Source organism: Pinus tabuliformis, chromosome 7 (assembly GCF_031772625.1).
Source record: "Pinus tabuliformis cultivar Carrire ecotype Pingquan chromosome 7, CPIR1, whole genome shotgun sequence".
NCBI lineage: Eukaryota > Viridiplantae > Streptophyta > Pinopsida > Pinales > Pinaceae > Pinus > Pinus tabuliformis.
In genome coordinates this window covers 58,107,666-58,251,844 of record NC_142293.1, presented here as the reverse complement: position 1 = coordinate 58,251,844, position 144,179 = coordinate 58,107,666, and the positions used below count along the sequence as shown (strand labels likewise).

Sequence of the window (144,179 nt, the reverse complement as noted above, 5' to 3'; positions counted from 1 at the left end):
ACAAGAAGTAAATTTATCTTCTCAAAATCAAGAATATGCATTCAATGAAGAAACCCCTCTGTCAGATCATATTCCTGAAAAAGAATATAGAATTGAGGATGTTATGAAGCAAGATATATATGAGTTAGAAGTTCTTAATAAACATCTCAAACAGGAACAAGAAGTAGCAAATATACAAAATGAAATATTAAGGACTCATAATGACAATATACTTTTGCACTTATGAAATTGGTACAAGAAGAGCAAGAAACTCAAAGCAAATAATAGATTCCTCAAAATAGAATCAGGGGGTTATAGAGCAAAATCCTGATGAAGAAACCAAGGGCAATCTTTGGCATAAAAAAGAGGAAGAAGAGCAGTAGTCTGGATATGCTTGCACATGCTTATGAGAAGGAAAGAAAGAACCGATTTTGAATTTTTTATGCATGAGGACATGCAAAACCTTTGGTGTGGGGGAATGTTGAAGTCCGAAATTATTCTCTTTTTGACAACCCTTTTTCCTCTCCTTTACCTTTTTATGACCATTTTGTTGCAATTTCAGTCTAAACAAGGTCATCATAGACATACTCAAGCATCCAAAAGGTATTGATCATCCATGTTTTAGAATTTATTGTTTCTTTGTGAAATATAATTAAAACATCTCTACAACTATAGAATCTTGCTTATTGCGCAACTAATGTGGAATTTTGCAACTATCTCCATGGTTAGGCAGGTTTCAATGCATCAGAGAAAGAATGAAAGGTACCAGTAAACGACAACTGTTCCACACATGGATGCCCACCTATCTTCATGATCTGGCAAGATACAGAGGTTGAAATGTCTAGAAGTCAAACCAGAAGTCAACTTTGGTCATGACATTCCAGCGGTCGAGCAAATTCTAGCAGGAGATCATGGCGAGATCAAGCGAGCATGGAAATGATTTGTTTGATCATGAGTTGATGTGTTCGATCGAAATCCCTCATGATTTTCTCTTCTAGTAGGACATCACGAAGATATAGAATTTCAATTTAATATTACTTCTTAGTTGTCAGATTAGTTAAATTTCCTCTCAGCACAGGACTCTTAGATCAATTTTGATAAAGAATGTATAAAATCCTTGAGGCGAAACCAAAAAGATAGTAGTTTTTATTGTTAATTATCTGCAAGCTTTGTTAAAAACTTTTGCAATTAATATAATACTCTATTTTTAATCAACGCGTGGTTAAGTGAGTCGATTGAATCAGAGATGAACTTACACTCAACGGGAGGGCCCCCTCGAGAGTTTTACGAGTAGATAGTTTCATTTACACAACAATTTCTCATAGTTTTTTTTCTTTCTTTTTGTCAATACATTCGCTTGTTTACTAGTCTAAGTCTTTATTATTTGTGTCAATAGAGCACTCATAAAAACACCAAAAAGATTTATTTCAGAATGCATTTTGTTCAACAATTCAATTTCATAACTCAGTTAAATCTCATGGGTGATGAATAGATGGTTTTCAGAGTTTATTAGCACACATCAGTAATCATTTGAAGTTGTAATTTAATTTGATTTATTTCCTTTCTGCAAGTCATTTCCTTTTTGCAATTAACATTAACATTTATTTTCTGCAATTAGAGTTAAGATTTCCTTTCTGCAAATAGTGTTAAGATTTCTTTCCTACAAATAACATTACGATTTCTTTTATACAAGTTAGAAATAGACCTTCAATTCTGTAATTAGAACAAGTTGTGATTTCAATTCATAGATCAATTTTCAATTCCATTCAGCATTTGGTTTTGAAGTGGCTTTAATGAAAAGAACATGTGCGTGATAACTCTTTGATCTTGTCTAATATTTATCCATATTTAGATCATTTTCATCCAAAAGTTTAATTCCTAGCATATATTGTGCACATGCACTTCATAAGTACATGAAACTTGGTTGACAATTAATGAAGTAATTTAAGATCAATTAAATTACCCAACAAGAAGCTTCAAAAATATTTTTTGTTTTTCCCGAATTTCTAGAATCATCGCACCTGCAGAAGGGAGCAACATGTGTTGACCAACACAGGTGGAAAAGCATGCAACATGCATTGAACGCAGGTGACTAAGGAGGCAAGGTGCATTGGGGCTAAAAAACAATGTTTTTGAGCAATTTTTCCTAGAAAATCAAACTTTTTAGAGAGGTCATGCTTAGGGATTTGTGAAGGGACGATGACAACATGTTCATGGATACTTATTGATCTAGTTTGTAGGCCTATGTAACAAATAAATTATATATAAATAATGTAAAATAACGTAAATGATAATAATCATAAATAATTATTAGTTAACTAGTAATTACGCTGAAGAGGCATGTCTAAACGAGACATGTCTCTTCATGAAGAGACACTTGCCTGATATATAAGCGAGCCTCTCGTTCTCATTTGAAAATTCATTATCATTCTTATTCATTTATTTAATATATAAAAATATCCTTATGGATATCTTTATATTCCAAGTCTTTTGGAGTAATTAATTTGTAAAAGGAACTTTGTTCGCTTCATTTGGTATCAGAGCAGTTCGGTCCTCTAGGTTGCTTAACCGGTGCACAGAGCTCGTTCTCCGATCCAGGTCTTTGGCTATCGAAATTCGTCAACCGTGTTGCCATACAATTGAAGAATTTTTCTTAGAATTTGGGAGTTTCTCCTTTTCTTCGTTTATCTAGGCCTTTGGCCAAAAAAATTAAAATTAAAAGAAAATTCGCCAGTTGACCTTTGACCATTAAAAAAATTATATATATATATATATATAGAGAGAGAGAGAGAGAGAGAGAGAGAGATTAAAAAGAAGAAGAAGAAAAAGTACAAAAATAAAAGAACATAAAAAAAATCAAATTATATCTTAAAAAACAACAAAACAAAAAAAAGAAGAAGAAAAGAGATGTAAAATCACCTGGTAGAAGCCCATGGTTTTAGAAACAACCCATGGTGGTAATTGCCCATGGTATTTTAAAAGTAAAAGAAAAAACAAAAGGGATACAAAATCTCATACCAAGTGATAATTAAAACTTTTTACATGGAGAAGCCCGTGGTTTTAGAAACAACCCATGGTAATTGCCCATGGTATTTTAAAAGTAAAAGAAAAAAACAAAAGGGATACAAAATCTCTTTACGTGAAAGGTAAGTTTTACTTTTTACTTAAAAAGTTTGGTGAACATCGTGACCTTTTCATATGAAAAGACGTGACCTTTATATTTATTAAGTGTGGTGACATCATAAAAATTTATAATATTAAAAAAATAATAATAAATAAATAAAATAATATACAAAGTCCAAATTCAAAAGTCGGGAAGTGCCACATTCAAGTCAAAAGAGGTGAGATATATAATATATATATTAATTTATTATAAATTTTATATATACTTAAAAGGATTATTAAAAAAAGAAAAGAAAGGGGAAGATAAAAAAAAAAAAAAAAAAAGAGTGAAAAAAAATGGAATTTCTAAGTAATGAACAAACACAATTCCAAAGAGAGGTAAAACAAGAAATCACAATACTTAAGAGAAAATACGCTGAATTTGTGGATATGCATCACAAAGAAATAATGGAAAAGGACGAAGAAAATTCTCGTCTCAAGGACCACGTCGAAAGATTACTTGCGCAAGTGAAGAAGACTAAGGTCACAAAGAAAGAACTCAAGAAGCACTTATCAGAACAAGAAGAGGAAACTTTTCGTTTAAAGAACCTTAATAAAAATTTATTAGAACAAATCAAAGATCTAAAAGATGAAAATCTTAAAATTCAAAACACTGAAAATAAGGTTGATAAATCAGAAATCAAAGAACTTTTACGACTGAAAAACATAATCAAAGTCTACTCACTCAAATTCAGAAGCTTAAGGATGACAAGAAAGCATTAAAAGATAAGTTGGAACAAGTCACTCAAGAAGAAACATCGAAATCTCCAGTTGTAACAGTCCATCTTGAAAATAAGGGAACGAATACCGATCCAATGAATATGACAACTCAAGAACATAAGTCAGTTGAAGAAACGACACACTTAGATGTTGCAGTTTAGACAATGGACATCCCAAGTGAATGTTCCATAACCAATTCAACAACATCTTTGCCAGAAGAAAATCTAAAAACTCCATATCGACATCCGAATCACAAGAGTAGACCAATCAACCATGCTACGTATCGGTACCATTCAGACCAGAAACAACAAAGTGATGTTCCAGATAATAGTGATGTAATCTCACTCCAGTCTTATGCTAACCAGTGATTACAAAATTCCAGTGATCGGAATATTCCACAAAAGATTAATCTGGGATGGTCTGATCCCTTCTCAGTGCGACAATTTTGTTTGTCACTAAGAAGATCATATCAACTTGTATCGACAAGGATGACTATCCCGAGAGAGAAAGACGTTCAAAGCCGAAAAAGAGATAAAGTCTTTTTCATCGACAAGCTTTGAGGACAAAGCTTTTTGAGGAAGGAGGCAATGTAACAAATAAAATATATATAAATAATGTAAATGATTATAAGCATAAATAATTATTAGTTAACTAGTAATTAGGCTGAAGAGGCATGTCTAAATGAGACATGACTCTTCAAGAAGAGACACTTGCCTGATATATAAGCAAGCCTCTCATTCTCATTTGAAAATTCATTATCATTCTTATTCATCTATTTAATATATAATATTTGTATCCTTATGGATATCTTTATATTCCAAGTCTCTTGGAGTAATTAATTTGTAGAAGGAACTTTGTTCGCTTCAGCGTATTGACCAGGTGTGACGAAATGGCCTGTAACACTTTTATTCCTTGAGAAGTCATCTATAAAAGAGACATATTACATAGCTTTAGCTAATGATGGAATCAACACTGGTCCAACCACATCATTTTGTACCAAATGTAATATTCCCTCCGCCCTTGTAGCACTGGAGGAGAATCTTACATGATTATGCTTTCAATATAAGCAATGTTTACAAAAGTTAAAATCCAGGAAGAAATTAAACATACCTTCTATGATACCATTACCATGTAATACTTCAAGGTCCTTTTCTCTTATATGTCCTAGTCTTTGATGCCACAACATGGTCCCTTATCCAAAGGTTGTGAGAGATTTTCCTTCTTAAGCTTTTCTCTCGGGAACAACAAAATTGTTGCACGCATCACTAAAAGTGTTTCCCAATAGCTTATATAGATTTTCAATCCAAACTCCCCTAAGAAATACCATCCTACAAGTATCCTTTTCAAACATTGTTTTTAGATCCACATTGCTCATCTTGCTTTAAAGAATCAAATTTTCGGTCAATCCTAGGATGTGCATAACACCAAGGAGTGTTCTAATCCTTCCACCCATGAGCTTCAATTTGACTTTTCCTCGTCTTATGATTATGAGTGTTCAGTCATAGTTTAGAAAAACATCACCACCATCATATATTTCATACTAAAAAAACCACTCCCTATGAGGATACATATGAAAGATATCCTTAAGTCAACCAACCATGCCTCATGATCTACATGTGCACTTGAAGAGAAAAGTACACATCCCATCCTTCCTTTGAGAAGGTTTTTGCTTCTCCAGAAGGAGCATCATTACATCACTTCCCATTCTCTACATCTTTTGGATTTACAACCCTTCTTGTAATGCCCTTCTTTTCCATGTCTCCAAAATACCCTTACAGTTTTTCTAAGAGATTTAGATCTCCCACTTAAAGAATTATTTTTATTTCAATATTGGGAGTGCCCTCTTAAAGACAAGGAATTTTTATTTTGACAAATGCATTCTAATGCAATTTACGTCAAAAAATATTCTCAAAAAATTCCATGTTTTTTCATCTCATCTCCTTTGATAACAAGGATGAAACTATTGTTGAAACTTAAAGTAGTTGCGCTATTACCTATGGAAACAAGCAAACTACCCCATGAGTTTGGTAAAGAACAAAACAATATAATACACTAATCTTCATATAAAATCTTAATATCAACATATAATAAGTAACTTACCACAATGTTGAAGGTGTTTATATGCTTTGTCATCGAGTCTCCATCCTTCATCCTAAAGTTATACAACTTTTTTCGTAGGACAATTTGTTCACCATGGACTTGCACTGATACAAAGTCCCTAAGTTGTTCCACAATTCCTTCGTTGTAACTTCTCTTAAAATATTGTGCTCTTTGTCTTTCGATCCAACTTGGTCAAGTCTTTGATTGACATCCTTGTTGGTGCAGTACCCACATCCACAACGATCCACTAATATTTGTCCACTAACATATCTTCAATTTTGAGCTTCCACAACTTGAAACTTTTCCCATTGAATTTATTGATCTCTATCTTTGAACTACTCACCATTTCTTTCACTAGAAGAATTGATTATGTAGATCTCCCACTGTAACAAGGTCTACCATAGGCTCGAGCAAAACCATTTAGCCATAAAAGCATCCCCTTGAACCCAAAACTACTTTGATACCAATTGTAGGTTTTAACCTTGTAAAATTAATTGCTACAAACAAATTCTTAATAATAAAAAAAATATATACAATGACAAACACACACATTAACATAAAGATTTTACCATAGAAACCCAAACTGGGAAAACGTGAAAGATTTTGATATATATATATATATATATATATATATATATATACAAACATCCATAAACTGCAATCGAATTACTTTGGATTAGAATATACCTTTAGTTCCTTAACCAAACCTACAAAACCATGGGCTAAACCAACACGCGCCACAAACCACTAAAACCCAAAACTACCAGAGTTGGATGCAAAAAACCACCTAATTTTTCGGGGGTGTTTCCAACCCCCTATGACCCCTCATTACACTCGACACAACATACAATGCATGGAGGTCATCGTGCAAATAATATAACACATATGCAACAAAAGGGGCTCGCCACGTGGGGACCATGAAGAAGACTTTAAAAGGGGTAGTTTGTAACTCACGTTGAGGGTTGTGTTATCACCCCAAAAAACTCTCCTAGGTTGTATCTCAGAGATGCTCTGGAACATTACAAACTCAACAAAAATGTTGGATAAATGGTGGATGAATGAAAGAAATGCTGCATATTCAAGTCAGATAACCACTTCTACTATGCTTAACCTGAGACATGGGTGAACACCCCCAGACTACAAGGCTTTAGACCACCAATTACTCACAGTTTTAAAAAAAATGTGATGATGGAGAACACTGATCACACCAACAGATGCATAGGACCCTGTGATGGCTAGCTGCAACCAGTTAAAAGGTCTGTAAATCTGTTTTCTAATACACAGACATGATGACAGCTCTCTGGCATTAAAATAACAGAAACCTACAAACAAATTCAATGATACATGCTAAATCATAACACAGAGGTGGGATGACAGTCCCTCTAATGCTAAACATCAACAACACATGAAATAATGCATAACAGGCACAACCTGGAACAAAGAAGAAGAAGTGGAAAGTGAGCAATCAACAGCAAAAGAAGCTTGTATTAGCTGGAAATGAAGACCAGAAGCTGCAGGTCTCATAGTAGTTACAGTCTCCAAAAGTTGAAGCTTACAACAGAATAACACTCATCACCCTGATTACATCTTTCTTCTGCGTATATATAGAGTTTGTTCACAAAAAATCTCTATAGACCCATGCGAGGAGGGGTGATAACTGACCACCAACCGCATTTACAGTTAGATATGGGTCCTTTGCTACAATCTGAATGTTTTAATGGAAAGAATGACATTTACTGGTACTTTGTTGTCATTCACAAACAGATGAAGTATTATCTGAATAAATTTCAATAACTGCTACAGTCATTGAGCTGCTCGAGGATCGTCCTTCTTGTTCTTTAACTGTGGTAGCTGAGGAATTCATGCACTGAAAACCGGATCATCTCTTGCTTCTTCGCACACACAAAACAGGCTGAAAACACTGAAAATGCATTGAAAATGACTGAGGAGCTAAGAATGAATGCTAGCTGTCGGATCTCTTAGACGGACGGCCAAGATCTGATGGCGAGAGGCAATAGGAAGACATATAGGCGCGATTGAATATAAGCCGTTGGATCTAACAAATGGATGGTTGAGATTCGATCTGAGCAGCTATCGGGAAGAAATTCGGAAAGGAGGATCGTGGACCGTCGGATCATGATCGGGGAGATCCGACGGCTGACGGGCGGCGGAGTTGAACATGCGTTAACGGGCGGGGAGCCGTACCGGAAGGGCGGTAAGCGGTTTCCCCGCACCGCTCTTCGGGAATGGCGGTTTACGTACAGGCGGGTGCGATCCAATTAAATTGTGACATGTGGAAGGTGGGAAACCACTTCCCCGCATGTTATCGACCGTGCAGGTTCGCGAAGCGGGGAAAGTGTCAATCGATGGATCTCCGCGGGATGATCGGACGGTCACGGTAAAAGGCACGTGCTCCTGGGTTGATGTGACATGTAATGGTCTCGGCGGGTAATGATTTTAATTATATGTGCGGTTGTAAGGGTTAGGACTATAGTGCCGAAGTAAAACTAATAATAGGTTTATATCGGGTTTAATAGAATTTAAACAAAAAACCAAAAATCCGTTTTAAAGGTTTATCGGGGGTTTATAGGTTAACAGGGTTTTTAGTTTTTTAAACAAAAAGAAGCCCGAGAGCCCGAAAAAGGGTTTATGAGGGGTTTTGAGGCAACAACAGGGATAAAGGGGTTTAAAGGGAAATGAGGGGAATTTAAAGGAAAAGAGGAAACGGAGGTGGCGAGGAAAAATAGGGAGAGACAATGATAACCATTATAAACCATCTCTGAGCCAGCAACCAAGGACCGAACTTATTCCTTCTCCTGGAAAATCAGCAGCATGTAGCAGAGCTAACAGTGGCTCCTTCTGGGGATGAGAGCCTCCCTGTGAGGTCTCAAGAACCTGCAGACCATTGCCTTTCCAGCAGAAAACAGATTAGCCAAAATTCCTAGTGTTCCATTAGGCATGGAGTCTACTGTATCTATACTAAGACTGATAAAAACACAATATTTACAACCTTTAAGGCCAAAATACCTTAAACAACATAATTTTTTAGAAAACGTCCATTAACTGGGCCATCAAAAACTGCTTTTCCTCCCATACTTTTCAGTGTGAAGGTGTTGTTCCCTTGAACCTGTGAAATGATGAAAGGCCCTGTCCAAAAAGCATCAAATTTCCCATGGTTGCCTTTCTTTTCCTTCAATGCATCCCATTTCAAAACCAAGTCACCAATATGAAAATTATTTGTTTTTGCCTTCTTGTCAAAGGCTTCCTTGATCCTTCTCTGATGTGCAACAGCCTTTTCAACCAACTGTTCTCTAATCTGATGTATTTCTGCTAAATCAGTGATCCTTTTTGCCATGTCTTCTTCCCCATCCTACTCTTCTTGAAGGAATTTTGCCACAGGGAGAATTAGCTAAATCGGAAATATAGCCTTAGTGCCATATACCAGCTTGAAAGGAGAATTGCCTGTGGATTTTTTAATGGTCACTCTGTCAGCCCACAGTGCATACTTGAGCTTTGCATCCCAATTCTTTTTATGGTCCTCTAACAGCTTTTTAATTATCCTGATCAGACTTTTATTAGAGGATTCTGCTAGACCATTTCCTTTAGGATAATATGAGGTGGAATGAACAAGTTTAATCCCCATTGAATCACAGAATTCCACCAATTCTTTTGCCCTGAAAGCTGCTGCATTATCTATGATTAGTTTATGGGGACAACCAAATCTGCTGAAGATATTTTCAATTAAAAACTTCATGACCACATTATGATCAGCCTTCCTGGTAGGGACTGCTTCAATCCACTTAGTGAAATAATTAGTGGCTACTAATATCCACCTGTGCTGCCACTAGAATGTGGATTAATTTCTCCAATGAAATCTAAACCCCATTGCTGAAAAGGTCCTTTTGCAATTATTGGTTTTAAGGGCAGGGATTTCAACTGTTGTTTTCCTTCAAATCTTTGGCACCTATCACAAGATTTAACAAAAACAAATACATCAGAAAATAAAGTGGGCCAATAGTACCCAGCTCTGAGAATTTTATGGGCTGTAGCTTTTCAATAATGGTGCCCTCCACACATGTTGTTATGAAACTGTTGCATAACTTCTTTTGACTGTTCTTTATCCAGACACCTTAAAAATATTCCAGATGGATCCCTCCAGTAGAGCAGATTTTCGATAATGCAAAACTTTGCTACTCTAAGTTTTAAAGTTCTGGCTTGACTTTGAGTAAATTATGAAGGGATTTCTAGCTTCAACAAGAAATTAATTATTGCAGAATACCAACCACACAAAGCTAGATTCTTGGCCACTGACTGTTTTTTCTCTGTTTCAGCTGTTTTTTCCTCTTCTGCCTGACTATTTTCTGTAATTGTGCATGACAAATCAATATCTAAAGACCTGCAATTTTCTTCAGCCAATAATTTGGCAAGCCCCTGACCTCTGACCAGCTTGGTGGGCTTCAGCTCAATATTAAATTCTATCATTTTTGCAATCCACTTTGCCCTTCTTCCATTAACATCAGGTTGAGTCAAGACATCTTTAATTGCAGCAGAGGGTACATATGCAACTATCTTCGAATGCAAGATATAAAATCTGAAAGCTTTTAAGGATTTGATAAGAGCATATGCCTGTTTTTTTATAATATCATACCTTAGTTCAGCATCCCTCAAGTTCTTGGTGAAAAATGCCACTGGATGCTCTGAACCTTCTTCATCTGGCTACAATAAAACTGCTGTAATGGTTTCTTCAGAGGCAAATGAAAACACATGAAACTCCTTGCTGTAATTTGGACTTATTAATGTGGGAGCTTCCATTATAGCTTTTTTGATGGAATCAAATGATTTTCTTGTTGTTTCAGTCCATCTTACCTCTGACCCTTTTCTCAACATGGAGGTAATATGCTTCACTAGTTCAACAAAATTTGGAATAAACCTCCTTACAAAATTTATGTTGCCCAAAAAAGACTGAATATCCTTCTTTGATCTAGGGACAGACAAAGTCTGTATTGCTTTGACTCTTTCTGGGTCAATCTGAACACCTGCAGCAGACACAATGTCCTAACAACTTGCCTTCATTTAAAGCAAATTGAGATTTTTTGGGATTGACTGATATTCCAAACCTCTTGCACTTCAGAAACACTTGTTTCAAATGCTGCAAATGATTTTGATGGCTGTTGGAGTAAATTGTTATATCATCAAGGTAGATAAGCACAAATTTACCCTTCTCTCCGACAAATGCTATATCCATAGCTCTCTGAAAGGTGGTTCCAACATTCATCAATCCAAATGGCATTTTGGCATACATAAAAGTGCCCCAAGGAGTGGTGAATGCAGTCTTTTCTTGATCATCTGGGTGCACAACAATCTGATTAAAGCCTGAAAAAGCATCTAAGAAAGACATCACTTTAGCTCCTGAGACCTTTTGCAACAAGTGTTCAATCTTTGGCAAAGGATAGTTGTCTTTCTTGGAACATTTTTTTAAATTTCTAAAATCAACACAGTCTTATTTCTCCACTCTTCTTCCTCACCACCACCAAATTAGCTACCCATTTGGAATATCTGAGAGGGACTATGATCTTGGCAGCCAACAACTTTTTAATTTCTTTTTCAATTAGAGGAAGAAGCATCGGATTTATTGGTCTTAGCTTCTGTTTGAAAGGAACAATGTCTTTCTCTAGAGGGATGTTATGCTGAATTATGTTCTTGTCATATGTTTTCACATCACTATACTCCCAGGCAAACACATCAGCAAATTGCCTCATTAAATTGCAGTATTCAGCACTTTGATCAACAGACAAATGAGTGGAAAAATTCACATACCTAGGCTGGCCTGGACTTCCTATATCATACTTACAGACTGCAGATTGGTCTTCTTTTTGGGCAGCCTTGTAAGGCACATCATTATGGTCAAACAGTCTTTCAAGAGGAATTAGACCCTTAGGAATATGGTTGCTAGGAAGCTGGACAATGCTGTCTTTACCAATTTTATTTCTAAGCTGGGACTGGGGGTTTTCTTCTAAGACATCATTCTCTTGGTCAATTTGCATTTCGGAAAACTCATCAATGACTTGAAGGAACCTATTTATCTCATCATCATCTTCAAAAACTTTCCAATGGTGGACATTATCGGGCAAGGATGGTCTATACTTCATTTGGACTTCATAAACTAGTTTGGGAGGCATGGGAGGTATAAATAGACTGGCAGAAACAACAAGGGAATCAACAAGCTGATTTTGGGCTCTAGGAATGTATGAAATACAGAAATAATCAAAAGAGTCTCTGATTCTCCATACCTCATCTCTGTATACTTTCAGCCTTGGGTGCTTGGCCTGAAATGTTTTATTTACTTGCTGAATGATCAAATCAGCATCTCCAAACACCTTTAGATTCTTGACTCCTCTGTCTTTTGCTGCATTAAGGCCCAACAACAGTGCTTCATATTCTGCTATATTGTTTGTCACTTGAAAAACCAGCTTAAAAGACAGCTGAATACTTTCTTGCTGTGGAGATACTAGCACCACCCCTGCTCCTGCAGTCTCCCTGGAACATGCTCCATCGAAGAACACCTCCCAAACCTGACTTCCTTGCTCTTCTTCGGCCTGAACTATTGGTTTCTTGAGCTGCAATGAGGCCTTCTGAGATTCTTCTATTTGGAGAATACATGCTCCAAAATCAGTGTCCACTGCATATATAGGATGATTTATAGGATTCTTCTCATCACTAATGATATATGCCAACTGTGCTTCTCTATATAACCTCCTGCTTTCTCCTCCAAAAACTAGGACAGTTGCACAAGATAGATCATTTTGTAGTGTCCCACCTAGTCTCTTAATCCACCCTCTGGACAACAGCATGCCAAACTTAGGAGGGACATTTGCTACCACAATATCCATCATCATACTCTTTATGGGCAACTGAGTTAAGGTAATGGCCAGATCTTTAATCAATCCAAGACATTTCACCTTCCTTGAATCAAAAGAAAATAAATCATGATAGGGTCTGGTGATATCAAGGCCTAACTCTTCCATGACAGCTTTAGGCATTAAATTGTGGCTGGCCCCTGTGTCTAGCAGGCAATTGTGGAGGATTTTGTCATGAATGGTCAATGAGACATAAAACGATGGAGAATTATTATCAGCAGGTTCAATCATAGGGCTGAGCACAATGGCAGGCTTGTCATCTTGCAAATTAACAGAGTCAGTGGAGGTTTGTTTGGTTTCTAGCTCAAGGGCTTCAAGGATAGGCTTCCTAAACACTTCACTTTTTACCAACTCAACCAGAGGCACATATATTTTCAACTTATGAACTTCAGACTCTAAGCTGAAAGAAAAAGATGACTTATCAGAACTTTTTACCTCTTGAACTGGAGCTTTGAGGATGACTGGATCAGCTGCTGGTCTTCTTTGCTTGATATTCTGTGGTTGTGTTTGGACAACAGCTCTTTGTGCAAGATTCTCTTTGACATTCTTTGCATTTGATCTCAGGTTATACCTCTGTTGTTCACCAGTTTGTAGGACATCTTCTCTATCCCATTCTTGACTGTTTTGTTCTTGCAGTAATGATTCTTCATAAGCAGTCCATGTAAAAAATGCAGCGCTACCTTTATCTTCCATGCAGTGAATTTCATCCTCATTCTCTTCAAATTGTTCCTCCTCCATGACTATATTTGGGAAATGAGATTTAACTTTCTGATCTTCTTTTGAATCTTCACCCCTCTACAAAATTTGTAACTGTTCATTTGCTCTTCTGAAAGGATTTGGATTTCTTGGAGTAAATGTATTTTGTTGCCTTGTTTTCCCTAAGTTCTTCTCAACCTTTAGCTTAGAAATTTCAGCAACCAATGACTTTATCATCTTGGTCATTTTATCTAATTTAGGCTCTGAAGATGATGCAGAAGAAGTAGAAACTTGACCTCTCTGCCTCCTTCTGTCAGCTTGACCTTTTAGCTTCTTTGCAGCCATGATATTAGACTCTAATTCTAGTGATGCATCCTGCATGTCTACTAGAGTAGCACATCTCCTTTCTCTCAACAATTGGCAGAAATCAGAGTCAAAAGCATTGGCATAAGTGAGTTTGGCAGAGGTAGGAGTAGGCTTTACCTCAACTGGTATCTTACTATACATTCGATTGAAACTTTTATTAAAATCAGGTATTGATTCCCCATTTTCCCTCTTCAGATTACCAAACTCAGTATGATAATACAACAAGTCCTTTTTATCTCCCGATTGCTTCAAAAACGCATCATCTAATGCTTCAATATCAGTTATAGATCTCTGGGGTAATTCTCTGAACCACTTCCTAGCCTCTCCATCAAGGCTCTAGACAAAAACTCTCATCCACACATCATTTTCACTTATATCTAAATTATCAGCATAACTGTAAAAAGCTTCAAGGTGTTCTTCTGCTGTTACTCCCTCTGTTCCAGTGAATTTAGGCATATACTTTTGATATTCTCCCACAGGCATAGGATTTAAAGGAACAGGCAATACCAATGGTCCATATCTAGTAGCAACAATTCTCTCAATCCTCGTAGGTGCTTGCTGTCCTGCCATTATTGGATTATTTGGAGGAATACTAGTAGATTGAATGGTAGGGAGTAAGGTGATGGATGGTAGAGATAAAGGGATGTTTTGGACTGAATGGGAACCTTTCTTAAGACTGAGATTCAAAGGGGAATTAACTGCACAAGGGGCTGAACTAATCTCTGAAGGTTTTTCCTTATTAACAGAGCTGTTCAAACTATAAATCTTCAGCAATAACTTTATCTTTTAGAGATGAATGAGACTTCTTAGGCTTACCTGATCCTAATGCCCCTTTCTGTGAAGCTTTCTTCGATTTAACAGTCCTCTCAGGTTCAGGCACTGGTTCAACTGGTAATTTTTGAGGATTTCTTCGAGTATGTCTCACAAACTGAGCTAGAACTTCAATGTGGAGTCGCCAAATGATGGTCTTCCTCCAATGGAGTCGCTAGATAGATGATTGCAACCAAAAACTGTGTTCAAACCTTGTTTATCATCAAAGCTTGAAGCTGTGTCGTTCTCCCAAGGATGCTGAGCTCCAATTCTCCTCTCCCTGACAACGACGCCAATTAATGTTATCACCCCAAGAAACTCTCCTAGGTTGTATCTCAGAGATGCTCGGGAACATTACAAACTCAACAAAAATGTTGGATAAATGGTGGATGAATGAAAGAAATGCTGCATATTCAAGCCAGATAACCACTTCTACTATGCTTAACCCTAGACATGGGTGAACACCCCCAGACTACAAGGCTTTAGACCACCAATTACTTACAGTTTTAAAGAAAATGTGATGATGGAGAACACTGATCACACCAGCAGATGTACAGGACCCTGTGATGGCCAGCTGTAACTAGTTAAAAGGTCTGTAAATCTGTTTTCTAATACACAGACAGGATGACATCTCTCTGGCATTAAAATAACAGAAACTTGCAAATAAATTCAATGATACATGCTAAATCCTAACACAGAGGTGGGATGACAGCCCCTCTAATGCTAAACATCAACAACACATGAAATAATGCATAACAGGCACAACCTGGAACAAAGAAGAAGAAGTGGAAAGTGAGCAATCAACAGCAAAAGAAGCTTGTATTAGCTGGAAATGAAGACCAGAAGCTGCAGGTCTCATAGTAGTTACAGTCTCCAGAAGTTGAAGCTTACAACAAAATAACACTCATCACCTTGATTACATCTTTCTTCTATGTATATATAGAGTTTGTTCACAAAAAATCTTTGCAGACCCATGCGAGGAGGGGTCATAACTGACCACCAACCGCATTTACAGTTAGATATGGGTCCTTTGCTACAATCTGAATGTTTTAATGGACAGAATGACATTTACTGGTACTTTGTTGTCCTTCACAAACAAATGAAGTATTATCTGAATAAATTTCAATAACTGCTGCAATCATTGAGTTGCTCGAGGATCGTCCTTCTTGTCCTTGACCGTGTTGTTCTTTAACTGTGGTAGCTGAGGAATTCATGCACTGAAAACCGGATCATCTCTTGCTTCTTCGCACGCACAAAACAAGCTGAAAACACTAAAAATGCATTAAAAATCACTGAGGAGCTAAGAATGAATACTAGCCGTCGGATCGCTTAGACGGACGGCCGAGATCTGATGGCGGGAGGCGATGGGAAGACATAGGGGCGCGATTGAATATAAGCCATTGGATCTGACAAATGGATGGCTGAGATTCGATTTGAGCCGATTTGAGCAGCTATCAGGAAGAAATTCGGAAAGGAGGATCGTGGACCGTCGGATCATGATCGGGGAGATCCGATGGCTAATGGGCAGCGTAGTTGAACACACGTTAACGGGCGAGGAGCCGTACCGGAAGGGCGGTAAGCGGTTCCCCCGTACTGCTCTTCGGGAATGGTGGTTTACGTACAGGCAGGTGTGATCCAGTTAAATTGCGACATGTGGAAGGTGGGAAACCGCTTCCCCGCAGGTTATCGACCGTGCAGGTTCGCGGAGCGGGGAAGCGTCAATCGATGGATCTCCGCGGGATGATCGGATGGTCATGGTAAAAGGCACGTGCTCCCGGGTTGATGTGACAGGTAATGGTTTCAGCGGGTAATGATTTTAATTATATGCGCGGTTGTAAGGGTTAGGACTATAGTGCCGGGGTAAAACGAATAATAGGTTTATATGGGGTTTAATAGAATTTAAACAAAAACACCCAAAAGTCGTTTTAAAGGTTTATTGGGGGTTTATAGGTTAATGGGGTTTTTAGTTTTTTAAACAAAAAGAAGCCCGGGAGCTCAAAAAAGGGTTTATGAGGGGTTTTGAGGCAACAACATGGATAAAGGGGTTTAAAGGGAAATGAGGGGAATTTAAAGGAAAGGAGGAAATGGAGGTGGCGGGGAAAAATAGGGAGAGACAATGATAACCATTATAAACCATCTCTGAGCCAGCAACCAAGGACCGAACTTATTCCTTCTCCTGGAAAATCAGCAGCATGTAGCAGAGCTAACAGGTTGAATGGTTTAAATTTAACCCCTAGTTGGGTTTTGAACTGTGTTATAACCAACCTAGATCCATGTTAACTCCGGATCTACCAAGTGTCAAGAGGGATCAAATCTCTTTTCACTCTAAAAGAGGTTTGCATCTCAAGATATTTTATGCTTCTCAACGCTTGGTAGATCTAGAGTTAAGATGGATTTAGATTGGTTTTATTATAAATTATAAATATTAATTTTATATATTTTATTTTATTTTTATTTTTATTTTTAGTTTTAGTTTTAAGAGTAGTCTAACAAGGCCACAATTTTGCCCATAAAATAGTGGAAATTCTAGCATGATTTTGGCCAAATTTCGGCATAAATTTTGGGAAATCTAAGTTACGACTATTAAGCTTTAGGATTTTGGGTGCCCCAGGGTTTTTTAAAGGCGTTGAATTGATTTCCACTATAAAAAAAATGATTCAAATACTCATATGGTCAATTTTTTTGAAAAGAATGGCCAGATTCCGCCAAAAATTAACTTTCTCCCTAGAAATTGTGGCCTTGGTAGACAACGCCTTAGTTTTATGTAATTTGACCAAGTCAAAATGTTTTATTGATAATTATAATTATTAATTTTTTCACTTTTTGATTTAATATATATATATATATATATATTTTTAATTTTATTTTATTTTATTTTGATTAAATCAAAATGTTTATTAAACTTTACAACACCCCTTTTTTTTATAAATGTTATAAAATAAAACTAAAATAAAATATCTATAAACTAATCACTAACCAAACTATTTACACTATCTAAATCTATTGTGAACCATCTCCAATACACTAATCCATCACAAACTATCTAAAAATTAACATATACCATATACCCCAAATTAAAATATAAACACTTTTCATAATAACCCTACAAGCTAACAGGAAAAAAATATAAGACTAAAAACACCTTCTTTTATTTGTCTTACATATGCACACATTAATTTTAATAAGATATAAGACTAAAAACACCTTCTTTTATCATGTCTTGCATATGGCCACATAAATTTTAATTCCAAAATATTTGTTGAAACTTTAAAATCTTAAAAATGTTTTTCCACGTTTCAAATATCAAAAATTAAAATCCTAAAACAAATCAATTAACTCTACCAACACAATTAACGAGCATTAAAACATGAAATATGCTTCTAAATAAATAATAAATAAAAAGAGGTGGCACATTATAAACCATGTTCTAACTTGCAGTCTGCTCATGCATTGTCCACGACTCTAATGTCTAATCGTACTCGATTGGCAACCTCATTTGTCAACAATGTGAGGTACCATGCTTGACTCCATAAATTACCATTACTTTTATTTAACGAATATTGTAGGAGTTGTCAATGTCGGCTGCCATTATTGACCAATAGGGGAAAGGTATCATTTCCACTCCCATAAAATGGTAGGTAGGTAAACACAAATACATTCACATTCAACGAATGGTAGCTAGTTTTTGGGATAATCTATTTAACAAGGAGTTTGTCTAGAAGACGAGAACATTTATTGTGAAGCTTCACAAAAAAAAGGGCTAAATACATCAATCAGATGAAAAAGCAATCTATTCCATAGACTATCTTTAGCGTCGTGAACATTAAAATAATTTCTTTCCACTCTCATTTGTCATTATCAACTCGCCTGGTCAGCGTAAAAGCATGAAGGGAATGGAATAATATGAGGGACTGCAATCGCCTCTCCTCCAAGCGAAGTGGAGTTCTTTTTTTAATTCTTGGATTAAGGTGGAGTGAATAAATATTCAATGGCATAATAATGGTAAGATAAAGGTCAAATATATTTTGTTATTAATTTTCTTTTTTGGTATGGGGTACACTTTTATTATTATTTTTTGGGTACGGTGTATACTTTTTTTAACATGGATGTCATAAATAATATTTTGTAATTTTAAACATGATTATAAATATATAATATTTTTTTTTATAAATATTATAATTAGGATTAATGTTAAATGATATATATATAGAAATAAAGGATTGATATAATAATTTAAAAATATTACCTTAAATTATTTTTATTTCAATTCTTTTAAATTATTATTATAAACTTATCCAATCTCAAAAATATAAAGTAAAAATTTAAAATTTATATATTTTTTAAATATAATATGTTTCACATTAAAATAGAGAAAAGAAAAAGCAATAACATAAAGTCATTCTAATTCTATTTTTTTCAAGAATTTGAACTTATCTAATTTTTATTTTTTTATATAGATTCTTGATCAAAATTCATCACTAAAATATTAGTAAAGTACTCATGTGATTGAAAATCGTTCAATCTCTTAACCTTTATAATGGGAATGTGGAAATATATAAAGTATGGAGAAGGTATAATCATTCAATCTTTTAATTCTTATAATGGAGGTGTTGAAATATATGAAGTGCGGAGAAGGTATAGGAATCAAACTTATATTTTTTCTTTTTAAGATATGAGTTTTTAATGAATACTAAATGGAGTATTTATAGATCACATTATTATAATAATAATTATGTTTTAAAAAATATTTAAGTGGATACTTTAGAGTATGTTTAAAAAATATTTTAAATTAGGAAAAATATAATCAAATTATATAAGTAGATGTTTTAGATTGTATTTAATTTTTTTTTTTTTTCCAAATTATGGAAAGTATATAATTATGATTATTCATTTTTTTACGAGTTATGTAATATTTATGAGTATGAATCATTTTGTTTTTATTTTATGGTAATGAGAATATTTTTTGAATTTCTATTATATTATGTTTTTTGTTTCATTTTTAGTATTATTTACATATTTTTGAATTAATTTTTCTTAGAAGAGGAATACAATTGAACATATTTTTGGAAGTGAATACCTTCTAATAGAACCCCAAAATTAAATAAAACTCCCATCACATATAGCCTACTTCAAAATATAATATTTGATTACAACATATTTCCTGGATCCACATTGATTCGTAGCCCCCACAATTTTTTAGTTATTCAAATATAGTATTCATGCTTAATCCACTAAGAGATGGAGGGTGACCTTAATTGACCATTAACCATCAACTCTCCAAACTTCAAATTGCAACATTGGTTGGCACATTGATGCTTCACTATTATCCCTTAAAATGTGCTTGAAACTCATCTTTGGGATATCGTTGAAACCTTCTTAATCTCGGGAGATTATCTAGAATTGTCTCTAGGGGAAGATCTTTGGACCAAATATTGAATTATTAAACGTGAGTCACCCTAGTCACCCAACACAATGAGAGAAGAGACCTAAAATTCTTTGAGAGAAAAATGCCTTGAGTAAATTATAGGCTTTTGCCTACTTATTTATTATCTTTCCCAGGTCCATAGAAACTCTAAAACTTTAATTTCTCCTAAAACATAAAGAACCCTTCCCCTCATATACCCTTTAAACCTATATTTATTTACACTAACAATTTATTTAAAAACAATAATAAACAATACAATTTAAATATAAAACTATTTATTATACTGTTATTTTATTATTTTACTTATTAAAATGATAATAATTAGAAAATATATTTTTAAAAAATATATTTATTATAGAAATAGAGTTGTAAATAATTTGAAATAGTTTTTTATTACACTTTTTAATAAAATAAATTTGGTCTTACTCAACATTAATTATTATTATTTTCATTAATACATCATATAAATAATAATATTTTAAAATAAGAAAGAACGAAAGAATAAATTTAGTCTTAATCAACAATAACTATTATCATCATTCTCTTTTTTTTGTAAGCTAACATGGTACCATTCATATTAAATCAAGTTAAAGCCTGTACAGACATATAGTGGCCTCAACCCGCCCCAAAGGGAAACCGGGTCTGTTGGCCATCTTAAGTTTTTAATTGCCATCCAGAAACAAAATTTACTGAGTCTACTTGTCCATGCTAAATATACTACACATTCAAAGAGACTATCACTGTTTCCTATCTGCATTATAAAATATAACAAAAGGGAGAGTAGGCTCTCAGCTTCCTAACTAAGGAGACAATTAACATATCTTGAAAAATCAGTCTTCCATGGCGCCCAGCTGATAATCTTCCTCCTTTGCTTCATGAATAAGCTTCTTTAACTGTTGCTGTATCTCATCAAGCTTACTATCCTGCATCAGAAGGGTTATCTAGAGATTGTTCATCTCTTTCTTCAGGTTTGGGATGCCTTGGGCCAATTCTGCCATCTCCATAGCCACCTGTTCCATAGCTTTTGCTAGCAGCCTCTTCATTACCCAATACACATGGAGAGCCTGCTTGTACAGGGACATACGTTTTCTAGTATTTCCTGGGTCTGGCAACAGATACTCTCAGTCTTCCATTTCAGTTTCCGACTGTTCCTGAGTCGCCTCCTCCTCCAATTGCTGGATTATCTTCCTAATATCCGCATTCGTTTCTTCACTATACGCCCTCTCCGCATACTAAACCTGTCGCTTCATCGTCTTCCTGCCTCGTCTTTTTCCTACCAATGGAGGGAAGCTCCGCTCCTGGTTTCCCGCTTGACGTCTTCTCCCTTTTCCTCTATGACCCCTTCCACGTCCTGCAACAACTAACTATTATCATCATTCTCATTAATGCATCACAAATAATAATAATTTAAAATAAAAAAATATTATATCACATAAATAATAATAATTTAAAATAAGAATGTATGTTATTTCACATAAATGAGAAATAATAATGAAATAATGATTAAAAATAGTCTTGCTTGGATATTTAGAAAATAAAAATTAAGGTTAACGATGGTGAAAAGGTGTTATAATCAGGTGTGAAATAAAAAATTATTTAATATTAAAAATTAAAACTAAAAGAAAGAGTTAAAGAAAAGAAAGTTTAAAAGAAAGATTTAAAGAAAAGAAAGTTTAAGTATAATTTAATAAATAAACAAAATAGCTAGTATTTTTATCTTTGATTCAAAGATAATTAAAAATTAAAACTAAAAGAAAGATTTAAAGAAAAGAAACTTTAAGTATAATTTAATAAATAGACAAAATAGCTAGTATTTTTATCTGTAATTCAAAGATAATTTTGGGCAAGATTGTAATTTTTTGTTGTTTAAAATGCATTTTTAACACATAGATAGATTTAGCACCCTAGAAAAAACATTGAGACACTTAAAGTTTGCAAATTAAACAAAACTTATGATTCTTGAAATTTTCTATTAAAATTTGGCAACATTCACTACAAAAAGACCATTTTGTTTATTAGTTGGAGTATTAAAGTTTAAGGTAGTTTGTTAAATTTATATCTTCAAAAGAAAAAGTTAAAATAATAAAAAGGTCATAGTTTAGTTTTGGAGCTTTTCCAACACGGATTTCTTGGAATCATAAGTTTGAGTTGTGAACTCTCCACAATCAGAGTGACTGTAGGTCTTTTCATATGTTGAATCCATATCACTATTTTTAGTATCATGGACGTTAAAATATCATTTCATTTCATTTTATGATTTGACCAAAACTCCAAAACTTATAATAGTAATTAGACAACACTGAAAAAGATTAATAATGTAGTTTAATTTTCTTAGAATTTTTTTTAGTTTGGTCTAAAAGTATTGGAATGAAAAATTTAAGTTCTAGAATCTCTACAATGAAGTGTCTAGTGACCTTTTCAAAACTTTGAATTTGTTTATGTGTTTAAAAATATATTTAAAGTACCTAAAAAAAAATGCTAAAACATAACAATTTTACTAAGAATTATATCACTAAATTTCAATGAAAAATGTAAAGGAGTTGTCTTTAGTGCGATTTTTTGGAAAAATTTGAGGTGAAATCTTGATTTGTGTTATTTAAACTAGTCTTTTGACTATATATATAGATTCAACACCTTGAAAAACCTTTAGGACACTTTGATTGTGCAAGGGTTACCCATCACACTTGTGATTTCAATAAATTCCTACGGATTTTAGAGAAATTAAACACGGAAAAACACACCGGAAAAACTTCCAAAAAAATCTCACTAGAAACAATTCTAAATATAAATCTTTTGAATACTTTGACTAAATTGTTAATTATATAAATCTCAAAAAATTTAAAACCATAAAAATATTAATATAAAAGACTTCTTAAAAATATAAAACGAAATATATTTTTAAAACAATAAATATAAATGTAATTTAATATAAAAATATTATAATTACATTTATTGCATATTATAATTATAGTATTAAATGAAGAAATTAATTATCAAGAAGATAAAAAGCAGTTGGTTTAAAATAATTATAAAAATTGGAAATAAAAAAATTTAATTACGAAAATACTAGAATAATAATGTATAACATATATAACAAATAACGAACAAAGAATATTTTATTAAAAAGAATTAGGACATCCACAACTATGGTAGAATATTGTGTGGAAATAGGTTTCATGTAAAGGACTAACATTATTATAAAAATTCAACCCTTAGAATTATTTGTTGAACCGTAAACATCTATATAAATCCACCAACAGAAACTCCAAAACCAGTAAACAGTCATATAAATCCACCAACAGAAACCCCAAAACCAGCTTCTAGAAGTACCCTACTACGATCAACATAAAAGCGCAACGGTGACGCAGCTAGCAACAATAAGCAAAATGGTCGGCATGCCCATGTGACACATAGAAGTTTCCAAGGATGGGGAATTGAATAAGGTGGAAAATTTGAAGGCGGCTTAAATGGGTTCTAAGTGGTTACTGAGAAGATCAACACGCTAAATCTGGCCCATTTCCTACCTGCTCCCCCTCCCATGCTGAGCAGTATATCACCACTGCCTCTGCTTTTTGCGTCTTTTTGTTTAGAATTGGTTGGCAATGCAAATGCTATTGCAGATCTGAGCAGGTGAACAGTCGAATAAGCGAATATGGTCAGCGGTACGCTTTTCCATGGCAGAAGGCATTCTTGGCCATGCGAGGATTACGTCCCCAGACCCACTTTGCAGCTGGTATTTTTTCCATCTCTCCCAAAATTAGATCTCTTGCCAAAATTAGCCCTCGATTTTTACATTTTCAGAGACAATTGGCATCGCATTGATGATGGATTTGATCAATTTTTTAACCAGAACCGACATTACAGTTAAATTGGGGACGAGATTTGATATGAAAAAAGTGCACATATTGATATGGATTAAATTTTTGTTGATGGTAGTTTTTGTATTGTTTGATGGCTTAACAGTTATTCTCATTACCTATGCAATCGGCATAGCTTTATTGAATATTCTCAGCAGGTGCTAGGCCGCCTGTCTGATTGATTTTATCATGGTTACGTTTGTGAAATGTTGAGTTGCAGTTTTAACTATGTTTGGAAGAGGATGATCATATGGAGGCTGTAGTGATAAATCTCTCTACAGAGGTATACTAGCCTGCCTCTTTTAGGTATATGGCAAAGCCTCTTATATTACCTGAAAATGTGTACGTTAACTTTTCTGTTAAAAATGATACTGGAGATCGCAACATGGTCTATGTGCAACAAGATCTGGATGATGAATGAAGTTTTTATATTCTATGTTATATCCTTTTACCCTTTCATGGTGGAATTTGTAGCCAATCCTGATAAGTTGTTGAAATGCTTATTTTGACCAAAATTTACTGGTTGAATCTAAAACTAATGCCCATAAGGTCAGTCGGTTGACTGTAAATGAATAGAGTTAATGTCACTACAGTGACTACAGCCACAATGCTTGGTATGAGAACTTAGCGATTTGCAATTGGGACACCGAGATACTATTTTCTGTAGAAGAGGAGGATAATTGTATAGTTGTAGAAACAATTTTAAGGCATCAACATAGATGCCTCTGTCCTTATTAATAACTAACACAGACTTACAGAGGGTGTATAGGGGGAGGCTAAGCAGGAGGCATATCGGTCCTGCAGGATCGAGAAATAGGCTAGTAGGAGGTGCCACCCCACTGTGGATGCCCCCATCGGCATAATCATCATCGCATGTGAGGAGATTTTGTAGTTGTAGAAACAATTCCAAGGCATCAACATAGATGCATCTGACCTTAATACTATCTAACACACATGCTTAAGCAAGCTAAGGAAGCTGGGCACATAGAGGGTCAAGGAGGGGCGAGGCTGAGCAGAAGGCGTATCAGTTCTGCACCATCAAAGGAATTGTGTGTTTTTTCATGTTCGGAACAACAAAATTTCAACCCGAGCTGAACCATCACATCTTGAGTCTTGACAATACCCATTAACCAATAATGGGTTGGCATAACCTGTTGAACAATATCCTTAGGGCCTTAGCTAATCAGAAATTATATTCAGAGTGTTGTTCCCTCAAAAAATGGAAAGTGGTTGCAATTATCTTGGTCATAGCATTTTTCTTTTTGCGGTTTATCCTTATGCTATAGCCCAGCGTGCAAGGTAGGCATGGAACTTATGCTAATATTGTACACATTAAATATGTATCCATTGTACTCTTATAAGTACACCTATATAATTGTAGAGTGTACAAATTGTACAGGTGGTTGACATTCTTGTGCCTCTATTTCCTCCGCGTGTGTTTTTATTTTCTTGTTTCTGTGCTTAATGACTTTCTGCATTTCCAGCTGTGAGCATCATCATTAGCCTTAACGTATAAATCACAATATAATATAAGCAAGGTCTTACTGAATTGAATGCAACCCAATAACAGAAATATAGAAAAAACAATAGAATTTAGGTGATTAATAGGGGACATGAGAAGGAACAAGAAACAGGTGTAGCATTAGTTGGAGTCCCTTTCTTAGAAATGTCGAAAATAAATGGCAAAACATGGATTTCAAGCTGGTAAAGGTTAATCAATTGTTGCAGAATCCTATTTCTGTCCTCTATTTTTCCTTGTGGGATATGTGTGAAGAGGTGAAAAGGGGTTACATAATTGTGGAACAATTCAATACTAATTTCCCTCATTCATTTCAAATTAGGAAATATTTTCCTATGGACATCATTTGGTGACAAACTTGTTTTACTCATGTCGTGCATGTATGGGCTCCTCTAGGCATATTTTTGGCATGTGCAACTATGGAGATGTACATTGTGAGTTTGATGCTCAAGAGAAAATGGCCCTCAAAGATTTTTGATGCTTAGAATGCCTAAATATTGATGATTTTGGAACCCTTTTAGCTTCTATCTTGCTTCTAGTGTTACACCCACAGCGTTATAGGTGAGGTTCATCAGGCAAGTTAAACCTTTTTCAGAGCTTGTAGCTGCCTTTGGTTGCCACAAATATATCCCTTAATTACCACAAATCTCTCTATCTCTCTCTCTCTCTCTCTCTCTATATATATATATATATATATATATGTTGTGAACATCGGCATCGAGATAAAATCGGCAAGGGTCCTCAAAACGAAACAATTGTAAAAATCGGGAAAATATTGGTAAAAAATCGGCAAACATTGGTAAAATTAAGATACCATAAAAATATTTTTAAAAATCGGCAAACATCGGCTAGGCCAAATAATCGTGATTTCGAGATAAAATTAGGATGTTATCGAGATGTTTGCAACACTAATATATATATCAGTGTTGATAATATCGCCGAGATATCGGCGATATTCGGAAATATCGCGATATTTTCGGCGAGCCGATATATCGCCGACAAAATATCGCGATATTTTTGACTTTTGAAAATATCGCGCGATTTCCGAAATATCGCCGATATTTCAGAAAATATCGCGCGACGATCGAAAATATCGCCCGGTGACTGTAAAATTTTTTTGCATGGCCTATAAAAATCTGATTTTGGTTTTTTTTCATATCATTTTCATTTCTGATTGCGGGAGAAGGAGGGGGAGAGCTATGTGGTTGCTGCCAAGGAGGGTTTGAGCGTTCTAGGCCATAGTATTGATATGCTATTCATGGTAATGTTAAATTCTTAAAGTAAAAGTGACATTCTCCTTAATCTTCATTTTCATCCTTTTACTTAAATTTTTAACATTACCATGAAATGACTCAGGATGTTTGAGAGTGGTTCCGGCCTCATTGGATTTCATATGGAGAAAGTAGAATTTTAGATTTCATTCAAAATGCAGCAGACTTATCAATTTTTTAGGATTTCAGGATTGGGAGATTGTAATGTTTCCAGGTGACACCACCTGCCCGGGCTACCCCTGCCACCAGTAGAGGACGTGGTCTACCTCCTATAGCTCCTACTTATAGTTCTTCAGCTTCTAGAGCATAGCAAACTCCACTGCCAACTCCACCAGCACCAGCATCTACATCTAGAGGGAAAGGGAAAGCTGTGGCATTTTCTCGCAAGAGGGGCAGAGGAAATCAATAGGATTAGACTTTAGTTATTTTCTTATGTGCTTGTAAGTTGTACATGAACAATGAACATTGGATATTCAAGAATCAAGACCAAGCATATCACATTCTAATTTCTAAATAGTAAATTTTGATTCTATTTATTTTTTTAAAGTGAACTATGAACTTTGAGAAGTAATTATATTTTAATTTGATTAGATAAGCTGCAACCTGCAATTTAATATGGATAAAAAACTATATTTCGGTATATATATATATAAAACGTGTCCCCCGTGTCTTGTTTCTAGGTCGTTGCGTTCGTATTGAATACTCGTATTTACATGTCCTCTGTGTCTCGTGTCCTCGTGTCATGTGACTTAGCTTAGACAATATTGATGTATTGTCTCCGTGGAGGGTGGAGTCTGAGGAGCCCCTCTTGGAGGAGTCACCTTCATGGTTAGAGCCAGTGGCAGATGATCCATTAGAGCAAGGGCAGAAAAAGGAGGACTTGGAGTCAGAGGAGCAGCAGCACTCAGAGGAGGAGCAGGAGGAGGAGGAGGAGGGCACTGCGGGAGCATCAACATCAACACCATCTGCTATAGATATAGGAGAGCATAGCCCCATACCTAGCACTCATTATTTGACATTAGGTGCAGAGGCAGGGTCAGGGCCTTCTACTACTAGGGGCAGGCCTGGCAAACAGCCCATCATGTTTTCCTGTGAAAGGGGGAGAGGGCAGTGATTTCAGATAGATAGTTGCTAGTTTTATTTGTTATGCTACATATAACTCATGATGATGAGATACTTTTATATATGTGATGTTATTTTGTATTGGTTCTCCACATTTGAGTCCTTGAATGGACAATTATCAGGGCTTAGTAGGATTTGGTATCGCCTTTGATGTATCATTTCTATTTGACATCATATATATTAGTGTTTTCTTCATATTTATGTGCCAATGTGTTTATTTCATGTTGTTATTGCTTTATATGTTTAAAAATCTTTAAAAAATGAATATATTATGCATTTTTTATGCTTGCCGATATTTGTCGATATTTTGCCGATATTTTCGCCGATATTGCCGATAAGATATTTTCTGGACCCTCGCCGATATTTTCCCGATACCGATATTATCAACACTGATATATATATATAGATAGTATGTGTGTGTGTGTATGTGCATGTGTGTTATGTCACATGTGTGTGTATTTGTGGTAATATAAGGGAAATTGCAAGTTCCAAAAGAGGTTAAATTTACATTATACAATTATCATGAAATATGGTAGCAATTCTGGCACAAAATTTGTCAAGATGGTGTCATCGAATGGGATATTTGAATAGGGGATATCAAAAGTGGCAAATAATTAAGATTTGAAATTTAGAGTCTGGTTGGAGGATCTTGAGTTGTTTGTGAAGCCTCCTTGTTGATTAAAATTTAAAACTATTGAAATGAATACTTTAATGCAACAACAAGAAATATCTTGAGAATCAAGTTGATTTAGTAGGTTACCTTGAGGTAACTTGAAAATAAGATTGAGCATGGGTCGGGGGTGAGTTGATGCACGGGGATTGATAAGCGTCAATACAATGGGAGTTTGGGTATAATGGCATGCACTAGGGTAATAGTTGGATCCCGTAGTTCCAACAAACCATTGGGAACTTGTTGTAATGTCAGTGGAAGTTTATAATTCCACACATGATTTAGACATAGCACGAGAAGTTAGTTGATCTTAACTCATAATATTTTTTCAAGTTGGTGTTTAGATTCATTAAAAAGGACCAAATTGCTTTATGAGACACCCTTGTGTCTAAGATGTTTATTTAGGGCACTATATTTTAAGATGAGCCATGTTTATCATGAAGTTTTTTGTATTTTAGACAAGATATAGAAATCAGCTTTTCTTTGACAAGAACATAAAATTAGCCTTGGTTAATGTGGCCTTAAAATGTGATTTTTCATTAGCATAAATCCTAAGTAGTTTTATTAATAGCTTTGTCTCCGTTATGAATAAGGTATCCAATAATATGATGTATTCAAATGATGAGAATTAAGTGGTTTAAAAGTGGATGATCTTCAATACTTGTGTTTTGTATTTTGTAATACCTATTTTAAGTAGACACTTATATTTTCATCTAACTCCACATACCAATTTTTGTACTTCAATTGCTTTGTTTACAAAGTGAACATCAAGAAACACTCACATAGGAAAGTAAAATGCAAGGATAGATTGTTGCAATTGTACCCATTATACATTGTGTATCTATTAGAATAAAAAGGGGGCCAAATTGGCTGTTGGATCTTTTGAAAATTGTATGAGCTTCACTTTCGACCATGATTAATATATTGTGCCATTAATTATACCTCTAGGTTTGGCTAAGGTTGACCTTGTACATGTAGGCTCATAACCTCTCTTGGAAAGTGCCCTACCTTTCGATTTGGGCATTTATAGTTCCACTTTAATTTGTAATTCATTCATTCATGTGATTATCTTTCATTCTTATCATAGTGATTTGCCAAAGGGTCCCTATGTTGTGCTTTCTTTTGTTCACGAATCACAGGTTTCTTTATCTTTCCATTGCATTTGTACTAGGATCATTATTTCTCTCTCTATGATTGCATAACTATTGGCTAATTTCTCTTCAACGGTTGGGTCGACATAATGTTGGTTTATTCTCTTATTGCATAATTAAGGTTTATGCTAGTTCCACTTGATTTTCTCTATCTCTTTTGATGCTCAAAATGGTATCAAAGTGGGCTTGTAACTCACTTACCGACTCAATCAACAGTTGATCCAAATATTTTTGGCTAGTAGCATCACTCGGGTGTTGTGGTACTAGCATTTTCAGATCACCATTTTCTAGTGTTTTATAGAGTTTACATCTTCCTTTAAGGGCTTGCTTAATAATTGATCCATGGATTTTTTCTTGTGGCATTTCTTAATGACTTTTGCAACCATCGAACTAAGGTTTTTGGATCATCTCTTTTTCTAGGTTGCTTGGTTTTTTCCTAGGTTTTAAACCCTCACATTTTCTATGGTTTTTCCTGTGGTTTAAACCCTCCCTCAAGGCTAGCACATTTTCTATGCTTTTACCTTATGTTTAAACTTTAAACCCTTCTTTAAGGCTAGTGCATTTTTTTAGGGTCTAAACCATCCTTTAAGGTTAGCATATTTTTCCTGGGGTTTCCTAGGTTTTTAACCCTCATTCAAGGCCATCACTCTCTCCCTTCCTTTGTTTTGCAATGATAGGTGTTGCACTATAGTTTTTTTGGGCCAAAAGAAGCTATTACATCTTTTACTCTTGCACCTATCAAGGTGAACTTCCAAAGACTCTAAAAGCTTCTTTTTTGCCTTGTTATTGAACATGAGGAACTCATTTTGTAGTGCACATCTTGTTGTGTGCTATGCATTTGGTCCCTTCCTCTCTAATTATTAACAACACAGTGATGACAAAGTGATTATTGATGATATTGATGAAATTCCTACTTAGTGTGCTAGCAACTTTTCCATTGCTACTTAGAAATGATTTGCCTATAGATGATTCTCAACATGTTCTATTGTTTTTTTGTCCTTCGCATTATGGTGTTGATCCTCCTATAATAACTAGGCATATTGATGTTGTTGATGAGGACCATATGATGACTCATTTGGTTTCCAATCTTGTAGAGGTCTATTCTTCTATGCCTACACCAGAGGCCATTATCACTAGCTTGTGGAATAGTGCTATTGTAGGAGATATGGTGTAAAAGGGGGGAATAATATGTAATGTCTTCTCTATGTGGTCCTTGATCAACAAGAGGTGGGATGTGAATCTTGTGATGCAGTGCCTCCACTTTGAGGCCTCTTTTTTAGATTAAGGGGGTTGTTTAAAATAGGGGTGCAATCTTGATTTTTGGCCATGATTGGTCTTATATTGTGTTGGATATTTATATACCCACCCTTGTTCGTAGCACTGGTGTAGGCAATATGGTGTTAAGGGGGGGGGTGCAGATAATCTGTAATGTCTTCTTTATGTTTCCCTTGATCAACGTGGAGGGGAGGTGAATCTTGTGATGTAATGCCTCCTTTTTAAGGCCCCCTTTTTAGATTTGGGGAGGGGCGGGGGGTGTGTGCAGTGGAGGGTGTTGAGAATAGGGGTGCAATATTAATTTTTGGCCATGATTGGCTTTATATGGAGTTGGATATTTATATACCCATGATTAATTGTATTTTGACCATGGTCACTCACTCTTGTTTGTATTTTGAGTCTTGACCATAGTCACCCACTCTCATTTGTATTTCAGCAACTGTCGACCTTATATTTCAATGGACATTTATACTTGATTCTCATTTGTATCTTGGCCATGACCAACCTTATATTGAGTTGGGTCTCACACTTGCTCTTATTTTTATTTCGGTCATGGCCAACCGTGGATTCTCATTCTTGACCATGATCGACCTTCATTGAGTTGGGTATTTTTACAACCACTTTTATTTGTATTTCGACGATGACTGACTTTCAATTGAGTTGGGGTATTTTACCCACTCTCAGTTTTGGCCATGGCCTACCTCATATTGAATTGTGTTTTTATTCTCCCACTCTAGTTTGTATTCATCATTTTTCTTTGTGGCCCTTTGTTTAGCTTTAGGGGGGGGTTGAAAATGGTGAAAGATTGGTTTCCAACCACGATTGACCCTATATTGCATCATTTATTATTATGAGGATTGTTCAAGGTTGACTTTTCACATGTAGGATCATAATCCTCTAGGGGGAAGTGCTCTACATCTTGATTTAGGTATTTATATGCCCACTCTCATTAGTAATTCATTCACCATGTGGTTCTTTTATTCTTACGAGAGTGATTTGCGTAAGGGTACCTTCAAGTGTTGTGCTCTCTCTTGTTTATGGGTTGTTTCTCTTTATGATTGTGCCCCTCTTAGTTGATTTCTCTTCAAGAGTCAAACTACTCTAATGTTAGTTTATTTTCTCTTTATTGCAGAGTATCCAAAATTCATGGTCCGAGGAGGTAGTTCTTGCAATTGAGGAGGAAGAGCCATCTTATTAACTTTGACCTAGTCTACTGCAACTCATTAAGTTGCCATTTCTACCAGGCAATCGGAAGAAGACAAATCGAGTTTCTCTTGCAGCTGGAAAGGAGTTGTGAAAGGCCCCCCCCCCCACACACACACCCCACCCTTTTCCACGCCCTTAGCCCCCCCCCGTGCTTTACCTTACTCCTATGTGACCACCTATAACGTCCTATACATAATCTCCCTCCCCTCTTCCTCTCAGACCCATACCCTGAATCTCCCTTTCCCCTTACACCCTTGATCCCTTACATCACATAGTATTCACTGACAACAAAACAATAAACAAGCATTGGAGCAATAGATGGTCCTTCTTCAAATTTTGCAAATATTTATTGCCAACAAATGGAGCAAGCTGCACAAAATCAATCAACAACAGAATATCATAGAATAGACATCGATCTTAACTTCGATAGCCTGGTAATCTCAACAAACCTAGTTTTATTAGTTGCCTAAATTTGTAGTTTCACCCCTTGAATGACATTTTACACATTGAAATTCTTGACCTTAAGAGCAAATTGGAAGAGATTAGAGCCCAACATGGCACCTTTAGATAAGAAATTGTGACACACATAATTCATTCGTGCAAGTGGTTTGAGGATAGGGCGAAGCTCCCCTCTCCTCTTGCAGTGGCTGAAGAAGTGGATAAGCTAAGCTCCTTTTAGAGTGAACCAGGCAGGCAAGGGAGTAGAATCTGGACCCTACACAGTTTGAAGCCATGTTTCTTTGGGACACCTTGGATCTTCTTGATGCGACTTTCGACATGGCTTTGACTCCACTGTTGCCACTCTTTTCATTTGGTTCAAGAATATGGTTGATCAACTTCCAACCCTTAGAGCTAGGTGGAAGGTATTCTCACTTTATGGCAAGATTTTCCTAGATGAATATCTTATTAGATTTTCCTAGACGAATATCTTACTAGATCTTAGGTCGTAGAGTTCAAATGCTCTAGGGAGCTAGCTATGGTGGCTCAAAAGTGTAAAATTTTCTGTTTCCCACCCCGGTTTTCAGTTTCACCTTATTTCTCCCATATAGTTAAATGCCCATTCCCATAGCCATACATTTAACAGACTGAAAAAATAAATATTGCTGAAAACACAAATTCTGGAAATTTTTCAGAGTGCTGGAAATTGCAGAAATAAAAAATCAGCAATTAAAACAGCCATAAAAACACATTTAAACTCAGTGATTTTTGGTCAACTTGACCCTGGAAAAACCCCCTACAACTCTTGGGGAAAACCAGTTTGAGAGCTCTTCTTTATTTCTGGAAAATGCCTTTTACAGAGAAAATATTTTCAGCAAAAAAATTAGCAAAACAGAAATTTTTCCAGCAAGCAAAACTTATCTGTTTTCAGCCCAAACGACAATCTGAAAACTGCTGGAAGAGCTGTATGGACCGTACGGATGTACGGACTGTACGGACGTACGGATGTACGGACCGTACGGACTGTACGGACGGCCGTACGGACTTGTACGGACAGCCCTCGGGAAAAGTGCAGAAAATCGCCTCCTCGATATTCGTGCTGAAAAATAATTTTTTTCCACTATTTTGCTCACAAAAACTGCCTTTTTCTGCTTGTTCTTTATGCTGTTCAGATTTGCTGAAATGCTGCCTTGGTGTGTGTGCCAAACTGCTGCCTCTTTCTCCTCCTTGTCCAGAAATCTCCCTTGCTCTCTTGCTCTCCTTCTCCCAATCTGCTCATGAAAGAATGAATGATCTTTTGCTCCTTTTCCTCCCTTAACCCAACCCTAAATGACTTTTGGGTGATCCCTAAATCCAATGGCTGAAATAGATTTAGATCAATGGCTGAGATTAAATGCTCATTTAAATCTCACTTTCTATTTTTTAATTCACCCCACTTTAATAAAGACCCACTTAGTCATTTATTTCCAAAGTCACTTTTCCTTTCTAATTTTTCATTGACTTTATAAAGTCACTTTAAAATTAGACTTAGTAACTTTATCACTTAAAGTCACTTTCAAATTAGATTTAACTTTATAAAAATTATAAAGTTACTTTAGGAGAAAAATTAAATTCTTTTGGACACTTTTCCCTAGGCCAAAGATCAAAGCCTTAGGGAACCACCTGTCCTCCGGTACCAAATTTCAACACTCCCTCTTACCGAGGAAGGTGTTCCTCACCACACCCATCTTGTCTCTGAAGTAGACATGCTTGCCCCGTGGTAAGGCTTTGGTAAGAATATCTGCAACCTGCTCATCAGTGGAAATATACTCAAGCTTTACAGCTCCCTTCTGAACATGGTCTCTGATGAAATGATATCTGATCCCGATATGCTTTGACCTGTCATGAAATACTGGATTCTCCGTGAGTTTAATGCAACTCTGATTATCACAGTAAATCACTGAAGGTCTCAACGGCTGACCAAATAAGCCAAACAACATCTTGCGAAGCCAGATGGCCTCACAACTAGCTAGACTGGCTGCCATATACTCTGCTTCCGCTGAACTCAGTGCTACTGACTGCTGCTTCCGGCTGAACCATGACACTACTGCTGAACCCAACCCAAAACAACACCCTGAAGTGCTCTTCCTATCAGAAGCACAACCTGCCCAATCAGAATCAGTGTATCCTGCCAATCTCACTCCATCTCCCTGCCTGTAGTCCAGACCATAATCCACTGTCCCCTGCAAGTACCGCAAAATGTGTTTTGCAGCCACCCAGTGAACCTTCCTAGGCTCACACATAAACTGACTCATCGTGTTGACTGCAAAACAGATATCTGGTCTGGTGTTGACCAAATACATCAAGGAACCAATCAGCTGCCTGTACAATGTGGGATCCACCAACTCGGAATCCGAAGCATGAAGCTTCTTCCAGTTGGTGATCATCGGTGTCGACATGGGTCTACAATCCTCCATGTGGAATCTGCTAAGGATGTCCACAATATACTTCCCCTGCCCCAGGAAGAAATGCCCCTCCTCCTGCCACACCTCCAAACCCAAAAAGTAATGCATCAAGCCGATGTCCTTCATCTCAAACTCCGCTGCAAGATCTCTCTTGCAGTGCTCTATGAGTCTCTCTGCACCTGTAATGATCAAGTCATCCACATACAGCACCAGAATGAGAGGCTCCTCACCAATCACAATAAAGTAAAGGTTCGGATCTGCCTCACTCTTTGTGAAACCCATCCCCTGCAAGTATGCATCTATCCTGGAGTACCAAGCTCTGGGAGCTTGCTTCAGGCCATAAAGGGCCTTCTTCAATCTGCACACATGGGACTCCTTCCCATGCACCTCAAAGCCCTGTGGCTGCTCAATGTACACCTCCTCCTGTATGAAGCCATTGAGAAATGCGGTCTTCACATCCATCTGGTGGATCTTCCAACCCATCTCTGCTGCTATCGATATAATGGAGCGGATCGAAGTATATCGAGCCACGGGAGCGAAGGTCTCCTCATAATCAACTCCCTCTACCTGTGAGAACCCTCTAGCCACAAACCTTGCTTTGAATTTCTCAATGCTGCCATCTGCAGCATGCTTTACCTTGTAAAGCCATCTGGAAGTAACCACGGATTTGCCCTCAGGCCTCGGCACCACCTCCCAAACATCATTCTTCATGATAGAAGAATACTCCTCCTGCATGGCCTCTCTCCAGACCTGCTGGCTAGCTGCCTCCTCATAGCTAGAAGGCTCAGAGTCAAGGATGCTGGTAACCATCGCCATATAGCTACAAAATCTCTCAGGTGGTCTACTCTCTCTGACCGGCCTCTTCGGCTCAGCAACAGATGTGGCATCTCTCAAGGTGTCCTGAAGCCACTTGGGCTTCCTCTTCCCTGAGCATGCTTCTCCCATAGGAGAATGAAACTCCTCCTCCTCATCCCCATCAGTAGCCTGAACTCCTGACTGTCTGTCTGCTGTCCTCCTGCCTGCACCTGAACCTGTAGAAGCTGAGGTACCGTGTGAACTGTCCATCAGTGGACTCCCTAGTGAACTGCTCTGTGAACTGCTCTGTATGCTGCCCGGAGCACCACCCCTCTGGCTCGGCGAGCCACTGCTCACTGATGGACCTGACATCCTCATAGATGTACCTCCGGATCCTCCTGATCCCTGCCCACTGGATCCCTGCGACTGACTCAACTGCTGCTGAGGGTCTGGCTGATCCAGATACTCTAACTCCCGTGACCTCCTAAAGGCCCTGTCCTCCTCGAACTTCACATCCCGTCTGACAACAACTTTCCTCTGTGCAGGAATGTAAATCCGAAAGGCCTTTGAGGTCTCACTGTAGCCCACAAAGATACCCTTCTCTGCGGTGGGCTCTAGTTTGGTCCTCTCCTCCTTGGGTATATAGGAGTATGTAATGCATCCAAGGATATGAAGATGACCAAGATCAGGCTTCTTCCCAAAGAAAGCCTCCTCCGGAGTCATGTGCCCCAAGGCACGATGCGGACTCCTGTTCTGCAAGTAAACAGCTGTGTTGCAGGCCTCTGCCCACAAGAACAATGGCAACCCCTGATCATATAACATGGCTTTGGCAGCCCCTATGATGGATCTGTTCTTCCTCTCCGCAACCCCGTTCTGCTGGGGGTTGTAAGGAACAGTGAACTCCCTCCTAATGCCTGCCTCTGCACAATAGTCAACAAACTCTCCAAGGGTGTACTCTCCTCCATTGTCCGACCTCAGGGACTTGATCTTTCGACCTGTCTGAGTCTCCACAAGAGCTCTGAACTCCTGAAACCGCTTGAAGACCTCACTCTTGGTCTTCAAGAAATAAATCCAGGTCCTCCTGGAGTGATCATCAATGAATAAGACATAGTACTCATATCCACTCAAGGAAACATGAGACATCCGACCGCTCACATCGGAATGAATCAAATCAAGTATCCCCGTCGCTCTGCTGTCACTGCTGGGAAAAGGGGATTTGGCAAACTTGCCCATCACACAACCTCTGCAAGTATCATGGTGATCAGTACTGAAATCTGGCACACCTGTAGTGATCTCCCGCAATGTCCTCAAGGCTCCATGAGACATGTGCCCCATCCTGCGGTGCCAAATCTCGCATAGCTCAGAACTGCTAGCTCTGCTGTCGGTACTACAGCTCAATGCCAAAGGGGGCTGGAATGCAAACTTGTACACCTTTGCATGGCGTACACCTATCACTCTAGCTGAATCAGCTGGAGAGCCCCTGGGATACATCAACACCTGTCCTTCCCTGAACAGTACCTCATATCCTCTGTCCTCCAACGCTGAGACGGATATGAGGTTCTTCCTCATCCCTGGCACATAAAGAACCTCTGACACCTTCAAGGGAGGTTTGGACTCCCTCTGAAATGTCACTGTCCCCACCCCGACTGCTCTAACAACTCTGTCATCACCGAGTACTACCTCAATATCAGTGCCACTCTCTGAAAGCTCTGAGAAGTACTCCCGGACTCCTGTCATGTGACGTGAAGCCCCACTGTCCACATACCAGATACCTGTAGATGCTCCGCTAATCGAGGGAAAAGCATGCTCCCTCTGAACCTGTGTGGCAGGTGATCCTGCACTAGAGGACTCACATGTAGTGAACGCAAACTCCCGGTCAAAACGACCTGCAAAGTCCTCAATCTCAGCTGACGCTGCCACATCCTGGGTCTTCCCCTTCTTCTTCTTCTTCTCCGGACACACAACTGCATAGTGTCCCATCTTCTGACAATTCCAACACTTCACTTTGGAATAGTCCTTTTGTGAGTTACCCTGTTTACCTTTACCTTTGCCTTTGCCTCCACCACCGCTTGTGGAAGCCTGCTTCTTCCCTTTGCCTTTCTTGCCTCCTGCCACCAGTGCTACGTCCTCATCCTGCTCAACTGGCTTGGCTGCCCCAAGCTGTCCTTTCCTGATCTCTGTCTGTATACAATCATCCCAAAACCTCTCCCATGTGGGAAGGGTCTCACGTGCACAAACCCCATCAGCAAAGTTCAACCATGAACGGGGGAGGCCATTCACTGCAATACGCACCAACTCAGTGGATGGAATGGCCTCTCCAATCGCTGCCAACTCATCTCTCACATTGGTAATCTTTGTGAGATATCCAGCTGCACTATCATTCCCCATCTTAATGTTCTTCAGCTTCTCCTTCAGGACCATCTTCCGGTTCTCATTGGTACTCTGGTAGAGATTGGACAATGCTGTCCACATCTCATGGGCATTGCTCTTTCCTCTCACATGAGGAATGCAATGGTCTTTGATTCCGTCTAGAATCAGCCTCTTACCCTTGTTGTTCTTTCTATTATAAGCTGCCAACTGAGTAGCATCAGTAGGCACAACAACAGGGTGCTGTGCTGTATGCACCATGATATCCCAGACTTCTGCCTCCTCAAAGATACTCTGCATTCTCTCCTTCCAAACGCTGTAATTTGTATGCCCATCCAACCTATCCTCCACCCTCAATCCCAATGACATCTTGCTGTCCTAAAACTGAAAAATAGCACTGCTGTGGTAAAGATAAAACTGCTGTTTATGAAAAATCGGCTTGCTGGAATTTTCTGAGTGAAAAAATCAGCAGCTGTATTTTTTCCTTTTGCTGTCCCAAACTGCCCTTCAGCGCTCAAGCTCCGATACCATGTAAAATTTTCTGTTTCCCACCCCGGTTTTCAGTTTCACCTTATTTCTCCCATATAGTTAAATGCCCATTCCCATAGCCATACATTTAACAGACTGAAAAAATAAATATTGCTGAAAACACAAATTCTGGAAATTTTTCAGAGTGCTGGAAATTGCAGAAATAAAAAATCAGCAATTAAAACAGCCATAAAAACACATTTAAACTCAGTGATTTTTGGTCAACTTGACCCTGGAAAAACCCCTACAACTCTTGGGGAAAACCAGTTTGAGAGCTCTTCTTTATTTCTGGAAAATGCCTTTTACAGAGAAAATATTTTCAGCAAAAAAATCAGCAAAACAGAATTTTTTCCAGCAAGCAAAACTTATCTGTTTCAGCCCAAACGACAATCTGAAAACTGCTGGAAGAGCTGTACGGACTGTACGGACGTACGGATGTACGGACCGTACGGACCGTACGGACTGTACGGACGGCCGTACGGACTTGTACGGACAGCCCTCGGAAAAAGTGCAGAAAATCGCCTCCTCGATATTCGTGCTGAAAAATAATTTTTTCCACTATTTTGCTCACAAAAACTGCCTTTTTCTGCTTGTTCTTTATGCTGTTCAGATTTGCTGAAATGCTGCCTTGGTGTGTGTGCCAAACTGCTGCCTCTTTCTCCTCCTTGTCCAGAAATCTCCCTTGCTCTCTTGCTCTCCTTCTCCCAATCTGCTCATGAAAGAATGAATGATCTTTTGCTCCTTTTCCTCCCTTAACCCAACCCTAAATGACTTTTGGGTGATCCCTAAATCCAATGGCTGAAATAGATTTAGATCAATGGCTGAGATTAAATGCTCATTTAAATCTCACTTTCTATTTTTTAATTCACCCCACTTTAATAAAGACCCACTTAGTCATTTATTTCCAAAGTCACTTTTCCTTTCTAATTTTTCATTGACTTTATAAAGTCACTTTAAAATTAGACTTAGTAACTTTATCACTTAAAGTCACTTTCAAATTAGATTTAACTTTATAAAAATTATAAAGTTACTTTAGGAGAAAAATTAAATTCTTTTGGACACTTTTCCCTAGGCCAAAGATCAAAGCCTTAGGGAACCACCTGTCCTCCGGTACCAAATTTCAACAAAAAGCTAGGGAAATGGGAAGTCATTAGGAACCTCAGAGCTATCATTCAGAATTCCTTCCCACTTAGGTAGGAACCTTGATCTAGAGGCTCCAAATGACGGTCCTGGTGGAAGAGACAAAAGGGCATTTGCATATCTATTAGCTACTAGAATGGTGGGAAAGATAGATGGGTGTAGGTTTGATGTATGATGCTCTTAGGTCACTGAACATCCTCTTTGTTGCCAAGACCCATGCAATCTTTGTTAGACCTCTATTAGACATTATAGGTTACAATTGGTTTTCAACTTGTAGACAAGAGAGATGCTTAGGTGGTGTTAGAGGTTTAGGTGGAGTTGTTTGTTTAACAAGGGACAACCTTCAGAGCATAGTTTCTATTGTAGCCATATATGAGTTTGCTAAGTTTATGTGGATTCAGGTTAGAGGCATAACCCCTTTTAGGCCCTAGTGTAGATCCAAACAACTACATATTGACCATGGCGGGTCATGATTTTTCTAAGATCTATGCCATTGTCCTTCATTGGAATCTATTGAGGAAGCTTGAGGGGAGACTCCTTAGAGCTAGGGTATAGGTGGGGTTTTGCTTTGCAAATAAAAATCACTAATCACATTCGTACACTCTAGACCATCGTTGACGAGGCATCATAGTCTTACACTCTAGACCATCATTGACGAGGCATGGCATCACTCTTTGAAGTCTATTGCTACTTTTTAGACGTTTAGAAAGCTTTTGATTCTGTTCCCTATGAGGCCTTGTCCTAGAGGCTTCGACATTTTGGAAACACTTACGACCACCATCATGTGCTTGTATGAGTATGCCCTTGGTCACTTATGTATTTTTTTTTCCTTGGGAAAAAGACGTAATTTTATTAATGAAAACAAAATTACATGTTGCATTGGCTAAGAAACATAACATCATCTAGTCAATGACTGATGATAATTAGAAACATACAGAGAGAAAAATAATGTACATGATGGGAAAAAAACTAGGCTTTTCTCCCCTTCTTTTTCTCGACTTTTTGCCATTCCCCTTGAGACGGCCCAGTAGAGACAAGTGCAAGCTAATTCCCAACTTCCTGTTTGGCATTGTCCTTGTCCTTGTCTGAATTGTTTGATGAGTGAATACGCTTGTTCCCATTGGTGTCCCTTTCTTCTGGTATCATGTTTGATTGCACCAGATGTCCGAGTTTCGGTTGGGTCTTGTGGAGTTTTCCCTGTGTTTCTGGTTTCGTTGGTGTCTAGTTATTACCCTTGGGTGAGGGTTCATCCTCAGCATCGCCCTCCTCCTCTTTGAGTTTCGGTGGGGGATATTGCCAACCTTTGGACTGTTTCCCAAAACTCTTCTTCCTTCGGATGTCCTTTTTAGCTTCTGGACACGTATTATGTAGGTGCCCTGTTTGCCTGAAATTCCTACATCTGAAAGTTGTGTTCTCATAATCTAAAATCTATGTCCAAATCTACTTGTTGTGGATTAGGTGAATGCTGTCCGGTAGGCCTTTGTTGTGGTCTACTTCTAAACATATAGGTGCAAAGGTGTAGACCCTTTCCTCCACTCGTTGGGTATCAGTCTTGATGTACTGTCCAATGCTGTTACCTATGCCTGCTAGGATCGGGTTGTCCTAGAAATGGAGGGGAATATTGTGCATTCAAACCCAAACTGGCATTCTGGAGATGACCATGGTATTTGCATCAAAGTCAGGAAACCAAGGAGTAGTGAAGAGTCCCATCGAACCCTAGAACCATGGTCCTTCCTATAAGATTTTGTGTCTAGCCTCAGATGTTGGAAACTTTACAATAAAGAATCCTTTGGAGCAGAGATGAATTTCACAATCTAATGACTAGTTAGTTAAAATCTAGTGAAAAAGTTCTACTGGTTTTGGCCAGAAGCAGTTGAAACGACATATAATGGCTTGTGATTCGAATGAGGCACAATGCTCATCTGTTTCTGGAGTGTCTATGTTTAGTTCTGGGGTGTAGTTTAGTTGCTCGACTATGTATGGGCTTGGTGAGTTTCCTACTTGTTTTGTTGGTTCTGTGGCTGCTTTTTTTCCTTGTAATATGTTCTTGAAGGATAGTCCCCCATTTAAGTGGTTTTGTTTTGATTATGTGCCTTTTGATGTGCTGCACCCAAAACCCCCACCTGCATTTTTGATTTTACTGGGTATCATAGCTCCTCCCCTGAGTCTCAAGTTAAGGATTATGGTGGAAACTGGTAAGATGTGATAATCCATTAGGAGCTAGTTATCTTGCAATATTCTGCCCCCATATAACAAGTTTTGCATATGCACAAGGTATCCATTTTTTGTGTGTGAAATATCGCTTCAGATGCATCACTCTGTTTGATGTATTCACCCAAATTAATAACGAACTCCCCATAGGGGTTTTTAAGAAAATTTGAAGCTAGTAGTAATTACCAGTTGCTTGGAGCCGATATCTTCCTTGTTGCTGCGAGGTTGTACTGCTTCAGATGTTCCATTTGTCTCCGTGCTTTGTTTGTTTCGGATGATGTAGCAGGATAGAACAGAGTGCGATCCTGTTGTGCCAGTTCGCAGGGCTCGTGCCAGTCCTGACTTGATGGTATGGAGGAATGTGTGGCAATCCCAAAATCGCAACCATTTCTCCCCTGTTTCCTCAGAAGACTGGATGCCCAACTGTACTGGACTCCCCTTCGGCATAGAGTCAGTGGGCAAGTATGAGGGTTGTTTCGGAAGCCCCTCCATCACAGCAAATTCGATAATCAAGGCATTCAGCAAGTCTAGGCATGGTGAAAGGAGAACGGACGGGTTCGCGGCACCATAAGGGCAGTGTCCACATTGTATGCCCGGAGAGCGGCACTGATGATGCCCATCGACTCTTTCCTTCTTAAATGCAGTAGCTGTTGCCGCCCACAACGACGCCTGTCCCGAGTCCCGACTACAATTGGTGTGTTCGGGTAAGCACATGCGTCCACTCCAGGAGCAGAGAGACGACACCAGCTGACTAGAGTGGGGGAGCGAGGGTCATGAAGCGGAGAAAGATTGTGAATGAAACCCTTTGTGAGTCCCATGCATACCCACATCCAGGTAGACCACATTTCTTTGGAGATACTGTAGCTTTGTGCACTCGCCAAAGCCCTGTTGCCTCTAACCCCAAATTTTCATTCGCGACCATCGAGGGGCAGAACTTGGTTATCAGTCCCAAACCCGCACCTCTCCACAGTGAAAACCTAATGCTCATGACTGCCATTTTTGTCCCTTTGGCGGTCCCTCACTTATGTATTGTACATGAGATGTTCAACTTTATTGAAGGTACCATTGAGTCAAACAAGGGCACCTTTTCTTGCACCCTTTCTTTTATTTACTTTTATGAGCTAGATTCCTTTTACATAGTCATACCTAGGATGGTGATGGGTCCCACCTCCGCCAAATCTTGACATCTATCTTGCTATTAGTTGATGATATGTTCCTCTTGGTCTTATCCCTGAGGGGCCTACGGAGATAGATGCTTTGGCACTCTTCAGCGATCTTCAATAATGGACAGTCAACATGGGTAATGCCAGGGTGATGATCTTCAATGGAGTGTAAGGGTACCATCGGATCACCATTTCTTTTGTAGAGGAGAGGAAAATGAGATCACGAGCACCTATAGGTCTTTGGGGATACAATTCTTGAGGTCTTGCTTTAGTCTTCAACACGTTCTTCTAGTCTTCATCGGTTATGGATCCTTATTTGTTCTTTAGAGGCAATGTTTTTGACACTATTCTTAGGGCATTCTGTCCAAGGTGCTCTTCATAGATTTCCTTGTTCGACCCACAGTTCTTTATGGCTTAAAGGTTTGGGGGCCTTGTTTACTCGAGGCTAATTGGGGTTTAGCCGAGAGTTCATATCCTTCTCCTTAGATGTAGCATCAAATGCAAGCATATACTATTTGGTGCTTGACCTTTTGGCTTGAGACTATTTTCCTCCTTGTTTCACGTCTACTCTACATTTGAAGTTTTGTTGACTCAATGGAGGGTCGAGCTTGGTATTTGTACTTGGCTTATCATGCATTGGAATCCATTGCCTTATCTAGCCTTTCCACTTATATCAGATGTTGGTTTGCAAGGGTCTCAAACCTTCTGGAGTTTGTTGGTATTTTGATGGATTGGCTTCCTCCATTCAAATACTCCTTAGATATGCCTAGCCATGTCTTTCCTACTAGGCATGAATTGAACATGATCATTTGGGATGACATTATAAACATTTTGTGCAAGCCACTTGGACAAACCCCTAAGGTAGGTTATGTTCCAAAGATGATGGCCTAAGGTGAGGGATGGTCTTGTTATCCAACCACCATATACAACTCATCATTGGGTGCACTTTCTCTTTATCCCCTTAGGCCAACTTCAAAGAAGTTTGCATAGACTTTGAGGTGAGACAGATCAACAAACTATATAGGTAGAGACGATGTGCCAACTGTGTCATCTATGCATAGAGGAGCCCATTCATGTTTTTCTACCTTATTTATTATAAGATCCATAGGAGGTTCCATTGTTTATTCAGGGGGAACTAGATCCTATCTAGTCTATTCAATTACCAAAACTAGAGATGTCCGCCCTAATACATATAGGAGGCCTTCAGGCTTCGTGTTGACATTTTCTAGTCTCTTCATAGACTAGATTATGCCTAGGGGATTTTTTCCTTTTTTTACAGCGCTCCCATTAGATAAGGGAACTAAGAGGCAAATTATTGACAACATTTCCTTTCATTTTAGATCAATATCGACTTGAGAGATCATCCCCCTTCTTTAGACATCCCAACAACATTGCTAGACTAGATTCCTTACTAGCAGGTAGATGAGATCACTTGGGTATCAATGTCTAGTTGCCTTTTCCAGACAATAGCCCGTTGGATGGCCTAGATCTTCCCCTAGCTCTTCCAGGGACGTTATAATAGTAAGAGTTTTCTTCATTCGCTGTCGTATGTTAGGAGAGATAAATCTAGTGGACCATGACTCTCTAGTCCCTAGATCTTTTCCTTCTCTATATCTCCCATACTAATGTGGCTGCTTGTACTTGGAGTTGAAAGTTTTTCATGCTTTAGCATAAAACTTAGTCTTTGGTTTAATTGTTTTTTTTTTCTTCTTCTTTGTCTCTTATTGTTTTTCTTTTCTTTATTAAATCTTGCTTCTTATATAAGAGATGTTTTGGTGCTTCTTCTTTACATGGACATCATTGTACTTACAATGACCTACTATTGTGTCATCAGTCGAGAATTAATAGAATAATCTTATCTTATCTATCTCTGGTGAGTCTCAACAGGAATTAGGTGGAGTTAAGTGAAGTGGTAGGTGGAATGTTTGGTGAAATTACATACTTCATAACACAACAATCACCAATTGTTCTACCCCAATGGACAAGTGTTTCCTTAGGTTAGATGGAAATCAAAATATAGAAGTATTGTATATCTTCTATATTTCCACCCCTTACTTTTTATTATTTCCTCATTTTTTGGGGAAATTACCTTCAATCTATGTTGTAGGCAGGGAAAGTGTGCCTTAAAAGCTGTTTGGGACCACTGCTTTGCTTGGGTGGCCTTTGTGCTTATATAATGAACCAAGTGGTTATTTGCTTATGTCTAGTGCTTTTAGTGGAAAGATCAAGCTAGGTGTTTCTAATTAATGGAAGTCGAAAACATCTTTCTCCAAGTGTGAAGGTTAATAGGCCTTTATTTTATTAACATTAGTTACATCACAAATATTGAGCTCAGTTGGTAGATCCAACCAAAATCAACTTGCAAGTGCCTCTTTAGAGTGGGAGATTGAAATACATAATACAAAAGTATTGTAGATTTTCCATCATTCCACCCCTTGATTTTAATCATTTCCTCCTTACTTCGAGGAAATGATCCCCAATTTATGTTTAGGTCGGGAAAGTGTTGCTTAAAAGTTGTTTGAGACAACTAGCTTTCTTGGGTGGCTCTTTTGCTTGTGCAACCAAGCAGGTTATTGTTCACTTGTGCCTAGTGCTTATGTTGCAAGGATCAAGTGACATGTCTTTAGTGAAAGGAAGCTAAAAACATCTTTTTCCAAGCATGAAGGTCGATATACTCTTAGTTGTTTGAATTTAGACTTAGGTCCAACCAATCAACTTGTTGGATGATATGATATGACCTCTAGTATATTGGTTTGAGCTTATGAGTTTGTTGATTTTTGGACCACTGTTTATCAAAATGTATCCATAAATGGTCGCCAACTTAAATTATTGACATGCTTATGCTTGTCATGAAGTGCCTTAGATTTGGGTCGTGTTTGCTAGAGTATGTAATGCACTCTTGCATGAAACTTGGCCAAGCTTTGAACAAATGAAGAATCTCCTATTGCCATTGGGATGTAGATTGTGAAAAGTAGCAATTGGAATCTCATAAGGTGCAAGGGGTTGGAAGCCATAACAAACTTCAAAGGGAGAATGCCTCGTAGAAATGTGTATTTCCCTATCCTAACTATGCTATATTGTCCCATTGTTTGTTTTGCTCATGATAGATGTGAAGAGCATTGACTAAGGTCTATTTGACAAACTTCATTTGACCATCGGTTTGAGGAAGAAAAGAGGTAGAAAACCTTAACTAAAAACTTGACATCTTCCATAAAGAATGCAAAAAATGATGGAGAATTTTGGGTTAGGGTTTGTAATGATGTTAAGTAGAAATCCAAATTGTGTTCATAAGTACTTAAAAAAACAAATATTTAGCTTGTTGAGCATTGACAAGGAATGGGAAAACCATTTTATAAAGTCTACAAATGACAACAAAATTGTAGTGATGTTGTTTCTATGCTTTGGGAAAATATTGATGAAATCCATGGGAAAGATTCATATGATCTGGAGGACATTGGTGAAAGTTGATATGTAAGTTTCTAGTTGAAAGGCTTGTATCCTTTTATTTTTATTTTCATTTGTAAATGCTTTAGATTTTTCGATGGGTGCTATGAACCCCACACCACATTAAAAGAGCACATATTACATCTTCTTGGCCTAATCATTGAAAAATGTCTTGCATCGGGTTTGATTAGGGTTTTCTCCAAGAGATCCTAGGAATTTCACTAATTTACCTTACCCATGTTGATAGTTAGGAATTCTTGTATCAAAACATAGAATAAATATTGATAGTTCACATTGAATCAACCAATTCCTAAAATTTTCAAAGATAAAGTGAGGGCCATATAAAACAAGGAAATTGGCATTTGACAAAACATGTGTTCTAAATGCTCAACAGTTAATTGGGAATATATAAGTAATTTTTTTTTTTTGAAAGCTTGTCTACATTGTTATTTGGCTAAACAATTGTGCTATGAAGGAAAATTCTAGGTTGTCAGGTTTACTTAGGACTTGTAGCTGGCCTAATCCACACTCACACGAGAGGATTTGAACACAAGGCTTAGTGTTAGTACAAGTTCAATCACCTAAAAACTTGCTACTATAGTCCAACCTATAGACAACATAATTTTTTTATTAAAATCGTAATTTAACTTAACTTTGGCATATAACATTTCTATGTGTTAAGGTTATAGGCATTGACACTACTCAAATTGCTACTTCTTTGTGAATATTAGGCAATGAAATCATTTAGTTATTTTGTTAAAGTAAGAATGTAGGCCATATTCAACTTACTGCTACTTCTAGTATCATTAGCTCTTAGATATTTTTTTAATAATACCAAAAGAGTTCATATCTAGAAAAATTGAATTAAGATGAACGTACCTACAAGAGAGGACACTTGTCATGAAATGCATTATACACTCTACAATATAACGGTCAACGTTGATGGGAAAGATTAACCCACATCATAATTCCTCCTTGAGTAATAGTTGTGTGGGTAATAGAAAATACTCTTGGTAGATTTCTGAGTTTGACACAAGCTAGGTCTAAAAGGAATCATCACAATGCATAAGTGTAGAGTTTGAAGCAAGCTTAGGTATGCTAGATTATGTAGTTATGGTGGACGTTGAAAGCACATCATGATCATAGTTTGTCTGGAGATAAACTACTTGAAGGATGCTTGCATAAATGCCAAGATCTCTTGGAGAAAAAGGCAAAAACAACAAACATAGAGGTTGGAATCACCATTAAATGATTTGTGAAGGGGCAACTACAAAAAAGGAGTTGGTGTGATCAAAACTTAGAACATCAACAAAGGTCCCAATCCCTTTGTTTGGGGTAAATGATGTAGACATGGTTTCCCTCATGCCAAAAGTGATTAGCTTCTCTTATGCATGTTATTATCATTGAAAACTTGTTAGGGAGGATGAAGAAGTGGCACATATTGGAAAACTTATTTGGAAAGGGAAACCATGTCTTCGTCAAAATTAGAGTAAGTGAGGTAGTTGGTTTTACTAGAGCTTCCATCACTATCAAACCTTCCAATTGAGTGGAAAGAAAGCATTAAGAGAAAAGGGCAAAGGTAGAGGCATAATGCATATCTAAAATTTATTAAGTAGAGAGGTTGAAATATGGACCTCGTTGACAATAGTTTGTAACTAGATATTTAGACCGAAATAAAAGGATTTTAAATTGAATATCAAACTCTCTCTTCCTAGTTAAGTGGATTTTTTTTTGTTTTTTGTTTAATTGTCTATGTATTAGTTTTTTGTTTCTTAATGATTGAAACCTGATTAGCCATCGAATTGTTTGACTCCAAAAACTTAAACTGGACCAAGGTAGGAGACAAATGGACCACAAAACCGCTGACCAAAAAAATACATTAAATATTCAAATTTTGGAAAAAACACATATATACATGCACATCCATATGAATCCAAACCATTGTATGCAAATATGCAAAATTTCTCATGTATATAGCAAGGGACATATAACCAAAATGGCACCGAGTGCAATCCATCTCTGAACCAAAATACATCAAAAGAGGATCTAAATGGCCTCTAGACTCCACAAAAATCATCTTACAACAAGTAACTACATATCATCAAAATCATTGCCTATATTAGGATCCTCATCATTAGTATCACCCTTTATGCCTTAAAATAAAGATGGAAAAAGCCTAATACGCCTAATAAGTGATTTTGGCTAAGGGTACATTTTTACTAGGGTCATGACTCATGACATAGGAGTTCAAAAACATTGAGGTACGTAGAGGGCTTGGTGTTCTTGATTCAATGCTAGTGCCATACTCTCATACATGGTGGTTTCTAGTGGAAACATTGTAATCTTGCTCGTCTTGAAATCCTAATAACTGTCAAGTTTGTTGAATTTTGAATGGGATCTAAAATCCTACTCTCTCCATACGAAGTCTAATGTGTTGGAACCATTATCAAACATCTTGAGACGATTAATGGTAATGTCAATAATTTTAGTAAAAGTTGACATTCTCCTTTATCTTTCCTTTTCTATCATTTTAAAGTTGACATTCTCTTTTATCCTTCCTTTCCTATCCTTTTACTTCAAGAATTTAATATTACCATTAATTACTAGGGTTAGGTTTTTTGCTTGTTCTTTTACTATTTTATTCCTTTAATTTTTGGTGGTCCCTAACTGTGATAATGTGGAACTGGCCGGTTCGGGTACGAAAGCACCTGGTTCAATATGGAATCGTTCTCTTCCAGTTCAAAAACGTGAATTGGATTGGTATGACTTCAAAACTAGTTAGATCGATTGTTTTTGATTCAATTTTGATATCACTGGTTTGCTGTGAATAATAACACATGGATTGTGGGATAATGACTGTTTATAAGGCATTATTTACATAAAAAAAAATTATCAATGTAAAATCCCACTTTGAGGTACAAGTCTCGGGTTGATGTGATGGTGTGCCCCCTTCAATTTGATACTAGTATCACTCATGATATTTATGGCATATTTTACTTGGGATTGTTGTTTATGTGATGTAATAATAGTCTACTACTACAATGACATTGGTATGATGGGATATTGTTCCACTTTAATACTTTATTCAAGGGTCATATTTACAAAGGGAGATACAATGGTAGAAATGGGAAGATTGTGCTTTACCTTCTCTTTCCCTCCAATCGCCCAAGGTTGCTTTGAGAGTATATAGTGACAAATTCTAGATGGTTAGATATTTACTAAATAGTGAGATTTATTATTGAATGCCTGATGCCATTTAGTTTCAACATGGGATTCCCCTTCATTGCAGTAAGAGAAGTGAGGTGCATTATGTATGTTGGGATGTATGATATTGCCACATGTAATGGTGAGTGGGTAACACTAATAAATGAAAATGGAAAAGAATTGACATTTGATGGCTAATTTAATAAAGGAAAAATAAAGAAAGCACTTATATAAAAGGAAAAAGTAAACTAGAGTAATCCATGAACCTTGAATCATTTAAGTGATGAGAGCTTTGCACTTGGGTTTGCTTTGATTCTTCTCGACACTTAATAGAGCCAAGCTTAAGATGAGTCTTTAATTAGTATAATATAAATATGTATTAACTAACACATATCTATTGTAACCTTGGATCTTTTTGTGATGAGAGGTTTGCACTTGGGTTGTCTTTGTAATCCCTCTCGCGGTTTAATATATTTGAAGTTAAGATAGATATGTGCTATAGTATTCACTAAATGTTCTTCATGATGCCCTATATTATGCCCACACTCGTGGAATTACTATTCAAGTTGTTCCAGGAGTTTGTGTTAGTTGATTTGCATCCTATAGATTCTCTATTTGCATCCCCCTTATCAACCATTGAATCGAGATAACGCTTCCCTAGGTGTTTTGACTTACAATGAATGGTGAATCATTGGTGGGGAGCTCTAAGATGGATGTAATGTTTTGCTCTTTGATGCTACCCCAACTCATGCAAGAATCACATGGCAATGGTCTATGAAGGGACATCCAAATGACCATTTTACTCCAATCAACTATGTAAGTTGATGCTTCAGAGTTTACCTCAAAGTTCAGGCTAAATAGTGGAAAGTGGGTGATATTGTTGTAGATTCGTACTAGAAGTGCTATGGTACCCATGGTCTCTTTATACTTAATGGGATGTCTTACTTCCTAGATTCCATAAAGTATGCCTCCTTTCCTCATAGGAATAATGCTAATGGTCGATTGTTTCATGGCTAACCATGCCGCTATATCTCAAATCCAAAATTTATTTGTCTATCCTCACTTTCTATCATTGATACATATTATTGTCATTTTCTTGGATGCCCCTCTCACTTCGCCTCCCTCAAGTCCACCTAACAATTTGCATGCTACAATTTTCTTTAATGGCTAGGGCTTATGCCAATTTCCTTTCACAACGTATCCCACACCTCTCTCATTTCTCATCCTTCATCCCAGTGATTGCCAAATATGACCTTTTATTTAAGATTTTGTGGGATGCTTTTTAAGACTCCTATCCACACACCATCCATCATGACATGCCAATTCATCCACCATGAAACTGTCACATGAACCATTGGTGACAAGGAATGCAAGGCTATAGCCTATACATAAACATCTCTATCTTGTCTTCACCAATGACCCACCATTCATCTAGTCAACATGGAGAGAATGCTATCATCTTAGACAACACAAGAAAATAGGTTTTTCATTGCTAGGCAATTTGAATTGCTTTTAGCCCTTTGTACTTCCCTAAAACCTTTTTGGCATACTCTCCTCCCTAGGAAATTTACCCTTCATCTTGGCATTGATTATCACTCTTGGTTTTCTCATACCATTGCCCGATATGAATTGCCAAGCCAATCCCCAATTCATATTACCTCCCCTTTGCCCTTGCACCTCTTGTTTTTTCTTTTCCATAGGAGACATTGAGAGCTTCTAGAATTTTAACATTAGTAGAGTTGTGGATGAGCAAGGTTTTTAGGTTGAGTCTCTCAAGTGCGGTATTGATCTTGTTACCACACAATCTCACACCCAAAGATGTAAACATCCAACACCTAGGTGAAGACACATAAAACTAGGAGGTGGACCATTGTCAATGCACCGACATTCCTTTGCAATTTAGACAAAAAGCAGACCTATGTTAAGGAGGGCTTCCCTGTGGTTGCTTGTTTCATTTTGTGTAGTATGGATGGGAGTGAAGAGAGATTAACAACAAATGAGAGAGAATTATAATGAAATGGAAATTTCAGTTCCTTGTTGCTTGGGCTATGGAGGTCAAGAATGCAATCTAGGAGGGCTATTCATCTAATGGTTAGGGGCTATAGATAGACATTACGGTATTCCCTAATAGCAACTTCTAACTTGGTAAGCAAGAGATCACAAGGTAGATGGGAAGGCACTCAGAAGCTCCATAACCAAACTAACTCAGTAGGAGAGGTTAAGCTTTACTCACAAAGGATGTTAGGGCTTTAAACCCCTTCTCTCCTGGATAAGGTGAGAACATTTTCCTCCTTTTTGAGACAAGGCATTTCGAAGTTTAGCATTGACAATCTATCCGATAAGAAAAAGTTTACTAATATGTTTAATAGAATATACATGTGACACAAAAATGATTGTACAAATATGAATTAACATGACTTACACAAATCACCTTCCTACCAAGGCTTGGAGCTAGGTTTCTCATAGATTCTTCCATTAATCACTAAGTTCCAATCCATGTTACAAATGGAGAGATCAAACTTATATAGGTTTAAGCTTGATCTCCCTTAGACAATAAACAATGAATTGTTTCCTTGGATCCATTAGTTCTCCCATGAATATTGATAAAATAGTCTTTTCTAATAAACCTCTTTCTAAAAGTAGAAAGAGTTTGTCGAGACACAAAATCTCCCACAATAAAATAATCCAGGAAACAATTCTTAGTGAAGTTTATATGTAACTAACTTCTATAGCCAAGCCAAACAATAACAAGCAATGGAGTTATTTATAACACTTGCTAAAAATAGGCAATGAACTAATAATCTGCTCAACTAATTCACCAGAAATTGTATAGAATGGTTTTCCTCAATTGGATTTGGTATTTGAAATGTCTATAAACCAAGATCAATCATGTGTCGTTGATTTGTGCACGAGAGAAGATCAATGTATGAATTAGGCTGCTGGCTTGATAGAATATTGTGGCCCCTTTGGTTTCAATTGTACAAGCTAAACAATAGTAGATGACCAATAAAATCGATGGCTCCTTGAATTAATATATGGCTCAAGGCTACACAAATGGTGGCTCACATATTGGAAGAGGGGGGGGGGCTCCATGGCTTAAGTAGCTCATAAATTTTGCATGTGCTAGAAATAAATTGAAAACCCATCTTTTTGCTTCAGTTGGACATAAAATGATGACTTATGTAGAGTCCCACATAAGCATGTATCGGCCACAAGTACCATTTCATAATCTTAATTGGTTAACAAGGTAAATCGTAGCACAAGTCTATTAAAGGGGGTGGCCCATATGTGCCATCACATAATGATTTAGCTTGGTGACTAAGACAAAGGGAGGCCTCATGCTACAATCATCTTGTGGCTTCAAGTAAATGTATGGCATCCATCATCCATGAAGGCACAAATAATAGGGATGACCTCACCCCTAAAAGATGTATCATGAAAAAGGTGGCTTCAAAGATAGATCAAAGACAAAGTGTGCTGAATGTTACATATATGTTATCTTCATATAATAATTAACCGAAGTCAAGTGCACCCCCATGATGAGGATCAACTCTTTTCTTATGATAATGTAAATTGTCTTCATATTTGTGCATCCAATGGTTGTGCAAGGTTTTAAAAAGATGTGGCACATAAAATATAAATAATAATAGGCTTGCCGCCAAATATGTATCACGAGCCTTTAGTATAACACAAGTTTTAATTCTCCACAACACATGTGCCTTCCCCATGGTCTAAGGTGCAAAATGGATGCCCCCCTTGAATAAATTTTCCACCACATTTGTTCAACTAGTGAGGATGACCATTAGGATTATCTTCTAGTGATACTCCACCATAAGCTAAAGTCATGGAGCTTAGTAATAAACCTGCCATCATGAACTAGAATCACGTCGTGTTGTCACTTTGATCCTTAGTTCCACAAGTGAAATAGGTAAGTACTAGGCTTAGCTAACCATGAATAACATTATCCACCAATATGATGGCACCAAAGATAATGTCACTATTGTCAATATAAACATAAGTGTAATGATGAAGAGCAAAGTAGGAAACAAAACAATCCGCCACACAACCATTGAACCAACATGTAACAACCCATGCAACACCAAGATGAAGTAAAAGGATTCACAATCCTCACTATGCCCAACCAAGACGCATATTAAACCCATCAATACCCCTGCACATTACCCTTGAAAGACTTGTCATGTGATGAGAATCATAATTTACCACTCATGCCAATATGAGGGGCAGCAACTTCTCTTGCTTTTCATATTGCAATCTCTTTAATCATCTAGTATGCTTTGGATTCCCTCCTACTTGGTCACAACATATCATGTTTTCTGTATTCAAATTTTTGGACATTGTGGATCATTGTAACTACCACATCATTGTGATTGGGCATACTTGTGCCAAGCTTTATGTTATGATCCTAAACATATGGTTTTTTGAAAATCTTAGAGGAAAAAACAATACCAAAGGGAAAGCAAGCTTCAAGAAATACCATCAAACCATTGGCCACATTTTTACACTTTATGCCATCATTGAGGAGGCTAGGAAATGTTCATCCAAAATTTTTTGTTGCTTTGTGGGTTTTTGGAAGGCCTTTGAATCTTGATTATGTTTTTAGTGATTCCTTGTTTCAATGAATTCATAACTTTAACATCTTTGAGTCTCTCATTATTAGGATATATGAAATTGGTATTGGTTTTCTTTGCATGAAAGGGTCTTTTAGATATTGTTAGGAGCACTATAGGGGTTACGCAAGAGTGCCCCCTTTCATTGACCTTGTTTGGGATTTCATTGATGAGCTAGAGGCTCACCTCAAGGAATAAATACATATTGATGATTGTTGTCTTTTAAGTCATTGCGTCGAGAGGTGCTCTCCAGCCCAATATGCAAGAGATGTTGTAATGTCCTTTCTTGTAAACTTTTTGACTCGGTCAAATTACATAACAATAAAAATAAAAATAAAATTAAATAAAAAGATTAATGTAATGTAATGTAAACATTTTAACTCCGTCAAAATAAAATAAAAATAACCCTAGGTTAAAATAAAAATTCTACAACATTATTTTTTTATTATTAATTTTTGTTGAGTAGTTACTTTGATTTGGTCAAGTTACTGGTGGTTTTTGAGCTCCAAGTTTATGAGAACCCATGGTATTACCCATGGTATTCATGTGGAATATAGCCTATTTAAAGAGGGGAATTACACCAGCCTAGATCCATCTTAACTCTAGATCTACCAAGTGCTGAGAGGGATCAAATTTCTCAAGATAGAAATATCTTAAGATGAAAAGAGATTTGATCCCTCTCAGCGCTTGGTAGATCCAGAGTTAAGATGGATCTAGGCTGGTGTTTTTATTGCTCTTCTCTTGTTTGTAGATGATATAATTATCTTAGCGTTCTCTCATGAGGGCCTACAAAAGCAATTTGATAGCTTTGCTAGTTTTTGTGATCATAGATAGTTGGTAGTGAACCTTAGCAAGATTAAGGTCATGATTTTCAATGTGTTTGACATCCTATCATACTAACACTTAGTTAGAGGGAGCAAGATTGAGGTCACCACAACTTGTACTTATTTTGGGTCGAATTCACTGGTCCCATATTTAGTTTGACACATGATGTCTAGCCCCAACTCACTAAGGGGTATGAGTTTCTTTCTAAGTTGCATGAAATGTGGAAAACTATATTAGTTTCCAAAATGGGAGAACCTAGAAATGTGAACCCCCCAAAATTTGTGGGGAAAACACTACACACACACATATATACATACACACAAGCATATATATAATAGATATATACATATAGATACATATTGTATTTTTTTAACTTCTTTTTTTAAATTGTGCATTATATTGCATGAAAATAAGCAAAAAAAAATAGAATGATATGCATAAATGGCACTTTAGAAGGGAACCCATGTCTGTATTAACTTCCACAAATGATTACTTGATGCAAAATCCCATATATTGGTGTTGTTGACTAATGCGAATCCCACACCCTCATATATGATAGAATCTAGTGGAAATAGTATAATCTTATGAATCCTGAGATATTGAACACTGTTATGTCCGCTGAATTTTGGATGGGATATGGAAGTCTACTTTCTCCATATGAAGTTTGATAAGGGTGGGACCACCCTCAAACATCTTGGAGTAATTAATGGTAATGTTAAAAATTTAAGTAAAATAATAGAAAAGGAAAGACAAAGGAGATTGCCAACTTTTATTGTAAGAATTAATATTACTAGTAAATACTAGGTTGACAGACTCCTCAAATCTTACTTCATTTTCTTTGCTTTTCAAAATGAAGGGAAGACAACAAAAATTTTGGTCTTGAAGTGTCAATGATGTGGACATGGTAATAACTTTCTATGGGTCTCACACAGTGTTCCACGAGGATGCGGCCCCCAGGGTCGGGTGCGCATACCCCTCGCACCCCACGCACTCGGGACGGGGGGACGTCTGGGGAAACGTTTCGCCACGTCCCCCTTTTGGGAAGAAGTAGGGGGGGATGTTTCCCTAGTGTGGGGGACGCGACTCCCCAAAAGGCGTCCCCCTTCAAAATGGGCTATGTGTCCCCCCTTAAATTTGCTTGTAAACAATGATTTATGACAGGGGGAACCTAATATTTGACCAAATTGCCTTACTAATGCTATGCAATTCATGGTAATGTTAAATTCTTAAAGTAAAAGTGACATTCTCCTTTATCTTTCATTTTAATCCTTTTACGTAAATTTGTAACATTACCATGAAATGACTCAGGATGTTTGAGAGCGGTTCCGACCTCATTGGATTTCATATGGAGAAAGTAGAATTTTAGATCTCACTCAAAATCCAGCAGACTCAACAGTTTTTCAGGAATTCAGGATTCGATGGATTTCAATGTTTCCATTAAATTTTGTCATGTACAAGGGTATGGAATTAGTATTTAATCAAGAGCACCAAGCCCTCTGTGTACTTTAGAGTGACTTTTAGACCTTTCACTCCATTGTTTTTTAGTTTTAGTTATATCAATTTACTATTCCAGTCTTCATATTTCAGTATCTATTATAGTCTATTTTGCTTAGTATTAATTAGATTCTAGAATGATGAATGATGAATTCTAATTTTAATTCAATTTAGAATCTAGAATGATGAATGACGAATTTGATTTTTAAATCAATTTAGACTATACAATGGTGACTAATGAATGATGAATATGGATCAAAGTATTTTTATTGAATCTCATGGTCTATGGATGAATCATGTATGTATTAGTAAGGATGATGATTATGGATCAATGTATTTCATTATTTAATTCAATTATGTATGTATCATTGTATTTATGCTTTCACTATTGAATATGAATTTGAAATATATATATATATATATATTAAAAAAGAAAAATAACTATATACCTTGATGTCCCCTGTCCCCCCTAAATTTGCTTAAATTTGAGGGTACTCCCACACGCCCCCCCTGTGCATCTCCCCGTCCCGGAGTCTTGGTGGAACATTGGTCTCACATGCATCATGGGCATTTGGGTGGACTTGTAAAGTTAAAAAAGAGTGCACTGAAAATGTTGTTTGAAATCGGGAGGTTACTTGTTATATTGTATGACATTTCTAGATTTGGAAACATGATAGTATTGCTAGTGGCATTTCATACTTGTTTGGGCATTTTCATTTGTTTCTACGACTTTGGGACCATTTAAGGAAATAAATAGCCCTTCCTCTTAGCCTGGAGGCAAGAGTGAGGTTGCTGATACTATAGGCCATCCCACAATATATACTCACTAGAAAATAATAGATGGCTCAACTAAGTGGATGCCCTCCTTGTGGGCTTTGACCTAGTAAAAATGCAATAACAACTCCCATATCTGATCTAACAATCTTCACGAATAGTAAATATGACTTTTTCCACATGTGTGCTCTCCAAGAGATGTGTTTCATGTGTCAACCGAGTCTCAAAATCAAACAAGTGGTCAAAGTGGGGCAAATTTTTTCCTATGGCACATCTTAAAAACACCATTATTGTGTCCACTGTCAACTTTTGCTGGAATTTCTATTATGACCACATTTTGGAAATCCTGTGGCCATTCTACAGCTACCGGTGTTGATCTGATGGAATTTTAGGCACTATGTGGAAATGTAATTACTCTTGAAGCTAAGCTGCTCTTAAAATTTGCAATGGAACCCCAAAGTGGCTCTTCTCAGAATGCCTAAAGCATATCACAACTCCTAATGCAATTGTCACAATGCAAGGCATGGACTCAACTCCCAGGGAACACAGATCCCAATGCAAGTACACAACTCTCACAGTAGTCACAATGCTACATGTACAATAGAAAATAATAGATGGTTCAACTAAGTGGATGCCCTCATCAAAAGAGCAATAGAGGAGGTCAAATCAACAACTAATTCCGTCCCTTGGGGAGCTTGACCTGATCAAGATGCAATAACAACTCCCAAATCTGCTCTAGCAACTTTCACAAATGGTAAGTATGACTCTCCCCATATGTGTGCCCTCCAATAAATGTGTTCCCCATGTGAACCATGTCTCAACGTAGTGGGATGCCTTTAAACGAGTGGTCAAAAAACGGTGAAAATTTTCCTATGGCAAATTTTAACACCATTATTGTGTCAATTCTTGCTGGAATTTCAATTATGACCAGATTTTGGAATATTGTGGCCATTCTACATCTTATTGGTGTTGATCTGGCAGAATTTTAGGCACTCTGTCAAAAGATAACTACTCTTGAAGCTAAGCTGCCCTCAAGATATGCAATGAAACTGCAAAGTAACTCCTCACAGAATGCCTAATGCATATCAGAACTCCCACTGCAATTGTCACAATGCCCAAGGCATGGATGCAACTCCCAAGGCAAATACATGGATCTCAATGCAAGTACACATCTCAAGGTAGTCACTGTGTCCAAGGCATAGTCTCTGAAGGTGGGTACACATATATCAATGCAGATACATGGATCCCAATGCACTGGCATGGATCCCAAGGCAGTGTCAAGGACTGTAATGCAAGTACACAAATATTGGGGTAGGTACACAAATCTCGAGGCACAGATGCAACTCTTGACACAAGTACATGGATCCCAATGCAAGGCACCTCGATGTATGTTATGTTAGGCGGTAAACATCAAGTGACATCTCCTAACTTTTGAATAACTCATCAATTTTTATACACTTGCTAAGTTCAACCATGGGAAGACAGTATTAGTCTCTATTACATGTGACAACTCCTAAAACCAAGAGGTATTTCTTAGGACACTAAGTTAGGAGTATGTGATATGATGGAATGTGATGTTTTTTTTTCTAGTTAAGACTAACCTAAGTACCCACGGGGATTTGAACCGGTGACCTATCGCAAGGAGTGCCTTAACAGTGCACCCATTCACCATCAATCCAAAGCCCCGTGGGCGATGGAATGTGATGTTAAGGAGTGGAGAAATTTTAAATTGACTAGATATTGATTGACAATTTGACATGAGTGCCTTTAAAGAGAGGAAGTGTTAAACATTGAGTTACCATTCCTCAACACTATTTCTCACTGCTGCTCCTCCTTCCTTTTTCTTCCTTTTTTCTTTTTTATTTGGTCCCTTTTTTTTCGGTATGCATTGTTGAGCATGGGACTTGGGGCATTGGCACAGTTCAAGCTTTATTATTTGGATTTTTCGTTTTAGCTGCTTCAGTCTTTAACTTTTAGCTCTTAAGATGAGGCTTTGCTACATGGGACTATTAAAGATAGGTCTTGATGTATGACATATGACAAGCCACCCATGAGTAGGAATATGATGAATCTGTATGGGTGTGAATGGGAAGATGAGGTGTATGTATAAAATAGTTAGGGGATATGAACAAGCTACACCTATCTTTAGTGGCACAACTTGACCACAACTTGACTCAAAAGATGATGATACTTATGATTTTTTATCTAAAGGATAATTATGAGCCACCATGGTATTCCTAGTTAAAAGATAAGAATTTAGACTGTTACAGTACATTATTAGATTAAACTGATGTTCACCATGTTCAAGCCCAGTATAGGAAACACTAACACCACATAAAAGATGAACCTGTACACCAAGAAACCATAGTACACAACTGATGAAATCAACTAAAACCAAGAGGTGCTATCACCATGTGTACCATTTGCATGTGCAACTGTCAATGTAAATGTGTGAGATCTCTAGTGACAAGCTGATATATCATCTACTGGGCTAGTCCACTTTGTGAAATGAAGCCATCATGTGGTAGAAGTGTATGAAGGATGTTGACAGTCTGCTTCTGAATGACCAAGCAGGAGTGCTCACATCAAGTGTGAATTAGAACATCATGTCACTGGAAGAGTGACATTAGTACTAGTCACCCATATGTAATCACAATCTCCTCATACCATATGAAGGGGAAACCCATTCCTCTGTGGGAAAAGGGTTGGTGAGGTAAGGCTTTCACTCATGGGGAGATTTATGGGACAGGAACATAGGTAGGTGGTTATCTTGGAGATATCTTAATCATTCTCAAAGGATTTAGGTTGTGCTTTGGAACACTTCCACTGCATTTTGTCAGGTATTTGGGGATTTCTGTTTGTCTAAGATAAATATAGATACTGATGGGTCTGTTAGGAAGAACTGGAAATGGCCTTTTGAAAAACCATTTAGGGACAAATTAACCAAGGAGATTGTGCTAAATTCAACAAGCTTGTTCAATGGTAGATCATCTTAATAAGAAGTTGAATGTTCAACACAAGAAAGCAAGTTGGATCATGAAGTGTCATGGCATTTGGAAGTCCGGCCCCCCTTTTAGTTTTCAAGTATTTTGGGTGGCGTAGTGTTAAAGGATCAATTACATCACACTGGCCTTACAAATGAATGTAGTGTGGTTTGTCACAAACTTGAAACGAATTGCTGCTGAGTACAATGCTCTATTTGTTTCTGCCCTTTATTCAAAAGGGGTCATTTCTGGGGGCACATTGGTAGTCTGACATGCAGGCAATGGTATATGGAATGTGATAAGGTTTGCATGCATCTCGTTCTTACTTCAAGAAATTAACCATTTGATTGATTACCATCACCATCGGTTCATCTATTCATAGGGTGTTGCTTTTGGTTTTTAAATGGGAAAAGTTAATAAATTGTATGTGGGAAGGAGGTTGAGCTTGCTTCTCAAAGTGATTAGGAGAGAGCTTAGTTTTGTCATGGATGGACATAGGGGGCAGAATAGTGGCCAAGTCATAGTAGTCGCACCATGTTGGGTTGGTTGAAAGTGATAAAGGAGAGGGTTACAGAAGGACAGAGAAGGCAGAGAGAATGCAAAGATCAGCAAATTCCATGTATGATAGGCTGAAGGACATGGAGGGATCCAATATAATCGAGAATCAAGATGTAGGATAATTTTGGCTAATGTATGATTGACCACATTCCTCCGCCCTGAATGTGGAAAACACACTCAACCCTTGTATCCCAACATTCATGGCTGTGAAAGATTGATTGAGAGTATTAATAAATCCTGAAACTTATAGAGCTCTAATTGCCAGTTGGTATTGCCCAAATCAGTTGCTTGTTTTGTGGAGTCATTAGAATGACTCTTTTGGCAAAATTCTAAGTGGCACATCATCTGAAGTATAAAGTTCATCTTTGTCACATCATGATAGGTTTTTGTGATGAACTCATCAGGGTTTCAAAGTTCCTACCAGAATGAAAATGCCTTGCATGCAGAATCATAATCTGTAAGAGTAGATCCAAACATTAGTTTTTGCGTGTATGGATTCTGGAAGATGGCTTAGGACCCTGTTAAGTATGGGAGCAATCTGCAGCATGAGTGCCTCTTCTTGACAGGCCCAAGCTAAGCTGGATTCAATAATGTTGAATGTATGTAAGTGGTTGGTAAAGAATAAATCTGTGAACGCCTTTGAAAGAGGCATGTTACTCTGTTTAACCTTGTAACCTTGAAACTTGGCTCAAAGCTCTAGTTTCATGATGTAAAGTCAAGAACTGCATAGAAACGGCTAAATGTGGGTAAGGCATTTTCATTGATTTGGTACAAAATGGATTTCATGATTATGTATTGAGCCTTTCCACTCTCGAGTCTCAAACCAATGCTGACAAACCCCTAATGCTAGAAAAACCAATAATCTGTCATCTGCTGGGATGGAGTCACAGGAATGATCCCACAATTCTAGAACTGTATGACTGCATGAACTATAGAACTGTGTGATCCCACATGTCGAGATACAGCTTGAGTGGGCCTAATGGTTAAGAGCATGTGTTTCCTCTTAAGAGGTCACAGGTTCAAAACCAGAGGGGGTAGAGTATGTATGCCTTCGTAGACTTAGCAGTCAAATCGCTGCGCGGAGGTGGGTCCCTTGTCCCACAAACAAGGGGGTCTCATACACCAATTTGGTGTGTGTCTTGGCTGTGACCTTAAAATTGGAGAATAATAATAAGAATAATGCTTTTTAATGTCTTTGAAGAGCAGGATATAGCTTAGAGTTGGAGAGGCAAACATGGAGAGGCAAATATATAACGATTAGCATATGACTTCTGCATTTGTGTGCTTGTCTACTTATCGTCATTGTGCTACCCAGTGTGCCCTTGGTGGATATTTAAAAAAAGGGAATTAAATATAGTTGGGTCAATTCATTTCCCACTAATCAGCATACACATACTTATCCACTTTCCCAATGTATATGTCTGTTCTGAGTGCTATTGTGCTTGATTACTACTCGGGCATAATACAAAGTTAAGTTCATTATTCACATTTATATTCTGTTTGTTGAGGTTTGAGGCCATAACTACATTAAAAATTGAATAACTTTCTTTCTGTTTTTGAAAATTTATGACATTGTGCAAGGCTAGGTTGTTAAGTTTCTGTTTCCAGTCAAAGTACTGAACCTACTAAAGGGTCCCTTCTGATGATTCCACTATAGAATTTGCCTTTTGTATTGGCTTTCTAAATTGCTTATGTTAGAGGATTTTTTTCAGTTGGAATCTGACCATGGTGCTCCACCTCAACAAGCTTGGAGGCGAAGGCTTAACAGCCATGCAAATATTTTGAAAGAGTTCAGTGTGACATTTATGGAGGCTTTGAAGATGGTACGAATGATATTTTTTCTCTATATTCATCAGAAAATATACCAGCTATATCATTAGGTTTAATACTTACATTTGTCACTGGGAAATAAACTATTCTGCTATAGAAAAGGAGTGTCATTGTCAACGTTTGGTACTAATGCTATTTAACTACAAATCTGCATTGACAGGTTCGACTAGGGTTTCGCCTTTGGACATATGTTAAAGAAGAACGCTCTCATGGACGGGTAATTTTTTTGTAATCTGTTAATATTAGAGACTGAACTTGACAGTATTTAGCCATGCTGGTATGCAGGCATAACTATGCTTATGCTCATTTATGGATTGATTTGTAATGAAATACAATTATTTGGTACTTATTTAATTTCTTTTTGTGGTAGAGTGAGTTTCAAAATGGCAATTGTGTTATTTCTTGTCTCTTTTACTTTAAAGTTTACTACTACATGAGTGGGGCATAAGTTAAACCATGGGGTTATCGTTGTAAACAGATCATTAGGAAGTCGTTTTCAGAAATCCTAATTAATAGAGTGAATGGTTTTGTTCCCCAACTGTTGTGTATGTCAGACCTCTGTGTAAAGAGGCCACCCATTTGAATTGAGTTATTGTGACATGAGTAACACTTTTGTATACTGTGCATCAGATGCCCATCACTGTTGAACATGTATATATAAGTACCTATGACTGTAAGTTAAATAAGGGCTTCAATGATATTTTGTGTTCATGTGAATGCTGTTGTGGTATTTCTTCTTTTCTCTTCTATCCATTATTCACAGTGCACACATATTGTGTTTTAATTAACTCTGTTCAAGGTTGTTAATCTATACTTGTAACTTTGTGTGTATACATGCTCAACAGGGAGCTAACAACTATTTAATGTTATTGCAGAAGGCACCAATTGACCCATTTACACGAGAGCGTAGTAAACCCTCTGCATCTCAGGGAGTGCCACTTGGTGGGATGGGGTATGTGCAGCAATCATGCTGCTAATGCCTTGTAGATGCATAATTATTTTCTCCATTGCTTTTGCATATATATTTATACAATCAATGTGCAGGAGTGGTAGCATATGCAGAGGATTCAGAGGAGAGTTCAGACATTGGCAAATGATACCTGGGATGTGTAAAGCATCTCCGGTGCTGGCAAATCAATTTTCAGTAAGTTTTAGAACTTTTCAAAAGTGTTTTTACCTGTTGATAGTTTTATTGTTACAACTGTTCCTCAACACAATAACAAGAAACTGTACACTTTTCAAAGATCATAGTCTGGCTTTGACTAAGGAAATGATAGTTTAACCATATTGAAATTTGACTGAATGGAGGGTGCATGTCCTAGTAGAGAGTTAGCAACTGGATTATTTTACATTTTTTTTCGCCCAGGCTTAAGATCTAGTTCTTCTTGGATTGCTCTAAGAAAATGTCACAGTTTCTCATTACATTTTTAATCCTTCACAACATCTCCACATCTCTGAGTTTAGGCACCTGCATCTGAGATACTTAGATCTTTCCTGTCACACTTCAGTTATATGTTACTGTGAGAATGATTTCTACTAATTGCTTATTGATGACAAATCTTAGAATCTATTAGTTGTTCTAGGTTTTTCTACGTTGCACGAGTTTCTGGAACAGGGGAATGTTGGGAAATTGGGTACGGGTGTTCGGACAATGTAAATTAATGATTGACAAGCAATATATGTTGAAAGAATGTAGCTAGGTTCGGTCTTCATTATTGTACTTGAGTCAATATGATATATTTGTAAAGCAAAAATAATTTTTATTATTATTAAATTGACTTGTTAAAGCACGGGTTTCATGCTTGGGTCAATTATAGGTCGAGCCTCCATTGTAGGCTTTAGATTGTGTTGTCAAAGTCATTTATTGGTCAAAGACTCCTCCATCAAGTCATCCTCTTCAGCAAAGTCATCAACTTGGCCTCAAATAAATTATATTCAAGTCGATTTCCTCAAATATACTCATGTCGGCCTAAAATAGAGACACACCTCTTCACGAAGTCACGTCGGCTTATAAATACAAGTGTGAGGACTTCGCATAAATCACAGAAGTACAAGTTCGATCATCTCTGAAATAAAATTCGGTTATCACAAAAGTTCTTTTGGTGCAATCACAGTGAGAAGTTCAGATCTCAGTAAGGTAGTTTTGGTGCAATCTCAGAGGAAAATTTGGTGCAATCACAGTGAGAAGTTCAGATCTCAGTAAGGTAGTTTTGGTGCAATCTCAGAGAGGAAAATTTGGTGCAATCACAGTGAGAAGTTCGATCTACAGGAGCTCGGATTAGGCACAGGAATGATCTCGCTGCTACCACAGTAACCATAGTTTGGTGTTTCGGTGCTACCACAGATTGATGCTATTACAAGATGGTTTCGTTGCTACAATGACAAGGTCTGTCACAGTGAAGATGCTGCTACAATGACAAGGTCTAGGTGCAGTGAAGAAGGTTTCGGTGCTGCCAAAGTGACAAGGTCTCACAGTGAGATGTTTTCGTTGCTATCACAGTGATAAGGACTCGGTGCTCTCACAGTTACAAGGATGACTTGATGGAGGATGTCTTGGTTCTAGATTGTAAGGGTCTTGGTTGTCTCATCTTGAATCTACTGAAGGAAGAATTATGACTGGTTTTCCCCAAGAGTGGGGTTTTGCCGTGGCAGCGTGCCTACAACTTGTGTTCTCTTTTATTTGTTGCTTGGCATTAATCTTGATGATAAGAAAAGATATATCAAAAGATCAAAGATCTAATAATAATAACTACGTTACCGGATCCGCTGAGGGCAAGAGGTGGAACCACGGATCCCTGAATCCGAAACTGGTACGGATACGGATATGCTATGATCCGCGTACAGTCAGTTAGTGACTTAGTTAGTGACCATCTGCCAGCTTATATATATATATATAAATTTAAATAAAATTACGCGTAGTTTTTTAATACCATCTGCCCGCTTATATATATATATATATATATATATATATAAAGATTTAAATAAAATTATGCGTTATGTTTTTTAATACCATCTGGCATATATATATATATATATATATAAAGATTTTATTAAGATTAAGCGTGAAATTTTTTAATACCGTCTTCCCGCATATATATATATATATATATATATATATATATATATATCGATAAAGATTTCAATAAAATTATGCGTCAAGTTTTTTTAATAACCTTTCAATATAAAGATTTCTGATTTAATTAAAAAGCTTATTTTGAGGTTAATATATATGTATAATAAAGCTATTTTAAATCAATTTGTTTTTTTAATAAGCTTTCAATATAAAGATTTCCGATTTAATAAAAAAGTTTATTTTGATGTTAATATATATATATATATATATATATATATATAAAGTTATTTTAATTTATTTTGATGTCATATTTTTTTAATACCATCTGGCATATATATATATATAAGCTTTTTAATACCATCTGGCATATATATATAAGGATTTTATTAAGATTACGCATGAAGTTTTTTAATACCATCTTCCCGCATATATATATAGATTTCAATAAAATTATGCATCAAGTTTTTTTAATAACCTTTGAATAGAAAGATTTCTGATTTAAGTAAAAAGTTTATTTTGAGGTTAATATATATGTATAAGAAAGTTATTTTAATTTATTTATTTTAAATCAGTATGTTTTTTAAATAAGCTTTCAATATAAATATTTCTGATTTAATTAAAAAGTTTATTTTGATGTTAATATATAGAATAAAGTTTTTTTAATTAATTAATTAATTTTAAATCAATATATTTATGTTTAATAAACCGTATGTTTTGTATTTCATTATAATTTTTTATTTTTATAAGTCATAACTTATATAACTTTATGTTTGGTTGTTAAAAATTAAAATATTTTTTAATTTTTATAAATAAAAAAATATATATTTTATGTTATAACTTTATTTTAACAATTATATCAATATGTTGGTATTAATATTTATATGTTTATTTGTTTGTTAGTTTTTAAATTTCATCATTTCAGTGTTCAGATTCATAAATTATCTAATAATTTTAGTTCTAATATTGTGATTCATGAATGGCTTTGATTTTAAACATCAGATGTATTTTCTAAAATTTAAAAAAATATTATTATATATTTTTGTATTTGCCGTATTCTCGCCGTATCCCGATCCTGGCTTTTCAAAAATCCAACGGATCCATATCCGTTTCCGAATCCGGATCCATAATCCTGGTAACTTAGAATAATAATGAAAACATCACAAGATAATGTAATAAGAGAAATCAATTAATTGCCACCGCTATGGATTTCTCAACAATATAATCTCCGGAAGAAAGCTGTAACTCGGTAATCAAGTTTGATACCTGGGCACTCTGATGCATGAAGTTAGTTTCAAGTGGAAATGGTCGATGAGGATGTTGATGGAACGAGAAGGTCATCATGATGAGGCAAGTCTAATTTGTTTATGATTTGGTTCTCTAGTTAACATATTATTTTGCTACATGGAAGAATGTTGCAGGAATACATGATGACAATTGAGGCAAGTTCAACTGTATGGATGGAAATGTATGAAGAATGTTGAGAAAATCTCAATATCTAGTACTTGACAGCTATGAAGTCAAGAGGAGTCCATCTTGGATTGAAAGGGTAGCTGTGTGAGAAGATACCCTGAAGGTCAAAGGAGATCACTTTCAAGAAGAAACTATGATCAGCTTGAAGTTTGAGAAGGCTCAATATAATGCCTTCATAATGATGAAGATGAAAGTGATGAGCAAGAGAAATGACCTCGATCTTGTCACAAGAACGAAGAGAGGAGATGCCTCCATGATACCACGAAAGGAAGCAAGCTTGAGATGCGAAGAAGAAAGGGAGCCATACAACTATGAAGATCAAGTAGTTGGTACTCTTATGAAGACAAGCTACAAGGTTTGTGATGTTGACTTCGCCAATAGAAAAGGGCTCTGAATATCCTATATTTTTGGGAGGGAGTAAAATGAGTCTCCTTGGTTATTAAATAGGAGCAAGGATCTATTCTCTGGAGAATAGGGATGTCCTCTTTGGTCGAGAGGGAGGGATGTTGGACATCACATGTGCATTTTCTTCTTCAGGTGATGAAGGAATGCCAGAGGATTGGATAAGCATCTATGGTTTCCTTGAGGATAAAACATCCAAGAAAGGAAAGGTACGAACACTCTGAGGATGTGACAAGTATCCAAGAGAAGGGTGGTTGAAGAGGACTGATATTCTCGAGGACTGAGGATTGGAGATCCAAGATAAGAATAGTCTTAAAAGGACATACCTTGTAGACATCTGGATGGGGTATGTACCTTGTAGAGGTAGTGCCGTATCACACATAAAACATCCCAACGTAATGCTCTTGATTAAATCACACGTAAAACATCCTAGCGTAATGCTCTTGATTAAAGTAGAGCTTGTCTAGTTAGGCCTTAGAGATAGTGATGGTCATAATGATGATGCTTATAGTATGGCTTATCAATCCAACTCTTGTTATGAGAACTCTTCAATTTGAGAATGTTGTTGTACTGATTGTATAATTATGAATACCTCCCTAGTTAAGAGGGAGTGTTGAAAATGTAACTAGTTTCAGTCTTCATAATTGTTGTACTCATTTCAATATGTATCCTATGTAACAAACAAGAGAAGAAAAGAAAAAGTTGTTATTATTAAAGCATGGGTTTCATGCTTATTGTTGATGGTCTTCTTGGTAAAAGCATGTTTTTCATGCTTCTAGGGTTTGTTAGGTCTTTAGGATTTATTGCCATGAGTCAAAGGAGTCAACATCATGTTTATAAGACCCTTACAAGCAAATTGTATTCGTAAAAGAATTATTTTGTGTCTAGAAAGTTTGGGAAACTCCAAAAGTACACAAGTCGACCTAAAGGAGGGAATTTGACCCCTTGAGAAGGTTATATAAAGTAGTCTGACCTCATTGGATACTCACTCACATGTTCGATCTATCAAGAAAGAGTTCGATTTGTAGCGGGAAACCAGGAAAAGAAGAGCGAAGGTCAAGAAGAAGAAAGAAGGACGAAATATCTGTTTTTTGGACTCTATCTCTCACACACGTGCGAAGTTCTAGAGTTTCTGGTGTTGTAGAAGGAGGCCGAAATCGCAGGTCCGAGTTGTAGGAGAACGAAGTGCAAAATTTTGTTGCTGGAAGAAAGTCCTGCCTAGACCTCGTTGACCTTGGGAGAGTTGTCTTGCTCTAGGTAGGTCGCATGATGAGGCTAGATAAGGGTTTCCAAAGAAGTTGCAAGGACAAAATTACAGGGTCGAAGTTGAAGGACGAGTTGCAGTATTGAAGCTTGCAGGTCAAAGTTGTAGTTTGAAGTTGGTTGGTGCAGAATCAAGGAAAGACTTGGTAGAGGGCCAACTTGGTACTTGGAGGAAGACTTGGTCTAATGTTTGGGTCTTTGTGTCTTAATTGAAGCAGATTCTAAAAATAAAAGTTTTTGGGTTTTCACCTTGGAGGGGTTTTGCCCCGGCTTGGAGCCTAATTTCTTTGTCTTCTGTTATTGTTTCGTTCTTGATGAAAAGATCTAACTAAAGAACATAAGAAGAATAACTAAGTTCACAAGCAAGTATTAAGGAAAAGGAAAATAAGATTTAATAAATTGCCATACTTTGCATTTTCCAACAGCTGGTTCCATACAAAACTGGCTAGTTCGGTGAAGAAAGGTTTTGTACATAATCGGCCAGTTCGATGAAGAAAGGCTAGATTGGTATTTGTTGCTGCAAAATCTAGCAGGACTTGTCCTGGGGTTCACAAGGCAAGGTCTGAACCCTGGAGCAACAATGAAGGAAATTGCCATTGTCACCTCAACAATCTTCCTCTCACTATTCAGTGGAGTTTTCACCACAAAGAAGGCTTCACTATATTCACCTTTAAGGATACTCTATTTATAAGGCTCCGAGTGATGCAAATAGACTAGGGAAATATACCATATGTTGGACAAGGCTCAACTCTTCTTGATAAAGGAGCAATGTATCATACACCTAGACTAAATAAATACCTCTACACATTAAGGTTTATAAATATGCAATGATAATGAAATGCCTAGACACATTGTTATGGAAAATGTTTACTTGAAGGTTAGATCAACAAAGCAATGATGTAAAGCTTCAAATAAGCCTCAAGTTGACTCTCGGCTAGGTTTTACGGTTTCCAAGGCACAAATTAGGATGATGTTAGCCCTCTTTAGGAAAGGTTTACCACCATGAAAGCTAGTTTTTGCATTTAAAAAGGCACAGGGAGGTAAGCCTTAGGTTCCTATCTACTAACATGCATCCACTTTGACCCTACAATCAATTCAGCCCCAGAAAAAGCCCTAGCAACTTGCCTTAAAAAGCCTAGGAGATATAAAAAGAAAATATTTAGCTTTTTGAATATTTTTGATCAACCCAAATTTTATCAATGCTTAATTCTACTTGGGTGATGGACAATTGATTGAAGTGAGGGGGGAAATATGTTTTCCACTTTGTAAAACCCTTTTTTTTGTGAGGGGAGAAATTAAATAGAAGATGCACACTAGGAGTTCTTTTATGGATTTCAAGAACGAATATATTTAACATGCAAAATTTAACCAAGATTGCCAACAAATAATAAGCTTTTGTCATGGATCATAGAGAAACCCTAACATTTATTCATTCACATGCAAAATAATTAAATATCTGCAATAAACTTACAATTTCTTCCCAGAGAACACCACTTTTCAATGCCAAAAAGACATATCCAATACAAGAGTCAATCTCCAATAGCAAATGCTCCATAAAATTCACATCTCCACAAGTAGTGAAAAAGACAAGGGCAATTTGTGCCCTAGAAGAGAGGGTCGAAATCTCAAGTGTGATGATGAATAAAATAATTGAAGGGATCCTCTGTTTCTATGAGGTCTATCCCTTCACTTTTCCAAAATAACATTTCCTAAAACAAGTTAGACTTTTACAAGACAAGACAAGGGGTTATAAGCCAACCACAGAGCTCAAAACAATGAATAATGCCATAAAAGCTCACACGTGTGGGTCGATGTCCTCCAAAAGCATGATGTCATGCTCCTTGTTGGGCCATAAATGTTACGAAGTGCATGTGATGGTCTAATGAGATGTCCCATCATCATAATCAACTCCAAGTCTCGAGGGGAGACCTCAAGAAATGCCTCAAAGTGCCTCGATGTCTAAGAAACCATGCTATTGGTGACTTTTTTCACCCTCTCAAGAGCTATATGGGTAATGTGGCATCATCTCTCTCTAGCGTTGGGGCTCCAAGTGTGAATACAAGCCCTCCCTTGTCATCTTGGTGATGACCATCATCATTTGGGCTCTAGATCAAGTAATGCCCATCAAACAATGTCAAGGCTAGCTTGTGGGAATGTTGGGCCCATTGGGTACAACATCAAGTAAATCTAATGCAAAGCAAGAGGAGCTCAACATTTCAGCGTCTGGGGGTGCTTTGAGGTTACAACCATTCGTTGGAATCGTCAAAGTTCCCAATGCTTTGTTGGAAAGTAACTAGGTTTGGTCTTCATAATTTTCATTGTACTTGTATCATTATGTATTTTATGTTAAAAGCAAAAAGAAGAAAGAGAAAAATATTTTATTATTATTATTTCATTAGTTAAGCATGTTCTTCATGCTTCCAGGATTTGTTAAAGTCAAAGAGCCGAAGTCCTATTTGGACTTCTTGTAATGAAAAAGCAAAAATAATTTTTGAAAATGTAATTTTGGTAAATTCACCTCAAGAAGCCAAGTTGACCCTCCTAATTGCCAAGTCGGCTCATTGAAAGGATGTGTCTTTTCACATATGAGAACAACTATATATTGGCATGCGTCCTCCTCCATTTTGGCAAGCAATTCGATGCTTTCTGTGATAGGTTTTGAGGCATAGACACGCGAAGTTAAGAGGCTATGCTCTTGTAATGATATTCAAATTTTTGACGTCATGCATATGCAAGGAAATGCAAGCTTCCTGAATTTGAGATGATGCAACTGTTCTGTGGCAAATTATTTGCATAATGCGAGCTACTGTGGCTGAATCTGATGTTATATGCTGTGACTGAGAAGGGCTTGACTTGGCTTCTTGAAGGACTGGAATTTTGTCATGGTCTTGTGTCTTTGATTTCTCACTTTGATCTGATTCTACAAGATTTTTATTTTTTTATGTTTATTTTTTTGTTGGGTTTTCCTCCTTGTGGAGTTTTTGCCCTGGCTTGGACCCTATATCCTGTGCTCTTTGTTTCTTGTGATCTTCATGTTTTGTAAGTTTGGTAATTGTTTGATGAAAATAACATAATAAACATTAAGAAGTAGCCAACAACATTCACAAGCAATTATCAAAGAAGAGAAATCTACCCTAATTCTTAAGCCTCTAGATTTCTCAACATGGCATCAGAGAGAAGGTTTGAAGGAGGAGGCTTGAAGATCACTCTCTGTTGGCATTTGGATCATTCAACGTTTCATGCATCCTTGAAGGTCTTCGGATCTCTCTCCGTGGCTTTTACTGGACAAATTTTTGTGACTAGTGTTGACGATTTGTTGTAGACTTTGTCTCTATGGATTGAACGAGATTTTGGGCATTCTGTGGATACAACGACCTAACCTCTGTGATGTAAAGAAGATCCTCATCTCAGGTTCGCATTCACTGTGACTCAAATCTCTTCGACTCGTCTTGACCGAGGCTCGAATTATTCTTACAATGACATTACACTGTTGTGGTTCGAAATACATTCTCAACGGCATGCACTTTGTAATATCATCATTATTGCAGTGGCATCGTATTACTGTGACCAAAATAAAATTACAATATGGTTCGCTCGCTATGCTCTGTATGTAGGTTTTAACCCTGTACAAAAATTACCTGCATACGAATTCTAAAACACAGAAAATAAACAATGCAAGAGCATAACACATAAAACACATATACATAAAGATTTTCCCCTGGATCCCAAAACCGGGACTACCAGTTTGATTTTTCATTATGTTCATTTCAATGTTATAATACATATTTATACATGCCGAAGCATCCAATACCATGGACAGAAAACCATCGCGTCCAAAAACATGTGCGAAAATCATGCACAAAACCATAGGTGGGTCCGCCCATCCTAACATAAGGTCCAAAACCAAAATTTTGGACCCCATAAAGTGGGGTTACGGGTATGCCTCAAACCCCCTGTGACCCCCCCCACACAATCGGCACAACGAAGGGGGGCTCTGCGCCCCTTCTAACCCCCCGGTTAACTACATGGGCTAGTCGTGGAAAGAATATAACACAACCCAACATTCTCCCACTTGTTGTTTTCTTTCCATAGGGGTTCACAAGAGAGATTATTCATTTTTCCAGCCTTGGAACACCCATTGTCTCTCTACACCAAGAGAACTTCTCAGAGCTCACAAATTTTGTCAATGCATCTGCAGTATTCTTCAAAGTGTCCACCTTTACCAGCAACACCTTTTTGTCTTCTATCATATCCCTCACAAAGTGATACTGAACGTCATTGTGCTTTGTCTTTGAATGATATGCGGGGTTCTTTGTCAAGAAAATTGCACTTTGGATGTCACAGTCTATCCTTATAGCTCCCTGTACTAACCCCATACTTGAACACAATCTCTGCAACCAAACTGCTTCCTTGCTTGCATGAGTGGCTGCCATGTATTCTACCTCTGTATTTGGTAGTGCCACTATAGATTCTTTCTTACTCATCCAATTGACTGCACCTTCAAATATGTTAAACACATATCCACTTGTAGATCTTCTCTGATCCAGATCTCCAGCCCAGTCTGCATCAACAAAGCCACGAATATCCAACATTCTGTTCAATCCTGATCTTCCTTGGTATCACAAACCATAATCACTAGTGCCACGCAAATACTTGAAAACCCGCTTCACTGCTGTCCAGTGCTCCTTCATACCATCGCATACATCAGGCTATCGACTGCACTTGCATATGGAACACGAGACATGTCCTCTTCCTCTTCTTGTGTCTTGGGACACTGTTCAACAGATAACCTCACACCTACAGGAATATGAACCTTCACTGGTTTACTATCCTGCATATTAAACCTCTGCAGTATTGTCTCGACATACTTCCTCTGGTTTAACCAAAGCTTCCTCTTTGCCCGATCTCTTTTAATTTCCATGCCCAAAATATAGTTTGCAGCACCAAGATCTTTCATTTCGAATTTGGAGGACAATTGGGTCTTCAAATCTTGGATAATTTCTTTGTCATTTCCAACCAGCAACATATCATCCACATACAAGACTAGATAAATAACACGGTCACTAATTAATTTAAAATACACACAATGATCTGCTTTGCTTCTGGTGAAGCCAAGTCCCTGTATAAATGTATCAAATTTCTGATACCACATCATTGGCGACTGTTTTAACCCATACAAAGATTTCTTTAACTTGCATACCAGTTCTTTCTTACCCTTCACCGCAAAGCCTTCAGGTTGCTTCATGTATATTTCCTCTTCCATATCTCCATGAAGAAATGTTGTCTTCACATCCATCTGTTCTACCTCAAAATCAAAAGCAGCAACAACAGATAAAAGTAATCTAATAGAAGTTACCTTGGAAACAGGAGAAAAAATATCACCAAAATCAATTCTCGGCACCTGGGAATAACCTTTTGCTACCAACCGAGCTTTGTATTTCTCCATCTTTCCTTCTGCATTTGTCTTCTTCTTGAACACCCATTTGCTGCCAATGGGTTTCCTTCCAACCGACAACTACACCAGATCCCAAGCCTCATTTTTGTGCAAAGATGCCATTTCATCAACCATGGCCTCTTTCCAGAGTTTGACATCCTCTGAATCCACTGCTAACTTCACAGTTCTGGGATCACTGTCAGTAATAGATAAAGCAAAATTTGAACAGAAAGTAGATGGACTATACCTTTCTGGCTGCCTTCTTTCTCGAATTGATCTTCTCACAGCCGGAGTTTGTGGCTCTTCATTTTCTGATTCCTTCTCTATTGTAGAGTCTGATTCTTTCTTGTTAACCTCAAATTCTATCTTCTTGGGTTGGTTGGACTTTATGTTTAATAACATCTTTTACTTCTCTGAACATCACATGTCGGTTGTACACAACCTTCCGTGTCACTAGGTTCCAAAGCTTATACCCCTTTAAACCATCCTTATACTCAATAAAGATGCACTTTTCAGATTTACTATCCAACTTGGTTCGTTTCTCCTTTGGAACATGTACATATGCATCACATCCAAATACCCTCAGATGTGTAAGAGAGGGTTTCTTACTAGTCCATAACTCTTGTGGAGTCTTATCCTCCAACGCTGATGAAGGTGACCTGTTAACCAGGTAACATGCAGTGTCCATTGCCTCTGCTCAGAATTCCTGTCATAACCTGGCACCACTGAGCATGCTTCTTGCCCTTTCCATCAACGTCTTATTCATTCTTTCTGCAACTCCATTTTGCTGAGGTGTATATGGAGTAGTCTTTTGTCGTGTTATACCACACTTCTTACAGGATTCTTCAAATTCCTTGCTGCAAAACTCTCCACCATTATCTATCCTCAACACTTTTATCTTCTTCTTTGTTTGGTTTTTTACCAGAGCCTTAAATTATTTAAACCTGTCAAAGACTTCAGATTTCTTCTTAAGGAAATATATCCATTTATTCCTTGAGAAGTCACCTATAAATGATACATAGTACATAGACTTACCTAGTGATGAAACCTTCACAGGTCCAAACACATCACTGTGCACAAGCTCTAATATTTGTTTCGCCCTCTTACCACCAGAGGGGAAACTCACCCGATTCTGCTTCCCATATACACAATTTTCACAGAAATCAAAATCCAGAGAGCTATTACTCATACCTTTTACCATACCTTTACCATGAAGTATTCGAAGGCCCTTCTCTCCAATATGTCCAAGCCTTTGATGCCACAACATGGTCTTCTCTCTAGAGACCATTAGATTTTCTGCTCCACTTTCAAGAACCACAAAACTGTTGCACCCATCAACAACAGTGCTACCTTGCAGCTTGTACAGAGTTCTAGTCCGAACTCTTCGCATCAATACCAATGCTCCCCAAACCATCTTGCAGGTATCATTCTCGAACACTGTTTTTTTTCACCTGCATCATCTAGCTTGTTTATAGAAATCAGATTTCTGGCTAATGCAGGAATATGCAGAACACCCGGAAGTGTTCTGACCCTTCCACCTCGCAACTTCAACTTTACTTTTCCGCGACCAATGATTCTAGCCTTCCTATCATCCCTTAAGAATACATCACCACCATCGTATTTCTCATACTCGCAGAACCACTCTCTATGGGGAGCGAAGTGAAAGGATGCACCTGAGTCAATCAACCATGCCTCATGATTTACATGTGTGCTTGAAGAAGCGAAGTACACATCCCCACCTTCATCTGAGGTGGTTTTCGTCTCTGTAGAAGGAGCATCATCAGATCCCTTTCCTTTATCACGAGCTTTAGATTTACAGTCCCTTTTGTAGTGCCCTTTCTTTCCGCATTTCCAGCACATCACCTTTATAGGTTTTCCTGGAGATTTAGATCTCCCTCTAGATTTAGATGTCCCACTCGATGACTTATTTTTGTTTCTGTTCTGGGACCGTCCTTGTACAGACAAGGCATCACCATTCTGGCTCTCCATATTTTTCCGTCTCATCTCCTCCGTCAGCAAGGATGAGACTATTTCATCAAACTGCAAGGCAGTGGCATTGCTACCTATTGCAATAACCAGACTATCCCACGAATCTGGTAGAGAACACAACAAACTGATGCACTTATTTTCGTTTGAAATTTTAATATCAACAGATGCTAACTGACTTACCACAGTATTAAATGCGTTTAGATGCTTTGTCACCGAGTCTCCATCTTTCATCCTCAGGTTATACAGTTTTTTTTTTTTTTTGTTTCTGCAGTAACAGTTTATTCACCAGAGATTTAGATTGGTACAAAGTTCCTAACTTGTTCTTCAAAGTCTTCACTGTAGCTTCCCTTGATACATTCAGCAATACTGAATTTGAGACGCACAACCGTATTGTGCTCTTTGCCTTCAGATCCAACTTCTTCCATTCTTCATCGGACACTCTCATTGGTTTAGTACCCGGATCTACCGCGATCCACTAATCTTTATCCACCAACAGATCCTCCATCTTGAGTTTCCACAACTCAAAACTTTGACCATTAAATTTCTCGATCTTTATCTTTCCACTGGTCGCCATCTTCTTTCACCACTAGAATTGATCTCGCAGATCTCCCACTGAACAGGGTTTGCCACAGGCTCGAGCGAAACCCCTCAGCAACAAAGGCGTCCCCTTGAAGTCAAAACAGCTCCGATACCAAATGTAGGTTTTAACCCCGTACAGTAATTACCTGCATACGAATTCTAAAACACATAAAATAAACAATGCGAGAGCATAACACATAAAACACTTATACACAAAGATTTTCCCCTGGATCCCAAAATCGGGACTACCAGCTTGATTTTTCATTATGTTCCTTTCAATGTTATATACATATTTATACATGTCGAAGCATCCAATACCATGGACCGAAAACCATCGCGTCCAAAAACATGTGCGAAAATCATGCACAAACCATAGGTGGGTCCGCCCATCCAAACATAGGGTCCAAAACCAAAATTTTCCGGGGGACTGCCTCGGACCCCATAAAGTGGGGTTACGGGTACGCCTCAAACCCCCTGTGACGCCCCCCCCGGCCACACAATCGGCGCAACGAAGGGGGGCTCTGCCCCCCCTCCAACCCTCCGGTTAACTACGTGGGCTAGTCGTGGAAAGAATATAACACAACCCAACACTGTGGCTTGCATTATATTCCTTATTGGTGCAAATCTTCTTTCTGTGGCTCAAACTAATACATGGCCCACATTATATTTATTTTTCTATGGTTCATTTTTCTTTTCGATGGCTTGTACATTCAACATAGGTTCAAATCAATTCTCAATGGCTTGTATACATGATTGTGGCTCGTATTAACACTTTGTGGCTCGTTGAATTGTTGTGGTTCACTCGTATATTTTTTGTGGCTCGAACTAAGGTTCGCATTAATATATAGTAACCCGTACCTGTGGTTCGTTGTATTCATGATTCATATTTACACCGAAGGTGTCCCTATTGAATCAGCGCCATCGTCTACCTTTTCATTTTCCACCGTTGGATCTGTCAAAGTTTTTCACCGTTGGATTGGATTTGTCAAAGCACGCTGCCGCACAGTGCGCCCTCGTTAACACTTCTACGATTTAGAGCTTGGTCATATCGATCCCCTGCATACGACCACGGACAAGCCTGTTTGGCCCATCTTATTACAATAACATCAATTGCAGAGAGATTCCAAGATTTGGGCCGAATCCGGAACTGACAGTCCTGTCACGCCACCGATGCAAAACAAGACTCTTCTTCCAAGAGGTTCACAGGCATCAGAAACGAGTTCTTTTCGCGATACTGATCGGTTGGACGACTTGCAGAGTAAAGACAATTCTAGTAAACAAGGGCATAATCGAGAATACGAGTGCGTTGAAGAAGATGAACCCGGTGTCCATGTTACCATTCGCTGTTACCCTACAGGTTCAAGACAAATTAAGCGCGTCAAATTCCGGTACCCTCACCTTCTTTCCTTTACCTCACCTTCTTTCCTTTTATGGTTTTCACTGTTTACAGTCATCATTCCTTCCTCCTAGATGTTTACTTTTCTTGCCTTTTTTACGATCTTACTTTCTTTACCTGTGAGGATGATAATGCATTCACTTTAGAGGAGTTTGATTGTGATGACGACAATGCATTTCAGCCGCTAGAAGTTCAGTGAGACGCAAGCGAAATTATGGTGGGAAGAAAATCGCGTCAGAATTCATGCGAAATACGCTGGGCCTCCCATTTAATGTGTCGATGGATTGCTAATAACGTCTCTAGGTTATTTTCAGATTATTTACTGTGCGTCTTTGCTGAAATATAAGTTGAAGTCTCGATCAGGTCAACCATTGTCATATTATTGAGTATCTTTGCTGAAATAGTAGTCACTCTGGTTTATAATTTCATTATGAAGTTCAATTCCCAGTCAACTTTAGGTGGAACTGGATTATCTATGAAACTATATCAATTCTCCGTTTGCTTGGGCAATCACTCGGCTCTGTCCGAACACTGCCACTGTTTTTTGAAATTGAATTTGCGAAAATCAAAATAGACAGTTTGGCCATGCCGATTATGAAATACTAAATTGATAATGTAGATCACATTTGAAACTGGGCCGTTGAAATTTCCCTCTAGAGTACGCAAGGGAAAGTTTATATTAGCAGGGCATCGTGAGAATCTGAGATTACCGGCGTATGCACGCACATAACACAGCCTGAGAATCTGAGATTACCAGGGTATGCACGCACATAGGCATTCTTGTATATTCGTAAATTTTATCCATTTATTTTGGCGAAATTGAAAGACGTTTGACTTCTCCCATCTATAATTTCCCACCCTGTAATACTTGAGATTGAAAGAGATTCAGACAAAGAAATATAGCATTACCTTGGTTCTGTCGTCGATCCAATTGGGATGACATAGAGCGAAATACAACTCTTTCTTGGAACAGATTTCTAAAGTCGAATCCATCCGTGCAAGAAGGTGGGGAAGAATCTTGTCCCACACAGAGTCTGAATTGCCGGCCGAACTGAATGTCTGATTGACAACAAACATCTCTAGGTGTGGTGATATGCAGCTCTCTAGCAAATCCCCCATTGTTATCGTCATCCCTTTCTTGCTCTCCTCCATCAACTAGGTTAGATTACAATAACAAGAAACCAGAGTAGTTTCTTTGTTCGGATTCGCTTCCTCACTCTTCTCTACCCAATGTGAGGCCAACTCTTCTCTACCAGAGTAGTTTCTTTGTTCGGACTTGTACCAGAAGAAGTTTTTATAGTATTCTCTCCTTCCCGATTTATGTTTTGCTTCACTGCGAAGGTACCAGAAGAAGAATTAAAATCTGGATGTACACGCAGTCAGTGAATTCACAAAGTAGTAAATTTGATGACAAGTGTGGTGTTAGACATTGTTGTAAAAAAGATAAGGCGAGGTTGGAAATATTTATTTCAATGTGGTTTGGTTTCACGGTAAACCAAAACAGAAAATCGCTTTCTGCGAACGTTGTATCTTGTTGACAGGTGCCAGCGTATAAAGGTGACAATTGTACTGAGCTAATGCAGTTTTATACGCTGAAGGTGACAGCGTATAAAATTAAGAAAGTTTACACTTACTTTCCTAACGTTTACAGAGATGAAAAAACGAACTCCTTAAAGTTTTGCAAATATTATTCGAGAATTTTTTTACAATTTCTTCCTTAATGGAAAATTTTTGCAATTTCTATTTTAGTGCAGGGAAAATTTCACAAATATTGCCATTATTATTTATTAAAATATTATTTTATTAATATTTGTATAAAATTTTAAAATACAAATTTTTTTGGCAAAATTTTGTGAAAAAAAATTATTGACAATTTTAAGAATTATTGTTTTCCACCATAAGCATCTTTACAAAGCACTCACAATTTTACCAATAGTTGTTTTCCACCATAAGCATCCATACAAAGCTCTATGTTTTATGTTTGCATAACCTTGATAGTTCATTACAATGACAATATAGCATTAATAAATTTTTTGAACCTTCTAAATAGGAAATTTAACATGTGCCATAAGAACAAGATAATCCTAGATGCATCTTTCCATGAACATAATGAAACAATGGGCTCTCCGGAGTTTAACTCTTGTTGCTATTTATGGAAAAAATAAATGATGCACTAATGCTAAGTAAAAAATCATTTTAGATAGAATAAAGGCAAGGAAGTGTGGATAGCATTTATAAAAGGAAACCATTAAATATCCTTTCTCATTTGCAATAAAATTTCATAAACTTTCACTATTATTTTTATCTAAAGAAAATTGTAAGTATCAACTTAAATATTGTCGAATTCATGGCATAGCTCGCATAAATTGTCTCCCACTAATTACATGGAAAACTAAAGACAATTATGAATTGACTCAAATGATGAAAGCCAAATTTTCCAAATCTTCCATACCTTCGGTGTATCTTTGCACCTTTAGGGGCAACTGCTAGTACATTACCTGTGCTCACATCACATTCTGTGGTTCTTATATATGAACAATGGCTCTCATTCAATAATAGAGACTCACATATATACACAATGGATCACATATGATTCTTATGGCCCACTCTATATAATGGCTCGCTAACTCATTACTCTGAGGATCACATTATGATAATCACCACGTGAGAATGTGACCTATATGGCAGTAAGAAGGCATGACTATGATCTACAACAAAGACCTTTGATATGACATGGCCATATCCTTCGTATGGCAATAACCTTGACTAGGCAGGAACCCTATATATATAACAATTTTTGTGATAGTGTTTTTGATGAATGACATGGAAGTAACTCAGTTCCGTAAGGAGTTTTGAGAGACATGATAGAGTCCGCAAAGAACATTAAAAGCAGTTAATGCTTATTAGAATGGATGAGATTGTGGCACCCAAATTTTATGGTCAATTTGAAGAAGGCCAAAACAGAACTTATGAATCAAATCCGTCTAGTATAATCTGAATTGGAGAAACAATTCAAGACAATAGATGGGACCTATTTGAAAGGTCTACAAATCAAGATTTGAATTAAGAAAACAACACAAGGCTGAAACTTATGTGAAAGGATATGCAAAGATCATTTATATGGCACTTCAATTATACACCTGAGGAATGAAGGGCAATAGTGTGTTGAGATCTGAAGTGAGATAACAATATGAATCATGTCTAAGCTTGAACACTGAAGCATTGAAGCACTATGGATGGATCATAGTTTTAAAACTTCGACTCTGACTCCGTACCAACCGAGGGTCGACTCTGACTCTGACTTGGTATCGACTTGGCCTAGTTGATTTCAATGACTCTATCTTTGTAAAAAATACATTAAATATTAATTTTTTTATGAAAAAACATAATTTTAAAGATTTTTATTCATGTTTCCAAACTCAAAGCATTAGAATATAGAGAGAAGACAACATATGATCAAAGTATGCTCATGAATATATCTATTATATCAAAATGGCACCCAGTGCACTGTCCAATACATGTAATATATAGAGATCAGAACAAAAACACATAACCAAGGAGGCTTTAAATGGCCTCTACAACAAAACATCACTAGTCACTAGTCACTACTGCTAGAGAAGCCAACATCATCTGGCTTAGACTCTGAATCAGAGTTAGATGGGGAAAACCATGGCTCCTCCTCCTCGTAAAGATCTCCAGCTACAACTGTAGTAGTAGAAGCACTAGTAGGCGCAACAGCTGCATGCTGAGATAAACGAGCTATGCGTTTGTGTCGTGGTTGAGTAGAGGAAGTGCCTGCAACTGGAGGACTTGGGGTTGGGTCTAGTACTATGGATTTGCATTTGACTCAACATTGTGTTCAAGTAATGCCTCCATCTCCAAATCTAAATCAAGACCAATATCCTCTTCAGGGTCAATATCTGCTGGTTGACTCTCCACTACCCAATTTGATGTTGGATCAATATCTTCCAACACAATGGGATCTGTATCAGGCCATTTGTTCAACAATTGGTTGCGTCTTAGCCGAAGGTTGTATTGGATGTAGACTAGAATCACTAGATCATTTAACCGTTTTTGTTCCAAATGGTTTCTCTTCTTCGTGTGAATCCAATATCCTCTTCAGGGTCAATATCTGCTAGTTGACTCTCCACTACCCAATCTGATGTTGGATCAATATCTTCCAACACAATGGGATCTGTATTAGGTCATTTGTTCAATAATTGGTTGCGTCTTAGCCGAAGGTTGTTTTGGACGTAGACTAGATCATTTAACCATTTTTGTTCCAAATGGTTTCTCTTCTTCGTGTGAATCCCTCTCAAAGACATACCAATTGCACTCACACCCAGAAGCACTGGAAATTTGACTCAAAATAAAGATTGCAAACTTCTGCAATTGAGGACAATGGCTACCAAATGCCTCCCACCATTGTGTTGCAAAAAACATAGTTCTGTAATGAGTTAGCTCAACAAATTATATCCAACTTTCAAATTATAAACAACTTAACAAAATAAGAATTTGAAAATTGAATTTGTTTACATGGCTCATCTGCTTCCCTTGAAATCCTTGCTAGGTTCTTTCCAAAGGTACCCGTGGCTCTACTAAAACAAGTGATCTGTCGGTGTATCTCTAGTTGGTCAATCTCCTTAGGGACCATGCACTCTAGGCACTTAATCAATCTATCTCTAACCTCCCCAATCAAAGCTTCTGCCTCTAGAGCTTTATAGTGATACCTTGGGTTCAGAAAAAACCCAGTTGCATCTATAGGGCGATGGAGTTGATTTCTCCATTTTTGATCAATGATTTCCCAAATGGGCTCATACTTAGCCACTCTATCCTTGTATGCTACCTTTATTTGTTACTTTGCTTGATCCATTGCCTCATAAATGAAGCCCATAGCCAATCTTTCCCCATCCATCAAACCGCAATTGCCTCATAAATGAAGCCCATAGCCAATCTTTCCCCATCCATCAAACCGCAATTGCCTCATAAATGAAGCCCATAGCCAATCTTTCCCCATCCATCAAACCGCAACACCTTAACTAGTGGCTCAACAACCTTCACAATCTCTGCTGCCTTTTTCCAAAATATTTCTTCGTTAACTTTCTTTCTCACATCTTTGCCATCCTGTTTGCGAGCCAATTGACATTCATTCCTTTCATCACTGGAAAACATCCTCTGCAAGTTTTTATGTTGGGAAAGCATAGATTGCAATGTCAAAAAATGAGTTGCAAATCTAGTGATGACATGCCTAACAAGATCCTGGCCCCGTGTGTTTTTCCTCACCAGTTTCAAAATCCAAGAGTGATTGTAGATATATTTTGTTATGCTTTTGGCATGCTCTATAGTGTTCTTGATCCAATCTATTTTACCAGTATCTTCAAGCATGAGGTCTATGCAATGTGCAACACATGGGGTCCAAAAGATGGTTTTGTGTTTTTCCTCCTAACATCTTACCAACAAGAACATAGTTAGAAGCATTATTTGTGATGATCTGAACAACATTAGCCACCCCCACCTATTTAACAACCTCATCCAAAAGCTGAAACAACAAGTGTGCATCTTTCACCCTATCAGATGCATCAACTGATTTTAGAAACGTGGTTCCTTGTGGGCAAAAGATAAGAAAATTTATGATGGTACGGTTCCTTTGATCAGTCCATCCATCTAACAGTTTTCACCCATGAGCTTTTGAAAATTTTCAAGTATTCATCAATGGACATAACCTCTTTTTGCATAAGAGACCCCCTTAACTCATGCATAGTAGGGCCTTTGAAGTCCTTTCCAACAACAAATATGGCATCAAACATAGGTTCATAATATGGTGAACGAGAAGCATTGAAGGGGATATCAACATCATACCACCATCTAGCTATGTAATCACAGACAATTTCTCTCAATTCTTTCTTCCAATGGTCATCTAAAGTAGGCTGCATTTGACCTCTATTAGCTTGAGGACCATGTGCACTATCAGAGGGAGAGGAGGGTGTGACTGTGAAATAACTTTTGATATCACCCTTCTTTTAATTTTACCTTTACCCTATTCTTGAATAGACTCCAAAGAGGGAGGAATATAGCAAAAGTGGTTGGATGCATCAGTGCAAGGGATAGATGAAGAGCTCTCATAATAAAATTGGGTTTGGAAACCATCATGTGTGGCCGGTAACACACCTTGACTTGAGGCCATTGTGATTTGGTAACTTCGATATTGATGATTTGTTCGAGATATGATTTGGCTCCCTAGAAAGACATATTGTAGAAGTATATGTAGAGGCTGGAAAGATAACAGTTGAGATAATTTGTTGGATGATATTGATGTACCTACAACTGTGTGGTTTGATCATGGAACACATGGATTGTGTGGATAGCACTATTGATGGCTTGGAAGAGCATAAGGGCATAATTGATATTTGGAAAGCTGATATGACTTATTGAAGAATATGAGGCAAAACTCCGTTATGAAGAAAGAAGGCATGTGCTAGTAGCTGTAAGGAAGTTTGGCTTCTTGAAGATGACAAATGAACCATTTGATGACAATGTTGTTTGATGATTGACAAGATCCAGGAAGCTCGAAGTTTGATATGACATGATGTTGTTAGGAGTTGAGAAACCCTGTCCTGAAGACAGAATTTAAAGAATTTAGCTCCGTAAAATGTTTGACATCCAAGAAGGTCGAAGCTCAGGTATGATGTAATGCGAGAAAGGAGCCCTGCAGCTACAACTATATCTCCACGAAAGAACAAGTAGCTGATGTATTGATGAAGTATGAGACCAGTTATGGATTGTGGTTATATATCCCTTGTTGAGAGGGAGTGAGGATCTCCTCCCTGGTTGAGAGTAGTGATGATTGACATCGTATTCTCCATGTGTCATGCATTAGGCCAGGACTAACAGTTGTAAGTCTAGTGAAGGCACTGGTAGGGAGAATGGAGGATTGGATAAGCATTTGAGATTGATACTTCTTGAGGATTGGGAATCCAAAATACTAGTTTCGTGGATCGACACTCTTTGAGGATTGGACAGGGTATCCAAGATAAGAGTGGGGTCGGAGAGGACCGATATTGTTTGAGGATTGGGAATCCAAGATAAGAAGTCTTGTAAGGACCAACCTGGTGAACATCTGGATGGGGTATGTGCCTTGAGAGGCGGTTGTGGTGGTGTCCAAATGTATGCCTCCTAGCATTGTGCTCTAATCTGGTGGAGAGTTAGAGCTTGTTAGTCAAGGCCTTACTATATTGCAATTTGACAATGCTGGTTATGATGTTGATGCTTGATGATGGCTTATCGATCCGACTCTTCTTATGAGAATATTTCAATTTGAGAGTATAGTTGTACCTTGTTGTGTAATTATGAATACCTCCTTGGTTAAGAGAGAGTGTTGAAAAGTAACTAGGTTCAGTCTTCATAATTTTCATTGTACTTGTATCATTATGTATTTTATGTAAAAAGCAAAAAGAAGAAAAAGAGATAATTTTTTATTATTATTTCATTAGTTAAGCATATTCTTCATGCTTCTAGATTTTGTTAAAATCAAAGAGTCAAAGTCCTATTTGGCCTCCTTGTAAAGGAGGAAAAATAATTTTTGAAAATGTAATTTGGTTAAATTCACCTCAAGAAGCCAAGTCAGCCCTCCTAATTGTCAAGTTTTCTCATTGAAAGGATGTGTCTTTTCACACATGAGAACAGCCATATATTGGCATGTGTCCTCCTCTAATTTGGCAAGCAATCTTTCTGTGATAGGTTTTAAGGCATAGACATGCGGAGTTAAGAGGCTATATTCTTGTAAGGATTTGCGAATTTTTGAAGTCATGCATATGTAAGGAATTGCGAGCTTCCTAGATCTGAGACGATGCAAGTTTTTCTGTGGGAAATTATGTGAATAATGCGAGCTACTGTGGCTGAATCTGATGTTATCTGCTGTGATTGAGAAGGGCTTAACTTGGCTTCTTTCTGGGTTTTACCTGCTTGTGGGGTTTCGCCTTGGCTTGGAACCTATATGTTGTGTTCTTTGTTTCTTGTGATCTTCATGTCTTGTAAGTTTGGTAATTGTTTGATGGAAAGAACATAATAAACATTAATAAGTAGCCAACAACATTCACAAGCAATTATCAAAGAAGAGAAATCTACCCTAATTCTTAAGCCTTCAGATTTCTCAACATGCTCTACCTAGACAACCTGGAATTAGCAAGGCCAACACTGTTCTTTGCAAATCGGTTTGGGCAAGTGGAATGATGTAATGTGCCCTCAAAGGCCTTCATTGCTACATGAAGAACCACTTGGCAAAACCATCTCAAAATGAAGTGAAAGTCACCCATCATTAGGGACAATAACCATAAATGCATCGTAATGGACCATACTTAATTGTAAGGGCATAATATCACTTCAAATTGAGATCACCTTCAAATATCTAACTAGACCATCGCAAGGATGGCTAGATGGTCAACCCTATTAGGTGCTTCAAGTTCCCAAGGGGAGGTGGCATGTCGTAGCTCAATCCCTCAATCTGTATGTGCTTTTGATAATAACGACAATGGAGGGGAAGGGCTTCAAGGCAAGGTTCCATGGCCATGGGACCAGTTGATGGACGTTCATCATCTTGAGTGTATAGATGTAAGGAGGGAGCAATCACGGAGGCATGAGCTACCCCTTTCCTTGGCCTGCTTTTTCCACCTCTCTGGTGTGACCTTTACATATTTTTGGTAATGCTTTGATTGGAAGCATAACTTAGGAGCCTATGCTTGATTTAATGATTTCACATTTATTTACCCCTTAATGATGAATCTTATCTCTGATCAGGGTTGGGACATGCAAGAGTTCCTTTATCATGTGATGGAACATCAAGTGTTCACAAAACTAGGTGATGGCTAATGAGGGGGGTAGATTTCATGCTAGGCTTTCACTCCCTTGTTGAGAGGGAGTGAGGATCTCCTCCCTGGTTGAGAGGAGTGATGATGGACATTATACTCTCCATGTGTCATGCATTAGGCCAGGACTAACAACCGTAAGTCTAGTGAAGGCACTCGTAGGGAGAATGGAGGGTTGGATAAGCATTTGGGACTGATACTTCTTAAGGATTGGGAATCCAAGATAGCGGTTTCGTGGACTGACACTCGTTGAGAATTAGACAATGTATCCAAGATAAGAGTGGTCGAAGAGGGACCGATATTCTTTGAGGATTGGGAGTCCAAGATAAGAATAGTCTTGTAAGGACATATACCTGGTGAACTCCAGATGGGGTATGTGCCTTGAGAAGCAGTTGTGGTGGTGTTTAAAAATATGCCTCCTAGCATTGTGCTCGAATGTAGTGGAGAGTTAGAGCTTGTTAGTCAAGGCCTTACTATATTGCAATTTGACAATGTTGGTTATGATGTTGATGCTTGATGATGGCTTATCAATCCGATTCTTCTTATGAGAATATTTCAATTTGAGAGTATCCTTGTACCTTGTTGTGTAATTATGAATACCTCCCTAGTTAAGAGGGAGTGTTGAAAAGTAACTAGGTTTGGTCTTCATCATTTTCATTGTACTTGTATCATTATGTGTTTTATGTAAAAAGCAAAAAGAAAAAAAAGAGATAAATTATGATTATTATTTCATTAGTTAAGCATGTTCTTCATGCTTCTAGGATTTGTTAAAGTCAAAGAGTCAAAGTCCTATTTGGCCTTCTTATAAAGAAAAGGAAAAATAATTTTTGAAAATGTAATTTGGATAAGTTCACCTCAAGAAGCCAAGTCGGCCCTTTTAATTGTCAAGTCTGCTTATTGAAAGGATGCGTTTTTTCACCCATGAGAACAACTATATATTGGCATGTGTCCTCTAATTTGGCAAGCAATTCGCTGCTTTTTGTGATGGGTTCTGAGGCATAGACGTGTGAAGTTAAGAGGCTATGTTCTTGTAAGGATTTGTGAATTTTTGAAGTCATGCATATGTAAGGAAATGCGAGCTTCTTGGATCTGAGATGATGCAAGTTTTTTTGTGGGAAATTATGTGAATAATGCGTGCTACTGTTGTTGAACCTGATGTTATCTGCTGTGATTGAGAAGGGCCTAACTTAGCTTCTTTTTGGGTTTTACCCGCTTTTGGGGTTTCGCCTTAGCTTTGAGCCTATATCGCATGATCTTCATGTTTTGTAAGTTTGGTAATTGTTTGATGAAAAGAACATAATAAACATTAATAAGTAGCCAACAACATTCACAAGCAATTATCAAAGAAGAGAAATCTACCCTAATTCTTAAGCCTCCAGATTTCTCAACATGCTCTACCTAGACAATGTTGAATTTCCACGACCTTGGGTCTAGGATAGAATCTTAAAATCTTTGATGCTACCAAATCAAGAATCTCAACAAAGGTACTTTGCACAACAGAACGATATAAAGCAGTAAATCACATATGCACAAGTATAGACAACTTTTTACAAAATATTGTACAAATATGTACAACAACCCAATCTTCGTTATATTAAGGCAACTGAATAATACACCAGTCTAGGGCTTCCCATACAAGGGATAATGATCCTCAATTATCCACAAGTACAAGAATACAAGATACATTGACATTCTTGCTTTAGTCTCTATGTCGTATCTCGTCGTGTCGGTCCTTCGTTCCCATTTTGCTCTCTAGCTTCCCTTTTGTCCATCAAGAGACAACACATAGAGTCTCTAGGAGGGTTGACACTTATCACTGTTGCAAGTCACTTCTTCTCTAACGAAAACAGGCTGATCCAATCTACTCTTCTAGGCTGGCCAACACCTGAGCTCCAATCTGCCAATCTAGCAATCCATTAGTCCATCATTGTACTGCAGATTAGGCTCATCAACTTCATCGAAACTTCAGCTGTCAACCTCCCTTTATGACTGCTTGTCAAGGGCTACTTTGGGTTGCCAACACGTTGCACTCCACCAGTCCAATGGCACCCAATCCGATCACTGTGAAATCTGCTCCAAGGAAAGGATTCTAACCACCACGTTAGGCCTTCCAATTGGCTCCTACAGGCTGCTACAAATTTTGTCCACACTAGGACACCATCCCTTGCATCAAATCAACCAACAATCATCCATACATACCTTAGTTTGCGGGTCTGTTCACTGTTGCACCTTCTTCTCCTAGTTAGGGCTAATAAGCTCCTGCTGTCTCTGTTGTTTTCTAGGGAGAAGTTACCCTTATATTGGGCCCCTTCCAACCCTCTCCAAATGTCACAACTCTCCTCCACACTATTGTTTAGGCTTGCAACATCCTACAACAACCTTAAACAACCCCCACAACACTTCAAGATGGCCATACTACTTCACTGTAGTAAACAAAGCCTCGTCACAAATCCGCACCCAAAAACAACCCTAATAACACCTCTCTGTATTGCGGCTTCTTCCTTGTAGTAACTCAGACTTGTACCAATACCTAAAGACACTTCAAATCCACAGAAAATGCCCCACGCTGTCCTTCATTGCATCTGCGACTGCCTCATAGAAATATGGAGATGATTTGATGCACTTGAATGAGTTAAAATGATCTCCCTCACCTTATATTTATACACAAAAGAAGGGCTACTTGAATTACCCAATAGACATGTCTTTTGGACTTAACATTTCAAGCCTACATGACTTGACTGTCCAAAAACCCACTATTAACTTCAAAAATTCATAACTCATCTTCTAGAACTCAGATTTTGATGATTCTTGTTGTGTTGGATTCTCCTCAATGTTTTCTATCATTTCCATCCATCACATGCAGAAAATGCCTCATGGTTTTGGCCCAAACATCAATGGGTGCAAAACCCCAACCTTGGGTTCCAGTTCCACAAATGACTTTTGTGGTGCTCCAACCTCCAAACCCCGAACTCTAGGGCTTGGAGTACCTCCGAAGTTACTAAAACTCAACAAACAATGTGGCATTAGCAAGGCCAACACTGCTCTTTGTAAACCGGTCTGGGCAAGTGGACTGATGTATTGTGCCCTCAAAGGCCTTCGTTGCTACATGAAGAACCACTTGGCAAAACCATCTCAAAATGAAGTGAAAGCCACCCATCGTTAGGGACAATAACCATAAATGCATCATAGTGGACCATACTTAATTGTAAGGGCATAATATCACTTCAAACTGAGATCACCTTCAAATAACTAGACCAAGTCAAGAATGGCTAGATGGTCAACCTTATTAGGTGCTTCAAGCTCCCAAGGGGAGGTGGCATGTCCTAGGCTCTAGCTCAATCCTTCAATCCGTAGGTGCTTCTGATAATAGCGACAATGGAGGGGAAGGGCTTCAAGGCAAGGTGCCATTGCCATGTGACTAGTTGGTGGACGTTTGTCATCCTGAGTTTATAGATGTAAGGAGGGAGCAATCATGGAGGCATGAGTTACCCCTTGGCTTGGCTTGCTTTTTCCACCTCTCCGATGTGCCATTTACTTCTTTCTGGTAATGCTTTGATTGGGAGCATAACTTAGGAGCCTAAGCTTGCTTTTAATGATTTAACATTTATTTACCCCTTAATGATGAATCATTTTATCGTTGATCAGGGTTGGGACATGCAAGAGTTCCTTTATCATGTGATGGAGCATCAAGTGTTCACGAAACTAGGGTGATGGCTAATGAGGGGGGTAGAGCTCATGCTAGGCTTTTGCTCACATGTTAATTAATGTTTTTGTTTACCATCTTTGGCATTTTAACTTTTCTTTTCCTTTTTTTGTGCCCATTTTGTGCTTTTATTGTTCTTTTGCTGCATCAACCTTTAGGGCTAAGTTTCTGTCCCATACTCAAGGATAAGGATAAGAGGAAGCCAGTCCCAATGAACCAATTTACAATCCCAGATAATGGAGATGAAATCCAAGGAATGGTGGAAAGTGATAAGTATGGAAAAATCATGGACATGCTACTTCAATCTATGTTTCCATCTTAGTGGCCCTCTGATAACTGTAAGGCCCCAAAACATTAAGTGAAAGCACATGATTGCAAGATGGTTAATGTACTTGTTGGATGGTGAGGGGTGTGTGACTGGTGCAAATGGTGGATGATCATGGCATATCATCACGCATTGAGCAAATGTAGGGTTGCTAGTTGGCTGGCTCTCCAAAAAAGGAGAAAAATATTTTTCCTATGGGATTATCCACTTTTTGGTGGGTAATAGTATTGAATCAGCCTTTTCTAGTTCTGTGTCATTGGTTGTGTTGTCACTCACTGCATTAGGAGTTCTTAGTTGGTCAAAGTTGTCAAAAAGCAGTGAATTTTGAAGCCATCTTCCAGGCCACATAAGCACTCAAAGCCAAATCGGACCCTCTCCATTGCATAGTGCTCGGAATGAGCTTTCCAACGGTATATGGAAGTTCGAAAATGGACTTCTGGATCAGAAGATATGGCCTGTTGAAGTTCAAGGCTTTTGCTACCTCTGAAATGAAGGATAACTTATCGGAGGTCTGGGAGCAGATCACAAATCGCAATTGCAATCGCAGTTTCCTAGTAGCAACAGCGGGGAAGGACACAACAAACTGGCGATAGAGCGATCGCTGATAAGCGGGGAAGGACACAACAAATTGGCGATAGAGCGATCACCGATATAAAGTCAAAGATTCGAGGCGCAACATATCAACATATTGATGATCGTCGGGATCTCAAAGTGCGGTACAAATATCAGCAAATCGACGATTGACTAGTCCAACAGAACATCCTTAAGGAATTGCGGGGAAATACATCGATAGTGTTAAAACATTAGGGGAGGGCCGATGTTGATTTACAAAGGAAATCAATTGCAAAACCAGAGGTAGGCACACCTTTTCTCTCTCCTCCAGGGGGCCACGCAGCATGATACGATGGGTCCAAATGAATACACATGGCAGCTGATGTAGCAGTACAGAGGACACGTGGCATGCAGATTCGGCATTTTCAGGGGTCCTATAGGGGCGTATCCGGGCAACACGTGTCACAACTCAGGAGGTGCCACGTGGCACAGATGATGTCATTAATCCCGTGGCCCCTCCTTCGCCATCAAATAAACAACCCCCATCTTCGGACGTCCTAGATTGACTCCGCCAGATCAAACGGCTCCTAGGCCTTTTCGCATCCCCTCGCCATGTTTCCCTTTATCAACGAGAGTGGGGGCAGGGGGGGAGGGGGGTCCGAAAAGTGGTTTTCCCCGCCGGGCCCCTCTGCTATGTGTCCCTTTCATACCATTTCACCCCCCCCCCCCCCCCCCTCAATTACCACATACTGCTCGTGCCCCCCCCCCGAAAACCACTCGTCCTCAACACTCTCTCTCGTAGTGCAATTGCGATATCCTGGGTGGGTCCTGATCTTGTAGATCGGCAATCACAAGTGTCAAGGGGATAGGCCAAAGGTAAAGTGTTATAAATAGTCGGTATGTGGGATTCTATGTATAAAAGGAAAAAGGCCCCCAGACAAGAGTCTAAAGGCCCTAACGCCTTAGGGCTAAGCACCTGGTTCAAGACCCCGGTCATATGAGGAAAATCACAGAAAGGGGTCGAAGCAAAAGGGGCTTAAAGGGGATCGAAACTCGCTTGTTTCGTAATGTTTTAGTGATGAGGGCCAACATTGGAAAGTCCTCCGTATTACACCATAAGTGCATCACCAGGCATATCAGGGTGCCAATAGTGCTTTGCAGAACTTTAAAGGCGCGGTGGGTCGGCAACTATGGCATTTAAGAAGGGAGATGGAGCATTCAAGCCCGACATGGGCTGATCCAGAAAGGCCCTTTGTGACACAGAACTAGGGTCAATGCCGACAAAGGAAAACAAGGACTTAGTAGCTCGGGAAGAGTTGATTACTCAGCATGGTGTCCCATATAGAGGGAATGCGAAGTACCGCCCAGGGGTCCTCTGCTCCAGTACTACGACATGAAACTGATAGTGCCCACTCCCAACTTTAAAGGAGGAATGGTTCAAGTAGTAAAGGCAGAAGCGACGGGAGTTGGCCGAGCAGCACAGGAGGCCATACCATGAGCAAACTACAACCTGAAGCAGAAGCAATCACAAGGATGGGCATGAAGATATTTTTGTTTACATTCTGACCTGATTGTTGACTTGTTTTATTACCCTGTAATGTGTCGCCATTAAATGAGGCAATTAATATTTTACAATGTTTTTGGGCCATAGAGCCATCCCTAGCCGAGACAGCTAGTCAACCTGACAACTGAGACCTGACCAAAGATATTTTGATGTAATGAATGTTCAGTGCTCCCCCTCTCCAGATAAATAGGGGGAAGCAACACTTCACAAAGGTTCAGAAATTCTAAAGAAAACACTATATGTTATTTTCAGACTGTATGACTTTATAATACAGATCTTTCAGAATATCAAGGAAATGGTGGTGATTCCCCCTTCAAGTATTATAGTATGTTATCCCTCTGTTAAAACCCATTATGTTCATGTTTCTTCTCTGAATTCATGCAATCATAGCTGCTAGAAATATTTCATACTTCCTCACAGATTCATTTGTATTGACTTATTAATGCATGTGCCTGTATGGATCATTGAAATTATATCTTTAAATTTGCGCTACATGAATCATAGCATTCAACTCCTCTTTTGTCCATTATTTCTACCCGTAACTCAAATAAGTGTAGAAATCCTTAATGCTTCAAGCTCTATGTGTTAATGGTAGAATTCTTGATGCTTTAAGCTCTATGTGATGAGTTACTCCTTCTCCTTATCCTCTCTCATTACTCTGCAAAAGCTTATTAAACTGTAAGTCCTTGAACTACTCGGCCTCCACTGTTTTATGCGTATATTTATGTGATTTGTACATGTGAAGAAATACCAGAAATCCATGGCTTACTCCTTTAGATGAATGAACCAACCCATTTCACTTATATATATATATATATATATATGTATATATATATATATATATATGTATATATATATGTATATGTATATATATGTATATATATGTCTATATATATATATATATATATCTATATCTATATATCTATATATAGATATATCTATATATCTATATATAGATATATCTCTATATAGATATATATAAAGTATATGTGATGTCTCCAATCTCTTGAAAATCTTACAAGACACGCAAAATCTAGATGTCCTCAGGCATTGGTCTTGTTAGCAATCCAAGGCTGTCTCTGGGAGTGACAACAGGTCAGACTGGTTAGTTCGTGAAAATGGCCAGATTGGCCAGTTCAACTGGTTTTGGACTGGGTGTAATAACATTGCCTAGGACTTAATTCAATAATCATTTTTTTTGTTTTTTTCTCCACTTATGTCTTCTGCTATATGTATTCAAAAAATTAATATGGTATCCTAGCTGGTTTAGCCTAAGCTTGTTTTGGTGGTCCCACTAAGTAGAGAGAAGAGAATGTATAGATAAGCAAGTTTGAATTTATATTAGGAGATTTTGAAAATTTGATTGGCATGATTTGAAATACATGGTTGGGTTACACAAGTGAAGGGCTAAAGATGTCATTTTCTATGTTATTGGTGGATATCTTTTAACCGATATTAGTGTTGAGAAGAGAATGTATAGATAAGCAAGTTTGAATTTATATTAGAAGATTTTGAAAATTTGAGTGGCATGATTTGAAATAGATGGTTGGGTTACACAAATGAAGGGCTAAAGATGTCATTTTCTATGTTATTGATGGATATCTTTTAAACGATATTAGTGTTGGTATAAAAGTCAGAAGTTTGAGAGGGGTGAATATTTTGATGTGTATAGAACTAGACGAATAATAAGGTCCCACTTGAGTTGAGCTTTAAGCAAGAGTTCGCTGTTCTCCTGAAAGTTAATCTAAGTGCATTATGTCATGATGTTGAGTGCCTTTTTGTTGGGAACTGGGCTCAAATGCCGACCTTCTTAGCTTTTGGTGATTGGAACGTCCTTGGCACCTCAGTTGTAACCGCAAATGTAACCACATTGAATTCTAAGGTACTTATTTGTTCTTTGAAGTTGAAGCATATAATAAAAACAATAAAACAAACAAGCAAAATATTTCCTTAAAAGGAGGCAAAGTGAAAGTGGAATGTCACCATACTTGATGATGTTGTGGAGGGTAATGTTGATCATTGCTTAAAATATAACATGTAAGGCAAGGCCTCTAGACAAGGGGGGAGGAGATGCTCATGATGAATGGCTCCCTAGGTGAGTTCATGGCCTTGGTGCTACACTCTATCCTTTTAATATGAAGGTGATTGTAATTTTATAGAGGACACATGGTAACTGCTTAGTATGGATGGTTGCCTAAGGGGATTTGGTGGATTTTTGCCTTCAATATGAGTGTGACAACAACATAATAGAGTAAAATGGATAGTTGTCTAGGTGGATTTTGCCTTCGTTGTGAGATACGTGAAAGTGATGATGACTTGATGGACAATTCTAAATGTATTGAAGAAGAGAAGTAACAAATTGTTTTTGTTTTTAGGTGGATGGGGGTGAATAACGTGGTAGAAATGAAATGATATTAATGCCAACGAGTGGCTGAAATAGGTGAATGGAACAAAGAAGAACAACATTTTAACAACAACAATAAGGAGTGCCTTTGAATATCTTTGAAGTGGTCTAAAATCGTAGTTTAACAGATGAACAAAAGCTTATATATAAGATAGAAAGGAGGGAACCTTGGAAAAGGAAATATATTACACCATAAGTAAAAGGCATACATTAATAGTTGCGTTATGAAAGGTCCTTCAGAAAGTGTCAATGATCGTGGAGGCTAAGGAAGAACAACATTTTGGCCAACATTAGAGCTAGAAGAAGAGCCAACATCATCCACAACCACAAATATGCCAATGTTGAGCTTATTGATGTCATCTAGAGAGTGGCTAGGGTTGAAAGGATCTTGTTTTAATATTTTGGGGAAAGAAGTGGGGAGCCCCTCATGGTACCTCTCCTAGCATGTGAATTTGATGATTTTCTCTAGTGGGAAAGAAACCCATTAATAGTCATTTATCCACAAGCTCTATGCTAAGAATGACAAAAGGTGATAATCCCTTTATGTCAAGTGTTGAGAATAGTATGATGAGGTGGCCTCGTGGTCTAGTGTGCAAGGGGGCGCTATCTCATTGATCTATTATTGTGTGTGCTAGTGACATTGATATTAGTGGGGTGCTTAATGCTTTTGGTAGCCAAGAGGGGTTGAAGGGAGGAGGTAATCAATGGAGCAGGCCACAAAGGTCCTTGTAAGGTATGCTATAAGTAAATTCTTCTAAAATATATAGGTCCAAGCATATTTGGTTTGGGTAATGGAAGAGGGTAGCAAGGGATCTACAAGAATCCTTGAATAAGTGTTGAAATCTCTTCTAGAACTCAAGTATATAGGATAACAAAAATAATGTGCTCTTCCATCTCCACATCTTGGAATGGAGAAAAGATGGTAAATCCTATTTTTGCATGGAACTAAGTGATCCATCTTGACAAGTAAATAGAGGGAGTGCACACTTAGTTGACCAAAGCTGACCAAAGTTGTCATATTTACTTAGGAAAACAATAGACAATTAACTATTTGCGATAGGCCAGCTTAGCACTAAGAGATGGAGGGGGCGAAACCCAAGTGATATGAATATACTACAGATAGATGTCCCCTTTGGTTGATTTATCAATCTCCTCGTTGTGGGGGAAAAGGTGGGAGGTTTGGGAAGGGGTGGAAGGTGTTGTGCTGAGTCAATCAATGGGGATATCAATAGATTGAAAAAACAAGGCGGCGGTGAGTATTTGTAAGAAGGGAGTTAATCAATGGAGATGCCGATAAATTGGAGAAATGAGGTGGTGGCCTCAAAGTGCCAACATTGCCTTTGTCTATGATGGCACAAAAAGGCATGCTCCTCAAAAGAATAAAGAGCTAAAATTGGACATCGAGTGTATTTGTGTGTCGAGGGAGGTATTTTGATATGTGTATTTAATCTAAATGTTAATTTTATGACATGTTATAGAATATGATTGTAAATATTAGGTTAGCTGGATCAACCATTGTAACCTCTTAGTGGCATTATAAATGTATGATATAATCTTCATTTTGTCTAGGGGAAACGTCACAGGGAAATGTGAAGGATGCTACCCTACATTTGTGGATTGAATCCTTAGTAAACCTGTTTGCATGGATTAGTGTGCCTCACCGAGCTGGGTTCAAACTAGGCACCTACTAGCATGGAACTAGCCAAATATCTAACATCATTGAAAACAACTTTTTGAGCTAACCCCTTGGGTTATGTGATATAATTTGTTATATTTAAGAGGGACGTATTCAATAGTAAATTTCTCTTTTTATTTTCTCTCGACTGTTGTGTTCATTTGTATGTGTGCGTGGCCTAAACAATAATATTGTTTCCCTAGCTAGTCTTTCACACAAAAACTCAAGTTTTTATGCCCCCAATCATATCTCTTCCTTTTAGAATACATGCGAGCCTTCTTCATGCATACAGCCATATTAATGATTCCACACATTCAATTCATGAAGTTCATAACCTTACTAATAAACTGAGGGAATCAACTATAGATTCAACATTTCCAAAACTTAAAAATTACCACGTTCTTCTAAAGCTGGATCATCTATACTTCAACTTGAGACAAATGTCCAACTTGACAATCTCAGTCTGAAAGCAAATACGAATCTATTGAATGTCTCTATTTCCTCCTCTCATATAAATGACCTGAATATAATTGGAAATTAGAAGCTCACATCTTCCCTGCCAAAACTTATGTTTCTTGTTTTCCAAAAGTACCAGAACTTCGAATGTCATCAATCCACTGCTGACCTAAGACATCTCATAAACATTTGGAGTAACTTCTAAACCCGTCACTTTAAAATTTGCATTGACCTTTAATGATATACATTGAATGGGAACATTTGAATTCTTCTGAAAGCTTCATTCTTCATTCTGCCATCCACAACCAGTGGAATGGAGGCTTCAACTGAGGCTTTCCATTCCCCTTCAAAAACTGTCACCTGCTTCTTAAATCTATCCATCTATTATATATTTCTAAGTGTGTTTATATATATATCCTGAAAAATGTCTCTCTCTCTCTCAAGGTGTATATATATAATACCTTCGTCTGCTATCCTGCTCATATTCAGTCCTTATCTTTCTTGACTCATTGCATATGTTTTATGTGTGTCAAGCTTTCTGAATAGGCTCAACTCCCAATCTTGTGTTTCTTTTGTTCCTGTGTTTCTAATGCCTATATTAACTGTTTCAATCCTGTGTGCCTAAGCCTTTTTGTATGGCAGAACATGATGCTATTCCAAACTTTATTTTCAAGCCCACATGGTTGTTGTTAAAGGTAGCATTTCCAGTTTTATACTGTTTGTAAGTCATATAAAATTTAATGTATAAAGAGATATAAATGAACTTGTGGTGCTCAAGGTTTAACTGGTTAATTTGATCTGACAAAGATAATCTTGCAAGTTGACTGAAGTCTCTGTGAAAAAAGATTTTTATTTTATAGACTGTTTACAAGTCATAGAAAACTTAATGCATAAAGCGATATAAATGAACTTGTGGTGCTCAGGGTTTAATTGGTTAATTTGATCCGACAAAGATAATCTTGCATGTTGACTCACGTCTTTGTGTGAATATAGATTTTTGCTTTTAAGACAACATAGTAAGTCATAGAAAACTTGATGGATAACGAGATATAAATGAGCTTATGGTGCTCAAGGTTTAATTGGTTAATTTGATCTGACAAAGATAACCTTACATGTTGACTGAAGTTTTATGTTAATATAGATATTTGTTTCTCGTGATGGGGGACGGAAAAAGTATGCATCTGTCTTGGCCCCAGGACGACCTGAAGAGCTTGGGTAAGCTATCGTTTTCTTAATTGCATGTAAATTTTCTCCAGATTATTTATTGTATAAATTACTTTACCATATGCTTTGATTTGTCTTGCGGGATGGAGACATGAAAGCCTTTTATAATTGGATTTCTTTGAAATCAAATGCCAATGGAATAGTTATATTGATTATGAGTGTAATTAGTAGTGACTGATACTCACCCTACACATTGTTTGAGACTATGGACAGGGTATTGGTGCCACAACTTACTATTTTATCACTGACTATGCTTTTTTACATAAAATATCTGTTGTCCATTGATAAGGAAGTTAGATTTACAATATCTCCTCAAAATTGTGTTCAAGCCTGGATAAGCTTATGCTTACTGTTCACTATTTCCAGGGTTATAAACTTTGGTTGTGATTTATTGCCAAAAACTTTTCTTGTAGGAAAGGAGATGATTTTGGCATTTCTAATTGGGATTGGGCTTTGGATGGTCAACATTCAACATATCATGCACTATTTCCAAGAGCCTGGACAATATATGATGGTAATATTAATAAATAACTAACATTCATGTTTGGATCGTTTATGTCATAGTGTTTTGGATAACAATGACTTTCCTGCAATGCATCAGCTACTACCAGAAACTCATAATTGCATGCCATTCCAGGTGAGCCAGATCCAGAGCTGAAGATATCATGCCGACAGATCTCACCTTTCATACCACACAATTATCGAGACAGTAGCTTACCTACATGCACTTTTGTATATACTGTGAGAATCTACATACTACATGTCCTTTCATGTTATGTGAGTCAAGGGATAGGATTTTACTGGCATCTTAAAAGGTGCAGACAGAGTACAAGTCTTTTAGAATGCCCATCAATGAAATTCATATTTTTTTGTGGCAGCTCGTAAATACGGGTAAAGAAAGGGCAAATGTGAGCTTACTTTTTACATGGGCGGTAAGTAAAATTCTCATTCAAGCATTACTAGAATTGTAAGAAGCGAAAAGCTCTTCTCATAGCTTCAGTGAGATAGGCTATTTTCTCTTCATTTGTGATATAATCATCAATTTCCTGGTGTGATCCATCTAATCATTACATTGAATTGCAGAACACGATTGGTGGAACATCACATTTTTCTGGAGGCCATGTCAACAAGCCTTTCATGTAAGAGGAGCCCTGAATTTCTACTGTGTTGTCATCATTAGTTAGTGGAATCCAATGGGCTAAGAAATTAACATGTACAAGTATATGTTCTGGTTTTGGAACAGGAGCGATGATGGAGTGCGTGGCATGCTTCTACATCACAAGCAAGTCGTCCATCCTTGATTACTCTATGCTGAGGGTTGGTTTGCAGATTTCCCTTGAGACTTGCTTTCTGATGATCCCAACCATCCAACAATGTTCTAGTGACATTCAAACCTCTTTCATTTTTGCTTGATGTCATGGAAGGTGGGATCTTAATATTATTATGCATGCTGACATTTTCCTCAACTTTAGTTCCGTGGCTATACAACCAGAATCTTTTCTTTGATTCTTATACCCATTCTATTGGACAATTCTATTGGTGCCATGGAAAGTTCAACTAAATCTCTACTCTTGCTTATATTGTTTGCTCGCTGTATGATGTTTCCTTTTTCAACTTTACATCTTATGTAAGGTCAACAATAATTTGAATGTCCCATGTGTAATGCAGGACCGCAGAAGGTTATCCACCAGTTACTTTTGCAATTGCCTCTCGCCAAACTGACAATGTAGATGTGACTGTTTTACCTTGCTTTGGACTGTCAAACAGAAGTTATACATCTGCTAAGGATATGTGGGTCACTATGAGAGAGGTATGTCCTTGATAAGTTGCATTTCCTGATGATAGTGTGATGCATGGTTTTATGCCTAAAATGTTAGTACCATTATTCAGCTGCATAAAGAAAATACACAATGCTTTTTGTGTAATAGAGATTACACATTTGATCTCTGTTATGATGTATATTATGCTGTGAATGCCAATGCTAGATTTTCCATTTAGAAGGAAAAGTCGTCACTCCTAAATGCTTGATTGGAAGGGACGCCAGAAGATTTATTTAACTCAAAAAATGCAAAAGCCTCAAAGACACTGTTGAAGTTTATATATATATATATATATCTTCAGTAGAGGTTTGTACTGTTGGAGATATATATATATATATATATATATATATATATATATCTCTATATATATATATATATATCTCTCTCTCTCTCTCTATATATATATATATATATCTATATATAGAGAGAGAGAGAGAGAGAGAGAGAGAGATATAAAGTGCAAGTATTGTATGCTATAAATGTATGCTTAAACTATTAGAAAAGCCAGGTTACTTACGCATGTAGTTATGTTTGATCCAATCCACATTGGTGTAAAAGAGAAACTTGAAGAAAGGTGAAATTGCCTGGGAAACTTGAGCCCTGGGCACTCCCTGAATGACATTATCAGGCAATCTATTTTTACATTCTCAATGATTGATGTGGCCACAGATACTTGAATTTTTTTTCTCTCCTCTTCTTTTACATCTCGATTCTCTACCTAGTGATACATCTTTCTTTTAGTTTTCTGTCATTTCCGTTTTTCCCCAAGGAAAACATCACAGAGAGACTTCTGGGCAGTTCCCTGCATTTCATGGATGACACCTATTATAACCCTGTTGGTGCTGATTATGGTGCCTGACCTGGTAGGGTCATTGTGTCAGGTATACAATAGAGGCAGCCAGCCCATGGGATCAACATCAAGACCTCCTCCATGAAACTCAAAGCAATCAGCCACTTAAGTTAGTCCACTGGGTTTCCCGTCATTCCCTTCTACTTTATAGTCACTTGTATCTTTTTTATGTTCTTGCTTTAAGGAATAACTTTTGCACTGCTACAGCATATTATAACTGTTTGGAGCTTTAAGTCTCATTGACATACTTTTTTGGTCACTTGTGAACATTAATAGCTGTGTCTTGCATATTATTCTCTGGCTCGTTCATTTTCCTGTTCTTGTAACTTAAAGGAATTAAATCAAATAAAACTCAATGTACCGATTACAATAAGTGTGCCTATTATAATTTGGAGAGTTAAAAGAGTTGTTAAATGGCAGATAGAAGTAGCCACTTACTTCTAAACAATATGGAAACCTGATTTTAGAATGAGGGATGGACACATGCATCAACCATATCTAGACTAAATAAAAAAAATCAAGAGATATCTTCAATATAATTTTTTGAATCCCGAATTTATTATAGATATCACTCTTTTTGTAGTTCATATTTTGGTATCTTTCAAGATAGGCAATTGCCAGATAGCTTCTGCTAGCCTCTCTGGCTTATTTTCTTCTTACATTGCAGCAAGGGCATTTTGATGAAGAGAATTGGAATGAGGATTGCAGTATTGCTTCCCTACCTGGAGAAGGAGTCTGTGCTGCAGTCTCAGCCTCTGCAGTAGTGGAGCCTCATGGAACGTGCTCAGTAGTTTTCGCTTTAGCGTGGGCCTCTCCTAAAGTGAAATTTGTGAAAGGAAGTACTTATTTCAGGTAACGGTTGCAGAATTATGTCTATTCATAAATGATATCATCATAAAAGCAACACATACTCTGGACAAGATGCTTTGTACCAAGGAAGAATGGAATATGTGAAAGCCCTTAGGTGAGGCACATGGTGCTCACAATTAGTCTATATACTGTTTATCTTATTCACAGTTTGAAACTGTAATGAAGAATTACATATTCGCCTTTAGCCAAATATTATGTGGATTTAATGCAATTCCTGATGAAGTCGAAACAAAAAATACAAATCCTGATGAAAGTTAAATTTTGGACATTTGTCAATTTAGTGAGGGTCACTCCTTTTCACCAGTTGGAGTAATTCTAGGTACATTGGTTGCTTTTATTTTGTAATGCAAATTTATTAAAACAACGCCTTCATTAGTTATTGATAGATTTATTTTCTTGATTGAACTTCAGGAGGTATACAAAATTCTATGGTACCTCTGTGGATGCAGCTACAAATTTGGTACATGATGCTCTGATGGGTAATCATCTAAGTCTTGGATTTGATAGACATTTCTCATTCATGAAAGTAGTTCTTTCAAGTCTTCTCTTTTCCATGGAAATTTTGTCAATGTAATTCGTAGGCAATAATGAAGAATAGATGTCTTAGAGCTGGCCTAATTTGCTGACTTTTGCAGATGCTATAAATACATTTCAAAGGTCATTAATACATGTTGGATATTTCGAGTTGTTTTTGCAGACTATCAGAGGTGGGAGACAGAAATTGAGAATTGGCAACGTCCTATCCTTAACAATGAAAGGCTTCCTGAATGGTAAATTCATAGAATGACACTTAGACCTCCATTTACGTTGATCAAGTTTGTCATGCTCAGTGCCAGATGTGAACTCAATGAACTAGTTTTGTCTTTTATTATTTTATTTTATAGGGTGAGTTTCCAGCAGAATATGATACTCTGACCATGGCTGTTTCATCCACATCGTAGTATTTTATCAATTTATTTGCAGTTAAGCTGCTAGATGTAACAATCTCATCTCAGATCACAATAAAACTTTTGATAACAGACTTGTACTTATATAAACATTGAAAGAAAAAATTAGTACTTGAGTTGGGCTATGTGACAAAACATTTCATAGCAGACTTGTACTTATATAAACATAGAAAGAAGAAAAATTAGTACTTTGGATAGAGCTGGGATATGTTGCCATAGCTCTGCAAGTTGTGGAAATTGACCATGTAAGTTTTAAAACACTATGCGGTTATAACGATGTTTTAAATGTTGGAATTGGACTGAGAACAGGCTGGGGGTCTGATCATACTTGGATCAGATTCAATTAAGTTTATAGTTTATGAACAGGGTGTACTGAAAAATACATAGAATATCAGATTTTAATGAAAAAAATATTTTGGTACAACAATATAAATCCAAAAGATTGCAACCATCAGAGGCTCTTGCTCAAATTGGACTCTTTGCTTAAGTGAATTTAAACCCAAGCTGGACTCCATACCTTGTGTACAAGAATTTTATGTTAGTCAACAACATATTTGAATTATCTTATGGCTCTTCATTGATAAGAGTCGATTGTGTGGTCATTGGGTTGGTCAATTAATTGACTAGCGGATAGTTGGTTGAGTGGGTGATTAGTGGGATTACTGACTGAATTGTTAGAGGAATTGACTGGACAGTTAGGTCGATTCATGCAGTCAACTACTGTAGAAAATTATAGGTGTGCGTTAGCCCCTCTGGTTTCAGTTTGTTTTTCATATCATTGTTTATTGCCCAACCCCATAGTTCATTCCATTGTAGACATGGTATACAAATCTCAACTAAAACACTGCTAGGCTACCACTACTGTACTTTCACTTTTCAGCTGATAATAAAAATTTAGACAATCATTCACACAATTTTGAGACACTTATTTTGTCAAACATAGACGCTGTAAAAACCCACAAGGGGAAAACCAGTTTGAAGGAGATTTTATTTGCTTCTAATTCTTAGAGAAATTCACCCAGCATTAAATCACAACATTTTGGGCATTAGTGCTTGGTCAGTGAGGGCTGAGACTGCGCAGTGCAGCTTAGGGGAGGTCCGATTGATGGAGGGTGGTCTGGTTGACAAATTTTCGGAAAAAATGGCTAAGTGTGTGAGCGAGTGAACTCGTGTATACATGACCTTGCAAACACACACTCAACATGACTCGATGACAAGACACCTCAAACCACAAGACAACATATGCTCAGTGTGACTGACTGCGGGACTGTCTAATGGTGAAAGCGATAAGTGTGACTGACTGCGGGACTGTCTAATGGTGAAAGCGATAAGTGCGACACTTCGGATAGACCTTTAGACGACCATGACGACACTTGCGCGATAGTGCTTACAACATTGTGTGTGAGTGCAATGGGTGTTTACATAGTCGAAACAACTCATGCACACGAAGACAAACCTTCGATATCACTAGAACAAGGTCGCAAGCATGACATGGCAATCAACATGCCAAAGACGACAGTTGGTCAAACAAGTGAAAATGAAGCAAGACATGTAGAGGAAACACATGAAATGACTTTTTTGTGTTTGCACACATGCATGTTACTGAAGACAGGATGATATGACAATGACAAGCAATCCTGCAAACTCAACTAAGAGGTGTACTTTGAAAGGTGTTCTTTACTTACCATACTTACCCTCGAGATGATCATGCATTTGACAGAGTTTGCATGCGGTCCTGATCTTTTTCCATCACTTGGTTCCTTGGTCCTTCTCCTCAACTCCTTGGGAGTGATCTCAGCATGTCACCTTTTCTTGTAGTCATTGAGAGATAGATCAACGCATCTTCAACGGGCAGTGATTGCTGTCGGGATGAGGCCCTAGGAGGACACCTCTGTGGAATTTGTGAGTGTAGTTCAACCTGGGTAGCTGAAAGGCAATACTGCGCAGTTTTTGAATGCAAGGCACTGCTGCGAGATGGGTTCCAAGAGGACACATCTATGCAGTTTCAGGTTGCAAGGCAGACTGAGCAGCTGAGGGACAATACTGTGCAATTTCTGGAGACAACGGGTTTTGGATGGGGAAAGACACTGGAGGAAACCATTGTGCAGTTTTGGATGCCAAGGGAGGCTGGGGTCTTTGTGCACTGCGGAGTTGCAGTAGGCAAGGGAGAAAGCTTGAGGGTTGCAAAAGCAAAGTGCACAGTTCCAGGACGCTGGATGAGGCTAGGTTGCTCGGGACATGAGCTAAGTGTGAGCTTAGTGAAACATATGTAAACATTGATAAGACTTGACTATGATCACACACGAACACATAGTGATACAACATAGACCATCCAGAATGTATAAAACATACTTTGCTTGATGCAACAACCTTCGTGAGAAGAGTGCGTGAAGTGAGTGTCAAACATGTCTATGTGATGATGACTACTCATGTGCGCATGCTTTCCCTTGAAGCAAATCAACATTCCCTTTTCATGACAAACAAAAATCCCTATGCCCAAAGGTGATACATGCTGCATAAAGATGAGAACATGGACAACTCTTAATATTAAGGAGGGGAGCTTGAAATCATTGGCTTACCAACAAGTGACCAAGGATGATCGATCACAGGATCCAAGGTAGGCTCTGAAATTTGCATGCGAGCCAAAATTTTGGTGGGTGGTTGTAGCTGCTACAACACAACCATAATGCCATGAAGGATTTGGCAACCTTCCACAAAGCTTGTTTTCTCGGACGAGATCAACTTTTGGGAGGAGGGGCTTGAGGCAATTGACAATGATCTTAGTTATGATTTTGCATATAACAGTACAGAGAGCAATGGGTCTAAATCCATTAGAATCCTCCACTTTATCCTATTTTGGGACAAATGTAAGGAAGGTGTCATTAAAATATTTGAGGATAGAATGAGATTTCCTGGATTCTTCCACTGCTTTCCAGACCTCTTAGCCCACTATCGACAAGCAATCTTGAAAGAATTCTACAGTAATTCCATTCGGGCCATAGTTTTAAAACCAGGCCGGTCCATTGCCGAAGCGGCCAAGTCGCGGTTCAGTAACATACTAGCTGACTCGGCTGAGCCCGTCTTAGACTGGCCGACTTGGGAATTGAAAAATAGATTGCACAGTCCACCTATCTATTCCCTATATTAAATTGTTAGTCTCTTTCCTGTGTTGCTGTAAATCAATAATACACAATTCACTTAAAATTGTTTCCCTAAAAACCTGTACATTTGGCATGTCGAAATTAATAATGATGTCTATTGCACTATCCCAAGGATTTGAACAATATTTGGTTGAATTTGTGATTAGGTTCTGTGCAAACTTCAAAGCTCAAGTTGTGCAACCAATTATGTAGAGCAATTTGTGTTTTGAGTTTGTCCTCTTTAAAATTCTGAATCCTTTTAATGCTAGCTGGAACCAATATATGTTTTGCATGCCAACTCTTTAATTTTTCAAATGCATCTTGTGCAATTTTCTGTTGGGACAATTTGTCTTTTGACTATATTTGGCTTAACTTTTGGTAGAATTCCTTCTGAGACTCCTTTAACTGTTCATTTGATTTCAAAGCTTCTTTCTTCAGGAATTCTAGCCCTGACTGTTTGTCCTGTAATTCTCTGATCTGAATGAGCAATTGATTCATCTTATTATCCTTTTCAACTAGATATCTACAACTGTCTTTGTAGATGTCTCTTGTAGATGTGCATTTTCTTGTTTCAATCGTCTCTCAAGATATTCTTGCCCTTGCTGTTGTTGTTTGAGAAGGTTAATCTGTTGTTGATGTTCAAATAAACTAAGAGCTTTCTGCTGTTGCAACCTATATTCAAGAGAATTGATTTGTTCTCCTTGTTTATGTGTTTTTGTTCTGATATCTATATATTACATGTATTGGACTGTGCACTGGTTGTCATTTTGATATAATAGATATATTCATGAGCATACTTTGATCATATGTTGTCTTCTCTCTACATTCTAATGCTTTGAGTTTGGAAACATGAATGAAAATCTTTAAAAATATGTTTTTTCATAAAATAATAAATATTTAATGTACTTTTTACAAAGACAGAGTCATTGAAATCAACTAGCTCGAGTCAATACCGAGCTGGAGTCTAAGTCAGAGTCGTCTCTCGGCCGGTTCCGAATCCAAGTCCGAGTTTTAAAACTATGATTCGGTCCAAGGGCCTTATTGCCTGACATCCCCTTGACAGTCGCTTCCACTTCCTCAAGGGAGATTTCTCAGAGCGGGGGTTCACTTTTCTCTGCGGTGACCAAATTGGGGATGTGTTGGATCACTGTTGCCCTGTTTTGAGTAGGTTCTGTTAGAATGTTTTGATAAAAGCGGGTAAGCTTTTGAGTAATCTTCTAATATTTTAACAGGGTTTCTGGTGCAGAGTTTTTGATGGAAGATATATGCGATTATGATGTTGATGTTGGAGCATGGATTTATGGAAGAACACAATATTCCTTTCCCCTTCTTTAAGTCTGCGAACCCTTGATTTTTGCTGCAATAGAAGCTCTTCCTGTTTCCTATGCTCTTAAAGATCAGTGAGGGTAGTAGCTTCTTCTGTGATTAATGCATCTGGTTGACCATAGAAAATGTCGTCTTGTTGTATGGCCTCCATTTTATGCTACAAATTATGTTTTTCCTCTAGAATGTTGCCAAATTTGGTTTTTTTCCAGCCTTTGACTAGAAAGTGATCCAATTTTGAGGTCACTTGGTGTGCCCCTCCTCTTCTATTATTCCAAGTGAAAATTCTGTTGATGGTTGCAAGATCAACCAATTGCAATTTTCCATTTTGTCTTGGAAGAGAGTGGAACACGTATCAAGCCACCTTTTGTTTTTCTTCTTTGTGTGGCTTTCTTGAGTCCTCAAAGGCTGGGATTGAAGCCCAAGTGGTCTAGTGTTGGATTGTCTAAAGGCAGATTTTAGGCCATAATGGCATGGTTTGAAATACGCCATGCCGATTTGACTTGGTGTTTAGGGAGGGAAAAAAGGGTCTTTCCCTTTACATGCTTTGGCCAAGCTTGGTAAATCAAGGGAATCAAGCTCCTTTTCATCGTTTGGGTCAAGGATTTAGTCAAGGATCTTAAGCAAGGGAGCTTGGGGCATGGACTAGGAAGGTGGAGGGAGTGGGGGGTCGTCGAACAAGGTGGGATGATCGACAGAGGAGGGTAGAGGTGCAACAAAGTTATGCATCTCAACTTTCAGGGGCGACATGGTCAGAGGAGGGTTTGCAGTGTCCAAAGAAGTGAGGGAATCAAAACGATTATTGGAGGGGGGGGGATCTTTAGAATAAAAGGGTTGTGAGAAGGGGGATTTAGGGTTAGAGTGTTACTGCGCATTTTAGTGAAGCCCTCTTCATCATGAGCAGGGGGGGCCATAGAATCAGAATTAGCAACAAGTAAAGGGAAATTGTAGTGAAGATGGCCATATGCATCTTTGACACCAAAATGATATGTGCTCATAATCAAGGGTTTGTTTTTAGAGCTCATCTTGATAATAGATATCAATGGACTCTGGAAGCGGCTTTGAAATATTCATGTAGACACATAAGAAATATACTTGGCTTGCTTAGTAGCTTTTGAGGATTTGACGTACTTGCCAAGGGCATCGTTGATGCCTACTAGGGTTTCATCGTCCTTGAAATCCCTTGGTAATGAGTACATTTTGATTCATACTGGGATGACGACAAAATCCTCCTTATTTGGCACAAAACGTTTTGTCAAAAATGGAGGTATAACCCTATCGAGTGGAAAAAATATGGACCATTCACAAATACCCATGTTTGGTCCTCAAGACTGGCAAATATGACAGTAGAGAAACCTTTTGCACCCAACTTTAGCTTACCTTTTGCACCCAACTTTAGCTTTATCTGCCCTTTAGGTTTAAATTTGATTTGGATATAGTGAGTGAGGCCTTTTTCTATAGACTAGATGCTAAGAAATTCCTTGATCAAGAGTGTGGTTTCACTTATACTAAATGTTGTCCCCGATGTGGCTGGAGTGGACTTCAAATTTCGGCTCTACAACTGCCTTAGGCAGAAAGCTTCCCAGTCGATGGTTCCTAATGAAGGGGGAGATTGCTGGGGTTCTACCTTGAGTTATTAGGATTAGCTACAGTAGGATGCCCCATGTTGTAGGTAGCAACAATCTTGATGTAGGAAGACGATCTACTCCCTCCGTCGACATTTAACACAGGAAGAGCAGTAGAAGAGCCACTAGGTGTTGAGCAGCTAGGGTTGGTTGCAGTCCAAATTTTGCAGCTAAAATAATATTTGAAATTATATAATTTAATCTATTTTATAATTATATTTTTATTAGTTTATAATTTAATTATATAATTTAAAATATTTTATAATTTAACTTTAAATAAGTATTATTATTTATATTATAATTTAAATTATTATATATGTATATAATAATTAAATAAGTAACATAAATCTCTTTTTAAAACATAAATATATTTATATATAATTAACATAATGGTGAATAATTTTAATTGTTAACATGCCGTTAAAGGCTAAACACATTAAATTTAAATTTATAAACCATGTACGTACTTGAAATTTGCAACAATTGTGACTTCCCTTGCCTGTGACGACATTGTTGCATGTTTAAATAGGCATAACTGTGACTTCCCTCGCCCGCGATAACGTTGCTGCATACTGAAACAGTCTGCGACTGTGACTTCCCTCACCCGCGCCGACTGTGAATCATAACTATTGCGTTCCTTTCCCCAGTGGTAGCTGTAAATCTTTGCTGCACACAAATAGTTGCTTTCACATTGCCCGCGGCCTCATACACACACTTGCCCTCACCCTTTGTTACTATCCGGTGAGTGTTATAATGCGCAAAGAGAGTTTCATTTTAGAAAATGCCAAAACACCACTGTAAGTGTAAAATGTGCCAAAACAAATACCAAACTACAAATGAATTCAACATTGAACTGGCGATCAACACATTATGAGTTTGCTATTGCTAAATCAGCATCCAAAACCACAAACCCATGGCTGAGCTTGATGAAATGGCTCTGGAATGCAAGAGGTGTTTCCCAAATTGTTTGAATTGCGTCCTTGGTGGATTTTGCTCTGATCCAGACAAATCTGTGTCAAGGTCAGGGGATTTGTGTTTCCTAAGTTTGCTCCCCACGGATCTGGTTACATATATAAAATATGAGTTGGTGACCAACTTTAGGCTAACGAGTAAACCTTTGGGGGTAACAACGTTTACGCCATTGCAAATGAGCTTGCATGCTAAATAACATTCTTACAAGGAAGGCATATTGATGGGCAATAAATGGATGTGACTAGTTGTAATGAGATCATTAGTAGGTTAGAAGGGAACATGTGGTGTAAACTATTCTCTGGGATCGAGGTTGTGTAAATTGCATATGTCCACCATACTTCAAAATTCATCAACCCTTACTGGAGACAAGAAGGATCACCAATGTCTTAGCCAATATAACATTACATTTGTCAAATAAGCATTAGGTAAATGCTTTCTTTTGGGCATGATTGGGAAAGAAAAAGCTTAGGTCAAACATTCTTTTGGCATATTTAATATAAATGAGTGGCTAATTTGTTTCCATTTTTTTGTGTGAAAATGTGGCATATATTATTTTCATAGAAAGAACAAGTACAGCATATACCAGAAAACTACATCACCCAAATGACAGGTGTACCAGGAAATTCTTGCCCTTGAAATGCTAAAAGTGCAAGTATATGAGCCTGCACACCAAATGAGAGGGGCTCTTAGGGAGTTTTAAGCAGGAGTTGGTGTTTGTTCCGTTTTCATTACCTATTAATGAATTTTTGCTTATTTTTTCAATTTATGGCAAAAGTTGACATTATAAAAACTCCTTTTGAACTGACTTTGCTATTCAATAACAGGTACAGGTTTACATTGTTCAATGAACTGTACTACCTGGTTGCAGGAGGAACAATTTGGACAGGTAAGATTGCTGCTTTTTCGAGGTATCTTCAAATTGGTTAGTTGATCAAATAAGGATGACAGAATTGTATCTATGTTTTTAAATTTGATGAAAAAATGTTGTTAAACCACTGAAGTTGTTTCAGAGGTCAATCATATCAATGTTGTTGCCAATGGCCATAGGAAGTGGGATCCATATTATTTATATTTCTCTGAGAGTTACAGAATTTTTTTATTTGTCCATTGTGACTTGAATGTTTAACTTATCCACTTAATAAGGTTTCATGGAATTTGTTTTTGTGTTCTCCTCTAACTGTCAATCTAAAATTTTGTGTGTATGAGTATTCATTGCTTTTGTCTGAAGTGTTAGCGTACTCCTTGACATACTTGTAATTTGGCTCTTGCTATGCAGAATTTTGATAGATAATGTGTTTTATTTTTTCATACAACCACTTTTATTTTATTTTTTTTCTTGTTTTATTTCCTGCATCTAGGTGGTGTCTTTTGCACTCTCCAATTGCCACTATGGCTGGTTGTACATTTGAGTCACATTGACCTATTTTGGTGATTTCTAGGTATTGATATAATTCTTTATTTTTCTCTTCTTCAAATATTATATCTACAAAAATGTTCTAGATTATTATTTTGTCTCTGCTTTTCAAAAGGGGTACAGTGTGCTGATAAGACTGTTGTACTCAACCTTGATAATGAAAAAAACTGACACGAGATACATAAAGCAAAAATTTCAATATGAAGGATTTTTAGCTTGAGGGAATGTGCTTGCATCTTTAGGTTGTCAGCAATTAAGCAATTAGTCTTCTTAGTCTTCATTTTAAGGTTTTGGACGCAAACCTTATGCATTCCCAGGTGTGGAATTAAAAAAATCTATGGATCGGGTAGTAGAGGCATGAAAAGCAGGGAAGTGGTCTATCATTTGGGATCTTAAAGCAGTTATCTGTGGTTCATGTTCCCTAGGGTGGATCTGCCCAGAATCTATCAAATGATTCCCTTGCCAGGGCATGAGTGGGGTCTTTAGAGTATTGGTTAATGCTGGAACTATGAAGGGGCCTTTTGGCCCTCTCTAGGATCACTTTAAAACGCATTTGAACCCTTCAAGATTCTCTTTGTGATTGAGACCCATGCGAGTCCTATCTGGATTGTACTAGACTATCCAGGATTTCGTTGGTTTTCATTTTGCAGAAAAGAGAGATGAAATACTGAAGGGGTTACAAGTTCATGTACACTGCTTGCCATATTTGGGGTTCTCTCTAGGGAAAAATCACTCATGTGGGTCCACGTTAGTGGCATGTCTCCCCTTCCCTAGACGTCTTCATTGGAGCCTACTAGGTCACTTGTACTTTATCATATTATGCATTGCACAGGGACTCTGCCGGCGATGTCCAACTGGTCTTATATGCTGATATTATCTAGTATTCGATATATGGTGAGGTCATCCTTTGATGCTTGTACTAGACACTTTCAAATACCACTCCACAATAAATCAAAGGATGCTCTTTGTCTTCATGAGATAGACCTAGCCTCTGTAATGTCCCCTTCCCCATAGGAAGCTTATGACAGAGTCTGCTAGCCTAAAATGGTTCCCGTAGGCTAAAGCAGTGAAAAAATTAACAAAGGGACTTAAATTTGCCTAAGGAGACTTTATTAAAGGAGGAGAAAGGATGATATTTCCTAGGCAAGTTGGATGTCACTTTAACTTTATAAAGTGGAGTATCATAAAGTGACTCTATAAAAGTGAATTTAATAAAAAAAAAATAATAAAGAGAGAAAATGGTAGGTGAAGATGAAAAGACAAAAGGGAAGGCGAAGATGAAAAGACAATCCTAAACTCATTAAAGAAGGGAATTGAGGAGACTCTAATTCATTCGATCATTGTGTGAGTTTGAAGAGAGAGCTCTTGGAGAGAGTTGGAAGGGGAAACTGACGGCTTTGGAGCCCTAGCTGCCATAACAGACTTCGGTGTTGCAAGGAGACACCCTAGTTTGGACCTGAGAGTGAAATCATCCAGATTTCACTGTTGAGCTACAATGGAGAACAAGATTTCTGAGAAATGTTGAGGTATTCATGTGTTATCAGTTGATTTTTAAAGAAATTATTGCATATTCTCTATATCACTGCAGGTTGAGGAGTCATTAAAGTCTGAGGGAACAAGCTCCATCTGAGCCCTGGAAATCGAACTTCAGAAACAAACACAGGCTGAATCTAAATCTGGAGAGCACTATTCTCATCGTGGTCATTGAACTGTGAAAGGAAATGGTTTGATTTTCCTCTTGGAAAGAGCAGCTCGAGCACCTGGCCACAACTATGGGTTATTCCAACTGCTGAACGGGTTCTGTGTTATCTGTGGACTGCGTGTGAGAGAATGAGTTGAACGTACATCTGTGGGGCCTATCTTCTATTGTTCCCAGGCCGTATACTTTCTGCTGGACGTGGGGCCTACTCTTGTGCGTGGAAGCTAGATAACCAAACTTGGTGCAGCCCATGAGTATCAATTGGAACGTGGGTCAAATGCACCACCTCTGCTGGACGTAGCTGTGATTACCCTTCTGCGTGGAGTTTATTCTGACATTGTGGGGGCCACGAAACACTGTATTGTTGACTGATATAAGCCAGAGGACCAGCACTGTACAGTTTGCTAAGTATTTGGACATGTAAGGAGGTCTATCACTGTTGTTTCAGCATGCTGGAGACTCATTCCAATGCCTGTGACCTGAGCAAGTGTTGGAGCAGCATTCTGGGTCTGAAAGTCCTTGCTGGAATTTACTCTCATTGCTTATCTTCATTGCCAGGTTTAATTTCTCAAGTCTTCCCTCTGTATATTCAAACTGTTGAATGAAAAAAATGCCTTTCCTGTAGCTACTATTGTCTATTCCCAGCTGCATTGTATTTCTGAATATATAATTAAATTTACAAATTTATTTGGAGACAAGAAAAGAAAAAAAGAACAATGTACAGTGAGGCCAATTTATGAAAACATCACCTACAGCAAAGTGTAACCGAACTGTTAGAAGAAATATCTCATTGAAACTCCAACTAAAAACTCAGAAATTTCTAAAGAAAATCAGAAGTTTGTCAAAGCGGAATTTTACAGCCTCACTAGACCTTTACATGAGGATGATGGATTGGGGCCTCTTTTAGCTTATGATAGGAACCTTCTACATTTGGGTGAGGCTCATGAGCTGCCAATCCTTGATGGCCTTCCTTGTTTCATGGAGTCAAACAGCTCTTCATGTATCTCCCATAGCGGGGTGCTAGCATCATCAACTTTGTCCTGGCCAATCAAGACTGACTTATGTATATTTGTCAGTGCTTGGTCCTCAGCATTCCCACATTACTGGATGCCTCTCTTGCTCCCTGAAATTTGTATCCAGCTTAATGAATTTATCGTACAATGGATAATTCAAATCACATACCATAAATAGCTCACCCATGCCATCTTACACAACCCTGCCTCTTACCCCAAACTCTAGAAATCCTACCATCATCTCCTTTGCCACAAGAACCATCTCTTTTTCTCTCAGAAGAGACTAAAATTGCGTAAGACCTTGATTCCCAATCCATGTTTGTCCATACAACCACTCTGTATGACATCCCTATACAAGCCTTTGTCCTAGTCACATCCCCCCCATGTTCTTGTCACATTTTGCTTCATATATCTGACAGGTGATATGGGACATGAACACCAGCAAAGCGATCTATTCAATAACATCAGTTCCTCAGGGTTCCCACTTGCATGGTCCCACCATATTGTCCACTTGATCCACAAATTATCTGAACAACTATCAGACTATCATGGCAGGTCACACTTTCTCCAAGCTAGATGTTACTGCTCTCAATTAGAGACTATTAGAGATACTTGATGAGGGAGTTCTTTGAGCCAAGGGTGTTAGTTTCGAGGGAGACTTTGTTCCAAAGACTTAGACACACTGGCATTTTGGAAACTCTCCTTACTGCTGTTATGTGTCTATAAGTTTGTTCTGGGCTACCTCCACACAACACATGGATTTTCAGATTTTATCAGGACCACCATTGGTGTGTGTTGTGACCTAGAGTGAGCTTCATTTGAAAATTTCAGTTGCAAATGACTTATTATCTTCCGAGCTCCTCCCAGACTGGGTTGGTTCTTGTTGATAGGTCTCCTTATCACTTGCCTATGATGCACAGATTGAATCAGTGGGAAAGAGAAAGGTCAACAAGCTTGCAAAATACAAAAGAAAATGCGAACAACTTTAGGGAAAGATCTGGAAGCCGGTGCTTGCCATTGGGTCATGTAGTCAGTAAGCACTAGAGAAAATGTCTGTTTGAACTTTGAAGGTGAAGAATGCCAGTGAGGCATCTGTGTTACATGAATCTTGGTAGATGAGATGTTTTGAACGCTACAACTAATTCCTATACAAAACCCTGTCCTAGTTCAAACCTAATAACAGGCAAGTTCTTACCCTACAAATCTCTGGGTTTGAGGATAGCCATTCGGATTCATAATAATCTCACTGAAATCAGGGGAAGGAAAACCCACACAATCACGAGATTAAGTTGCCTAGAGTGAAAAAGATAGCTGAGACGTTCATTAACAGTGAACAATAAATGAGAATGGGGGAAAAATTGTTGACCGAGTACTCGAGCTTTCATGAATTCCAGACTGTTTGATGATTACAGGTATAAAAGATTTTGAATCACTGAAGCAGAGATAAAATCCTCTAGTATCTATCCTAAAACAATGGATTTATCATTTTGCCTGCCTTTATAGAACTCTGTCTCCTTGAATACTGTGCCGTCCTGCTAGACGTGAGAAACTTCTTTACACTGCATGCTATTGACCAATCAGATGTGTTGTTAATCCCTTGGCTGTGCTCTTAGAAATTTCTACTAGTAGATTAAAAACTACCGAAAACTGTGTAGTGGTAGGCATGCATTCAAGACTGTGTATGCATGCAGGTTGCCTCGAAAAGCAGATGAAACTCTATCCCTTAACTGTCTTGACCACTTGCTGTTTGCTCCTTGCTTGCATGATTCTGAAAACAAGTTAGGGGTATGCCTTCACCTGCATGAGATTGACTGGGACTAGCCACATCTGATGCACCCTACTCCTTGCCCTGATTGTTGATGATTGTAGCAGTGGTCAGGTACCTCTGCATTGGCTGGGTGTCAAGCATGCAGGAGTCATCCAAAGCTGTAGGAAACTTGCTTAATTTATTGAGTAACTTGCTTTTGTAATTTAGCCTATATCTAACTTAGGAAAAACACATAATAAATTATGTTGGCTATTGAGCTAAAGAAACCAAGGAAAACTGAATTATTTACTTTAGTGAATATTTTTTAATCTTAACCATTGATCTTAAGTGGGTTAGGATTTAATCTTAGATATCCATCACTTTGGAGATTAGGGTTAGGGATTTAGCTCAATAATAAATTATAAAAGCAAGGCTAAGGAGAGGAGAAAGACACAGCAAGAATGAGTGTGATATTCAAGGCTGAAGAGAAAAGAAGTGTTGCAGCAGTGACAGGAAAATCCAGAAGGAAGACTGAGTGGAGGCTAAAGCCGATTTGATTTTCTGAGTACCAGAAATTGTTGAAGGCTGACGTGTGCGCGAATTGAGCTTCAGAGAGGCCACGTGTGAGGAGAATAGTGTATGGGCTACACATGTGGAGGGTTACTGTGAGATGGGTCACACTTGCGAGGGTTTCAGGATTATTAGAGGCTGCACAAGTGGAGGAAATTCAGTTGTGTGCAGGTCGAGGTTTTCAGGGGTTGATTTGCCAGGCTCTAATTTTGCTGTAAAAAAATTATATTTTCTTTGGGGCCCATTTTCCGGTAAGGGAACTCTAATTTGTCAAATAATAAAAGTGAAGAGTAATTGGAGGGTATTTGCCATGTGAAAGATTTCCTCTAGTGTGCTTATGCTATATAATATTTCTGTTAAAAATTCCAGTGTGTTTTACATCTAGTAATTGCAGGAATATTATCTGGGTATAAAAATTGCTAGTAATTAAAATGAGATCTGGAATTAAGAAATTAACACTGACTAGAAAGCTAAAACTGAAAGTAAATGCATGGCTGCATTATTACTAGACCTAATTGAGAGGATTTAGTAAACATTTCCACAGGTCATCCCTTCCTGAGTGTGGAAGTACTTAATTACTGCAGTGAACAGCAGCAAATACTAGGATCCTCTTCATAGAAACCCCTCATTATGTCGAGTTGCAGTCATTGTGACCTATAAAACCCGAACATGAGTTCCATAACCATAGCTTCCAATACATTTTGATAAGATTTTGCGATATTTATCCACATTCTTTTGTAGTTTTTGGATGTCTTGATGAGTGAGTTTTGCAAATGTAGAACCGAGATTAATCTCTCTTTTACGATAGTCCATTTTCTATGATTTTGCATATTAAATTGCCTTGATAGATGCTTGCTTCACCCTACAAGCATTAACTTTGGAGTGCAATGAAGAACTGGGGCTTTGTTCTTCTAATGGAATCACCAATAATGATATGTCAATGTCATATGGGGAACAAATACGTTTCGTATCCTTGACAACGACGCCATAAATGTTACCACTCAAACTAGCAGGGGACCTAAAAGGGAATACTAAAGGGGCAATTACTAGGTCAAGGGCAGCTAAGGCTCCCTACTCTTTACTGACTTTCACCGATGTGAGCAAACCCGGTGTATAGAGAGTCACTTGTGAAGGATAGATCAACAACGGATATGAAGTGACCTCAATGATCCTTTCCTAGAAGGGAGTCAAGAGTGGGGTTTGCTTGCTTCTTAAGCAAGGTACAAGGCTTTCTAGGAGAAGTAGTTGAGGATTTAAGGGCTAGGTTAGAGGAGTGTGGCTTGTGAAGGAGTTCCCAATCCCTAAAACCCTTGCACAATTTGGATTGCCGAGTTGTCTTTGAAGAATTCACTTTGATGAAAAATGGGACCACATGGGACCAAGTGAACCCAACCAAGGTTAAGAGGAGGGAGTATAGCAACCAATGATGGTCTTAACCTAAACAAAGAGGGGAAGAGGATCAAAGAAATAATTTCAGCCAATGATGGTCTTAACCTAAACAAGGAGGGGAAGAGGATCAAAGAAAGAATTTCCACTTAAAGGTGCCAAAATGATCCTATGAGGTACTATCGTAGGGAAATCAAGGGCAAAGTTTGATCTCAGGGCTAGGGCTTGGAATATGTCACAATCCCATTGTCGTAATTTCTTCAAATTTGGAGGAGACCTTGAGGACACACCAGCGCAAAAGAGGTCAAGAGATCAAACTTTTTCTACGGGTATTTTGTCAGGAAAATGATGCCCTAGGTGACCTAGCGTGGCTAGACCTAGAGAAGAGGAAAAGGTGCAAAAAATATGCTTTAAGGTGATCACCTATGGAGGACCAGTGCCTAATCCTTTGGGAGAGATGGAGTCATGGAAGATTAAGAGTTTGGATTTATTTCCACTTGTCAAGGAGGCCTAAAAAGCAACTTTGTTGGCCATTAGGGCTTAATGGAAGGAGCTTCAAGGTCTTTATATTTCGTTCAACAATATTTGGTGACTTACCAAGACAAAAAGTCTCTAGGAACATTCATTCATTCAAACATGGCCCATACATGATATATCACTATTTAAAAATTCAATTTCCTCAATTTCGTTCCAAGAAAACCAACAAATTAACCCTAGAATAACGAAAATCCCAATATCATGAATGCAACAACATAAAGAATCAAAATAGCATTAACATAGTACTTACATGTAAGAAGAATATATTCAATCACCAAGATATGCCAATCATAGAAGCTCCAAGACAAAGAAGATTAACCAAACATCGATGGAAGCTCCAAGACAAAGAAGATTAACCAAACATCGAAATTCATCCATTCATACTAGAAATCTCATCCTCAAAAGATAGAGAAAATATCACAAGTAGATATGATCCAATCGAAGTGATGATGATAAATGAGTTCACATCACTCCTATTTATAGACTTAGGAGTTCGGATCACCTAATTAGGCCTACATTAGCCGCTAAAATGAAATAAAGTGCAAAATAACTATCTTTTGGTGACAAGCCTACCAAACTAGCTAAAAAAGAAAAATAATAAGCCTCTCAAGAGGTCAAATGATGAATAATACATGTTGTTGAGCCCTCCAAGAGGCTTGATGAAGTCCATAAGTGCCATAAGTGCCATATTGATGAATTTGACTCTCAAAAGTGAAGGACAAGGGGTTGGCCCTGTGTTCTCCAAACAATAAACCTGTGGTGCTTCTAGTGGGTGTGGGGGCATCCAAATAACCTCATGTGTCTCCAAGTACATCGAAGATGCTTGCAAACCATCTATAAGGGCTCAAATGATAATATAAGTGATGTCACATCAACATACAAGTCCTGGGTCATTTGCCAAGTGCATGGTACAACTGTGGGGCCGATTGGGCATGATGAGCTAGATGCATCTTCCTTGTCCAATAGGTGAATCTCGAGCAATCTCTGACCATCTCTGGGGATCCATGGAGTGCTGCTTACTACTGTGGAGGGCCATGACTCTCTACACACACCCTACATGTGACATTGTAGCCCTTTGGAGAGTTAGGACCCTGTATCGGAAGACCAAACTCAAAATGGTGTAAATTTTAGGTAACAATGGTATGTTCTATGCTTAAGAGAAATTTATTAGCCCAATATCAATATCCAGTTTAGCAATCACATCAGCAGGATAGTAAAATGAAAATAGAACATAAACATAAATAGTAGAAGACAAGCCAAGACAGGAGGACACAAGATGTGGCACCAGCCAGGGACAAACCCCAATGTGGGGAAACCCTTGATCAATTCTTCTTATATTCTTCAATAGCCAAGACAAGAGGGCACAAGATGTGGCTCCAGCCTGGGACAAACCCCAATGTGCGGAAACCCTTGATCAATTCTTCTTATATTCTTCAATAGTTTAGCAGAGAGAGATAGTACAATTTACAAATTTGATAATTTATGACAGCAGTAAAATGCCCTAACCAGAAAAGTCAACGTTGGTCAAACAAGGTATAATTATTCCTCTAATCAGCTTGGTCAAATCTAGTCAACTTCGGCCTCCAACAACAAGCCTAATCAACCCAAAACAGTCCAAAAAAGTCCAGTAAAAAATTGGTTAACAAAAGTCAACTTGCGGCCAGCCCTAGGGCAGTCAACGCTGGTCAAAGGAGAGGTTAGATTGCCTCGATTTCAGTGCCCAGATCTGCGGCCTGCTAGGATAGAGAAGCCTCACCAAAATTGCAGTCAAAAGAGGTCAACGTTTGAGGTCAACACAGTCAAACAACAATATTGCAGTCCGGTCAACTTTGGTCAACGCAATCAAACATAAATTCGTCCTTCCTTCGCACATGTAAGAGACACCTACCCAGATATGCGTACCCAATCACAAGAGAAGAGAGTGAGACTTGAGATGAGATGATGGTGAAAATGACTTTAGGTCTCCTTTTATATGCAACGTTGAGGATGAGTTGGGGGTTTGAATACTTGTTTTGCTTGCTAGCCGACCTTGACAATTTGCCCATAATATAAATAAATTCATATCTTTATTTATACATATCGGAATTGGATGATCTTTAGATCAATCCTACACCTCTCGGTGAGAGGAATCCAAGAAAAATATCAGCTGTCATAAATAAGATGACTCATGTGGAGTTTGGCCCTAGTTGCCAATTTTAACAAATGGAAACCATCTTCAATCTTGCATAAGATCCAATGCGTCCCCTAGCCTTCTAGCCCAACAAGTCATTAAAGTAATCGGGTAAAAGAGCTTACAAGCCATGAACAAGTGGACACGTCATAATGGCAATCCCTTCCATAGTAGGTTTTGGCATGTGCCATTGTCTCCAAGCTCCGAAGGGGGTTAACCAAGTACCTTATTAGGTGGTTTCTACTTTTAAGGGGATAGTATGTCCAGGTACACCCTTCAAATGGTGGTGGCATGTGACAAAGAGGTGAATGGAATAGGGAATAAAGAGGGGCAATCATCGGCCCACACCTGGGCATATATGGAGGGAGCCATCATGGTACATGAGGTGCCCCGACCTTGATTTTTCCACCCTTCTTTATATGCCTTCTGCCTTTTATGATTTTTCTTTGATTAACTCCTCGGGGCTCGAAGGATAAGAGCATGATGTGTAAGATATAACAATGAATACCCCCTTTAAGGTAGGGCAGTTCATGTTGATTTGGGGTAGCATCAGATATGCTCTAGCCACAAAACTTGGTGGAGAGGCTAAGGCACATGAGATCTCCAATTCCCAGAAAGGGTTTGGGCAGATTCTAAACAGTTTGGGAGATATTAAAATAATTTGTATTTTTAATATAATCCCCAAGTCTAAACTTAGGGAAAGTGTGATATTAATGTGAATTAATATGACACTGTGTTAGAATGGTCCAAAAGTCATGGGTCAAGCCAGATCTAATCTTAGCTGTTGATTAGGGACTTAATCTCAGCCGTTGACTTGTCAACAAGAAAAGTATAAGAGGAGGCTTGAGGGTCACTTGGAGGACATAGTGAGGGAGACCAATCAGTTCAATTTCTGGAGCGGGGTTAGCTGAGAAATTGAACCACTGGTCTGGTGAGCAGTTAGGAGTCAGCAAGTACGGAACAAAGAGATAGGAGATAAGTGTAGAGGTAGAAAAGGTAGACATAGGGCCAGAGAGAGCCACGCAGAGGCAACAGAGACTGTGCAGAGCCAACAGGGCCTGCGTCATCCACGTAGAGGCTGCAGGAGTGACGCAGAAGGCCAAAGAGGCGGTGCAGAGTCTCAACACATTGACACAGAGGGTTTCAGGCCATGCAAAAGTCAGCCAAGCTGACGCTGGGTTCAGAAGAAGTGCTGGATAATTTGTCTATCTGTGGGTAAGCCAGCTTGGCACCTTGTTATACTAGAAAATTGCTGAATAATAAAATCCTCCCTTGCTGCACTGGTTTTCCCACATTGGGTTTTTCCGGGGACATTAGTCCAAAACAACTGTGTTAATGTGTTGATTCTTGTGCATATGTTTTTTTCTGTATTATGGTGTGATATTTGTAGCAGTATTTACTTCAATGTTTATTGAAGTGATTTCATGAATAACTTATGGTGGAATAAGTAGGAAAAGTAAATCAGTTATTGCAGTGATAGAGTTTTACTTTTCACATGGTATCAGAGCAAGTAATCAGAGACAGAAAGGGAAAATCAGTTATGGGTCGAGACCACGATGCAAAGGCATCCATGTCAGGGGACTCATGCAGATTTTCAGAAGATTGCACAAGAGAGAGATTTCGATTTCTCTATGTTGGCTTCCAGGCTGGAAGAAGTGCCGTGCATGACTAGCAATGCTCCACCAATACTCCTGGACGAGGAGACGCGGGTGCGGGGAGACGGACAAAGGGGACGTGTGGGAGTACCCTCAAATTTTAGGGAAATTTAGGGGGGACGTTGGGGTATATAATTTTTTTTCCTTTTTAATATATATATATAATTCATATTCTATAATGAAAGCATAAATACAATAATACATGCATATTTGAATTAAATAATGAAATACATTGATCCATACTCATCATCCTTACTAATACATACATGATTCATCCATAGACCACGAGATTCAATAATGAATGACTCTGATCCATATTCATTATTCATTATTCACTATTCTAGAATCTACATTGATTTAAAAATTAAATTCATCATTCTAAATTCTAAATTGATTTAAAATTTAAATTCATCATTCATCATTCTAGAATCTAATTAGTACTAAGAAAAATAGACTATAATAGATACTGAAATCTAAAGTCCGGAATAGTAAATTGATATAGCTAAAACTCAAAAACAGTGGAGTGATAAGTCTAAAAGTCACTCTAAAATACACAGAGGGCTTGGTGCTCTTGATTAAATACTAATTCCATACCCCCTTGTACATGACAAAATATAATGGAAACATTGCAATCCATCGAATCTTGAATTCTTGAAAAACTCTCAAGTCTGTTAGATTTTGAGTGAGATATAAAATTCTACTTTCTCTATATGAGATCCAATGAGGTCGGAACCACTCTCAAACATCTCGAGTCATTTCGTGGTAATGTTAAAAATTGAAGTAAAAGGATGAAAATGAAAAATAAAGGAGAATGTCACTTTTAATTTAAGAATTTAACATTACCATGAATTGCATAGCATTAGTAGGGAAATATGGTCAAATACTAGGTTTTCCCTGTCATAAATCATTGTTTACAAGCAAATTTAAGGGGGGACGCATAGCCCATTTTGAGGGGGGGACGCCCATGCGTCTCCCTTTTGGGGAGTCGCGTCCCCCACACTAGCGAAACATCCCCCCCCCCGCGTCTCCCCAAAAGGGAGACATGGGGAAGCGTTTCCCTAGACGTCCCCCCGTCCCAGGTGTGTGGGGTGCGAGGGGTGTCCCCCTTTTGGGGAATCACATCCCCCACACTGGGGAAACGTCCCCCCTTGTGTCTCCCCAAAAAGGGGGACGTGGGGAAGCGTTTCCCCAGACGTCCCCCCGTCCCAGGTGTGTGGGGTGCGAGGAGTGCGCGTACCCGACCATGGGGGACGTGTCCTCGTGGAACACTAGTTTTCACATGCTATTAGAGCAAGTAATCAGAGACAGAAAGGGAAAATCAGTTATGGGTCGAGACCACGATGCAAAGGCATCCACCTCAGGGGACTCATGCATATTTTTAGAAGATTGCACAAGAGAAAGAGATTTCGATTTTTCTATGTTGGCTTCCAGGCTAGAAGATGAGGTGCTGTGCATGACTAGTGCTGCATCATCAAAAGTATGGTATATAGACAGTGGAGCTTCGTGGCATATGACGGGAATCAGGGAGTGTTTCTCAGAATATCAAGAGAAGATGAACTTTTAGATCACCATGGGAACAAGGCAAAGTGTACTCCAGTAAGGAAGGGTACCATAGTTTTTCAGACAGAATTAGGAGAGCAGTTTCGTGCCACAAATGTGTTGCATGTACCAGGATTGGGGATGAACTTACTTTCCATGTCACAACTACAAGGCAAGGGCTATGACGTCTACTTCATCAAGGAAAAGGTATATGTCAAACACCCGAGCTGGAAAAAGAAAGTGCAAATTGGGATCAAAAGTAATTAGTTGTATAGATTACAACTAGAATCACCAATGGCACTAATAGGCAGTCATGGGGACAAGGACTTGAACGAACTATGGCACAGAAGGATGGGTCACTTGCACCATGGAGCTCTGAGAACTCTCAGGAGCACTGTAACAGGAGTTCCAGATCTGAGTACGGAATGAGATGATGTATGCAGGGGATGTGCTCTAGGAAAGTATGCCAAGGCGGCATTTCCTAGGAGCAAACACAGGGCCAAGAGTGCACTAGGATTGATACACTCAGATATCTGCGGACCAATGTCCGTCAAAGCTCTCAGTGGTGCAGAGTATTTCTTTACCTTCATTGATGACCACTCAAGGAAAACTTGGATTTATTTTCCGAAAACCAAGAATGAGGTTTTTTGTCGATTCAAGGAGTTCAAGGCTCTGGTGGAGAATTTGACTGGGAAAAAAATAAAAGTTTTGCGCTTAGATAATGGTGGAGAGTATGTCGATAAGGACTTCATTGATGATTGCGCTAAGGAGGGCATCAGAAGAGAGTGGACAATGCCCTACAATTCGGAGCAGAATGGGGTAGCAGAAAGAAAGAACAGGACTATTGTAGAAGCAGCTAGGGCCATGCTATATGATCAAGATATGCCAAAATTCCTGTGGGCGGAAGCATGCAACACAACTGTCTATGTTCAGAACAGGACTCCTCATCGGGCATTGGGCAAGATTACTCCAGAGAAAGGCTTCACTGGGAAAATGCTTGAAGTCAGTCATTTCAGGATATTTGGGAGTTTAGCATATTGCCACATACCCGAAGAAAAGAGGAAGAAGCTGGATCAGATTGCATAAAAGGGATATTTGGTGGGATATAGCGAGAATGCCAAGGCATACAAAATCTATCTTCTAGGGAGCAGGAAGGTAGTAGCACGACGAGATGTAAAGTTCATGGAGGACAGAGCTTTTAGAAGATCTCGCAAAATGACTTTCGAGGAGCAGTTGAAAGAGGATCCGTTGGTCATGCCTCTTCAACCAACAAAAGTGAAGAATTCTTCCTCAGGTCAGGAAGATTCTCAGGATGAGGAGGAGTGAATAGAAGCACCTGCTGGGAGAGGAAGAACTAGCAAGGAACTTCGTCAGATTTTGCGTGATGCAAAAAACTTCATCGGTGAGCAAAGGAACAGTAAGAGGGAGCGAAAACAGCCAGACAGATATTAGGTGTTAGTAGCTCAGGATGGAGAGCCTGCAAAGGAGGCAGCTCAGCATCAGGTCTAGCTAGATGCAACGGTAGAGGAGTATAACTCCATAATGGTGAACGATGTCTGGGAGGTGGTGTCAAGACCTCAAGACAGATCTGTGGTAGGTTCGAGATGGATCTACAAGATCAAATATGCTGCGGACGACAGTGTTGAGAAATACAAGCCCTGGTTTGTGGCTAGGGGGTATGGTCAAAAGGAAGGGATTTACTATGAGGAAACCTTCGCCCCGGTAGCCAGGTATACATCTATTAGGACTGTGATATCTCTTGTAGCCCAGATGGGATGGGAGATCCATCAGATGGATGTCAAGACGACAATTTTGAATGGGGTAATAGAAGAAGAGGTATACATTGAATAACCAGAGGGCTTTGAAAGTCATGAGAAGAAGTCTCATGTATGCAGACTGAAGAAAGCCTTGTATGGGCTGAAGCAGGCATCGAGAGCGTGGTATGGTTGAATAGATGGCTACTTGCAGAAGATGGGGTTTGTCAAGAGTGATGCGGATTCGAATCTTTACTATCTGGTCGTAGAGAACGAGTCGCTTGTCTTAGTATTATATGTGGATGATCTATTTCTGACAGGATCATCCAGACTCATTGAGGGCTGCAAGAAGAATCTAACCAAAAAGTTCAATATGAAGGATCTGGGACGAATGCACTATTTCCTAGGGTTGAAAGTTTGGCAACAAAAAGGAGAAATCTTCCTTGGGCAAGGGAGGTAAGCTATAGAAATCCTGAAAATATTCGGGATGGGAGACTGTAGACCTATGGCTACGCCAATGATCACCAATTGGAAGAAGATTGATGCATCAGAAGACAAGGATGTTGATCCCACCCTATACTGGTAGCTCACAGGGTCCCTGATGTATCTGGTCAATACTAGGCCAGATATTTGCTACGCTGTCAACACCCTCAGTCAATTCATGGTGGAACCAAAGAGGGCACACTGGGCAATAGCCAAACACGTTCTCAGGTATTTACAGGGAACAGTTGATTATGGGCTCTTATACACCAAGGGGAAGGATATCAGGTTGAGTGGATTTATGGATGCAGATTGGGCAGGAAGTTCAGTGGATTGGAAAATTACCTCTGGGTATTGTTCCAACATTGGATCAGGAATGACCTCCTGGTGTAGTAGGAAACAGAAGTCTGTGGCTTTGACTTCATCTGAGGCAGAATATATGGCATCAAGCACAACTTCGTGTGAGGCCATATGGCTTAGAAAACTGCTGGTGAACCTATTCAGAAGAAGTATGGAGGCGACCAGGATCATGTGCGATAATCAGAGTTGCATCAAACTCTCTGAGAATCTAGTGTTTCATGATAGGTCGAAGCATATTGATATCCGGTGTCACTTTTTCAGAGACTGTGTCCAACGAGGCGCTGTATAGTTGAACTACACTCCTACAGGAGAACAGGTGGCAGATATCCACACCAAGGCCCTTGGAAAGTCAAAATTTGACTACTTCAGGGAAAAGATGGGGATGGTAAAGAACCCCTTTCAGAAGTAGAGATGAGTGTGTTAGCAACACAGATGAAGAGGGAGTTGCAGTGTTGGGAGAAAGGACAAGCAACAACGCAGATGGAGAGGGAGTTGTCGTACAGATGTAGCAATGGCAGTGGCAGTGGTAGAGCCATGGGCAACAATACAGGATACAACAGTGCAGAGGATGTTGGGTAGGAAGGCTTAGCATCAGCACAGGAACCGATGTCAGATGATCAGAGTGATGCTCAGCGAGGAGTATTGCCAGAGCACGGTCCTTACTGAGAGGGAGTGTTGATTTGGGGTAGCATTGGATGTGCTCTAGTCACGAAACTTGGTGGGGAGGCTAAGGCACATGAGATCTCCAATACCCAGAAAGGGTTTGGGCAGATTCTAAACAGATTGGGAGATATTAAAATAATTAATATTCTTAATTTAATCACTAAGTCTAAACTTAGGGAAAATAAAATGTTAATGTGAATTAATATGAAACTATGTTAGAATGGTCCAAAAGTTATGGATCAAGCTAGATCTAATCTTAGCTGTTGATTAGGGACTTAATCTCGGCTGTTAATTTGTCAACAAGAAAAGTATAGGAGGAGGCTTGAGGGTCACTTGGAGGACACACTGAGGGAGACTAGTCAATTCAATTTCTAGAGTGGGGTTAGTTGAGAAATTGAATCAGTGGTCTAGTGAGCAGTTAGGAGGCAACAAGTATGGAACAGAGAGACGGGAGATCAGTGCAGAGGCAGAAAGGGCAGATGCAGGGCCAGAGGGAGCCACGCAGAGGCAACGGAGACTGCGCAGAGTCAGCAGGGCCTGCGTCATCCACACAGAGGCTGCAGGAGTGATGCAGAAGGCCAGAGAGGCTACGCAAAGTCTCAACAAGCTGACGCAGAGGGTTTCGGGCCATGCAAAGGTCAGCCGGGCTAATGTTGGGTTGAGAAGAAGTGCTGGAGAATTTGTCTATCAGTGGGTAAGCCAGTTTGGCACCCTGTTGTACTAGAAAATTGATGAATAATAAAATGCTCCCTTGCTGCACCGGTTTTCCCACATTGGGTTTTTCCGGGGACATTAGTCCAAAACATCTGTGTTAATGTGTTGATTCTTGTGCATATGTTTGTTTCTGTATTACAGTGTGATATCTGCAACAATATTTACTTCAATGTTTATTGAAGTGATTTCATGAATAACTTATGGTGGAATAAGTAGGAAAAGTAAATTAGTTACTACAGTGATAGAATTTTCACAGTTCATTGCCCAACAAGGGTTGGGACAATCATGGGTTCCTGAATGATAAAGGAGGTTCATCTAGGGCCTATGGAACTAGGGTGATGGCCATGGATATTGGGTAGAGCTCATTTATTGGCTTTTGCCCATGTGCTAACTATATTTGTCCTGACCATTTTTTGCATCTTGTGGTACATTTTCTTGTTGAATGTGGCCATTTATGCTTTTACTTTTTCTTTTTACCTGCTTCAACCTTCGGGGCATCATTCCAAGCCTGACCCAAGGTGGGGGCAAGGGAAAGGGGAGGCTAACATTGTGTAGACCTAGTGAGGAAATGTGGACCCAGGTGGGAAAGATGATGAATGGGGTTATAATAAATGGAATGGGAGTGATATATGTGGATGAGGGAGCGGGACCACGCAACCAAAATCGGGGTTTCCCATGTAGTACCACCCTAAAACCAAATGGTCAGTAAAGGAGATCCCACAAGACTAAGATCCAAGGGTAACATCCAAAAGAGGTCTAGGGGACAAAAGCACAAACCTAGCCCACTCTTTCTGCTGAACCCCCCTACTAGTTCATTTGACGATATACGTTTTCCCATCCATCCAATCAGGCATCCCAACTTCATCAGGCGTTATTAATCGTTTTGTCTTGAAAAAGTACTCTTTAGGGGGTCCGATGGGAAATCTATCATCAGGACACAGAAGTCGATTTTCTCTTTCATGAACATGGCACTTTGAGAACGTTTACCTATGACCCGATTCAAGGCCTGCATCCCGCCATCAACAGCACCTACCGCACCCAAGAAGCCTTACCACACGCCCTACCTTCAAAGCCCTCGCCCTCATCCGCAGCCAGTGGGTGGTTGTGTACCCGGCGAGAAACTCCTATATATATGCTATTTAAGGACCAACCTTGCACTAGGAAGCGCAAGCCCCTCCGGGACCTTGATCATTTATTTCTTACCTATTTTTTCCAACCTACCCACCTATCGGCATCACTCGTTAATCCTACTATAAGATGTGGCCCGGATTCGACAATAAAATACGAGTCAATCTTCCGGCCTAACCCACTCAAGTGACTCCTTGAAGACCTCCAGATCAGCGGTCTCGTTACTTCCTGAAGGGGCCTTAACAAGCGGAAAATAGCATTCATGTCCGGGAGAGGGGACAAGAGCATTCCACCTTAAGGCAAACCCCAACTATGGAGACAATCACACCTGAACGACTTTCCTAGGAAGTCTTCCCTGGCTCTGTTCCCGCCCCGAGTTAACTCCAGTTTGGGCGAACACATCTTCTTAAAAGCACTTCTCCGGATGGTTCGATGGGAACAAAAATGATGGGCTTCCAATCTTCCCACCTCTATCAGGGCCAACTTATACTCCTCAGACTGCTTGCTCTGAACCCCTTCTACGGCCTTCCAACCGGCACTTCCTTCCTGTCTCTGAAGACTGACACGGCCCAGTGCGAAGCCAAGGGCGGACCCACATAGCAGACAAGGATTGCAGAGCCGGAAGATTGAACAGCGGAGCATTCCTGCTAGTTTCAGATAGAGCTCCAGGGCCAGTAGTTCATCGGGAGCGCGGTTAGGGCATGAAAAGCAGCGGAGTAAGCAGCAGCTTTCACATCTTTCCCTTCAGTCCATGCTCCGTACGGTTAACCGGGCACAGGCACTACTCGAGCATATGAATAAGATCTTGGATAGACCAGGGGCATATGAAGCGAAAAGGCATGGGCAGGAGTTGGAGCAGATCCCGCAGATCGATATTGAGATATAGGACCACCCGGGAGCCAATGCTAGTCGATGAATCGGAAGAAGCGCTTGATTCAGAGCCAGTTCGCAATCGAGATCGAGCATCAGAAGGAGCCGAAACAGAGCCCAGCGAGTATCTCCTGAACTCTATCGCCCAGCATCCCTACTAGTCCCACCCAATTAGAGATTGAGACCCTCCCATGTATGTCAGACTCGATTGAGGAGGTGGAAGGGCTAGAAAAGGTTTACTGGGATAAAGACCTTTTAGGAGCCGGGGCACCACTGAATGTGCGTCTGTCCCTCTCCTTTAGTCGAGAGTTCGGCAAGCTCACCCTTCGCTCGATTCCAGATTCACCAGTGGTAGTTATGGTTCGAGATCGAGTTGCTCAGCCACGATTAGCAGTTTACTCATAACCGATGGATCCGACTCAGAACCACGAAGAACATATACGAGGCTCGCTCTCTGATGGACCATAATCCAAGTTATCTGGCAGTGAAACGATATCATCTAAAGGGAAACCCTATTTTGGCTCTAGTAAAGAGAGAACCCCCCCCATTAGGGACATGTCCGTATCATAAATTGCATTCTCTCACTCCTTCATGGATTTAGTGAGGTTCACTTATTTCAAATATGAAGGATCCTAAATTCTCTAGCCAACGATCAAGCAAACAAAAGTGTCCATGATAAGTAAACTCAATACTCAATTACCAAATGACAAGACATACCATTAAGGTTGGGTGGCCCACAGTCAAACATACAATCAAGACAGATGGGTGAGGGAGCACATGAGTGGCTTAGGTGGTGGAGAAATGGCACAATGAGTTAGTTGGTGACTGCAAGGGACTGTCGACTGAGGACCACCTTGGAGAAAATTTTCTCCTAGGGATATCACCAACGAATTTTCTCCAAGTCCTTTTTAAAATAAATTTAAAATATTCTTTAAATAAAAATATGAAGATGTAAAAATATTTCACTTGCATTGTCAGTCGTAAATAAAATATTTCGATATCGATGTGAAGTAACATAATTTTATATCAATTTTAGGGAGTTAAAGAAATTAAAAGTTGGAAAAGTTGTATATTTTCACTTTTCACGGTTAAGGAATAAAATGTATTTTTCTTACACCCTGAAAAAAATACTTCAATAAAAAACTTGAATAAATTATTTGAATGTCGATGTCAATTATTTTTTTTTTAATAATGCAAAACTTAAATAAATTATTTGAATATCAATGTCAATTAATTTATTTTAATATCGATTTCTTGCCTTTTTTAGTATATCAAGAGTTGAAATGGATCTATGCTGGTTTTGTAGTATGCAATGCTTACATATCATGTCAATGCTGTCCTCAAGTTTGGTTATATCATGTCAATGTTTACAAACATTTCCTCAAGTTTTATATGTATATAGTTACATATATATGCTCTTGCCATTTTTCTTTGGCATATTTTATAACTTTTTATAATTTATTTTAAATTTTTGTATGCTTATTAATTAAATTTAAATATAAAGTTCTGAAATATCATGGTTACAAACATGAATAATTATTTTAATTCATATGGTAAAATGGATTTTAGTTTATAACTATTATTTATACTTAACATCTCTATATAAGAATATTGTTATTTCTAATTATATGTTCTTAAATATCATGATTACAAATATGAATCATTTTTATTTAAAATTATTTTAATGTTAAATGCGTATTATGATTTTTTTCCATAATAATCGTTTATAATTTTATTAATAAAAACAAAATTATATGATAGAAAATTGAATTGAATCTATTTATTATTTTTATTACTTTTTACTTTTTATTAATTTTTTAAATTGAGCAAACATTATGTTTTAATATTATTTTCTTTTGACCTAATGCTTCATCTAAAGTGCCACTATAACTCCTCCAGACTGGCTGTAGAGCACCTCTCGGCATAATAAGTATGTAAACATTGGGATGATGTGTAAACATCACAAACATAAAAATGCAGATAGCAATGGAACACACGAACTGGTTTATTTTAGAACGAGGGAGGGTTAATTTAGTGCCACTACAACTCCTCCAGACTGGGCTGTAGAGCACCTCTTGGCATAATAAGCATGTAAACATTGCGATGATGTGTAAACATTGCAATCATCACAAACATAAAAATGCAGATAGCAATGGAACACGCGAATTGGGTTGTTTTAGAATGAGGGAGGGTTAATTTATAGGCAAAAGATAGGGTTTAAGGCCCCATACATATGCTATTTTAATTATTTTAAACATGTTATTCTTTAATTGTGCTGTTTTGGAAAATCTCTGGTTGATATGTTTTTGGTGGAGGCTGGAAACATATCCTGAGCAGATCTTCTGCCTTTTCCAATCCAGAAATTGATTCTTTCCAGATCTGGTATGGATTTTGCCAGATACAGATTTGTTCTACAGAAACACAGATCTCAGATGAGACTTTGATGGATCTGGTAACTTAGCTCACATGAATACCGAACACTTCAAAAATTAGCTTCATGATGAAGTCCTTTGAGGAAATAGGAGCAATGAAGCACAATGCTTATAAGACTCCTGAAGACTCGCGAGTATTCACAAGTCAAATGCCTAAACGAGTCTAGAGGCCAAGACCCTTCTATAAGACTCGGACCCTCCAAGACTCGTCCAAACTCTTCAGTACCCATGGACCCTCATAAGACCCTCTGACTCTCATAAGACGCTTATAATACCAAGCACTTCAAAAAACAGCTTCATGATGAAGTCCTTTGAGAAAATAGGAGCAGTGAAGCATGATGCTTATGAGGCTCTTGAAGACTCGCGAGTCTTCACGAGTCAAATGCCTAAACGACTCTAGAGGCCAAGACCCTCCTATAAGACTCGGACCCTTCATATCTCATCCAAACTCTTCAAGACCCGTGGACCCTCATAAGATTATCATAAGACCCTCATAATTTATAAGGGTTGGAAATGTCATTAGTTTATTTTTTTGTGCTTAAAATTGACCATATTTTAAGTTTTTTTTTTTTTCTTCTATTTTCTGTTCTGTATTTTACTGAGTCTTATATGAGTTGTTCCCGATTTTTATACGAGTCGCGGACTCAATAGCCAGACGAGTCTTATACGAGTCCGAGTTGTGCAATATTGGGTAGGAGTTTATAACTATATTGATGTCTGATTTATTTTTCCTTCTGAAAATGTTTCAAAACATTCTTATAGCCTATTAAAATTCTTTCAGATTTCTATCAGATCCTTAAATCTGCTTGCAAATCCATTTAAGACTCCTCTGCTCACAAAATAATGTTCTCATATTAGGGTTTTGGTGTAAAAAAATGAATTATGGATTTGCTGTGATCCCAGAAATAACGTGCTGTCACATGCTGACACCATTATTCCTATGAAACTGCTTACAAATGCAATTGATATACCATTGTTGATGCAAGCTCCATCTTTGCCAATTGCAGCACAGTCTTTCGAATAGATTAATAAACATAAATCCTGTCATTTGCCAGGTCAGTGTACCCCATTTTCATATGAAAATTGTTACCATTTCTCAATGCCTGATCACTGCCAATCTTCTCCGATTTCATCTCTGATTTTCCTGTGTCACATTCTGGGTGATTATTCACAGCTGTTCATTAATGTTTCTTTTTAATGAAAATAGTTTATTCTTCATGAGTGGAATCTATTGAATTTCAATAATGCATGTAACTATGTTTTAGTGGTTAGTTGAAGAGGAACACAATTTATCTCATTTTCTTTGCGATTCTTATAGCAAGTTTTTGGACAAACTTTTATATGTAACATCGTTTTAATTTTGTTTTCTTGCTCTAAACAATTTTTTCTCAGATGGTGGACTCCCAGTTGAAGAAGACAAAGACAAGATGTCATGTTCTCAGAAAAGGTCTAGGAAAAAGGAAAATAAAGCAGAAGTGAGAGTAACAGTTTCAGTGGAAAATGATCAGACTAATCATGTTGCAGAAGTTCAGAGGTTGAATGGTTACAATGGTGCTGCTGATACAGATTTTAATGCTGTACAAGATCAGAATTTTGAAAATTGTGGACAAAGAACAGAAATGAACTCTGGGTCCTCCAATGACTATGACTATGCTTTACTAGCTGATGAAGAAAATGTTGGTCGCTTTCTGTATTTGGAAGGTGTGGAGTATATGATGTGGTGTACATATGATGTACATTTCTATGCATCTTTTGCACTACTTGATCTCTTTCCAAAGATTGAACTTAATATACAACGTGAGTTTGCAAAAGCTGTATTAATTGAAGATAAGAAAAAAGTTAAATTTCTAGCTGAAGGTAATTGGGGAATTAGAAAGGTACGAGGTGCTGTACCTCACGACCTAGGATTGCATGATCCCTGGCTTGAAATAAATGCATACAATATTCATGATACAAGTCAGTGGAAGGATCTGAACTCAAAGTTTGTACTTCAGATTTATAGGGATCTGGTTGCAACTGGTGACATGACTTTTGGTAAAGATGTGTGGCCAGCTGTCTGTGCTTCCATTGAATACATGGAGAAGTTTGATCGGGATGGTGATGGTCTCATTGAGAATGATGGATTCCCTGATCAGACATATGATACTTGGACGGTACATGGCATTAGTGCATACTGTGGAGGTCTATGGATTGCTGCACTTCAAGCTGCCTCTGCAATGGCAGATAAATTAGGTCATAAAGAGTACGCAGAAAAATATAGGAGGCAATTTCAAAGGGCTAAAGCAGTATATGAAGAGAAGCTTTGGAATGGATCATATTTTAACTATGATAGTGGGACGAGCAGCAACAGCAACTCAATTCAGGCAGATCAATTGGCTGGACAATGGTATGCTTGGGCCTCAGGCCTACCATCACTTTTTGACGAGAACAAAATACGAAGTGCTCTGCACAAAATATATGATTTTAACGTTATGAAAATTAAAGGAGGAAGAATGGGTGCAGTGAATGGCATGCATCAAAATGGAAAAGTGGATGAAACGTGCATGCAATCACGGGAGATATGGACAGGTGTAACATATGGTGTTGCTGCAACAATGCTTCATGTAGGATTGGAGCATCAGGCCTTCACTACAGCTGAGGGGATTTTTCTAGCGGGCTGGTCAGAAGATGGTTTTGGGTAAGCAATTCTGCTAAATTACATTATAAAATGACTACTTTTTAAGAATCTGTCTGACATTACGGTTTTTTATTTTAAAAAGTAACAACTTTAATACTTAAATGAAGTAAAACAGCTTCTGCACAGGTTTACTTGAAACAAATAAGGCTGCTGAAGGAACCTTTAATTTGTGTATGTATCTAGCTCTCATTGTCTAAAGTTGATTTGATTCTGTCAATTGACTGCGATGTTAAACTTTTCTTCCCTGAACTAGTCCTTGGTCCTTTTGGGGGTTTAGATACCTAAAAAGTCATATGTAAGGACTATTAATTGTTTCTTTGGAACTTGTTAATGGTTGGTTCAAGCATCCTCTTCCCACAATATGCCACAATATGCCCTAAGAGCATCAATTAATTATCAGTACATATCTTTAGACACCCACTCTCCTAGAACAGTGTCAAAAAGTATTTCGATGAAAAGGAGCTGATCGAAAATAAAAGATAGAAATACTGAAAATTCCCAAGTAATGTGTCAACCAAAGCTTAATTGTCAAAAGGAACATATCTCATCTTATCTAATGAGCAATGTTACACCAAGTTTCTGCGATTGGGGGGATGTGGAAATGGGGAGACTTACAGGAGGACGTGTGGAAGCACCCCCAAATTTTTGGGAAATTCAGGGGGGACATCGATGTGTGTGTGTGTGTGTGTATATATATATATATATTTTTTAGTTTTGAGTAATTTCAAATAGTAAATTGAAATTACTTGAACTCAAAAATAATAAAAAGTGACAAACCAAAGACATGGTCTAAGGTCATTAGTATCTAGAGTCAAGATTCATAAGTTAAAACTAAAAATGAACAATGGACAATGAACCAATGTTATCAAAACCAGACCGGTCATTAGTATGTAGAGTCAAGACTCAAAAGTTAAAACTAAAAATGAACAATGGATAATGAATCAGTGTTATCAAAACTAGACCCGTGATAGAACTGGTTGACCCCAAAACTGGGAATTGGGAAAAACAATTTATCAACCAAAAAATACATAAATATTCAAATTTGGAAAAATATACGCAAATATTCATGTGCACTCATATGAATCCAACCCATTATATGCAAATATGCAAAGTTTCTCATATATATATTATAAAATGAAGGGTGCATGTAATCAAAATGGTTTCCGAGTGCAATATTTGAACCAGAAATACATCAACAAAGAGGTTCTAGAATCTAGATGTATTCTATAGTCCAAAAATTTCATGCCACAACAAATACCTGCATTTCATCAAAATCATTAGATATATTGGGATCATCATCATCAATATCACCCTCTAAGCATTAAAGTAAGATAGAAAAGGCTTAACATGTCAAGTTGAGATTTTGTTTGAGTGATAGGTGCAATTTTACTAGGGTCATGATAGAGGAGTTCAACAGTTGATGCCACCAACATTGAGGTACATAGAGGGCTTGGTGCTCTTGATTAAATGTTAGTTCCATACCTTTATACATGATAGAATCCAATGAAAACATTGCAATTCCCGCAATCTTGAAATTCTGAAAACTGTTAAATCTGCTGGATTTTGACTGGGATAAAAAATTCTTCTTTCTCCATATGAATTTTAATAAGGTCAGAACCATTGTCAAACATCCCGTGTCAATTAATAATTTAATGGTAATGTTAAAAATTTATGCCACTTTTACTTTAAGAATTTAACGTTACCATTAATTACATAGCATTAATAGGGCCCTAGGGTTGAATATTAGGCTTTCCCACTCAGATTATTGTTTTCAAGCAAAATTAAGGGGGATGCCTTTTTGAGGAGGGATGTCCACAAGAACCCCTTTGGGGGGGATGTCCACAAGCACTCCTTTTGGGGAAACCCCTACATTGGGGAAACATTTTCCCCTGCGTCTCCCTGAGTTTCTCCAAAAGGGGGACATGGGGAAATGTTCCCCATGCGCCCCTCTGTCCTGGGTGCGTGCACCCCACCCCTGGGGATGTATCCCCATGGAACATTGCTAATGAGCCAATTGAGCTTCTCCAACTTCAGAGTAGATGTGTCATAACTCGTGTACTTTTCTGTTGCTTTCATAGTTGACACCTTTCAACTTTTTTTTGGCTGCTGGACTCCAGAGTACGTAGCCAACCCTCGTGGGCAAATTGAATATACGTGCTTTTCTATTTCAAATTGCCGATGAAACCAACCAAATGATCAGATATAAGACTAACACAGGAAATTGTCCGACCTCCATAGATGTAGAATTACAATGGAGTATATACAACCTTCAGAAGCTTCATGCAAAATTATAGAATGAATTTAAATTCTACACAAGCATTTTAAAATAAATATAGATCCTTTTCATAGCTTACATCATCGCCTTGTTGCAGCACAAAGAGAAATGTTAGGTGAAACCCGTTGTCTTCAAAAGGATTGTTACTCGTGAAATAACATAATGCCAAATTACAAGCGTGACACTAACAAGTCAAATCACATAGTTTCTCATCTATTGATAGGCTTTGTTCAAGTAACAGCATTGCAAGGCATTGCAATTTTGATTGTTCAGTTTTTTGGGACTCGCCTTGTTTTGAAGTATTGACAAAAGCAGAGCCTCAGTCATGCAACTGTCATAGATGGGATTTTAAATCAAGAATATTTGTTCCGAGTTACTACAATGTATAAGTAAATATTTGGAGTTCAATAAAAACTTTTGTCCTCTTTACTTGGCATACCTCTTGTACCAAAATGTTGTAGTCATGAAAACTGTGCGGTAAAAGCATTCACTAAGAGTTTTACATTGATCGTTTGTTCTAATGCTCTGAGGATAGCTTATCCTCATGTCAAAACCTTTCTAGGAAAAATGAAGATTTATTAAAAGATATTTAGCAATTTTTATATTTTCTTTTCTCAAGTTTGATGCCCCTTTGCATTTGAACTGTAATTAGCTTTCTTCAGGTATATAACCTAAAATGAAGCCTTCAATTTCCTGGCATTTTTGTAACAATGCCAATAATGGGAAACCTTCAAGTTGTATGAATTCGGAAGTTACAAGAGCTCCTGTCTGTTTTTATCCTCTTCCTCCTTAGACTGCAACATATGCAAATTTATTGATGCTTATAGAAAATTAAAATTCTTGGAAAACAACTCTGAAACTCTACAGCTTCTTGCATGACATATTACCTTCGAAATGTGAGTCATTTGAAAAATATTTCAAGGTTACAGCCCATTTTCAACAGCGACGAGGGAAGAAAATGTAAAGTATATGCAACAATATTGCCTTCATAACCCAGCACGTTAGGCCAATATTTGTTTCCTACTTGTATGGATGGTGGAGACATGCATGAAAGCTAGATTAGTGGTGCGTTGAAATTGTAAAGAGAAGATAGGAATTTGGAAATTAAAGTCTGGTGGATTCGATTTGTTATTTTACAATGTCATTCAGTAGGTAGCTTATGGATTTATGACAAGTTTATGGTAGCTATTTATGAACATATTGCTGATGAACCTTACAATAATATTTTCTGGGCTACTTCGTTGGTAAAAGCTAGCACCTGTTATGGCAAAAACATTGTTTGTGATAGAATATGGGTTCTAAAAGTAGTGCAGCTTGTTATGAAGAAACTGAATCTTCATGGAACGCTTTTTTTGGGATATTGAAAATACGTGCAGTCATCCTTTCACATTTTTTTATTTTATTTTCGGTGGTATGTTGCATCATGCATCAACTATCATATAAATTTATCAGCGGCGTTATTTACACAAAATACTCTTTCAGGTACTGGTTTCAAACACCTGAAGCTTGGACAATCGATGGCCACTATCGGTCCCTGATCTACATGCGTCCTCTTGCAATATGGGCGATGCAATGGGCTTTAAATCCTCCTAAAGCTGTTCTAGAGGCACCCAAGATAAATCTGATGGAGAGAGAACATCCATCACAGTTTCACGCCGGACTTGCAGCAGTTGCTGAGGCTTTCAAGCATGTGCATCAAAATGGACCCTGTAGTTGCTCCAGTTCTCAGTCTGGGTGTCGCTGGAAGTGTACATGCTAATTTTAGCATTATTCAACGAAGGTTTTGTTCTATGTTTTGTGTCATTGATTAATTGTTTCCAAGCATCCTCAGTGCAGAATGCCAGGGAATGTTTGGTACGATTTTGCAGGTTTATTTTCCAATTCAGAACAAGGGAACTCGAATGTTATTTAGAAATCTCAATTTTTTCCCTCTGTAAATGCTGCTTACAGCTGTCCTTAGGTTAGGCTGCTATGCTATGACAGCCGTTTCTGTGCCGTCATAAGCACCTAGCACCTGGCCTCATCTGTGTCCACACGGGGGTTTTTGAACCCAGATCCTAATGTAATCCAGTCTCACTTTGGGGGTTTTGAACTTGGGTCATAATGTTAACACAAGTTCGATCACCTCGCAGTTGTGCAACTAGACCACGCTCCTGTGGGCTTATATTTACAAGTTCTAACAAAGCTCTGTCAATTTGAATATCTTTGCATCTATGTCCAGGTGAAATTTGGAATGTATTCAACCTCTAAGAACTATCCCTACAAATGTAAACACTAGGTGAAAATTCGTTGAACCAAGAAGTTTGGAGTTGAATATGTTTTCCATTAGTTCTAGAAGCATGTACTGGGTCATGTCAAAAGTTCCAGCTAATATCAGGAAAATGTTATTTTGTTTCTTTTTACTGTGTGATGAATTCAACTGTGAGTGGGATTGGGGGAATTCATCTCTCCGCTCTCAATCCGAAATTCTAAAACATAATTTAGAATGAAAATGGAGAAATGAAATGTGGGACATATGATTGAAAGTGGCATTGATTTGATTCAGGTTCTCCAGAAGTTATAATTTTCAGTGGAAAGGGAGATTGATTCCCTCAATCTCACAAGTTGAAACATAATTTAAAATAACACTAAGGAGAGGTTGTATGTTTTTGGAGTAAACAGAAAGAAGACATAAACTAGCACAGGACACTTGACGTTTATCTTTTTTTTGTTCACGTCTGGCAAATATTAAAAGAAAGTAAATACAAGCAAGTGACACAAAAATACAATCCAGTGACACAAAGGAGAAATGAAACGAGAGTATATCATTTTAGAGTAAAGAGGAAACATACATATAAACTATCACAGGACAATTGCATGTTAATCTTTCCTTTGAATATATGTGGCAAAGATAACATTTATATCCTTGGAAAAGTAAATACTATCAAAGTGATATAATACAATCAAAGTGTAGATATCAGGTCATATTTGCATTACTGATCTGAATTGGCAAGTTTACAGAGACAAGAAAAGACCTACACAACTAATTTGACGAAATACAATCAGAGTAAAGAATCAGGTTATATCTACGTCACTGACCTGAATTGGCAAAGTCTACATAGAGACAAAAAGCATCTATAGAATTTAATTGGACTGGCCAGAACTTTCATGATAAAAACCAAGCCAACCTTCTCTTTTGATTTTCTCTTTTGATTTTGATTGTTTTAATTGGACTGGCCAGAACTGGCAAGTCTACATAGAGAGACAAAAAACATCTATAGAATTAATTGGACTGGCGAGAACTTTCATGATAAAAACCAAGCCAACCTTCTCTTTTGATTGTGATTGTTTTAATTGGACTGGCCAGACCTTTCATGATAAAAACCAAGCCAACCTTCACTTTTGATTGTGATTGTTTTAATTGGACTGGCCAGAACTTGGCAAGTCTACATAGAGAGACAAAAAGCATCTATAGAATTAATTGGACTGGCAAGAACTTTCATGATAAAAACCAAGCCAACCTTCTCTTTTGATTGTGATTGTTTTAATTGGACTGGCCAGAACTTTCATGATAAAAACCAAGCCAACCTTCTCTTTTGATTGTGATTGTTTTTATTTTTGGTGATTAGAGGAATTGGCAATTGGGTGGGTCATGCAATTTTTGATCGTGATTGTGGATTGTGCAATTTTTGACGAGAGCTTTCATGATAAAAACCAAGCCAACCATCTCTTTTGATTGTGATTGTTTTAATTGGACTGGCCAGAACTTTCATGATAAAAACCAAGCCAACCTTCTCTTTTGATTGTGATTGTTTATATTTTTGGTGATTGGAGGAATTGGCAATTAGGCGGGTCATGCAATTTTTGATTGTGATTGTGGATTGTGCAATTTTTGACAAGAACTTTCATGATAAAAACCAAGCCAACCTTCTCTTTTGATTGTGATTGTTTTTATTTTTGGTGATTAGAGGAATTGGCAATTAGGTGGGTCATGCAATTTTTGATTGTGATTGTGGATTGTGCAACTTTTGATTGTGATTGTTTTTATTTTTTGTGATTAGAAGAATTGACAATTAAGTGACTATACTTTTGGTTAGATGATGGGTGAATAAGGGGGGACAACAGTGAGATTTCAAACCGGAGATTGAGGTTTGTATTTTTTTTTAGAATTCAAATTGTTATTAATTTCATTTTTTCTCTTCTTTTGTTGTTTTTCTCTATCTTGTAAATATGAATTACATAGACAAAATAATTTCTATTGACATCCTAATTAAATCAATGTTTACATACATATGAATAACATACATTTGATTCATGTTATTATTGGGATAGCTCTTTCTATAATTTGATTCATGTTGTTATTGGGATAGCTCTTTCTATAATTCAATTATTTAATGCAAAATCAATGTTTACATACCATTTGATTCATGTGGTTATTGGAATAGCTCTTTCTACAATTCAATTCAATTATCCTTTTCTGGTTTAATGTTTTTAATTATTTTTAATCTGCTTAAAAATTAATAAATATTATTTAATATTTTTGGACATAAACATAGAAATACTAAAATGTTATTTTTCAAACTAGTATATTTAAAAAATAAAGAATAACGGACAAAGGTGGGGATTAATAAATATTATTTAATATTTTTGGACATAAACATAGAAATATTAATTTGTTATTTTTCAAACTAGTATATATAAAAAATAGAATAATGGACAGAGGTCGGGATTCAAAATATGGATAATGATATTATTATTATTATTACAATATTTGTGATAAATTTTAAAATTTTGATAAACATAAAAACAGAAGGTAATCTTGAACTCTAAAATATGGGTATTTTTTGGAAGTCCATACACATGTTTTAAACATTTTTTTACCGAATATTTTATTTGTGACTTTTCTACCTTAATGTATATGATACAATGGTATTAACCATTGTGTTAATGTATGCAAGGAGAATTGTGCAGCTGGTGTATATTCATACAAAGGCCTTTACAAAGAGACTTGCATGTTTTTGTGCAAGTGTACTATACAATAACAAATGAATAAGTTCATCTACTTCTTTTTTTTTTTTTTTAATTATTGTGGGTTTAATAGTTAAAATCATATTTGTTTCCTCTTCAAATCTAGAAGAGTTTAGGGTATGCACATATCTATAGACTTAAGTAGTCAAATCAGTACTTAGAGCAAGTTTCTAGTTCCACAAATAAGGGATTTTGTATCTCCATCTCATCCAAAGTTCCTTCTGAGGAAAGAGATGATGTGTAAAACTTATAAGGTGGTGAAAGAAACCTGTTCCCCAATGCTTAATCTCAAAATACTATATATATTGGGTCCACAAGAAGCTTTGCAATGAAATTAAATGATTTTAAAGTATTCGGGCTAATGTTCCAAATGTTCAATCCATGCTTATAAACCGCGCAGCTCAGAGCTCGAGTCACCCTCCATCCAAATCCATTGACACATAGCATCGACTCTGGCAACATACATGCAATAGTGTTAACAAAAGGAGTAGATCCTCGACATTGAAATGTCAGTGCTCATTCGACGGTCGCAATCCATTTCGACACCTAATGAAGAAGGCGTCTGATCCACAGTGTAGCTCGCCGTAACGGGGTGGGGGCCACTCGACAAGCTGTCTTCCCCATTGGTTCGACGATGTTGAAGATATCATGTAAAAGGTAAAAAGTAATTGGTAAGGTCATGGATAGCTCGTCCCTCCCCCTGAACTCGTCCTATGTCACACCAGACAAATTCTTGATCTTCACGTGTCTCCCCACGCTTGAGTTCGTCTTTCGCCACTTGGGCAATTATCCTTGTCCTTTGCATAAATCCCCTAAACCTTAAAACTACCGTCTAACAGTGATCTTTCAATCCCTGTCAAAGAACCTCCCGCCACACACTCCCAAAGGCCAAGGACGCCTTCCAATGTCACTTTTAGTCCCCTTGCGGGCTCCAGGTAAGGTAACCTGACACCCTGACCTCATTGTTTGTTACTTTTGTTTTATTTAGAGGGATGAAGCACGCGACACCTGCAACTCCCAACACCCATGAGGTCAAAAGCACCAGTGCCAAGACTTTAACGGACACCAAGACCCAAATATATGACCCTGTTTGTCCCTT

General features: G+C 38.1%; 1 protein-coding gene across 4 annotated transcripts; it reads left to right on the top strand.

Moving 5' to 3' along the window:
• Positions 1 to 23,510: 23,510 nt before the first annotated feature.
• On the top strand, positions 23,511 to 140,469 carry LOC149245179 (uncharacterized). Of its 4 annotated transcripts, XM_089457694.1 has the most exons (19): positions 23,522 to 23,908; positions 24,253 to 24,315; positions 62,956 to 63,066; positions 63,234 to 63,290; positions 63,949 to 64,025; positions 64,118 to 64,217; positions 99,361 to 99,434; positions 99,857 to 99,957; positions 100,081 to 100,184; positions 100,322 to 100,375; positions 100,527 to 100,582; positions 100,687 to 100,725; positions 101,112 to 101,253; positions 102,781 to 102,965; positions 103,395 to 103,462; positions 103,681 to 103,753; positions 111,815 to 111,876; positions 134,514 to 135,798; positions 139,556 to 140,469. In XM_089457694.1, exons 2-19 carry the CDS (start codon positions 24,283 to 24,285, stop codon positions 139,830 to 139,832), a joined length of 2,898 nt encoding a protein of 965 aa, XP_089313820.1. In that variant the 5' UTR covers positions 23,522 to 23,908; positions 24,253 to 24,282; the 3' UTR covers positions 139,833 to 140,469. The 4 variants fall into 4 exon arrangements, with proteins under 4 accessions (XP_089313822.1, XP_089313820.1, XP_089313819.1 ...); XM_089457693.1 differs by lacking the exon at positions 24,253 to 24,315 and having other exon boundaries at positions 23,527 to 23,908; XM_089457695.1 differs by lacking the exon at positions 23,522 to 23,908 and having other exon boundaries at positions 24,286 to 24,338.
• Positions 140,470 to 144,179: the final 3,710 nt, after the last annotated feature.

What these genes read in the sequence shown, in the direction of transcription:
- LOC149245179 (XM_089457693.1), top strand. Translation starts at nt 23,828, where the DNA reads ATGGTCAGCGGTACGCTTTTCCATGGCAGAAGGCATTCTTGGCCATGC. An exon ending in TTATGGAGGCTTTGAAGATG is followed by an intron (nt 63,067 to 63,233) that starts GTACGAATGATA and finishes CTGCATTGACAG; the next exon opens with GTTCGACTAGGGTTTCGCCT. An exon ending in GGACGACCTGAAGAGCTTGG is followed by an intron (nt 99,435 to 99,856) that starts GTAAGCTATCGT and finishes CTTTTCTTGTAG; the next exon opens with GAAAGGAGATGATTTTGGCA.